General features: G+C 47.5%; 5 protein-coding genes, 1 long non-coding RNA gene and 2 pseudogenes across 11 annotated transcripts; 4 read left to right on the forward strand and 4 right to left on the reverse strand.

Annotated features, from left to right (window-relative positions):
- Positions 1-11,318: 11,318 nt before the first annotated feature.
- LOC307184944 (interferon-gamma-inducible GTPase 10-like) lies at positions 11,319-33,712 on the reverse strand (annotated as a pseudogene). The gene is made up of 4 exons: positions 33,705-33,712; positions 32,905-33,252; positions 28,655-28,715; positions 11,319-12,136 (listed from the first exon to the last, which is right to left on the reverse strand). The product of its transcript is annotated as an interferon-gamma-inducible GTPase 10-like (transcript).
- Positions 33,034-47,799, forward strand: LOC307184374 (H-2 class I histocompatibility antigen, Q10 alpha chain-like). The gene is made up of 8 exons (XM_079917865.1): positions 33,034-33,274; positions 37,044-37,151; positions 42,299-42,559; positions 43,995-44,270; positions 46,652-46,921; positions 47,040-47,135; positions 47,461-47,493; positions 47,672-47,799. Exons 2-8 carry the CDS (start codon positions 37,103-37,105, stop codon positions 47,734-47,736), a joined length of 1,050 nt encoding a protein of 349 aa, XP_079773991.1. The 5' UTR covers positions 33,034-33,274; positions 37,044-37,102; the 3' UTR covers positions 47,737-47,799.
- Positions 47,800-53,563: 5,764 nt separating this feature from the next.
- On the reverse strand, positions 53,564-70,049 carry LOC307183410. Its single transcript, XR_013827464.1, has 3 exons — positions 69,797-70,049; positions 56,478-56,630; positions 53,564-55,145 (listed from the first exon to the last, which is right to left on the reverse strand). It is a non-coding gene; the product is annotated as an uncharacterized lncRNA (long non-coding RNA).
- Positions 55,141-67,165, forward strand: TRIM52 (tripartite motif containing 52). Of its 2 annotated transcripts, none has more exons than XM_079915852.1 (2): positions 55,141-57,293; positions 64,647-67,165. In XM_079915852.1, the coding sequence occupies exons 1-2, from the start codon at positions 56,493-56,495 to the stop codon at positions 64,803-64,805; spliced, it is 960 nt and encodes a 319-aa protein (XP_079771978.1). In that variant the 5' UTR covers positions 55,141-56,492; the 3' UTR covers positions 64,806-67,165. The 2 variants fall into 2 exon arrangements, with proteins under 2 accessions (XP_079771978.1, XP_079771979.1); XM_079915853.1 differs by lacking the exon at positions 64,647-67,165 and adding an exon at positions 62,709-63,152.
- A 123-nt stretch (positions 70,050-70,172) lies between the features above and the next one.
- On the forward strand, positions 70,173-74,789 carry RACK1 (receptor for activated C kinase 1). The gene is made up of 8 exons (XM_079915859.1): positions 70,173-70,401; positions 71,409-71,580; positions 72,109-72,256; positions 72,503-72,598; positions 73,016-73,126; positions 73,563-73,703; positions 74,207-74,317; positions 74,681-74,789. Exons 1-8 carry the CDS (start codon positions 70,293-70,295, stop codon positions 74,744-74,746), a joined length of 954 nt encoding a protein of 317 aa, XP_079771985.1. The 5' UTR covers positions 70,173-70,292; the 3' UTR covers positions 74,747-74,789.
- On the reverse strand, positions 74,785-85,485 carry TRIM41 (tripartite motif containing 41). Of its 3 annotated transcripts, XM_079915851.1 has the most exons (7): positions 84,389-85,485; positions 80,536-80,631; positions 78,583-78,813; positions 78,005-78,027; positions 77,680-77,807; positions 77,074-77,249; positions 74,923-76,428 (listed from the first exon to the last, which is right to left on the reverse strand). In XM_079915851.1, the coding sequence occupies exons 1-7, from the start codon at positions 85,196-85,198 to the stop codon at positions 76,411-76,413; spliced, it is 1,482 nt and encodes a 493-aa protein (XP_079771977.1). In that variant the 5' UTR covers positions 85,199-85,485; the 3' UTR covers positions 74,923-76,410. The 3 variants fall into 3 exon arrangements, with proteins under 3 accessions (XP_079771975.1, XP_079771977.1, XP_079771976.1); XM_079915849.1 differs by having other exon boundaries at positions 74,785-77,249; XM_079915850.1 differs by lacking the exon at positions 78,583-78,813 and having other exon boundaries at positions 74,923-77,249.
- Positions 85,486-100,121: 14,636 nt separating this feature from the next.
- Positions 100,122-112,203, forward strand: TRIM7 (tripartite motif containing 7). The gene is made up of 7 exons (XM_079918623.1): positions 100,122-101,290; positions 102,179-102,274; positions 106,705-106,935; positions 107,748-107,770; positions 108,057-108,172; positions 108,688-108,723; positions 110,612-112,203. The coding sequence occupies exons 1-7, from the start codon at positions 100,784-100,786 to the stop codon at positions 111,121-111,123; spliced, it is 1,521 nt and encodes a 506-aa protein (XP_079774749.1). The 5' UTR covers positions 100,122-100,783; the 3' UTR covers positions 111,124-112,203.
- A 7,711-nt stretch (positions 112,204-119,914) lies between these two features.
- Positions 119,915-120,488, reverse strand: LOC307183604 (EP300-interacting inhibitor of differentiation 1-like; annotated as a pseudogene). The gene has a single exon. The product of its transcript is annotated as an EP300-interacting inhibitor of differentiation 1-like (transcript).
- Positions 120,489-141,185: the final 20,697 nt, after the last annotated feature.

A 141,185-nucleotide genomic window follows, 5' to 3' on the forward strand; every position in this document is an offset into this window, starting at 1 on the left:
AGGCAGGTAATGGGAATGGGGGCAGGTATCCAGCCATACAGGAAAGCACGGGGAAGCATGAACACCTCTTCCCCAATCCATCTTCAACTCTTCACTCCTTCTTTCATTTCTTCCTCCACCTACAGCTCTGATCACTTCTGGTTTGAGAAGGACAGCAGTGCATTGCCAGGAACAGCCTAGACAGAAGGGTGGGTGGCAGTTCTGGAGAGGGGAGGGACAGTGAGCCTGGTCTTCCCAGGTGCTTACCTGCCCTGTGCTGCAATCCCAGACACCTCTCTCTTCTCCTTTATTCTCTTGCCCTTCCTCTCACTCTCCACCTCAAGTTTCAGAGACGTTCCCACAGACCTGTTGTGTCACCATGCAGGTATATCTCTGCTCCTCCCCAGGGATGGCCTCCGCTGACGTTCACTTCTGTGAGTCTCATGTCTGGAAGTTCCTCCCAGGCCATGTCATCAGTGTGCTCTGTGTCTTAGGTCAGCTCTTCCCTGTCCAGTAGCCATCCAAGCATTGATTTCTTGAGGGAAATTTAGACAAAATGTCACCTGCCATTTCAGTAATCAGTGAATGTTGCAGCTACCAAGTCATCAGCCTCCACAGCCAATCTGGATGGTGCGACCTGAGAGGAACTAAGGATGGAGATAAGCAGGATACTGGCCCTAGATGGTTAAGGTGCATATCAAAGGATTAATTCAATAAGCCCAGATTCTTGCATCTTCCCATACAGAGAAAAGCACTAAGTTCATTAACTAGAGGTGTCAGATTGTCTTTAATTAACAGTAATCTTTCCATGTTCAGACTACCTGTTTGGGGTTTTTTGTTTTGTTTTGTTTCATTTTGTTTGCAAAACCTCTTATATATCCTGGTTCCTCCCTTACCTCTTCAGAACAGTCCCTCAGAGCTATCTGAGAGGCTGTATCCCAGGCTAAAATCCCCAGTAATGCCCAAAACAAAATATAATTCTCAGCCTTTACATTGTACATTCTTTTTTAGTTGACAGAAATAGCTAAGAGCTCAGCACTTGAAAATGGTTTCTTTTGCACCTTGGTGAGTGTGTGACTGTGTGTGTGTGTGTGTGTGTGTGTGTGTGTGCATGTGGTCACCTGTGCTGATGGGGAACTGGAACTGGGCCAGTGGAAATGGGGTTAGGGTGACACAGAGACTGAAGGTGCTATATCCTGGAGCCTTCTCCCCACTCCCATGAGCTGGAAAATGGGGGGCTTGTTTGGGAGAAAACTCTTCCAGAGACAGACTCTGTTTTGAGTTGCTAGGCTATATTAAGTTGGGACCATACACACCCGGTTAAAGGAAGAGTGGGGAGCCAGAGCTGGCTGCTCATATATACCCGTGAATTTGCAAAGTGGTATACATCCAACATCATTCATTACAGCTTCACCATAGATGGAAATATACCAGAAGTTCATCCATGGGGACTGTTAGTTATGTGATGATACAACCATATATGTAGACTATTATGCAGCATGAAAGAATGACAATGATCTCTATGTACTGACATGGAAAGATCTCTACAAAAGATTGTTTAGTGAAAATGGGTGTCTATTATGCTACTTTTCCAGAGAAGAATAAGAATCCATACTATTTCCTTGTATATGCATAAGGAAACTATAGAAAATATATCTACAAGAAATTCAGCTGTCCTATAAAGAAGACTTATGTAAAATATAAATAAAGAAATATAAAAATTTTTAAAAGAAAACATGTAAAAGACTTATGTAAAGAAGACGTATTCACAGGTCAGAACTTCACTATAGTAGTGGTCAGTTCCTCTCGATTATCCTATGGGTTCAGTTCAATCTCAGTCTAAACCCCAGAAGGATGGATGGAGAGATGGATGAATGGATGGATGGATGGATGGATTGATTGATTTATTATTTAAAATTTTAAAATAGAGGTAAATTCACATAGCGTAAAAGTCACCATTTTAAATGACCATCTTAGTGGCATCCAGTACATTCACAATGTTGTGCAATCTCTATGTATTTCCACATATTTTTATTGGCAATGAAAATTTGGAAAAATTTCCAAACATCTTCAGCACCCGAAAAGGAAACCCTGTACCCATCAACCAGTTGCTCCTAATATCCCCCTCCCCATAATGCTGGTAACCACCACTATTAGTTTCCTATGACTGCTATAACAGAGTACCACAACCTGGTCAGCGTATAAAAAAGAAGAGCAGAAATGGATCCTCTCATGGTCCTGAAAGCCAAGGGTCTGAATTCAGTGTGTTGGCAGGGCCACGATCCTTCCAAGGCTCTAGGGGAGACTTCTTTTGTTGACTGAAAAAAGATGCTCAACCTAAAAATTGACAGTTATGTTTTACTCAGCAGACAAAACTGAGGACTTAAGCCTGGGACGCAGACTGTCAAATATCTCTAAGGGAACTCCTCCGAAGACGTAAGGGAGGACACAGGATATATAGGAGTTTTTGCAACACAGAGCAGGTAGTCGGAACATCAAGAGATTACTGATAATTAAAGAAAACCATACATCTCAAGTTAATGAACTTAGCACATATCTATGTATGAGAAGATGCAAGAGTCTGCTCATTGAAATCATTCCTTTGCTATGCACCTCAGCTATCTGAGGCCAGTATCCTATGCTTTCTCATCCTGAGTCTCCTCAGGGAACATCACTGGGGGTGGCTGCAGTGTGACGGCTTGAGGGTTCAATATCCTTTGTTTATTGATATGGCAGGCAGTATTCTTTCATCGACATTTTTCCCGTTAGCCACATGCATTGCTTGATTTGTGACAGCCTCACTCCCATGTCTGCATACATCCTACCTCACATGGCTGCCTTCCCTTTGTGTCTCTTCTTTTCTTCTTAGGGACACATGGTTGGATTATAGCCTACCCAAATTCAGTGCATCTGCAAAGACCGTATCTCCAAATAAAGTCACATTCATGGCCACTGGAGGTTAGAACTTCAGCATATCTTTTGGGGGATGTAATTTAACCCATAATGCCACCAATCGGCATTCTGTCTCTATGGATTTACCTTTTCTGGATATGGGATCTGGATTTTTATTGTAGATTGTCATGCTGATTCTAAAATTCACACGGATGAGCAAGGGACCCAGAATAGATGGGACAATTCTTGGGTTCTCAAGCCTGGGTTCTCTGCCTTCCTCCTAGGAACCAAGAACCCACTCCCTTTTGCCAGCTCCATGTGGGTGAGGAAGGGGGCCTGGGAGAGGGGAAGTACAAGGAAGTCAGAGGCTGCGGAACCTCTCCGAGGACCAGGGAGGGTGACACTGCCTGCCTTCTTGTGTAGGTAGGCTGCAGACCTGGAAGACAGCGTGGGAACTGAGATTATGGGAAGAGCTGCAGAGGTGTGGCTGGAAGCAGATTCCAGGGCTATGGAATGGGGGGAGACACAGCCAGTTTTGTTGTCATTCACTGTGCTGTTTGTCATCCTGGGGTGCCTGTTTCCGGAGCTGGGAGGGATTACAGGGCATTGGAGGTCGGCGGGGGGAGGCCGGTACAGAGAGATTTGGAGCGATCACTTGTTGACTTCCTTACTGAACAAATTCACAGTCGGGGTACCAGCACCCCACTCTGGAGGAGCCCAACTCTTGCTCCTCATGATGCAGTTTTCGGCAGAGCTGAGAGACTGTCCAAAGTCCTGTGAATTGGCTACCTACATCACATCAGACCAAATCGTTGGGCAGGCCTGTAGTAACCATGCTTCCTTTTTATTTTTCACATACATCTAATCCATGTTATCTCATGTTTTGCCTTAAATAAGTTTTCAAACAAAGTAGAAGCGTAAATATATGATAAACACTAAGTGCTTTTAAAAAATTCAGCTATGTTTATGGAATTTCCCACCCTGAGGGTAGACATGGGCAAACGCCTATAATAGACAGTTCCTTCACTTTCGCCTGGCATCTGCACGTTGGAATTGTGTCTTAATCCAGTTTCCAAAGAAAACAGAGCCTGAGGCAAACATGTGCTGACACTTTAGCATATCCCTTCCCTGAGGGCTTCTACATTTTTGTCTTCTATCAACAGAGGATTAGAAACTCCCTTCAAGTGTACCACCACTACAAGGGTGGTCTCAAACTTGGGCTTATATGTGAATTCCACAGAGGATGAGAGCTCCTAAACACTGGTTGCTGGGCCCATCCCTGCATCTCTGATTCAGTGGGGCCTAGAATTTGCATTTCTAACACGTCCTCAGGGCATGCTGATACTGAAAGTATGGGACCATGCCCTGAGAACCACAAACCATCCTCCTGCCAATCCTAAATTCGACCTCAGCAAGTGTCACCTCCTCTGCAAAGTTTCTGGGCCCTTCAGCTTCAAGGCCCTAGCACCCTAAAAGAGCCTTATCTTTGGCTCCCTCCTTCCAGCATTGTTGATAAATGCAGTGTTTCCTTTCTGGTTTTGATAGTTTTACTTTTAAAAACTAAGGTGTGGAGAGTCGAAGTTGAACCATTGTTTACTAATTGGGCCTGTGGGCAGCTGGACAGAGCTGATTATGAGGAAGTTCAAAGGTTCCTTTTGTGTTTCTTTCAGAAGCCAGCGGAAAACTCGGTCTGAAATTTCCAGGGAGGGGGAGAGGGGATGGAGAGGTTGGTGGTGGGGCGGGAAATAATCCACACACCTCACAGCCCCTGTCTCCTCCTGTCCTGCTAACTCCCAGCACTCAGGGGACCCAGGTGAGTTGGTGATTATGGGGGAAAGAGAAGTGACCCTGCCCTAGGCCCTTTCTTCTGGGTCCTAGGTTGCAGGCGCCAAGGTAGCCATTGCTGGTCTCCTGTGTGATCCTCCTTCCCGTCCTCTTCCCCTTGGTCCCATGGACCCCATGCTCTCCACGTTCCCAACCTCCCAGGTAGTCAGATCACAGACTTTTGCAGGGGGTTCTCATTGCTCCACAAAGGACATTTATGCTCCAAGGCTGCAAAGGCCACAAGCATTGGTGCCTGGGTGGGGACCAGAACTGGAGTTCCTATCTCCTTGTCACATTCATGACCATTTGGTTCCCTCCACAGGGGCTCCTCCCTCAACACCCACTAACCCCACGTGGGTAGAACTAACATTTCAGAAGATCCCGTGTTAACCCTGGGGAAGTTCCAGGGGGGAAGCTGTGAGTAAGAGATGAAGGAGGAATCTGGGAGAGGAAGAGCTGAGGATATAGGAACCAGATGTGAGATCAGAAGAGCGTTTTATAGCCCAAACCCACCCCTGCCTTGGAAGGGGCCTGGGGTAACAGAGGGGTGGTCAGTGGGAATGTCCCCTCTGAGAATGCTGAAGGAAAGCCCAGGTGCCCAGGCTCTTGGTTTCATGTTCAGTTTCATGACAGTTGACAATCCCACTGGCCACTTCACAGAGAAATCCTCCCGGCTCATAGCAAAGGTTTGGATGCAGTCACCACTGGGCTTCACAGCCCCAGATAATCCTCTCCCTCCTTAACTTTTAAGCTTATTTTTTTTTTCTTTTAAAACTGTTACCAAATTTGGACATATGGACCCCCCACTCAGCCATAGACTGGCCAAGGCCCCCTGTCTCTCAGTGGAGAACGTACTTTTTCCATGTGAGTTTGCACAGCCAAAAACGAAGCCAAAGCTTAGATTGGAGTAGTGCAAGCTTTATTCAATGGCCAGAGAATGGAGAATTGGGAACATAGTTCACAAATCGACTTCTCACCTTAGTGGCAAAGGGGATTTGCTTTTAAGTGGTAAGAACAATGAGGGGTGAGACTAAAGATGGGAAGGCATAGGCATTAGTTTTCTGGGAAAGAGGCAGGACTTTCCTGGAGCTGGGATGCCACTCCTTTTCTGTCCTTTTTTGGCCTGTGACGTCATGGCCACCTGTAGGTGTGTCACTTAGCGGCTAATGCAGTAAAATCAGCGTATAATGAGACTCAGGGTCTGTTGAAGGTCAGATTTGGCCCCATCTTGGTTTCAGCTGGTTCTATCTGGTTTTTGTCTTTCTCTTGCTATGGCTTCCTTTCTCTGTGTTCTGACCTTATGACTTAAAGATATATATTAGTTCTTGTTCAACGGAGGTGTTGGGGGGTTTTTAGCAAGGGTCTGTGGCGACTGGTAACAAAATCAATCAACTTTTAGGGCCTGCTGTCCAGATTGAATTGGCCCTGTTGTCCAGATCATGGCAAAGCACTGTCTTTGTTTTTAATATTAGCTCATTAGTGAATCAGGTCCCATTCCCGTCCCATGCCCTCCTTCTGCTTCTCTCCCACACAATGGCAATCGCTTCCTTTGATAAAAATTGTTGAATTCAATTTCATCTTTAAAAATTCTGTGCTGTGTTTTTATTTTAAATGTACACAACTAGTGCTATCCTCTGGAACAGATTGTTTCTTACTTTTTCCTCACAGCATTGTGTCCACCTTGCCGTGTGGACAACTATAGGATAATCCGCAGCGGGTTCTTGCTGCATCCTACTCACATCCCATCCCTCTCCCGTCCCCCGGGCTGCCTCCCAATCTCTGCTACCAACTCTGCTGCGACGCACATTTGGGACATGTTCCCGCCTGTGCCTGTGTGAGAAATTCTGGCACTGATGACTTCGCCTGACTGCTCTCCAGAAAAACTGCGCTACCTGCCCTGGGGCCAGCAGAACCAAGATCTTGCTTCCCTATATCTCCCCCCACACGTGGCCCTCCTCCGATTTCTCATATTTGATAGGCAGGGAGAGGTGTCCCTCTTTTGTCTTCATTTCCATTTTTACTCATGACACTTGATTTTGAGCAACCTTTCCCCTATCTGTTGGCCGTTCATTTTTCAATTTCTATAAATTACCTCTTCACAATTTTATTTTTCCATAGTGATTCCTGTCCATTTCTTCTCAGGTTGTAGAAGTTGCTGGTATATTCTGGCCATTGACAGCTGTTGTAAATGTATTTTTTCATCGGTTCTCTTCTGTGGTGTATGTGGTGACAACCTTTGAAGAGGTATCTTCCTTTTCGCTGTCATCAAAGCTAACAATTTTCTTCCTAGGTTTCTGCTTTAGAGATTTTTAAAAAAATAACATCACCTATTCTTTTCATAAGACTTTTTTATTGGTAACATCTTACGGAAAAATGCGAATGAACTTTTTGGCCAGCCTAATATTTTGAGATAATTGTGTATTCACACACAGGGGTTTTTTTATTTGTCATTTTAAAAAATGTAGCAGTGTGTACATGTCAACCCCAAATCTATCCCAAATACCAGTCTATCCATTCCCCACACCCTTCCCCCCCGGTAAGTCCGATCTTTAAGTCTGTGAGTCTGTTTCTGTTTTCTAAATAAGTTCATTTGTACCATTTTTTTTAGATTCTACATATAAGCGATATCATATAATATTTGTCTGACTTACTTCACTTAGCATGATAATCTGCAGGTCCATCCATATTGCTGCAAATGGCATTATTTCATTCTTTTTTATAACTGAGTAAAATTCCATTGTATATATATGCCACATCTTCTTTATCCATTCCTCTGTCAATGGACGTTTAGATTGTTTCCATGTCTTGGCTATTGTAAACAGCAGTACAGTGAACATTGGGGTGCATGTATCTTTTCGAACCATGTTTTTCTCTGGATATATGCCCAGGAGTGGGGTTGCTGGATCATATGGTAGCTCTATTTTTCATTTTTTAAGGAACCTCCATACTGTTCTCTATAGTGACTGCACCAATTGACATTCCCATCAATAGTGTAGGAGGGTTTCCTTTTCTCCACACCCTCTCCAACATTTATTTATTTATTTATTTTTGGCTGTGTTGTGTCTTTGATGCTGCATGCGGGCTTTCTCTCTAGTTGCAGCAAGCGGGGGCTACTCTTTGTTGCGCTGCGCAGGCTTCTCATTGTGGTGGCTTCTCTTGTTGCAGAACATGGGCTCTAGGCATGCAGGTTTCTGTAGTTGTGGCACGTGGGCTCAGTAGTTGTGGCTTGCAGGCTCTAGAGCACAGGATCGGTAGTTGTGGCACATGGGCTTTGTTGCCCCATGGCGTATGGGATCTTCCCAGACCAGGGCTCGAACCCTTGTCCTCTGCATTGGCAGGTGGATTCTTAACCACTGCACCACCAGGGAAGCCCCCTCTGCCCATTTTTAATCGGATTGTTTGTTTTTTTGATGTTGATGTGTATATTTTGAATATTAAGCTTTTATCAGATATATGGTTTGCAAATATCTTCTCCCATTCAGTAGGTTGCCTTTTTGTTCTGTTGACAGTTTCCTTCACTGTGCAAAAGGTTTTTAGTTTGATGTAGTTCCATTTGGTTTTTTTTTCTTTTGTTTCCCTTGCATGAAAAGACATATTCCCCCCAAGTTGCTAAGATTGATGCCAAAGAGCTTATTGCCTATGTTTTCTTCTAGGTGTTTTATTGGTTCAGGTCTCCATTTAAGTCTTTAAATCTTTTTAAATATCTTTAATGCATGAAAAGACATATTCCCCCCAAATTGCTAAGATTGATGCCAAAGAGCTTATTGCCTATGTTTTCTTCTAGGTGTTTTATTGGTTCAGGTCTACATTTAAGTCTTTACGTCTTTTTAAATATATTTAAACTAAAAAATTAACTACTTTCTAGTTTATTTCTGTATATGATGTGAGAAAGTAGTCCAGTTTGATCGTTTTGCATATAGTTGTCCAAATTTGCAAACATCATCTATTGAAAAGTCTGTCTTTTCCCCACTGTATATTCTTGCCTCCTTTGTTGTGGATTGACAATAGAAGAAAGTGTTCATTTCTGGGCTTTCTATCTGTTCCATTGATCTATGTATCTATTGTACCAGTACAATACTGTTTTGATTACTGTAGCTTTATAGTATAGTTTGAAACCAAAGAATGTAATATCTCCAGGTTTGTTCTTCTTTTTCAAGGATGTTTTATTTTGGGTCTTTGTGTTTCCATATGCATTTAGAATTATTCTAATTCTGTGAAAAATGACATTGGTATTTTGATAGGGATTGTTTTGAATCTGCAGTTTGCCTTGAGGAGTATGGTTATGTTAACAACATTTATTCTGTCAATCCATATGTATAGTATATTTTTCCATTTGTTTGTGTCATCTTCAACTTCTTTCCTCAATATCTTAAAATTTTACAAGTCTCTTACCTCCTTGATTTTATGTATTCCTAGGTGTTTTATTCTTTTTGAAGCAATTTTAAAATGGGATTGTTTTCTTAATTTCTCCTTTGTATAGTTCCCTGTTAGGTATAGAACACAACAGATTCTGCATATTAATTTTGTATCCTGCAACTTTACTAAATTCATATATTAGTTCTAATAGATTTTTTGTGGTGTCTTTAGGATTTTCTATATAGAGTATCATGTCATCTGAAAAACTTCCAGTTTTACTTCTTTCTTTCCCGTTTGAATTCTTTTTTCTTTTCATTTTGTTTGATTGCTGTGGCTAAGACTTCCAATACTATGTTGAATAAAAGTGATGATTATGGGTGTCTTCATTTTGTTTCTGATCTTAGAGGAAATGCTTTCAGCTGTTCCCCACTGAGTATGATGTTGGCTGTATGTTCTTCATATGCAGGTTTTATTATGTTGAAGTATGTTCCCTCTATATCCTCTTTGTTGAGAATTTTTATCATGAATATATGTTAACTTTTGTCAAAAGCTTTTTCTGCATTTATTGAGATTATATGATGTTTACCCTTCAACTTGATAATCTGTGTTTCACTTGATTGATTTGCAGATATTGAACCATCCTTGCATTTCTGGGATAAATCCCAGTTGATGATCCTGTATGATTCTTTTAATAAAGCGGTCCCCAACCTTTTTGACACCAGGGACTGGTTTCATGGAAGACAATTTTTCCACGAACCAGGAGTGGGGGATTGTTCAGGTGGTAATGTAAGAGATGGGGAGCCATAGGGAGTGATAGATGAAGCTTCACTCATTCGCCCATCACTCACCTCCTACTGTAAGACCTGGTTCCTAACAGGCCGTGGACCGATACAGGTCCACAGCCTGGGGGTTGGGGACCCCTGTTTTAATGTATTGCTGAATTCAGTTTACTAATATTTTGTTGCAGATTTTTGCATCTATGTTCATCAGTTACATTGGCCTGTAATTTTACTTTTTGGGGTGTCTTTGTCTAATTTTGGTACCAGGGTAATGTTGCCTCATAGAATGAGTTCAGAAGCATTCCTCCCTGTTCAACTTTTTGTAATAGCTTGAGAAGAGTGGGTGTTAACTCTTCTTTAAATGTTTGGTAGAATTCAAGAGTGAAGCCTCCTGGTTCTGAAATTCTGTTTGTTTGGAGTTTTTTGATTACTGATTCAATTTCAATAGTAGTACTCAATCTGTTCATATTTTCTATTTCTTCCTGATACATTCTTGGGAGATTGTACATTTCTAGGAATTCATCCATTTCTTCTAGGTTGTTCACTTTCTTGGTGTATAACTGTTCATAGTAATCTATTATTCTTTGTATTTCTGTGATGTCCCTGTCTTATTGTGTGGGCCCATCCCTTTCCTGAAGTTGATTGATAATTTCCCCCTGTCATTTGCTGCCTGTTGCACATCTATCTGAATGGAGTGATTGAGAGGAGCCGTCCGCTGACCCCTGGTTCTTCCCACATTCTGTGATTACTGGTTTTCCACTGAGTGTGGAAAAATCCCAAATATAATACGGTTTGGAGAGCTCTCAGGTTGATGATCACATCCAAACTGGAGAGCTCCCATTAGTAATCTGCCAATCATCTTGACTCTCTCCAACACAGGCCTTCTTCCTGCCTCAGTCATCTGCAGACGTGGCGGTTGAATATCTTCCAGGGTTCTAATATGGAAGTTCCCCAGGCTACATTCCTGCCAAGGACACTCTCCTTTCTCACATTACCTTAGTTGCAGGCTTTCCCTTGGCTCTGTTTCCTCTTTCACTTTCTCTGACCTTACGTCCTGCTCATGTTTATGTTGTGGAGGCTTCTAGAATAACATGATAATTTTAGAAGGCGGCCAGAAGAAACATCAGATGGGCACATCATGAGGGACCACCAGGAATGGCCTCTATTGACTGTGGATATGTGCAGACATCAAACACTTACTGAGCACCTACTAGGTGCCAGACATTGAGCATAGCAATTTGCCAGTATGATAACTTCAGTGAGATCAGCCCTGGACACAGAACAGCTGTGTCACAGAGAGATGGTCTCTCTTCTCAGCATAGAATTCCTGATCCCCTTCCTTTTTTTTCCCCCTTAGGTAGATTTTAAGTGAGTCTTGAAGACTGATCCCATGTTTTATAAAATGCTAGTCACTGAGGTGGAGGTTGTCCGGGAGTGGGAACATGGAAATATCTGGGGTCCTTGCTTGGGGCAGTAGTTCAGGCCTGCTTAGAGCAACTCCACCATCAGGCCAGCCGCCAAGGCCATCTTTTCTGTGAAAAGCTTTTCTTTTTTAAGGAGAGCTTTAGCATCACTCACGATAATATCAAGGAAGTGATTTTGCAAATAGAAGGTCTTTCTAAATAAGGCTCCCCCAGTGACTGAGCAATGTTTCTCAATATACGTAGCAATTTTTCCCCTAAGGACTCATCACCCTTTTCAACAGATAACAGGGAGACATAAGTTTGCCTTGCATTTCTCTGCTGACACAAGCAAATCCTTGGCTATGATTTCCAGGGATTTGTCAACTAGCCCAAAGCAAACCTATAGAAGGTTAAAACCTCCTTCAGCTTCTCCACACTATTATCACTGGTCAAGATCACAAAAGGGACGGTGGCCAGTGCTTTCGCATTCAGAGCCTCCAGTCAGAACTTCTGCTTCAGAGAATCCCTCTTCCCATCAATGGCAGCTTCAGTAATACTGGGAAGGCATTGTATGAAGATGTGCTGCTTGTGGGTTGGGAGCTCTCATGGAAGAGTGATCTCCAGGTTTGGGAAATTCTAGTCAGACACATGTATGTTGACGACTATTAAGACCCAACGGTCCCTCACATTGGCCTCCAGTATTTTCTCCAGAGTGTTGTCTCAGGGCTCTTGTAGGATTCTCTCTTTATCCATGGTCTTAGTCTTATGCCTTTGTTCACTGTCTAAACCACTATCTACCTTGGTTCAAGCAAAACAGAAATTCTTCCTCATTTTTCCAATTACTCTGGCCAGTTGGGCATCATTTTCTTTGAAGTGTGTAGCAGAGATAATAATAAAGTCTCTCTCCTCTCAACCTTGCTGTGTGGCCCTGCATATTCTGTGTGTAATCCTCAAGGATCTGTGAATAATTAACCTTGTTTTTTCAAATTTCCCTGAGAGTTGTTACTGAAATGTGTCTTGTGATCGTAATAAGAACCCCCAAGGGCCAGTCCAGCCACAACATTAGCTCCAACTGGGGAAATACCCATAGCCTCAGCATATATCCTACTTTTTTTTAACATACTAAAATGCTTCCCTATCGTTCTTTACAATAATTACAATATATTAATATTGTAATTACAATAATAATTACATATATATTATCAATAATTACGTATATAGTGCCAATAATTACATATATAGTACACTTTTTAAGCTTAAAAACATTAATCTCTAGTGAAAACCAAGAAGCAAGTAATTGTGAACTATTTGTCAGAGCAGCATTTTCCGATTGGCAAACTTATGAACATACTTTGTAACCTCTGAAAACATACATTGTCTCATAGGGTAATTTCTTTCTTCAGTGTAGGACAAGACATGTGTCTAATAAACCCAAACATCTCTAGTTTTCCTCTCATAAGAGGACAAACATAGGTAAAATTAGACTTGTCTAGGAATCAATGTTTCCATATTTTATCTTATTTTAAAATGATCTAGACATTCCATGAATTCTCATTTAATTTAATTGAGAAAAACTCTAAAGTTTCAAGTAACTAAAAATTAATAGACTGTAACTGTGCAGGACCCTATGAAGCCTTCTGGGAACAGACCCTTCCCCCCACGTCCTCTACTTGCCTCTGGTCTGTAGAAAAACTTTCACCTCCTAGGCCTTCCCTGAGCTCCAAAGAATAAATTTAATCAGAAAAGTGAGAAAAGACTGAAAGAAAGGAAAAGAGTCAAGCAAGAAAAATAATAGTTTAGCCATTAAACAAAGTCAAGGACCCTGAGTTCCTCCTCAAGGGCTGTAGATAATATTCTGAGCCATCTCCTTTGAGCTGTTTTTCTGAGATTGAAACTCCCACCAGGTGGAAGAAGTTTTAACTGCATGATGCCCACAAGCATGTAGACCCAGAACGGTTGGAACCAGAAGGTTGACTCCTGATTACCTCACCACCGACCAATCAGTAGCATGTCCACAAGCTGATCATGTATGCCACAACACCCCTCCCACACCCTGGCTTTAAAAACCTTTCCCTGAAAACCGTCAGGGAATTCAGGCCTTTTGAGCACTAGCTACCTGGATTCTTTGCTCAGCGCACTGCAATAAATGCTGCACTTTCTTTTACCACAACCCTGTGTCAGTAGATTGGCTGTCCTGTACGCAGGTGAGCAGATCCAAGTGTGGTTTGGTAACAAGACTATTATTAAGTAGACTTTCCAAAAACATAATTATTCCCAAAGAGTTCACCCCAAAACTCTTCCCTCATTTAGATTTAATTTTTCATCATATCAAGTTATTTTTCTTGCTGATAAATTAGCAAAAAAAAAATATGAACTTGTTTGACTTTCAATAAACCTAGGTAAAATTAAAGTATTATACTTAACATTGTTGACCTTAAAAACATGTCCATATGAATTAAACCTACAATCTTTTTTTTTTTTTTTTTTCCGGTACGTGGGCCTCTCACTGTTGTGGCCTCTCCCGTTGCGGAGCACAGGCTCTGGACGCGCAGGCTCAGCGGCCATGGCTCACGGGCCTAGCCGCTGCGCGGCATGTGGGATCTTCCCTGGACCGGGGCACGAACCCATGTCCCCTGCATCGGCAGGCGGACTCTCAAACACTGCGCCACCAGGGAAGCCCGAGGCTTCCCCCTTCTCCTTTCTAACACCCTTGGGGAAATGGAAGTGAATATACAAGGAGAAACAATTAAAGCCCTAATAGATACAGGAACAATCTTTTCAATTTTAAATCCTATCAAAATCAAAGGCTCCCTCCCTCGGAGTAATACTTTAATACAAATGTCAGGGGTTTACAATGCGTCTACTAAGGCTTTTAAACCATTACTTTTAGAATTTTACTTAGGAGAACTTAAAGGAAGGCACTCCTTTTTCCTAGTAGAAAGTGCCCTTATTCACCTGTTTAGGTAGAGATTTGTTAAAAACTTATGAAGCCCAGATTTCTTTCACTCCTAAGGGAGAAAGGTTTTTAGACCTAAAAGATTTCTTTCATCATAAAATGTTTGCGGCCCATGGTAAAGGTGATGCAGAACAAGAAAAATTGCTAGGCTTAGTATTTAAAAACTTATGGGGACTTAATCCTACTGACATAGGGAGAAAACATTCTGCATCACCCATTAATTTACCATACACCCCAATAAACCCCGCCCAATATTAGTCAATATCCATTGAGGCAGGAAGGTATAGAGGGAATAAAACCCTTGCTATTGAGATAGGAGATAGATGGGCCCCTGGGCTGGACAGCCGGTGTTTGTCAAGTGGAGTAAAATTGAAGCTTTGTTCTCACCCAGACACTCCAAGGACAAAGCTGGTGGCAGAAGCTGAGCTCTGCTGAAGTAAAGACATAAGAGGCCCACTCCTGAGGTCAAGGAAAACTTCCCTGTCCGCACATGCTCAGGAAGGCTCCATTGGGGGTCAAAAAGGGAGGGGCCCCCACCCCATAATAAGTGTGGACATGCACCCACAGGCCTCTACAGTGGGATCCATCTTAGTAAAAAGTTACGCAGACATCTTGAGGAGGGTCCTGGGACCAGCCAGTTGTGAAAAAAGAAACACGATAATTGGCCAAAGGTAAACAAAGACCTGGAAGGACTGTCCTATATAAGTGATTTAAATCACCTCTTCACTGCGCTTCTCATTCAGGACGCCCGCACTCCTCTCGAGGTGTGTATTTCTGCCTCGCTTCTAACTTAAATAAACAAATTGCTTCTCTGTGTTCTCTCCCATACATTGTGCTGTGTCTCTAATAATAAACTTTGTTCCTGTTTTTACAGCTTTTGCCTCCTTAAAACACTCTTGCTTTCAAACAGGGGAAAGAGCTAGGGCCACTTTGCTTCTAGCCTCTGGCCCCTGGTGGTCTAGCAGCTAGGATTCCTGGTTTTCACCCAGGCTACCCAGGTCCAATTCCTGGGCAGGGAACTAAGATCTCTCTTCAGGACGGCTCACTGCTGTCTCTCCGAGATCACTATCAGCTTACATTAAGAAAGAGCTCATCATGCCTTGCACCAGACCTTGTAACACTCCCATTTTGCCAGTTAGAAAACCTAATGGCAAAGGTTGGAGATTCATACAAGATTTGAGATCTATCAACGCTATTATTATTCCTCATCATTCTGTGGTACCTATCCCCCAAACCTTACTGTTCCATATCCCTAAAAATAGTCACTTCTTTTCTGTGATAGATCTCTGCAGTGCATTCTTCAGTATCCCTGTACACCCTGATGATCAGTATCATTTTTTGTTTTTTGGGTTTTTTTTTGCGGTACGCGGGCCTCTCACTGCTGTGGCCTCTCCTGTTGCAGAGCACAGGCTCCGGACGCACAGGCTCAGCGGCCATAGGTTCACAGGCCCAGCCGCTCCGCGGCATGTGGGATCTTCCCGGACCGGGGCACGAACCCGCATCCCCTGCATCAGCAGGCGGACTCTCAACCACTGCGCCACCAGGGAAACCCGATGATCAGTATCTTTTTGCCTTCACTTGGAATGAACGGCAATATACATGGACTGTGATACCACAGGGCTACACTGAAAGCCCCACTTACTCTTCTCAAATATTAAAAGCAGATTTAGATGATCTAGTTTTTCCTCATAAATCGGTCTTGATACAATATGTAGATAACTTGCTATTGTGTTCAAATTCCTTAATGAATAAGCAGCAAGACACCCTGTACTTGCTTCAGAAGTTAACTTCAAAAGGACATACAGTGTCCAAAGAGAAAATACAATGTTGTAAAGCTAATGTAAAGTATTTAGGACATATGATATCCAAGGACAGGCTTTTAGTTGATCTAGACAGAGTAAAGGGCATTTTGGCCTTCCCTACCCAGAGAACAAAAAGACAACTGAGAGGATTTGTAGGTCTTGCAGGCTACTGCAGGAACTGGATTCTGAATTTTTCTTTAGTAGCTCAACCATTATACGATTTATTTAAACAAGACCAAACTCAACCTCTTTGCAGGGAAACAGAACATTCTAAAGCCATGGAGACCATAAAGGGCCTCCTGGCAAAGGCCCCAGACTTAGGGCATCCAAATTATCATTTACCCATTTTCCTATTTGTCCATGAAAACAAGGGTGCTGCACTAGGAGAATTAACCCAACAGCGTGGCGGCTACTACCGACCAACAGGATATTACAACCAGCAGCTAGATACAGTAGCCAGTATTCCTCCTTGTCGCTAAGGTGTCCCTACAACAGCTATGATATGTCAGACCACAGAGGAGCTAGTCATGAGTCACCCTCCGTCTTTGTTCCTCACTCTGTGGAAGCCTGACTAAACTCTCTTCACACACATTATTCTACGAGTCGATTAACTTCTTATGAGATTGTTTTGCTCTCACCAAACATAACTCTCCACAGGTGTAACAAACTTCATCCAGCCACCTTGCTCCCAGAAAAATCCGATAATGAAAAGCATGATTGTATTGGGTTCTTTTTGTTTGTTCACTTTTTGTTTTTTAATAAATTTATTTATTTATGGCTGCGTTGGGTCTTCATTGCTGCGCACGGGCTTTCTCTGGTTGCAGTGAGTGGGGGCTACTCTTTGTGCCAGTACGAGGGCTTCTCATTGCAGTCGCTTCTCAAGTTACGGAGCATGGGCTCTAGACACACAGGCTTCAGTAGTTGTGGCTCACGGGCTCAGTAGTTTTGGTGCACGGGCTTAGTTACTCCGTGGCATATGGGATCTTCCCGGGCCAGGGCTTGAACCTATGTCCCCTGCGTTGGTAGGTGGATTCTTAACCACTGTGCCACCAGGGAAGTCCCATGATTGTATTGTCTTAACTGACAATCTTTTATCTCCTAAGACTGGCCTTCAAGAAAGCCCAGTGGCTTTCTTTACTGATTTTATATTATTCACTGATGGTTCATATTTACAAGGACCTCATGGAAAGTACCAGGCTGGCTGTGCTATTGTTTCTCCAGGGTCTACCCTTGAAAATGGTCACTTGCCTAATGTCTCTTCCACCCAACAGGCTAAATTAATAGCACTCACAAGAGCCTGTCAGTTGGCAAAAGGAAAATCTACTAATATTTACACAGACAGCCACTAGGCTTTTGGAGTGGCACATGATTTTGGTATGCTTTGGAAACAAAAAGGATTTCTAACATCCTCCGGACAGGCTACCAAAAACAGGAAAAAAGTAGTAGAGTTATTAGATACAATTCTGCTACCAAGTGCAATTGCTATTATTAAGGTATCAGGTCGTTCAAAGGCTGACACTACAGAGACAAAAGAAAACTCTTTAGCTGATCACACCACCAAGGCAGCAGTCCCACAAATAATCAGTGACCAACTAAGTACTGCCTTTCCCTTTCAGCCTCCCAGTAACCTTAATTAACATGATGTTAAGGTTTTAGACAATAGCACCAGACAAAGAAAAAGACACCTGGATACAGAAGGGAGAAATATTCAACTCCAACCGAGAGCTGTGGATAGGCCCAAACGGGAAGCCTAGCCTTCTGTTTGGAGCTCAATATCCTGTTTTACAATATATTCATGACTTAACTCATTGGAACCCAGATAAGATGGTGTTGGGGGTAAACAATATTTTTGGAAACCTTCCTTTCCTATAGCTCAGAAGGTCTATTCAGGATGCAAAACGTGTCCAAAATACAACCAGGAAGGCCATTACATAGTTCTCAGGGAAGTTTTCCATTACCTGCAGGTCCTTTTAAGATACGGCAGATTGATTTTATACAGATGCCTCCCTTTCGAGGTTATCAATATGTTCTTGTTATGACTTGTATGTTTTCACACTGGGTTGAGGCATTGCCATGCAGAAGGGCCACGGCACAATCAGTAGGGAAGCTGCTTTTAGAAAGAGTGATTCCCATCAGGGGAATCCCCTCAGAACTACCTAGTGACAGAGGAATTCATTTCACTGGACAAGTTGTTAAGGAAACTTGTAAAATTTGGCCGATTATGCAACATTTCCACTGTGCCTATCGTCCCCAGTCTTCTGGGTTAGTGGAAAGGACAAATGGAACAATTAAAACTCAGTTGGCTAAAGTTATGGTTGCTTATTCCTCACCCTGGCCTAAGGCTCTCCCATTGGTTCTCCTCAACCTCAGATCCACTCCTTTTGGCAAACATCGTTTGTCTCCCTTCAGGATTATTACAGGGAGACCAATGAGATTGGATAAAGGATTATATCGACCTATATTACTAAAGGGAAATATATTACATTATTGGAAAGGTTTAATTAAATTGTTGGCAGGACATTCTAAGCTTGTTTCTGAAGCTCATCACAGTCATCTATCCTCAAATGAAGGTCAGATGCCCCATGACTTACAACCAGGAGATTATGTATACTGGATGAGCCATCATTTAAAAGACTCCCTCCAACCTAGATGGAAGGGCCCTTATCAGGTTTTTTTAACTAGCTCATGCCCAGCAAAACTGAAGGGAAGTGACTCTTGGGTTCATATTTCCCACCTAAAAAGGGCTCCTGCACCAGACTGGTCTATAGAGAGAACTGCTGACCTCAAACTCACCTTCCAGCAATGCTCTAATAAGAAAAAAACTCCAGCGCCAGGATGAGAAGAAAACAACATCAGAAGTAGATAGTGGGCTTCCCTGGTGGCGCAGTGGTTGAGAGTCCGCCTGCCGATGCAGGGTACACGGGTTCGAGCCCCGGTCCGGGAGGATCCCACATGCCGCGGAGCGGCTGGGCCCGTGAGCCATGGCCGCCGAGCCTGTGCGTCCGGAGCCTGTGCTCCGCAACGGGAGAGGCCACAACAGTGAGAGGCCCCCGTACCGCAAAAAAGGAAAAAAAAAGAAAAGAAAAAAGAAGTAGACAGCTATCCCAAGATGCTGAACCTGACCTGTATGATGATTCATAACGTTTTCTTCTTGGTTTCTTGGACTCTTGCACACGAATCAAATGTTTTTCTATCATGGGCACGACCCTATGCAAATTTTAGAAATCAATCCAATTGTTGGGCTTGCGGTCAATTACCTGCATCTAGTACTTCTGGTTTACCTTTTTGGGTTTCTCCCCTCCAAGGCTCTGATTGGATGGCCCTTAGAAAGTTTATTTTAGAAAAATGAAATTATAGTTCTCTCTGGGTCACTACTGATATTACTAGATGAGACCCCCTCACTTAGCCAATCAAGCATACTTATTCTGACCCTGGCCATAAATATGAATTTACCTTAAGGTTACTCAAGCTCAATCAGAACAAGCTAAATTTCAATCAAAAAATGTAAACTCTCGACTATTAGGAAGGACCCTTCCTCAGTTATGGGATGGATATATATGGCTAACATCAGGCTATGGTCGTCTAAGTTTAAAGGACCCCCTACGCTGGGAACAATTAAATCATACTAATCAGTCTAATAACACTAGAAAATTAGGCTGGGTACCTTATGAAAAATGCCAATATATCATTTCCCTTAAAGATAGTGATTGGTATGAAACAAATTGGGTCAAGTGACCAGAGGTATACTGGTGGCACCTAATGGGACTCAATGGCTTTGTGGGTCCAATCTATGGCCCTGGCTTCCGCCAGGATGGATAGGAAGGTGTACATTAGGATTCCCTTGGGCTCAAGACCACTTATGGACAAATCTAGATGCAACTCCAGCAAATTTACCAGCAATACGAGCCTGATGGACCAAGAGTGTATTTCACTGGTGTGATCACTTAGCAGCTATTTTTGTGTCTGCAGTAAGTCTGGAAGATGTAATATCCCACCTTGAAGCCTTAACAGAATTCACTCAAAAGGCCTTAAATGATAGTAACTGTAAGGCCAACTGGCCCGAGGCAGGGGAACACAATCAGATTCACAGGTTGCATCAGACCGAAATTCTCCGGACCACCCAGTTCCAGAAACTGCCCTGGAGACATTCCGGACCACCCAGTTCCAGGAACTGACCTGGGGACTTTGAACCCGGCCCAGCCTTCCCCCACCTTTCGAGGGGCGGGACTAACGGTCCCCCAGGATACCCAAAAAGACCACCAAATAAGGAATACGCTGCGCCCTCCCAGATTCACCACACCCCTTTCCCTTCTTCCCCTATAAAATCTTGCCCAACCCTCGCCCGGGGGCGACTTCTCTGGCCCCTTTCTCTCGGACCAGTGAACCTCGCCCCCCGGGAGCGCTCCCTGATAAAGCTCACTTGAAGCTTTCCTCTGTTTCGCGGTGCCGTTTGTTAAGATCCGACCTTACAGTAACCAGGCTATTAGCCTACTAAATTCTGAGGTCTCTATGATGAGGAAAGCTGTGTTACAAAATCACATGGCCCTTGATATCCTTACAGCATCTCAAGGAGGCACCTGTACTGTAATTCACACTAAACGTTGTGTTTACATACCAGATGAATCCTCCAGTGTAACACATTTAATGACACATGAAAAATAAGATTGCTGCCTTAGATGATCCACTTCCTAGCCTTGGTGATCTTTTGGGAAGATGGTTTGGTTCTGGAAGCTACGGCTTAAATCCCTACTTGTAACTTTATTAACGTTACTAGCTGTATCACTTGTGACTTCTCTATTTTATAGGATTGTTGTCTCTTACATTACCCAATGTGTAACCAGGCCCCTGGCCAAATTAATGATGGCTAAACATCTTGAAGAAATAGATCACATTTATAACATAGAAAAATTGTAATAGTGTGATTCTAGGTATGGGAAGAAACAACAAGGGAAATATCTCCTGGATCATAATAGGTTAATGAGACAGAGGATCCAGAAAATCTTTAATTATCAACAGGGTCAAATCCAAAACTTAGTACCTGGAGTGACATATCAACAGGAACTTTCACCTGATCTGGGATGAGCCTCCCAGCGCCATATGACAAAAATTGGTCACGAAATATCTCGCAAATATTGGTCGAATTCTGGACCAAGAGGAGGATCTGAGAAATAGAATATTTCCTGCCATATCAGTAAAAAAAAGGATGTCACATTCATCAGCAAATGCAGCCACTACAGATGGTGAGCTGGTGAGCCCTATGGGAACTCAGGAAGGGAAGAATACCTGCCATCTAGCAGCCGTCAGACTGCAGCCCCTCCCCACAGTGAGCCCTGAGGAAACTCAGCATGTGAAAACACAGGATACTGGCCCCAGATGGCTCAGGTGCATATCAAAGGAATGATTTCAGCGAGCCCAGACTCTTGCATCTTCCCATACATAGAAAAGCACTAAATTCCTTAACTTGGGATATCTGGTTTTCTTTAATTTACAGTAATCTTTTGATGTTCAGACTACCTCCTCAGAGCAGTCCTCTCAGGGTTATATGAGATGCTGCCTCATGGGCTTAAGTCCTAAAACTTTCCACCGAATAAAACATAACTCTCAACTTTTAGGTTGCACGTATTTTTTCAGTCTACACAGTCAACAAGGGAAACATCCCAAGTTCTATCCTCAGCATTTCCAGGGAAAAGAATGTTATAAACAACATCTGTTATAAACAACATCTGATAAATAGCGAGCAAATGCAGTCTCTTTCAATTACAATGATTATTAGGAAACAGAAAGCAAAAGTAGACTCTAGAGCTCACTTCCATGAGAAGAAAATACCATGAGAAGGAGTCCCTAGTATTGTTACTGAACACAAGTTCATGTTCCCAATGCACAGTGATGCTAAACAAACTGAAACATGGAGTTTGGAGCAGAGAAGGGTTTATTGCAGGACCATGCAAGGAGAATGGGTGGCTCATGCTCTAAAAAACCCTGAACTCCCTGATGGTTTGGGGGGAGAAGTTTTCATAGGTAAAATTCGGCATGAGGGTTGCAGGGTTGTTTCTTCTGATTAGTTGGTGGTGAGGTAACAGGGCGGTGCTCCAGGAATCTTGTGCTCAGCCTGAAGTTACCATCCTCCAACTGGGTGGGGGCCTTAGTTCCTGAAGAAGGACTCAAATATACTGTTATGTATATTCCTTTTTTTTTAAATTTATTTTTGGCTGCACTGGGTCTTCGTTGCTGCACATGGGCTTTCTCTAGTTGTGGCAAGCGGGGGTTACCCTTCGTTGCGGTGCGCGGACTTCTCATTGTGGTGGCTGCTCTTGTTGCGGAGCACGGGCCCTAGGCGTGCAGGCTTCAGTAGTTGTGGTGCATGGGCTCAGTAGTTGTGGCTTGCGGCCTCTAGAGCACAGGCTCAGTAGTTGTGGCGCACAGGCTTAGTTGCTCTGTGACATGTGGGATCTTCCCAGACCAGGGCTCAAAACCGTGTCCCCTGCATTGGCAGGCAGATTCTTAACCACTGCGCTGGCAGGGAAGCCCTGTTATGTATGTTCCGTGAGGAGGAACCAGGATCCTGCTTTAATCGCTACACTACAGTTTCTTGACTGTTGGGCAAATGCCTTTGTTTCAGCATTCCCTATTTCCCTGATTAGTAGCTGTTTGAATCTGCCCTTTGGAACTCAGGAAAGGTCTAGGATGCTTAAGTCCTTCCCCGAAAATAAGAAATGGGGGACCTGGAAAGGCTTTTGTGCCCAGGAGGGCCCCACAGGACTCTGCTCAGTTTCAGCATGGGGGTACATACAGAAGCGGTCTGAATGGGCCTTATTTACATCCTGATTCCAAAAACGTGCTCTAAAAGACATATTTATGGGAGATACAAAATACGCGGTGTAAGATGGGCTGCAAGGATGTATTGTACAACACGGAATATAGCCAGTATTTTGTAATAAGTGTAAATGGTGTGTGACCTTTAAAAATTGTATAAATAGGGCTTCCCTGGTGGCGCAGTGGTTGAGAGTCCGCCTGCCGATGCAGGGGACACGGGTTCGTGCCCCGGTCCGGGAAGATCCCACATACCGCGGAGCGGCTGGGCCCGTGATTCATGGCCGCTGAGCCTGCACGTCCAGAGCCTGTACTCCACAACGGGAGAGGCCACAACAATGAGAGGCCCGCGTACCGCAAAAAAAAAAAAAAAAAAAAAAATTGTATAAATAAATAAATGCTTTTATAAAAAAGACATATTTACATCCATTATGAAAATTAAATTATGCATCTGGCATTAAGCAATACGAAGGATAACTGTTAATTTTGTTTAATGCGACAAGGTCCTGTAACCAAGCAGGACTCTGAGGGGCTCCTGGGCATAAAAGCCATTCTGTGTTCCCCATTTCTTGTTTGTATGAAATAGGTTCCATTCAGCCTCCATGACCTTCCCTGAGTTTCAAAGGGCAGGATCAAACAGTTGTTAATCAGAGAACACCGGTTGGGGGGCGGGTGTTTGCTGAGACAAGGGAGGAGCAGTCCAGAAACAACAGTGCAGCCTTGGGGCAGGGTCCTCATTCCCCATCAAGGGCTATACATAACAATATCTTTCATCTGTTCTGCCAAACTAAAACCCCCACCAAGTGGAAGATGTTAACTACTTGATGAAGTATTCTTCACTCCAGAGAGAAGGTCACAGTTTGATAACCTCAAGAACCACAGAAGCTTGTCAAGAGATTACCTGAGATCAGATTAAAGGAGTACAGGTCCTGCATACACGTTAATCTTATCAGCAACCCCACCCTTGAACCATTGCTATGAAAACTCCTCACCAGATCCTCCCAGGTTGGGACACACAGTTTTGAGGGACATGAGCCTGCTGTGTCCCCCTTTGCCTGACAAAGCAATAAAGCTATTCTTTTCTACTTCACCCAAAACTCTGTCTCTGAGATTCGATTCAGCACTGGTGCACAGAGGCCAAGTTTTCGGCATCAGGGTGAAGTAAATGTGGTAGTTATGCAACCTGGGTGATGGGTGTAAGGAGAGGTCATTATATTCTTCTTTCTACTTTAATGTGTTCTTGAAATGTTTCTAAATACAAATGCTTTTGACAAGCAAATGTAGCTTTTAGGAAGGGAGGCCTAGGGCAACTACACAAGTGATTTCTATTTCAAGTTGTAATAAGTTGTTATTCTTCCGCCTCCAGTGCTTCCAGCTGCTCAAAGGATGCAGTTAACACTCTTAAGGAAGTATGATATGATCCCCTCCCCCGCTAGCCTTGTATTTGTCTCACAGCCCCCAGGGGTTCTGCACCCAGTAGGGCAGGCTCTGGGCCTGGCCTCAGCACAGGGTTGAGAAGTGAGGGTGGCCCAGTTTCCTCTAAGATCTTGTCCATTAATACTACAGTAGTACCTGTAGGTCAGTGATAGTCTGGTGTAGTGGGATCAGGTCTGCATGTGGTCTGCCCAGCTCTCTGGGAAGGATTTCAGTCTCAGTCTCTTTCCTCATTAGCTAAAGCAATTTCCATACACAGTGTATTAAAGTAGTAAAATAGTCCTTGCAGTCACAACTGTCATCTCAGGCAGTTGCTCTTACAGTTATTACTGCAGTCACCCACATTCCCCAGGATCCCCTCTACCAGTAGCAATAAAGCTGAACTAGAGGATGGTAAATCCGACCTTGTGTTTGTGTATGTAACATTGTGCCACTTGTATTAGCAGAGAGTAGGTTCTTGTCTCATCGCAGAAAGAATTCAGAGACAAAACATGGAGGCCAAGAAAGCAAAGTGAGGATTTATTAAGTGAAGGTGTAATAGAGCGCTGCAGTGCACAGCCATTGCTGCATGCTGTTACCCACCCCCCACTCCGTTACCAGGCAACGGTTATTGGGAGACCATTAATGGCCGATGGTTAGAGCTGAATTAGAGGTCCTGCTCAGCCATTGGTCAGCACCATTCAGCCATTGGTCAGCGCTGCAGTGGGCTCCGCCCCCAAGTGAGCAATTGTCAATGAGCGACTGTTAGAGGGGCATTGAACAAATGGTCTGGGGAGTGGTTGGTAGTCGGGTGGAGAGTGAGGTAAGAGGCAGATCCCAACCTTCTTCCCCAGGGCCCTCCAGCTCACCCAGCCTCCAGCCGGCCCAGTGAGCTGGAGGGCCCAGAGAACAGGCTGTGGGTGTGTCCTGCAGGCCTCCAGGGCCCCTGCCAAGACTGTCCACAGCCTGGGCCGAGGCCCTGAGGCGGCGGGGAACCTCTCCTCCATCCATGTCTCTGTGACCTAATGGCAGTGACAGTTTGCATGGGACACAGTCTGGGGGACCTGGCACTGTTTGGGTGGCCTGAGGAGCCTGAGGGGCAGTTGGGTCCTGGATACCTGGCTCGCTCAGTGATGACAGCCGGGCAGGGTCTGGGGACCTGGCCCTGAGGGAGCTTCCAACTGAGATCTGCCTCTCCAGCCAGGCCTGGGTGATGGTGGGAAGACCCAGACTGGGTGCTGGACAAATTCTCTGGGGCAGGGGAACCACTGCCCCTGCCCCCGCAGGGACCTCCTTCTCTTAGCCACGCCTGGATCTCGGAGGATGAGAGTTGTGCCTTGGGACCTTGCCCTTTCCTGTCAGAACAGAAAGCTACATTTGTTTGGTGGAGATTTACAGGAACATCCTTACCTGACCATGACCTGACCTTAAGAACAAAGGAGCTGGGCTTTCCTGGTGGTGCAGTGGTTGGGAGTCCGCCTGCCGATGCAGGGGACACGGCTTCGTGCCCCGGTCCGGGAAGATCCCACATGCCGCGGAGCAACTGGGCCCGTGAGCCATGGCCGCTGAGCCTGCGCGTCCGGAGCCTGTGCTCCACAGCGGGAGAGGCCACAACAGTGAGAGGCCCGCGTACCACAAAAAAAAAAAAAAAGAACAAAGGAGCCGACACCAAGAAGCTTGCAACAACTAACCACACCTCTCCCTCACCTTTCCTATAAGAGGGCTTTGCTGAAAGCTTTCGGGGAGTTTGGGGTTTTTCAGGCATGAGCCACCCATCTCCTTGCATGGCCCTGTAATAAACCTTTCTCTCTTCCAAACTCTGGTGTTTTGGGATTGTTTGGCCTCGCCGTGAGTCGGGCACACGGACTTGCGTCGGGCACACGGACTTGCGTTTCGGTAAGAATCCTACACTCTCAGAAGGGAGAGCAGGCAGGCTCATGTGAGTAGCTGCCCTGAATTCCTTCAGTAAACTGGTTCTATGATGTGTAAAAATGTTTGGGCAGAATATTCATTGAGGAGGGGAGGGGGTTTATTGTATTGATACTTCCTGATTTTCATCCCAGCTCCACCTTCCCAAGTGGAGGAGGGATTTTAGTTCTTATTTGGTCTTGATCAGAAGTGTCATGGTTTCAGTGCATGAAGGGAACTTCTTATCTGCAAGGCTAATTTTACTGTAATGAGGGCATAATGAGCAAAAGGTTACATTCTGACCCCCAGAGATTCCCGCCTTTTGCCACCTTTCTTTGTCTGCCTCTAGGACCCCTGTCACCACAAGACGTATGGTTTCCTGCCACCTGGCCCATGACCCCCCTTTTCTCTGCTCATATCTAGCAATCTGCCTGCTCTAACTCTTAGAAAACTCTTGCTTACACACTTGCTGCGTTCCCTACACCAGCTGCTACCCCTGTTGCATCTACAGCTCAAAGCAGAGACCAGCGAGAAGCAACCTCTTAACAACACAAGCAAGGAGGGTGATCCCGTTCCTGCTTTTGCCTCATTTACACCACCACCTGGAAGACATGACAGAGGATCCAGGAAGGCCCAGTGGAGAAAAGAGGTCTTTTGTAAACCAGAGTAGTGCCTCCCTTACTCCATGCTGGGCTCCAGCCTCCTCTGGCCAGTAACTAGTCTCCGGGGCTCTCTCCAAAATCCCACCACTCTGTCAACACCTGTTCCTAGGTCTCCAGGACACCCCCTGTGGGGAAAAGACTCTTTCCCAGTGTTGATGGATCTGTTACAGAACCGTTGACTGAAACCTCCCTCCTTGGCCAGGAACAGTGATAACCGCTTGCATGAGTTGTCTCGCAACAAGAGGTCCCGATAATGAATGCCGTGCTACCACTGAAAACTAACCGGAAGAATCTGGGAGCGGCCGAAAGGAGGGAGGAGACACCAGTCCCTGTGTCCTACCGACCTCCCAGAATCCTCCTCACTGGAATCCATCTTGACTGAGAGATGTGTGCCACCAGGAAGGACCCTGAGTCAAACCAAATATGGGCCAAGCAAGATGATTGTCCAGAGACAACCCAAAACCTAACCCCATTACCATACAACCCAAGACTGTAAGCCACGTGGCAGAGCAGCTCTCCTGGGTTCCCTTACCCTGCTGCTCACAACCCAGGTGCCACTTCCCAATAAAGTCTTTTGCTTTGTCAGTACGTGTGTCTCCTCAGGTAATTCATTTCCGAGTGTTAGACAAGAGCCCACTCTTGGGCCCTGGAAGGGGGTCCCCCTTCCCGCAACAGATCTGTCCCTAGAATGCATTTCTAAAGGAGCCTGGCTATTCCCTGACCCTGCTTCTCCTCCCAAGTATAACTCACCTCAGTTAGGTTTCCCGGGCTACCCCTATTTCGTCACCTCCTGAGGGTTGACAGCACTGCGCACACTGGGAGGTGGAGGATTGAGCAGCTGAAATCAGTTCAAGAGTAGATGGTGGCCTCCGAGAAGGGGCCATCTCTAGAGGAAGGAACCTGGATAGACCCCTGTCCTCTGCTTCCCCTTGTCCAAACCCTCCCAGTGTGACTTTTGTTCCCCTCCCTGTCTGCTTTCCTTCTTACCGGATTTTAGGTGCAGCAAGATGTAGAGAGATATGGAGTCCTGTGTGATTCCCCAGGACTCCTAGGTCCTGGGGAAGCCCCAGAGCCCAGCTCTGCTGCTGGTGACACATCTCCCATTGTGCAGCTCTGTGTATACCCACGTCTTCCGGTCCCCGGCCAGCCCTTCACCCAAGTCACTGCCCACCCACCTGCCTCAAAAAGAAAAGAGATTTAGTATTTCAGAGACTGGTGTCCAAGTTACACGGTTAGCAAGGACCGACCCGGGGCTGGACCCCAGGGCTTCTGAGTCCTTGAGGGGTGGGAGTGTGGTGGCAAAATCACTGCGGTTTCCCTCCAGGTTTGCAGGGATCCTCTGTGTGCTCTGAAACCTCATGGCCTGGCTTCTAACCCAGCACTACTGCTTCCCAGCTCTGTGATCATGAGCAGGGTCCTAACCTCTCTGTGCCTCTGTGTCCTCATCTCTAAAGTGGGGATCACGCAAAGGGCTTGAACCAGTGATGTCAGAACCACTCAGGTCACTTGTGACCTAGAGATGGGACCCTCTGCCCTTCCCAGTGTTCCACTCCCTGTTGTTCTTGCACGTGTGGCATCAGAGGCTCAGCCCAGCATACCTGGGTACATTGCCTTCATGTGCCTGGAGGACCGGATGGTCACCTAGTCTGACACTGAGCATCAGAACGTGGAGTCCTTGATGCCATGGTTCCGAGACAGGAGGGAGCCTCCTGGGAGTAGAACTGACCTGGGTGCTGGGCTGGCAGTGCTTGTTCCAGGACTACCTGCATGCCACGATGGGCTACCTCAGTGACAACCAAGGTGAGTGATTCAGGAGGTGGCACGGCGTCCCGCTGCAGAGACCCCAGGCCTGAGGTCCAGGGCCTCTCACCTCACCCAGCAGGTCAGGGGGCAGCAATGCGGCCCCTGCTTGGCTGGCCAGTGCCAGTACCCTGGGGAGGGATAGGCTGTCAAGGTTGGGGTGGGGGAAGCAGCCCTGAAAAATGGGCAATTCACCTAAAAGCACTGTGTAGAGGGGAGGATCATAAAACAGACTCAGAGGGCTTCCAGGGCTTCCAGTCATCCACATTCAATGTCCCCGAAAAGCACAAAGTGCACGTTTTGAAAAGTTCCTCAGGCATTTTTTTTTTACACTTTAACATTTATTTTGCATATGAAATATACATAAAACCTTTTCAAATAGTAAATATTCTCAATAATAAAATTTTAATAGTGACATTGTGTTTGAATATGCATCATTATTTTTGTTTTTTTAATATATATTGGAGGATAGTTGATTTACAATGTTGTGTTAGTTTCAAGCGTACAGCAAAGTGAATCAGTTATACATATACATATATCCACTCTTTTTTTTTTTTTCCAGATTCTTTTCCCATATAGGCCATTACAGAGTATTGAGTGGAATTCCCTGTGCTACACAGCAGGGTTTTATTAGTTATCTATTTTATATATAGTAGTGTATATATGTCAGTCCCAATCTCCCAATTTATCCCTCCCCCACCCCTTATCCCCTGGTAACCATAGGTTTGTTTTCTACATCACGCCTCTATTACTGAGTTGTAAATAAGTTTGTTGGTACCTGAAAGGGTCCTCAGGCTTTGAGCAGAAAACCAGTGTGTGAGGCAGCCTGCGTGACCCCTGGGTTCTCACCTGCCCCCCCACCTCCCACCCCAGAGCACCCTTGATGAGGCTGGGGCCTTCCAGGGTTCCCATTCTCCAGCTCATGGCCAGATTCGAGGTCCCGGCTGATGGCAGCGTCCAAGGGTTTTGTCCGTTTGCTCTGATGTGGAGGACTACATCACTTGGAGACTGATGGCTGCCATCATGTCACCCTCAACACCAAGTGCAACTGGGAGGCAGCGTGGCCATTGAAAAGCAAAGGAAGTCTGGTCTGGGGCATGAGTGTGTCTACCTCCTGAAGAGGTTCCCAAAGGACCAGAGCAAGCCCGTGGGTCAGACAGGTACCTGTCCCTCCAGCCTCTCGTCCCAGCAGCTCACCGTGTCCACGGTCCCACCAGGTATAACAGCAGGGTTTGGGACCATCAGTGTTTAAGCGGTGCCCAGTGGAGCTGATGGCCAAGCTGTGCTGCCTACTGCTTCTCCCGTGATTAGAGACTTTGCATCCACAGTATCAACACCTCATTCAGCAAAGGCGGAAGCACTACCCCGTGCCTGTCTTCTGGGGCTACTAGGCTAAGAACACCCCAGTGCCCACCCTGGGGCTTTACCATCTCCTGGACAGAGGCTGTCCTCCTACAGAGAGGGCTGAAAATTAATTAATTTTGAAATGAACGTTGAGCAAATGCACATGACACATGAGTCTTGATTCCACATCTAGCAGCACCTGTCTACATCTTTATCTCTTCACTTGGAAAACGGGGGTAAATTGCATGCACCTCCACACTGGTACAAGGACCACATGAAATTTCGAAAGTGTTCAGTAAGGTGCGAAACACCGTTCACAGGTAAAGTGACGTCATTATCGTCAATGGATGTAGCAGGACACAGGGGCTCTCTGGGGGCATCTTCCTCCCCCTCGAGTGTACAGGCACTCACCTGAGTTTACCTGAGTGCCAGTGTCAGTGTACAAGAGAGGCTGTGAGGAACTGTCTTTCTCTTGTGTCTCCTTTCAAAATGAGGCTGTGGCTCTGGGTGACCAGGACTCAAAGGATTGGAGAGCAAGCTGAGAGGTGCTGCCAGGACCTGCCCCGGAGGTGCAAACACACCCCCTTGTCTCACTTATGGACTAGATGTTTCTGTTTACAAAATGCCTCCTTGACTGGAAGAACAGAAACGTGGTGCATTTTGCTAACCCAGCTGGGCTCCATGCTGCCTCTCTCAACCTGCCTCCTCCGATGTGAGTCCCAGACCCTCCTCCATTTCCCATCCTGTTGCTGGAGGCAGGTGGCATAGAGCAGCCTTAACTCAGGTCTTGTCCTGGGACTTGTAAGGGGGGGTGGGAGGGAGGTCCAACAGGGAGGGGATATATGTATACATATAGCTGATTCACTTTGTTGTACAACAGAAGCTAACACAACATTGTAAAGCAACTATACCCCAATTAAAAATAAACAAACAAAACAAAACAAAAAACAGCTCCAAACATGATGGAACACCTGCTGTGCACCTGCACTCTCAAATGTGTGTCATCTCAGTTAATCAGCCTTCCTTCATTTCCTTGTCTTTTTTTAACATCTTCTAAGCAAAACTCTTTGCTAAACTCTCGGTAGATTACAGTTTACCTCTGTGGTTAGTGAATTTCCAGAACTTCAAAGATCAGATGTATAGAAGAGTCATTTTACCAGCAGTAGAGGCTACCCGGGTGAGGCATTTCAAGCAGGTGTAAAGGGGGTCCTCAACTCACAGAAATCTGGGGCTCTAAGGGGACGGTGCTGGTGAGTGTGAAAACCCAGGTGCTCTGGGTTCCCAGAGCAGAAGTCCTGGGGTGCAAGTATTCGCTGCTCGGGGTTTGCCCCCAGAAACCGGGGCGGGGACAGGGACAGGGAATGCACCCTCTCATCCTGGAAGGGATCAAAGGCTGGGTACCTTTGATCAAAGCTGGGTACCCCGTGTGGCTCCTCCTGGTCCAAGGTGTGGATGGAAAGACTCTCTGGCAGGAAGCTCCAGCACCCCGCACCCCCCCTGTAGCTCTCTCTTCCCCTCCATTAACACCCTCTTCATGGGTTTGCTGCCATAAGGCAGGATTCTCAGGATAAGGTTGCCAGGACCATGGTCACTTTAGCTTTACGTCCTCACTGGCCAGGAGCCCTCATCCACTTCAACTCCTCTCTCCTTCCACACCACACACGCCCCAGTGTCCCTCCTGACTGTGGACCTGGACAACTTTTAGTATTTCTTCTCTTGCCTTATCTTTCTCTGAAGGTGAGCTAAGCAGAACTTGGAAGGTGGGGGAAGTGTGAGAGAGGGCAAGGGCTCCAGCTCAGTGAACTTTGTGGTTCCTTCCTGCTCTCAGGTGATGGTAGCCAGCACTCCCCCACAGAAGGAGGCCTGTTTACCATCTTCCTTCCTCCCTCCTCCCCTCAAAGCTCTCAGGCCAGAGCAGTGAAGACCTTATTGGTAGATGAAACTTACCCAAAGGTTGTGAAGGGTGAGAATTTTTTCTCATAAATTTATTTATTTTTATTTATTTATTTTTGGCTGCATTGGGTCTTCGTTGCTGTGTGCGGGCTTTCTCTAGTTGTGGCAAGCCGGGGCTACTCTTCATTGCAGTGCGTGGGCTTATTGCGTTGTCTTGTTGCAGAGCACGGGCTCTAGGTGCCCGGGCTTCAGTAGTTGTGACACGTGGGCTCAGTAGTTGTGGCTCACAGGCTCAGTAGTTGTGGCGCACGGGCTTAGTTACTCCGCGGCATGTGGGATCTTCCTGGACCAGGGCTCGAACCCGTGTTCCCTGCATTGGCAGGCAAATTCTTCACCACTGTGCCACCAGCGACATCCCTCGATTAACTAGATTTTTCTGATGCCCAACTTCCTCTATTCTTTCCCCTCCTTGTGTTCTTTTGACAATATTAAAATGCAACAAACGTTGTGCTCTAGACTCAGATCGTTCCAATCCGGCTTCTCCTCTCCTGTTGGCTTGGCAGGACACCACGTGTGTGGTGGCCCCGAGACAGCGCAAAGCTGTACTTCTGGCCTTTCCCTCTGTTGTGTAAATTGCTCCCCTCACTCGCCCCAATCAGGATCACCAAAGCTCTTCCTATGAATTTTCAAATATCAGAAAAGGCCCAGCTGAAAACTATTATCCTGAACATGGGAATCCCTGGTCAGAATTCAGGGGGTCTGTGAACCCAGATGGGGAAAATAACCTTTATTTTCACTAACTTCTAGCTGAAATTTAGCCATTCATCCCCTGATGAGTAGAGGTAGCAAAGCTCAGTGGTGTTAGCAGGACCGTTGCCTCGGTCCCAACAGAAACCACAGGTGTTTTCGTATCACATGACAGTTGTCTCAGACACCGCCCGACTTTCCAAATGGCTGTAACTTGAGTTTCACTGCCTGGTCTCGTGGTCTCGTTTCGTGAGGCAGTGAAGAAGCATATGTGCTGTATTTCACAATTACCGCAAACAATTGGGGTTTTTTCATGTTTTCTTTTCCCGAGCCCACCAGAGGGCGCCATCAAGGACCTGAGGGGGGGCCCCAGGGTGCGTGCGGTGGAGCCGCAACCAGAGCCCGGCCGGAGCCTGAACCTGAGCCAGGGCGGGGTCGCAGCTGCCGCGGCCCTGGGGGCACTGAGCGCTCTCCCGCCCGGACCCCGGCGAGGGACGCGTCCTACTGTCGGCCGGCGGCCGGCGTTGGCACGAGGCCCCTGCCCCACAGCTGAAGACGGATTCCACCGGGACCGGCACCCTGGGGCAGCGCGAGAGGCTGCCGATCAGGCGGCCGCAGAGTCCCGGGAGTGCGCGGGACCGGCAGTCGCCGCTGCCACCACCGCTGCTGCTGCTGCTGTCGGGACTGGTGCGGGAGGGCGCAGCAGGTAACCGGGCGGAGAGGTGTGGGAGCCGGGGCGGACCCCCAATCGTCCCCCAGCCTCGCGCCTGTGGCGGTGCTAGGGAGAGATCCACCAAGAACGCGGAAGCTATTCTGGGTTTTGGGGAGGGGGCCGGATGGTGAATCGGAGAGCTGATCCAAGATCGCAGGGGTCGCTGAGCCCCGGGCTAGGCAGGGCCCCTGTTTTGCCGCCTCCCATTTCAGACCCCTGATCGGACTGAGCGGTCAGGAGGGTGGGGACCCCGGGGACCCAGCCGACGCCACAGCTTCCTGGGGGTCCCTTGGCCTCTCTGGAGGACGCCGCTCGCGCTCACTTCCCAGGGCTGGGTCCTCCAGGAAGGCCCTGGGGAAGCTCCGTGGAGGCAGGAACCTGAGCGTCGCCTGCACAGCCTCCGCCTGCTAGCTCGGCGAGGCACCTGCCCATCGCTATAGGTCTCCCTGGCTCCTTGGCGAGGTTCCCTCGGGTTGCCCGGGCAACCCCTTGTTGAGGTGGCGGGTGATGCGGAGCAACAAGGGTTTTTCTGACCTAGCGGGGAATTTCCATCCTTTAGCCATTTCCGTTCTGCGCGCAAAACTGCTGGGCCGGACCTCCCCCGGGATTCCCGACCGCTACCACCGAGCACCGCCCACCCTGACCGCACACATGCCCGAAAGTTTATTAGCACAGGCGGGAAGTGTCCACCATCATGGCAGTAATAATAGCTGATGTCCTTTATTCCAGGCTCTGTTCCAAGGGCTTCACGTCCAAGAAGCCATTTCGGCTCTTAGAACACACAAAATTTACAATTTACAGATTTAAAATAGGGCCCAGAGTGGGCGCTAGGTGGCAGCACTGGGATCCAGAGTCGGAGTTCTTAGATTTTTTGTGCTTGGACCCTGTCTCAGAATGTTTTTAACACAAAAAATGACATACATAGGATTCCAAAGGAACCCAGTTATGTTTTTATAAAGCTACTAAAAAATTTAAATAGAAATATAAGTTTGTGATATGTAATATATGTGCTTCTAAGTTAGTACATTAAAGAATGCATTAGATAGCAACAATTCCCAGAATTTGGAAGTAGTGAGGGTAAAGCATATTTCCAGGTGTCTGCAACAACGGTCACGTGATTCGAAAACATCTGTGGCTTCTATCAGAGACCAAAGCACAGGTTCTGCAAATCCTGCTGAGCTCTGTTACCTCCATTCAGCATGGGAGAAAGGCCAAACTTCAGCTAGAGGTTAGTGAAAATAAAGAGGTTATTTTTTCCCTCCAAGTTGAGGCTCCTGAACGCAATAGGATGCATCTCCAGGAGGATTCAGCCCTCAGCTCCCCATGGGAAACACTTGAAGGAGAATCACCCTGGATGTCTGGGCAGGAGATCAGGGGAGAGAATGGAGCCAGGGATGGGGACGAGTTTGGCCAGTGTCCCTGAAACAGGGACCCCAGGGGAGTGGGGCTGTGAACCTGAAAACCAGGACTGGTTACACTGTGTCTCTGGGCCAAGACTGTAACCAGCCCTGGTTCTCAGGTTCACACAGCCCCTGAGGATCCTTCTTACAGCTCCCCCCAGGGGTGATACAGGGGCGCATAGGCGATTCCAGTTCTGCGTGGCAGGGATGGTCATGGGTGTGTGTGCATAGACCCTGTAGCCTTGTGAGGGGAATGGTCAAGGCTGGCCCAGGGGGACAGGTCCCCAAGCCAAGGAGGAGGGAAGGAATGGAGGGTGACCCTGGTGCGTACCAAACTGTAGGAAAGAGATGGCACATGGCAGGGAGGTAGCTAGGCATCTCCAGCAAGGCCCCTCAAACACTCCTGGGTGCCAGGCTTTCCCTGCAGGAGGTGGGGAATGAAGAAGTGGATTTCAAGGGGCAGATGTCATGAGTCATGCAGCAGGGAGTTCTAAGCCTCATAGCAGCTTAGAATTGAATCCTATGACAAGGATTCAATTATTATCCCCATGGTAAAGATAGGGACCCTGAGGCTCAGAGAGGTTAACTGGCTACCCAGGGTCTCCCAGAGTCTCACGGCTCGTTAGAATTTGGGTTCCAGGCTGGCTCTGGAGCCCATGCTGCCTCAGGCAGAAGCTGAGGCAGGGAGTCCTGGCCCGGTGAGAGGAGATGGCAGAACTAATCTGTGGCCCTTGGGATCAAAGCTGTGAGAGACAGATTAAGTAGAGATAAATGATTACAAAGCTGGTTACTACAGCAAAGCTGGAATTAGGGCCTGGGGAGTGGGGGTGAGAGCAGGGTAAGGGCCGTACTCTTGGGTATCTGGCCTGGGCAACCAGGGGGCACCGAGACAGGAGCAGCATCAAGGGCAGGCTAGGGGAGGGACTGCAGAGGCCAGTCCTGTAGAACTTCAAGGGCCATGACCACTGAGACTGCTTCTGGTCTCCCTCTTCCCTTTTCCACCCTCCTCCTCATGTGACTCTGCATGCCCTTGTTACTCTGCCTCCCCCTTCCTGCACTCCATCTCAGGTTCATCCAAGCCAGGGATTCAGGGTCCCCTCCCTGCTGTCCACAGCCACACCCTTTCTGTGGCCCAGACCTTGCCCTTGAACTCCAGCCCATAGGACCTGACCCAATTTGGCCTCAAGGAGAAACTGAGGCACGAAGAGGCAATCTAGCCCTTTTTTTTCCTCCCCAGACTCATCTCTTGCATTTGTAGTCGTCCCTTGACCTTGGTTTTCCTGAACACACCACACTCTTTTTCATTCCAGGCATTCCCATGTGCTAGTGCTTTTGCCTAGAGCAGTTCTCAAACCTTAGAATCACCCAGAGGGCTTGCTGAACTACAGAAAGCTAGGACCCACCCCCAGAGCTTCTGACTCAGTAGGGCTGGGGCCCAAGAATTTGCATTTCCCCGGGCGAGGCTGATGCAGCAAGTTCTGAAACTACACTAGACTCACACGAGCCCAACATTTCCTTCCCTCCTCACGCACCCTACTGCCAGGTAACTCACACTGGTGAGGTCTCCTCCAGGTTTCAGCCTACAAGACCCCTGACCTCGGCACCCTCCTGCCCCAGGATGCCCCCGGCACCTGGTACTTCTGCTCCCCGACACTTGTCAGCCCCCACTGGCCTTAGTGGATCTGCTTGTGTAATTGCTCGATTGTCCCCTTCCCTGCCAGACCTGAGCTCCCTGGGGGCTATGTCTGTCTCTCTGTCCCCACACACACCCCCACCTGGCTCAGTGCCTGGCTTGTAGTAGGTGCTCAATAGATGTTTGTCAAATGAGTAATATTGCAAGCGGAGAGAGGTCAGGGCTGGCACAGCTGAGCAGGTGGGCAGGGCAGAGCCAGGAGGACCTGGGCAGCACATGAGAATCACCTGGGAGTTTTCAACGCCCGCCAGTGTGCAGCCCTCCCTTACCCCCAAATCTACTAAATCCATATCAATGGCAGGATAGTCAAAGCAGCGTTGGGCAGCCGGATGGAGAACCTCTAGCAAAGCCCAGTCCTGGTTTCCCTCCTCTCTAAGTGGGAACAATCAAGACCTGCCTCACAGGAATGCAGGGAAAACACCACGAATCAATACTTGTAGAGCTCAGGAACCACGCCTGGCACCGAGGCCCAGACCTCAGCCCTGCTGGCTTTGTGCCTGGGTGCTGGGGGGAGCTTCCAGCCACTCCTGTGGCAAAGGCCCCACATCCCTCTTCCCTTTCAACGTGCCTCTCATCGTCATTCCATACTATCTCTCCCAGCAGACACAAGGATGCGTAGGATGTTTATACCTTGAGATTCATACTTCCCTTTTCCGTTTCTCCCTTGCAGAGAGTCCCTGGGGGCTGCCCTTGGTGGCCAACAGCCCGGCGGCCAGGGCAGAGGTGGTGATGGCAGAACTGGCAAACCTGAAGTTGGAAAAGAAGCCATGGCCTACAGGTAAGATCGTGCCTATCTGCTGAACAAGGGGTAGGATGGTGGAGGCCAGGAGCCCCCAGTCTGCAGGAGGCCGTGTGCACAGTCTTGGAATCTGGTATACTGTCTTAGGGTGGGGGAACTCTGCCAGGGTAGAGGACACAGAGGCCAGAGCCTTTGGAGGGTGTCCCAGGGGATGAGACCTGACCTCCAGTGAGCTGGCCCCTCACTCAGTCATCTTTCCCCACCCCCGACTCCAGCTCTCTCCTTCCCACGGCCACCTCTCCCTTCGGAATAGGAAAGCTCTAAGACTAAGAAGATGAGGTCTCCATGCCTGTACTTCTTCCTTATTTTCATTATCTCACCGAATGCTCTAGCACTCTGGAGCAGGTCAGTTAATTGCACCCACTTACAGATGAGGACACCAAGGCTTGGAGCTGTGAAATAACTTCCTCAAGGCCACGCAGCTAGGAACTGGCAGTGCTACGTGGATTGTGGGGGAAGTGAGGCAGATGCACAAAAGTCTCCTGGGCAGAGTGGGAAAGGGGCTGGCCTCCTCCCTCCTCCACCACAGTCAGAGAAGGTAAAAGGCTGGGCCAAAGCGGGTGCAGGACTGCTCCTTGTTGGGGGCTGGCCACATGGCCCAGGGACCAGGAAGTGGCAGTGGAGGGGGTCGGGGGTGGGAAGCTGATGATACAAACAGGCCCTGAAGCAATGATGGGCATGTAGCCACTTCCTTAGGCCATGTCACAGCAGGAGCAGATCCCCCTGGACGCTTGCTGTGTGTCCCCCACTTCCTCCTGCCATGGTCCCACAGTGCGTGGCACTGACCCCCCAGCCTGGCAGGTGGTATCACCTCCAAAGCCAGGAGATGGCCTCCTTCGGCTTCTTTTGCCACACTCTGCAGCCCAAGGCATGATGATCCCTCCTGGGCCCAGTTAGCAAGTGGGAGTCTAGTCCCAGCTGAGACGGTCCTCCTGGGGAAAAGATGGGAATGGCAGGATGTGAGCCCCTGCAGAGAGCCGGCTGGGCTCTCAAGACCATCTGGCAGGCAGAGCAGAGAGCAGTGGGATTTTCAGAGAGGAAGGGATGGCAGGCGCCTCCCGGAGGCAGTACCTGGAAGTCAGCTGAGGGGGTCACAATCATGAACTTGCCCTAAAAGCAGGTCCTTGACTCTCAGGATGCGTACCAGATGCCAGGACGTAGGCCATGGTGAAGCAGTCCAGGGCAGAGCAGATGCCAGGAACCAGAGCCCTCGTGGCAGGGAGGGCTAGGCCAGAGGGCTATATCCAGGCCATTCCAGACACCATCTGGACAAGCCTGGGAAGGATTCAGAATTCAGCCCCTTCTTTCACCCCTACACCTACTACACTGAATCACACCATTTTATTTTTCCCCTGCATTCTTGCAGCAGCCTCAGAACACCCCAAGCATGCTCCTGCCTCAGGACCTTTGCACTGACATTCCCCTCTGCAGACCTGGAATTCTGTCTCCCAGATCTTTACATGCTGGTTCCTTGAGTTCTTTAATAGTTTCCTTTCTGGGAAGGGCTTCCCTGCCCATTCTATCTAAAATTTTCAACTCCTCCCCTGATATTTTGTATATCTCTGCTTTATTTTTTTCCCTCAGCACTTATCACTATCCAGCCTACTATACATTTTACTCCTTTATCTTGCTTATCCTACAGTCATGTAAGCTTGCTGACAGCCCGCACTTGGGGCTCTTTGGGTTACCCCAGCATCCCCAGGGCCTCGGAGATAGCCAAACTGTAGGTGCTCAGAAGGTACTTGCTGAGTGGGGCGGCAGGGTGGGCCCTGCTGGGCCATATGATCTAGGCTGCCAGGATGAGCAGAGCTGAGCCATCTTAAATTGCAGCCAGGATGGTGCCTTGGGAGGGCAGAGAGTGGAGAGATGCCATGGGGAGGGGCCTTCTCATGTGTCCCCAGCCACTCAGTGTCACCCAGAAGTGGGTTCACTAAAGGGTGGGTGCAAGCCAAGGATCACCTGGAGAATCTGGGTGCGCAGTCTGTTCCTGCCTTTCACTACTGGTGTGAGCTTTGCAGGTGGCTTTGCCTCCCTGTGGCTCAGTTTCCCCATTTGTCCTAGATAGGTACAATAGTACCCTCCTGATAAAGTTGTTATGAGGATGACCTGGCCAACATCTTATAAAGTGCTCAGGACAGGGCCAGCCCCTAAGTGCTTTAAAAGTGTTTCGTAAATTTTAAAATATATATATATATATATATATATATATATATATTGATCGACTTCCCTTCATTTTAACCAAAAATAACTGGCCACTAAAGCAGCTAACATTAATAAATAGTAACATTACATAGTAAGCAAGGTCGTGCACCTGCCCTAACAGAACGACCAGGTGTGTGTTGCTCCCTTTCCCACCAGGCCTGACCTCAGGATCGCTTGCTCTTTCCTGCATTTTCTGCACCTGGGGAAGAGCACATCCGTCCCTTCACGGCCTCTTTGCTTAGGTGATGGGAGCACCAGGGTTCCTGGGCCTCTACTTCTGTGTCCCTCAGTCTTTGGCACAGCTTTCAGAGGATGTCCTTGCTCCCAGATGGTGCATTCTCCTCCCTCTCTCTCTCCCTACCCCCTCCACTACCCTCCCCCGGCCCCGGGACTCACTGGCCACCAAACTCTCAGGACCTAATGGGCTTCAGTCGAATACTATCTGTTTCCTGTAGCTGCTGTAACAGATGACCACAGCTTGGGGGCTACAAGCTACACATTTCTTCTATTTCAGTTCTGGAGGTCAGAAGTCCAAAATGGGTTTCACTGGGCTGAAATCAAGGTGTTGGCAGGGCCGGCTCCCTAAAGAGGCTGTAACGGAGAATCTGTTTCCTTGCCTCTTCCAGCTTCTAGAGCTGCATTTCTTGGCACGTGGTGCCTTCCTGCATCTTTCTCTTCTCCATCTTCACATCACCTTCTCCTCTGACGTCATGGACTCTCCCTCCGCCTCCCTCTTCTAAGGACACATTAGGGCCCGCCTAGACAATCCAGGATAATCCCTCCATCTCAAGATCCTTAATTTCATCTGCAAAACTCCTGGTACCATATAAGGTAACATTCAAAGGTTCCAGGGATATCTTGGGGGGCCATTATTCAGCCTACCACACTATGCTTCCTGAGCTGTGGAGACAGAGGCAGGACAGGAAGCCCAGCTGGCATGGCTTCCTCACCACCCAGGAGGCCAGCAGCTACCCAAAGACACAGGATTTTTGCCCTCCCTCACTTCCAGGGCAGGTAGAGCTGCTGCAGATCAGAGCCAAGGAGTGGGTGGGTCACCTTGACACAGAGAAACCGTAGCCTCTGTTCTCCCCAACGCCTTTGTGCCTGTTCACAGCTGCCAGCACAGGAGCACACCACACTGATCTTAACTCAATGGTGTGCAAGCCAACAGCACCGTGAGAGAGACTCCAGGCATTTCCCAGGAGGCCCACACCAGCCCAGACCCGATGTTAACCCTTCACTCAAACACTCTTAACATGGACCCCTCTTGCCTCCCAGAAGGAGGTTTCTCCAGCCGTGAGAAGAGAACACCTCTTTCCTCAGCTTAGAAAAAGGCAGCGAACCCTGGGGAGAGAATCTGGGCTGCCCTCTTTCCAGTGCATGCCTTTGAGTGCTATACGTGGCCTCCCCTGGACCTCGGTTCCTTTATCTGTAAAATGGGGCCAACCACACTGACCTCTTAGGTTTATTGTAAAGATCAACTGAGGTAGTGAGTGAGGAGCCGTTAAACCAGTGCACACAGTGGTCATTCCCAAAATGGCAGCTGTGATTATTGTCACTGCGATTCATGTTCTTATTTTTTGTCCAGTTCAACAAAGGCCAGAAGTAAGTGCTCACTGTGTGCCAGCTGTGCTGCTAGGCCCTGGGGAAACAGCGATGACAGAGTCAGATGTATTGCCCACCCTCATGGAGTCCACAGTTTCACAGGGAGCACAGGACACTATTGAGACCCCTCTGAGGGACATCAGGCTGAAATCAGGAGGACTTCCTGGAGGAGGGGACACCTTACTGCAACCTGAGGAATGAGGAAACTGGCTGAGAGAAAACAGAGAGGGGAGTGCCCAGGGCAGAAGAAACAGCAGGTGCAGAGGGCCTGGGCGGAGTTCGGTGTGGCCTGAAATAGCAAGAAGGCAGTAAAAAAAAAAGAGCTGTGAGTGGGGAGATGTGTTTGACTTCTCCTTTCTCACTTGAATGTTCAACCATTGAGCACCTACTGTGTGCCAGAAGCTAATCTAGGTGCTGGGGAAACAGAACAATCCATACAGGAATCGCTGCCCTTAGGGAGCTGACGTGGCAGAGGAGAGACAGACCATTAACAAGACAAACAAAGTGCATATTCTCTAGGAAGTGTAGTGCTATGGAGAAAAATAACAGAGACAGGAGTGTTGAGGGATAAAAACTTCTGAGCAAGAAGTTTTTTAAAAATTAGGTAAGAGAGTAAGCCAGGGATATCTCTGAGAAATGTGGCCTGAGTTTCTTAAGATACAGCATTTGTTTTAATAGCTTGAGTCAGGACTGGCTGCTAAGTAGATTTCATCTCCAGCACCAAGTTTAATTGATGAGTTGGCGCTTTTGGAGACATAGTAGAGGGGCAGCATTTGGACTCAAAGAGAAAAGAGATTGACTAGTAACGTCTGCTGTGGGAGCAGGAGGGAGTGGGGAATGGAGTCAAGATGCCACCAGCTTGGCGGCAGTGATTCAAGGTAAGAATGATGGCCAACCTTTCCCAGGTATGTCTGGGCAATGAATAATTCCACATAAATTAAGCTTCCAAACAACCAACTCTTAAAAAGAAATCTTTTTAATTTGAAATGGGAAACCAGAAAATCATACTTATTAGAGATGAGTATAAAGTATGAGTAAGTAGGCCCTGAGTGAAGAGCTGAGAAACTTTCTGGGAAGGAAATCCATAAGCCTTAATGCATGAACTTTGTTCTCAGTGTTTGACTGATTCTGTCTATATTTAAACTCTTTGGATGCCCTTATTTTTTCCACTGAAATTCCCAGTTCTTGCTGATAACGAATTCTCTGGATACGTTTCCACTGCCAACCCTACCCAGCACACTGACCACCCTCCCCCGACCCCCACCCAGTGCAGACCCAGGCAGTCCATGTGAGCCTGAGACCAGCCTGTGTTTCCACAGGGACACACTCGCTCCACTACTACTACCTGACCCTATCAGAGCCAGGCCCAAGCCTCCCTAAGTTTCTGGCTGTAGGCTACGTGGACGACCAGCCCTTCATCCGGTTTGACAGTCGTGTGGGCAAGGCTGAGCCCCAGGCCCCGTGGATGACGCCGATGGATGCCCAGTACTGGGAGACGGAGACCAGGAAGCAGGAGAAATGGGCGGAGGTGCAGCAGGTGGAGATGTGGACGGTGATGGGCTACCACAACCACAGCAGCGGTGCGTTGGGCGGACTCCCCATGCTTCACGCTCTGCACACTGACCCTCGAGGCAGCCATGCCCGTCATAGGGTGTGGGACAAGCTTCTGATACTTGGCTCTTCTCAGTCTCCTTCCCCCACAGCCAAGCAGGGGCCTCAGGGCCTCAGAATCAGGGCTTCAGCAGCCAGCCCACAGGCCAGTGCAGCAGGCCTCCACAGGAGCAGAGGGCCCATGATAGCTCCCCCTCTCCCCTTGGCTACCCAGGGTTCTGGACCTCAGCAGACTGGGAGAGGCTTTTACCTGCCTCACGCACCACCCTCAAATCACGCCTTCCCACCCAGGTCCTCAAGATGCCATCTCAGCTTCCCCATCTCAGCAGCAGCGAGCTTACAGCTACCACCAAGGCTGCTGCTAATTCTCCATAAAGTGCTTATGGAGCACAGCTCGTTCACACAATACCCTCCTGCTCTGTGGCCAGACACACCCAAATGACCAAACTAAAAGCCTCGGGTCCCCAGAGGCCTCAGAAAGAGTAGATATAGGGCTCCCCTGGTGGCGCAGTGGTTGAGAGTCCGCCTGCCGATGCAGGGGACACGGGTTCGTGCCCCAGTCTGGGAAGATCCCACATGCCGCGGAGCGGCTGGGCCCGTGAGCCATGGCCACTGAGCCTGCGCGTCCGGAGCCTGTGCTCTGCAACGGAAGAGGCCATAGCAGTGAGAGGGCTGCGTATCGCAAAAAAAATAGAAAGAGTAGATATAAAGGACTGAGCCTGGGAAGGGCTGTGCACCAGCCCAGGGCCCCCGGGATAAGCATGGCATGACGTAGTCTTAGCACTGAGGACATTATACACCCATAAGTAGTGTGGGATATGAAATAAGGATGTGTCTAAATATGAACTTGAGTGTTCATCCCACATGAGAGGCCCAGCAGGTTTCTCAGCCCAGGCTGCTTATCAAAATTACTTGGGAGATTTTTTTTAATAAACTTATTTATTTTATTTATTTATTTTTGGCTGCATTGGGTCTTCGTTGCTGCACACGGGCTTTCTCTAGTTGTGGCGAGCGGGGGCTACTCTTCGCTGCAGTGCGCGGGCTTCTCACTGCGGTGGCTTCTCTTGTTGCAGAGCACGGGCTCTAGGCGCACAGGTTTCAGTAGTTGTGGCTCACGGGCTCTGGAGTGCAGGCTCAATAGTTGTGGTGCACGGGCTTAGTTGCTCCATGGCATGTGGGATCTTCCCAGACCAGGGCTAGAGCCCGTGTCCCCTGCATTGGCAGACGGATTTTTAACCACTGCGCCACAGGGAAGCCCCAGTTTTTGTTTTTGTTTTTTAAATGCTTGACACCCTGTCCCTCCACCCTTTGGAGTCCCCTCTGGGTGGTGGGCTTCTCCGTGCCTCTCAGGGACTTGACACCCCCGGCCACCACTAACCAAAGTCTTCTTACCTGCACACACAGGGATGCACAGCACTCAGCGCATGTTCGGCTGTGAGATCCAGGAAGACGGCCGCTACAGGGGCTTCTGGCAGTTTGGCTACGATGGGCAGGACCACCTGTCGCTGGACCTGGAAACCCTGAGCTGGGTGTCAGCTGAGCCCGTGGCCATGCGGACCAAGCACTGGTGGGAGACAGAGCGCTGCTACGCAGAGTACGACAAGGCCTACCTGGAAGGCCCCTGCCTTGCCTCTCTGCACAGATACCTGGAGCTGGGAGGCCAGAGATTCAGCCGGAGAGGTAAGGCCCACCCTGTGGCAATGCAGAATGGCCCCATGCTCCCATTGTCGAGAGCCATCCCATTTGACAGAGAAGCCTTTGCGGGGGGAGGGGGGTGAGGAAGCAGGCAGTGTCCCCCTGGCTCAGACAAGCCCACTAGGACCCAGAAAGATGGCCAGCTAGCCAACAGCTTTTTCCTGCAGAGGAGGAAGAAAGCCCAGACCACAGGCCTTCAAGTGAGGTGGAGTGGGGAGTTGTGGAGCCTCCCCTGTCCCAGTGTGGTCTTGGAGAATAAACCCCCTTTTTCTGGGCCTCATTTTGTTCATCTACAGAGCGAGTGGGTTAAACTAAGTGCTCATAAAATCCTTTTGGGGTTTAACATCCTTTGGCTCTGCTCCTTGGGAAACAGACCCCAGGCCCCAGGGTCTGCATCCCTCACCACTTCCTGGACCACTGGGGACTGCCAGGGAAACTGAAGCCCTCTGCCCCTCTCCTCCCTCATACCCCTCATGCTAAACATGCTCCCCGGACTCCAGGTGCATCGCAAACTTCTCCTGAACCCAGTCAGCAGGGCTGGAGACACAAGGGCTGGGATGGACACTAGGGAAGGTGGGTGCTTTGGGGTGCCGAGGGTGAAAGCCTCGCGGCTGTGGTGGTCAGGGAAGCTGCTGGGGGTGGGGCTGATCAGAGCACCCAGCACACCGTGATGTCTGGTGATTGAGCAGTGGGATGTGAATCAGTTGAGGTAATGGGGAGGATATTCCTCAAAGGGAGGCCAGGACAGGTAACATCAGGAGCAGAAGATGTGATTATGAGAGCAGAGCGTGGTGGTTCAGGGCTCAGGCACTGGAGCCTAGCCTCTAGATACACAGCTCAGCTCCAGGATTTGCTGGCTGTGTGACCTTGGGCAAGTTACTTGCCCTCTCTGTGCCTCAGTTTCCTCATCAGTATCATGAGGGTGGCAATAATACCTGCTGCCTCCCCAAAGCAAACATATTGGTGTGCGTTAAATAAGTAGTGTGGAACTCTCATTCAGCACCAGGTGTTGTCTTCTGTCCTTCACCTGGTAGATTAGTCAGGATTCTCCACAGAAACAGAACCCACAGGATGCATAGAGAGAGGAAAAAAGAGATGTGTTCTAAGGAGTTGGGTCACATGACTATGGAGGTAGAGAAGTTCCAAGATCTGCGGTCAGGAAGCTGGAGTCCCAGGAAGAGCTGATGTTGCAGTTCCAGTCTGAGACCAAAGGCCTGAGAACCGGGAGAACCAATGTGTAGTTCCAGTCCGAATGCTGGAAAGTTCGAGACCCAAGAAGAGTCAGTGTTTCTTTTTTTTTTTTTTTTTTTTTTTTTTTGCGGTACGCGGGCCTCTCACTGCTGTGACCTCTCCCGTTGCGGAGCTCAGGCTCCAGACGCGCAGGCTCAGCGGCCATGGCTCACGGGCCCAGCCGCTCTGCGGCATGTGGGATCTTCCCGGACCGGGGCACGAACCCACGTCCCCGGCATCGGCAGGCGGACTCTCAACCACTGCGCCACCAGGGAAGCCCAGTGTTTCATTTTTTGAGTCTCAAGGCAGGAGAGACCCGTGTTCCAGCTCAGTAGTAAGGCTAGAGGAGCTCCCTATTACTCAGCCTCCTTGTCCCGTTCAGATCTTCAGCTCAGTGAATGGGCTCACGCACACTGCAGAAGGCAATCTGCTTTACTGAGTCCACTGATTCAAATGTTAATACCACCCAGAAACACCATCACACACCCAGAAAGATGTTTGACCAAATGCTTGGGCATCCCGTGGACCAGGGAAGTGGATACAGAAAATGAACTATCACCCCTGAATTACGTCATTTGGAACTCGAACTCTGAGCGGAAGGAATGATGAAGGAAGGCCCTGAGCGCTGGCAGAGGGCTGTGGACCAAAGTCAGACTGGGCTTCATGGCCAGGATGTCCAGCTCCGGAGCCCACAGTCATAACCATTCTCATTATAGGGTCAGAGAAGTATCATCCTTCTTGCCCTCACTTAACAAAGTCTTATTAGGCACCTCCTGTATGCAGGAAGTCACAGGGGGAAGTATGTCAAGCCTCTGAGAAAACCCTAGAGTCTCTGTAGGGAGAAGGGGGAGGGTCAGTCTAGGGCCCAACAGCCCCACCCAGGACCCTCCTTGGAGGTTGGGGGCAGGAGGTCATATCCCCCTCATGGAAGTTCCCGGGACAGTGCCCTTCTGGAATGGTGGGCAGTGGGTTGTCCCTGCTTGCAGCAGTAATTGGGTGCCTTCCCCGGAGAGAGACCCTGTCCCTATTTCCTTGTCCTCCACCCTGGAGGATGCGGGAGGAGCCCGGGATTAAGCATGAGGGATGGGCAGAGCGCAGGCACTCAGCAGCCTTCCTCGCTCCCCCTCTCCCTGCAGAGCCACCCACAGTGCGGATAACAGAGCACTCGGCCAAGGATGGCGGCACCATCCTGAGGTGCTGGGCCCTGGGCTTCTATCCACACAACATCTTGCTGAGCTGGTGGCTGGCGGAGAAGGAACTGGACTCCGAGTGTGCGGAGACACGCCCCAGTGGGGACGGCACCTATCAGACGTGGGCGGCTGTGTGGGTGCCGGCGGGGAAGAAGGCCCAGTACACCTGCCGCGTGCAGCACTCCAGCCTGAACCACACGCTCACTGTGTCCTGGGGTGAGGAGCTGGGGCTTGGCCCGGAGCGGGTGAGGAGGGGCTGGGGAGGGCCCAGGGCACTTGGAGACAGTCCCATGGACTGGGGGTGGGGGGGCCCCTTTTCTCTGTCTTTTCTTAGAGTCCTCTCATCCTGGACTTACTGCTGTGGTTATCTCCCTCATCCTGGTCTTGCTGGTGGTTGTTGGTGGTGTGACCTTGACCAAGTGCATTCAAGGTAGGTGGGGAAGAAACAAAGGAGTGGGAGGCCCTCTGGCTGGTCCAGCCTTATGGGGAAGAATGCTGTGCTCCCATCCCTGCAGCTAGAACTGTTCCCTCCTGGGGAGCAGCAACTACTGCTGAGGTCCTGCCCCCTGTCCCCCACCTGTGGAAAAGCCCAAACGTCCCCACCCCACAGCTGCACACCACCCCGAGGACCCTGCAGATCCCACAGTCAGGGGACACCACTGGGCCTGACTTTGGGAAGGGCCCAGAGCGGGAGCGGGAGGGAGAAGGTGGGGACACACCACCCACCTCCTCTCTTGTGTTCTCTTTCCCCACAGCCAGACATAAGGAATCTTACGAGCAAGCCTCAGGTGACTGTGGGGTGGACCGGTTGGGGAGAGGAAGCCCCAGGTGTTCTCAAGCATGGCGGGGATGCCTTGGAACTCAGGATGGGGGCGGGGCATGGGGTGGGTGCTTTCCCTGGCCTCAGCCTCCTGCCCCATCCCACCATCCCGGAGCCGGGGTCACCTCCCTCCTTTCTCCCTGCAGGTGGAGAGGACCCCCATAATTCCCAAAGCCCAGCAAGAGCAGGGGCTACTCCACTCATCTGCTGACTGAAGGTCACCGTCACAGATCAAGGAGGTGTTTTGTGGGGTGTTTGGGGACCTGAAGGCCCCCGGCACTGGCTGGCTGGTATGAAATCTGACTGTGAAGGGCCCACCCCACCCCGAAACTGAGGCGTCCTCACCCCTAACAGTCTTGTTACAAGTGGTCTGTGCCACTAGGATGGCTTTGCCATCTTCCTGAAGTCCTTTTAAAAGTCTAATTATTTCCTGTTCCGGGGACGGGGAGAAGGGCAGTAGTAATTCCTCAGATTGTTTTACACGTGACAGTTTGCAGAATGGTTTCATGTTAAGTGTAAATCCCACTTGAGCTTCTCAGGCACCCTGTGAGAGTTTGGCTATGTTATTCTCATTCCCACTTCCCGAACGTGAAAACCAAGGGTCTGGGCAGTCAGGGAAGAACCAGAACAATAGTCAAAGAGTTACAGGGGCAGCATCCTTCATGCACCTGCTAGCGTCAGCAAGAAATGGCTGAATGCCTGCCTCATTTATAAGCGTGTTCTTTTATGTATGTCTGATCCGCTTTTGGGAAGATTCGAGTGTTGGGGCTGTGAGGGTGTAGGGGAGGCGGCAAGGGTGGGAACATGTGTATGTGAGGGTGTGTGGGTGTGTATGTGTGAGGGTGAGAGGATATAGGGTGTATGTGAGGGTGAGTGTGTATGTGGTGTGTGGGTGTCCTTGTGTATATGAGGAGAAGCTCAGAGAGACAGGTGCCTGGGGGCCTGTTCGTTGGTCCCAGGCGGCTGGAGGATGAGAAACAACACAGGCCATATTTTCCATTATTTCCTGTCCTTTTGAATGATTTGAATTTTTGCAATAAGCACGTGTTACTGTTACAATAAGGGAAAGACCCCTTTTCGCTGTGTCCTGTGGAAATGCTTGTGAAGGATATGTCTGGAGAAGGCCCAGCCTCACCTTTGCATCTTCAGTGGACCAGAAACCCCATGTCTCCTCTGTGAACAAGAATCCAGTCTCACGGCCATTTGATGTGCTAAGGGGCTGGGACTCCAGAGCCCTGGCAGAGAGAGGGAGTGCTCAGAAAGGACACAAGGCCAGACCCCTCCCAGGGCACCCTCTGCCTCCCCTTCAGCTGACCCCAAGGTGTGACAGAGCCTCCTGTGGGGACTTTTGAAACCTCCGTGTCTGCAGCCCTGGGAGGCTCCAAGCCTGAGGATGTGAACGACTGTAATACTAGAAAAAGATTCAGCCTGCCCTGGTGGCCTGCAGGACCTCAGCAGTGAGCTTTTAATTATCAGATTGTCCTGAAGATGTGTCTTAAATGTCTGTCTTTCTCAGTGATGTTGTCATGTTCCATATACGCTGAGCAAACCACATACTAAGCAGGGTTCTGAGCACTGTACTGTATACTAAGCTGTTTAATCCTCAAAGCACACCTGTGCGGGAGAATTAATACTCCTGTGCTGCAGGTGAGGAAACTGAGGCCCAGGGTCCCGCAGCTGGTTCATGCCAGAGCTGGGATGTGAGGCCAGGTAGTCTGGCCACTGCACCAAAAGTCTCAATGACAACTGTGCTGTTCTGTAAATAGGCAAGCAAGTATAGGTCTGCAATCCCTTATCTGCAATTCTGAAATCCAAAAAAAACACCAAAAGCCAGAAGTTTCTTCCTAACTTTGTCATCATAACTTGACCTGGGGGACTTTCCTGGTGGTCCAGTGGTTAAGGATCTGCCTTCCAATGCAGGGGACATAGGCTCAATTCCCGGTCGGGGAACGAAGATCCCACATGCCGCGGGGCAACTAAGGCCATGAGCCACAACTACTGAGACCGTGTGCCACAATTAGAGAGCCTGTGCACCACAACTACTGAGTCTGCTCGCTCTGGAACCTGCCCACCACAACTAGAGAGAAGCCTGTGTGCCACGAGGAAAGATCCCGTGTGCCGCAACTAAGACCCAACGCAACCAAAAATAAATAAATAAATATTAAACTAAAACTAAAAAAAAAAAAAAACTGACCTGGGAGAGAGGTGGGAGGAAAAACAAACAAAAAAAAAACCTTAAAGTGAAGTCAGGTTCTGTGCTTCCACTGCAGGGGGCGTGGGTTGGATCCCTGGTCGGGGAACTAAGATCCCATATGTCGTGCGGTGTGGCCCAAAAAAACAGTGTTATTCATGCTCATTTATTCTTCTAGTGCGCCTTTTCACAATTTTCCACAGAAATATTGATCTGGGGGATTATGGGGCGTCACCCCAGACCCCTCTGGTAGTATTATGTAATATTCAGCATCCATACCTGGGTAGCTTTCTAAAGCCCAAAGAATTCTAAATTCTGAAATACATCTGGCCCTAAGGGTTTCGGGTAAGAGATTATGGACCTGTATTAATAAGGTTTTGCAGCAATAAACATGTTTTATTTTTACAGTTGTCTGACTGGTGAGACAAGTTAGGAAACGGGGCAGGTCTGGCCCCTACAGATAGGAGGCACAAGTGCCCAGGTGGACCCTCAAGGTTCCCTCAGCCCTGGATGCACTTAGGTCCTCCTGAGCAGAAGTGAAACGTTCTTCCCTGGGGAAGGGGTAGAGGCAGAGTGTGTTTGGGGAGAAGCAGATTGGAGGAGGCTTCTGGCCAGTCATTCTCTCTTTGAATTGGTACAGCTGTGTCATCTTTCTGTACCCTACACATATCGCCAAGGCTTCACGCTCCTCTACACACCTCCCAGACCCACCTCCTCAGCTTTGGTCCTGCCCAGCCAAGTGTAGACCTTAGACTGGCAATTTGCATGGCTTCTTTGACGCAAGGGCATTGAATATTCAGGGAGCCTTAGATAGAGGGTCCGGCTTCTATAAGTGCAAGCCCTGGGCAGAATGGGCCGGAAGTTCCCATCCAGTTCTGTGCTTCTCTGTGTCTAGGACCCTGAATACCTCTGGGGCCGCGGGATTATAGGACCATCCCTCCAGATGAGGAAAAGGGGCAGAGAGGCCATGGACTGGAACAGTCCCACAACAGCCCCTACAGGACAGTAGCAGGGCCCCAGGCACCTGCCACCCAAAGGCTACAGTCATTTCGCTCTTCCATTAGCCTCACTGGCTACTTGGTTTAGAAACTACCAGAGGGCAAAGGCCGAGCAGTCAATATCTGTCCTGGATATCCATCAGCAAACCCTAGTTTTTGCGCCTCGCAGCCTTTTCCTGCTGGCTTTCCTCACCCTCTGTCCACTCGGCCTCCTGCCTTCTCACCAGAACACGACATCTGCAAGAAGACCTGGAGCTCCGGGACCAGGGGACTGGTAGACGGAAGTGCCTGAGGTGAAGGGACAGCCGCTACGCCTACCCTGGCCTGGGGGCCCTTCCTCCCCCTTCCTGAGTCCTACTAACCCTTCCCTGCTGAAGCAGCCCTCACCGCAACTTCGCACCCCAGGCAGAACCTACCAGCCTTTATGCTGCCAATGGCGCCACCGTCGTGACGTTCAGGAAGTGTCTGCTCCCTAACTGGGTTATGAGCTCCTCGGCAACTGAGCAACTTCAACTTTATTTTGTTTTAATCATATTTCCCTTAGAGGCTAGTTCACTGTTTTGCCCATGGAACCATAAAATACATTTTAGGGGAAAGAACCAAAAAGTATATAAAAATAAAAAATAAAATAAGAGATTTAAGACCTAAAGGGACGCTAAAGCATCTGTAGGAGCCCCTGATAATTTGACACTCTCACTACCCCACCCCGTCATGCGACTCCCCTCTGCTGAGGTCTTGAGGCCTCTCACATTACAGTCCTTCCTGTCCAGGCTGTGAGCTCTCTCAAGTGTGTCTCTCTCTTACCTCCCACCCCCTCCCCAACACAGATTGGTCTAAGTCTGGTGCACCTGCAAAAACGGAAGCAAAGGCAGATGCTTCAACTAGCACCCGCCAGCCAGGTAGGAGGTGAACCTAGGGGTCCTGAGTCTGATTCCACAGAGGAAGGAACAGGCCCAGAGAGCATGGCCGTTTCCCCTAACCCAGGCTTTACCCCACCCTCATTTTTGTTTCTCTGATTAGTAGCAGCTTGTCAGTGGTTTCAACCAAAGTCCGGGGCTATGGGCCCAACTGGACCAGCCCGGATGCCGGCCTCTCTCCTGGGTTCCTTCCGCAGCCACCCCTACCAGGTGAGAAACTTGTCAGCAGGGCACTGACTTTGCGTCCTGAGGGTACTGCCACAGACCTCTCCTGGGAACTGCTTCCCTCTGTCAGCCAGACCGGGCTGGCTGGGGCTCAGAATTGTGGGATCTCCACCCGAAGACCCACCCCTCGCTCACCCTGGGGGTAGAGTCCAGACTTCAAGGCCTCAGGCCACCCTGATATCCTCCGCACCCCCCTTGGCACAAATCTCACATGCTGACCACTCAACTGAGAAGTCCTGTCCCAAACCACAACTTTTCAGGGGCCACTATATTCAGAGCAGAATCTCTGGCTGCTCAGTGTGGCCTGGTGCTTTGTGATTATGTGTCAAATGAATGAAGGAATTCATGAATGAATAATAATGAATCATGGGTATTCAGTGAATGACATTAGAATCCAAACTCACCGAATGGCAAGCCTTTCTTACAAGCCATCTTCGATGCAGCCTCACTCCCCCAGTTACCCTCACTGTCCCAGCCATGCCTGCCCTCCCCCAAGGCCTTTCAGAACCCTGGAGACCTGGCCATCCCTGCCATGAGTACCATGATAAATAATGCAGGACGTATCCAGGGAGCCAGGGCCTGGCCAGATGGGAACATACGACAAAGGCCAACCGGAAGGCCCAGCCCTGGGCTGGTTGTTTTTTTCTCCTCTAATTTCCTAGCCCCTCCAGGCACCTTTGCTCCACAGTGACAGAGCCAGGACAGGGAAGAGACCCAGGAAGCCAGAGCTATCTGCACTGCAGCAGGGGCAGAGGAGAAGCTGGGCCTGAGTTTAAGGAAAAGCAAGGCTGACCCACTGGTCATACTCACTCTGTCCAGCCAGGACCTCTGGAATCTGACTGGGAGGAGAGAGTGCTAGGATGCTGGGGACGAGCCCGCGTCTTGAACCCAGAGGGGAGAAACAAGCCAGAATTGTAACATCAGAAGGCATTCTGGAGGTCCTCCATTCCAGCCTCCTAGCACAGGGGTCAGTAAACTTTTCCTGTAAAGTGTCAGATAGTAGATATTTTGGATTTTTGTGGCCACATACAGTCTCTGTCCTAATATTCACCTTTGTTTTCTATTTTTACAACCCCTTTAAAATTTAAAAATTGTTCCTTGCTCTTGGGCCTCACAAAAAGAAACTGAGGGCCAGATTTGCCAACCCCTGTGTGACCAAGCCCGTGCTAGACTGCCTCTCTGATACCTCTGATAAGTGGTCCCCAGTGTCTGTGTGACAAGTACCTGCCTCCTCCCCATAAACTGGAATTTAATCATCTGCAGTTGTGTGGGGTTCTTCAGCCTGAAAAGGCTGATGTAAGTTTCCACGGATACATTTTCTGAAATCAGAGTCCTGAGAAAAACGCACTGGCAGCCACCACCATTGCTGAGCCCTCGTTCCTGAGTGCCCTCCGCTGCAGCTGTTTTCCCAGTGCCCCTGGGACAATGGCACCTGAGGCCCTGTGTGTGCCAAATGGTCTACTCCAACAGCCCACAGCTCCCAACTGAGTTCAGGAGAAGGCTAGCAGTCTTCCTATGAATAGAAGAGTGTGCCTCGTTGCCGAGGATGCGGAATTTGCAAGAGGGCTTAAAACCAAGCCTCCCGTATACCCTGATAAATAACAGCTAAGCCTCACAGCCGGAGGGAATCTAAACAAAGCCCCTCTCCCAGCTGTCACTCGGATTTGAGGAGACGTAATTCAGAGGAAAAAGAAGATAAAATAGGTATTGAACTTTACAGGTCTTTATTCACCTACGTATTCTTGATAATGGGTGTCCACTCTATGTTCCTTTTAAGTCTCGACAGTTCCTTCAGGATGATCCCACAAGCCTTCTCTCACCATCTTCTTCCACCCATTCCCCCTTGCTCTTTCTCCAGCTCTCCTTCCCACCGGGGCTCTGCTCCCTGGGGCAAGCAGAAACTTTTATAAGCAGCCCCCTCTTCCCTTGGTCTGCTCCCCAGCTCTTTGCCCATCCGCTTCCATGTGCAGGGGAGAACCTGCATTCAGAGATGGGGAAGTATTCCAGCCTTGAAACTCAGTTCCAGTTCTCATGGCTCACATTTTCCCCGTGGCTTCTCAGGGTCAGTCATGACCTCCAGAATGGTTCCCAGATTGTATATGGGAGTTTACTTGCTAGTTTTCTAACAAACACCACCAATAGGTGTCCCACCTTAGGCAGGTCAGACCTGGGTTTCAACTCCCTCCCTCTCCAGACAAAAGGCTCTCAGAACCACTAGCATGACAGGGAATTCCCTGGCGGTCCAGTGGTTAGGACTCCGAGCTTCTACTACAGGGGGCACGGGTTCGATCCCTGGCCAGGGAACTAAGATCCCGAGCACTGTGGCCAGGAAGAAAAAAAAAAACCTAGGATGACAGATGGCGTATTATTTTTCCCCTCAGCGTTCAAATCACTTGACCCTACTCAAAGTGGGAGAGAATAGGAGATAAGGGAGAGTTTCTTCTAAGGTTTATCTACTACAGGAAAGGAATATAGTGGCAGGTGATGAGGATAAAAAGATAACTGCAGTGGGCACTGTTCAAACCATTTTACAATTAATCCAACTTCACAACAACCCATGACGTGTGTGCTACTATCATCTTTATGTTGCAGATAGGGAAACTGAAGCACAGGGATGTTAAGAAACTAATCCAAGGTCATACAGAGAGTGACAGAGTTGGGATGTGAACACAGCCTGGTGCCAGCCTCAGGGAAGTCTCCTTCAGGAGATTATGCCTGGGCAGAGACTTGAAGGTTAATTAGGGATTATATCCAAGTGAAGCAGTGAGGTGAGAGCCTTCTAGGTGAGTGAACAACATGCCCAAAGACATAGAGGCAACAACTTGGCTTGAGTGTCAGACTTTCATCTCAGGTGAATGGTACTGGTGGCTGAAAGATGGACTTAAAATGAGGCCAAGTGACCCTTCAGGAAACTTCTTGTCCATTTGGAAGCTATGGGGTCAGATGTAGGCTGGAAGGAACAGAGATAGAGAAGACCTAGATCTGAGGAGATAAAAACCAGCAGGACTTGATGGTAGCAATTTGTTGGGTTCCATTTATTTACTCAGCAGATATGTAGGGAGTGCCTGCTATATGTTCAGCACTATGACAGAGGAGCTATGTGTATAATGTTGAATAGCACATTTACCATTCTTGCTCTGTGGGACTTAAGAGTCCAAGCTTGGGCCCAGAGAGGGAAAGGAAGGGATCCAGGGCTCGTTGAAGTTTCCATTAGGGCAGGTGGAGTTCCTCAAACCAAAGTGACCAATTATTGAGGGGTGCAATCACTCCAACGGGTGTTGAACAGCATCTTAATGAAGTAAAACAGAACATATCAGAGGGACTTGAACGCCCTAAGGAAAAGAACAATTTCCCCCAATTTTGTTTCTGTCATATATGTGCAAGTCTGTATTGGATCAGTACTTGCAATGTAATTCTTACTGAGGGTCAAGTTAAAAAAAGAACAAAATAAGCCTTGTGAACGTTGGGTGAAGGATGACCGCTCGCGTATAACTCTATACTCCTTGAAGGAACAATCATGCCTTACTCATTTTTTTGTTCCTATAACGTGGATAGATGAAAATGGATGGATAAATGGATGGATGGGTTATGCATGCCTATGATGGATGGATGGAGAGATAGAGGGATGGATGAAAAATGAATGGTTATTTGGGTGGGTGGATGCATGCATGCATGGTGAGTGGATGGTGAATGGAAGGATTATAAATGGAGGTAAAAAGATCCACAGGCGAAGCTGGTGCCTGCTGAGGGCAGGCAGCAAGAAAGGGGTGAATTGGTCTGAGGAAAGTTGGAAGCACCCAAGTCTTCACGCGAGATTCTTTGATCTCACCGCCACCCAACTGCGCAGTGAGCTCGATCCCGCCAGGTTGCTACAGACCACGCCCTCGAGCGCTGCAGCAGTGCAGACAGAATCCTCCCTACCACAAAGGCCTCTGGGTAGAGGGGCCGGAAGTGCACGAGAATACCAGAGGTCAGCCACCGCAATCCCGACCCTTTTGGGTCCATCTGGGGACGGGCTTTCCTGAGCGGCTGTTGGACCCTCTGCGTCTGGCTGATTAGAGCGCTCAGTGGCTTAAACTGATTTTCTCGCCGCCTCCACCCATTCTGACCAGGCCCTCTTTCCTGTCTGGGGCGGCTGGATGGGCTGCAGGGGTTTCCGGGGGTCGCGTCTCCAGTTTCCGGGGGAAACCATAGAGAGGTGGCCCTCCGTCCGCCCAGTCCGCCCCCTCCCGAGTGTGGGTTAACGCGCCTACGTCATTTTCGGTCACCTCTGGCGGGGTGAGGAGCGCCGGCTTCTGAGGCGGAAGCCGCCAGGTCAGGCAAACCGGAAGGGAGGCGAGAAACGTGAAGGGATCGGAGTTTGCACGCTGAGTCTCAAAGGGAGGTGGGGGCCGCAGCCTGGTTCCGCCCCCACTGCCTTCCGAGGGCAGCTGTGAGTTCGGGCCTGGGGCTTTCGCGCTTAAAGCTGGGGAGAGTCTGAGAGAGGGGCGCAAGGCTTCTCTGAGGGCCCGAGCAGGCAGAGCAGGGTTGGGGACAGCTTTGGATCACCAGCGTCGCTTGGAGGCAGGCCTGCAGGTGTGTCCCCCGCTTCTCAGCTGTGAGCAGACGCATCCATACGAACCGGCAGCGCGTTAAGATGGCTGGCTATGCCGCTGCTCCCAACGCCTCGCAGACCCTTCAGGAGGAAGCGGTGTGTGCCGTCTGCCTGGATTACTTCAAGGATCCCGTATCCATCGGCTGCGGGCATAACTTCTGCCGAGGGAGTGTGACGCAGCTGTGGGGCAAGGAAGATGATAAGGAAGTCAGGGACGAAGAGGAAGGTGAATGGGAGGAGGACGGCGAGGCGGTGGGGGCCATCGGTGGATGTGGCAACTCCATTCGAGAGGTTTTATACCAGGGGAATGCTGACGAGGAGTTGTGCCAGGACCAAGAGGGTGATGAACTCTGGGACGGTGACGGTGGCGTAAGGGATTGGGACAACGTGGATTATGTGTGGGACCAGGAGGAAGAAGAGGAGGATACGGACCATTACCTAGGAGGCGTGAGACATGACCTGAGAACTGACGTCTATCCAGAAGAGGAGATATTGGAAGAACACGATGAGGACGACCAAGAGCTGTATCCTGACACTCACCTGCCTCCTCCCCCGGCCCCTCCACGGCAGTTCATCTGCCCCCAATGCCAAAAGAGCTTTACGCGTCGCAGCTTTCGTCTCAACTTGCAGCTGGCCAACACGGTCCAGATAATTCGCCAGATGTGCCCCACTCCTAATCGAGGGAGCCAGGGGAATGATCAGGGCATCTGCTCCAAACACCAAGAAGCTCTGAAACTATTCTGTGAGGTGGACAAAGAGGCCGTCTGTGTGGTGTGTCGAGAATCCAGGAGCCAAAAACAGCACAGCGTGGTGCCGACGGAGGAAGTGGTTCATGAGTACCAGGTGAGCGGCATGAGGGAATGTGGGGATTTGAAGGGAGTGGAGGAGAAACCAGGGGAGCTGGGGACTTGGCAGTTGAGCCTCTTCTTCTGTGACAGATGGGGCACAGGGTGGAGACAGATGGGTATATGTGGACGAAGGAGACATTGGCTGCGGCTGACTGGCTTCTCCAGAGGAAACTGACAAAAGACAGTAACTGGGAGCTGACCACTGTTGTTACTCCCTTTCAATCTACCGAAGTATAAGGGGGTATAAGTGACAGACCCCCCCACCCCACCCCCAGTACTTAATTTCCCTCTGATGTGAGTCCTGAGTCTACACCTGACCAAGACTCGGGGACCTTAATACATAGGAATGGAAAGCCACAGTACTTGTAGATAACAGACATTCAGGACGTCAGCACAAGCAGTATCAAAACAGAGGACTAATACTGGTTAGACCAAAAATCCAGGTGTGATTCCTGGACTAATAGAGCAACTGGACACACCCACCCTCCCAAAGTCTGGGGTCACTTTCCCACCTTCAGTAGAGCCCATTTTCCCTGTAGAGAAAGGCAGAGGGCATAAACATCTTTGATGGTTCAGAATAAACCTCTTGGCCTGATCACTTTCCTTACCTGGTATTTTATCAGAGTGGAAGAAGTTAAGGATTTAGGATCAGATGACCTAGCTCTGCAATTTACTGTCTAATCTTGGGCAAGTCTCAACCTCTTAGCTTTACTTTTCCCTTAGGCTTGTTAAGATTAAAAGAGATCATATATGTGAAAGTATTTTATAAACCATAAAGCGCTGAACAAATGTTTCTTTAGTTTGACTTTCCTCTAGTTTCCTTTCATTTCTTTGGGTTCTGATTTGGTTAATACCTTGCTTTCTAGGCCTGATCTGAGTATTAGAAAATTGTCTCAATGACAGCATGAATACTGTCAAGAAGCCTAGATGGATGTGACTCCTAGCAGTACCCAAGGAGGGAGAGGTTGCCTTCAAGTCCATAAAAGTCTTATAATCAATAGCAACTGCTCACGTCTTAGTAGTGCTTTACAGTTTATAAAATGTATTTCCTCATGTTCTTCTACAGCAGTGACTTTCAAACCATAGATTTTGACCAATTAGTGGGTCTTAAAATAAATGGATTATGCCCAGCATTATTTTTAAATGAAACAGAAGAGAAAATATCAGAGTGCATGGGAGCACAGTAAGTATTGTTTAATGAAACTTTTAAATTATATGTACACAGGTGTATACTTGGTTTCAAAACACAAAACAGAACACTGCCCTACAGGCATTACATATTAGATAATATCATCACCCCCCATTTCACAGTAACTATTGGCAAGTGCACAGTTAAGACTCAAACCTTCACTACAAACCACTGCTAGTTCCATCATATTAATATGATTTAAGAATAAACCCTACTACCATGCTTTCCCCCCAGGGTAATAATCAAGTTTGCTTATAGAAGAAGCTATGTCCTATATTTCTGGGTTTTGGTACATTGAAGCTGAGGAGAGGAGGTAACCTTTCATTCCTCTGCTAGGATTCTCTAGAAAGGATTTTGAAACCAAAATTTTAATTGAAAGCCAATTTAGACAAGAGAAAAGAGGTGGTCTTTTCATCTGGGGAGACCAGCTAACACTCATTTGAAACCTCAGAAGTTATTTATAAAGCACCTTAGTAAGTATAAACAGCAAAACCAAGTTAAACAAATAGGAGATAATCCCTTTCAAAATATGTAATATTTTTTTAAAAAATAAAACTTACTTTCAAACATATACCAGAACTTAGGTTGATGGTGTTACCAAACATAGGAGTTACACTGAAGACGTAAAAATTATGTAGGCTATGTGTAAACTGATATTAACTGACATAGTCCTTCATTCTTTATACAGTTTATAGTTTTGCCACTTCCTTTCATTGGTAAACATGCACCTTACAGTAGCATGATTTAGAATCATAGTATACAAAACTCTCACAATAGTTAGCATTATATGGAACTTTTTTTTTTTTTTGCGGTACGCGGGCCTCTTACTGTTGTGGCCTCTCCCGTTGCGGAGCACAGGCTCTAGACGTGCAGGCTCAGCGTCCATGGCTCATGGGCCCAGCCGCTCTGCGGCATGTGGGATCTTCCAGGACCAGGGCACGAACACGCATCCCCTGCATCGGCAGGCGGACTCTCAACCACTGCGCCACCAGGGAAGCCCAGAACTATTTTTATATAATGGTTTATTTAATATGCTATACATTAGCCACCACATAGTTCTGGTTACGTTAAATTCTCTCTTGTCGGCTACTAATTCAACAAGATTTTAATCTTACTTTGGAGGTGATCAAGCTTTTTTAGCTTTAGGGGCTATGAGTCGGGAGTTGTTACTCACAGACTCAAGGAATAGGTCAGTGATTTTCAGGAAAGAAAAGAAAGGCATTCTCTCCCCCTCCCTTCACACATTATATCAGCATTGCAGGGTATGGGGAGAGTTATCATTTATAAAATCATATTTAGTATTATAATGTTAAAAAGAAAAAAAGATTTAATTTTTCATAATATAAGAAATAAATTGGAAAGAACTCCTTGGCTGGTGGGAATACAAAGATGGAGCAAGAATCATTCAGCGTAAGGCCTATTGTCAGTGGGGTGTATAACTAGTTGGATACCCAGAGATGTTTGTTGTGGATATGGTGCCATTTATACTGCTATTCCTTAAAGTTTAATTTTGTATAAGAAGAGGCTTTTTAGCTCTGAAAAGTTTACTTATTTACATCTTCCATTTTGTCCATCCCATGAGTTAGAGTTCGTCTTAACTCTTCAAGCTAGAATCAGAGGACTATGAAAATGAGATCATTTAGATTGACCAAGGGCACCATTAAATGGTGTCAGGTTTTAGGCGGCAGACGGGTGTATAAAAAGAAAATGAACAAAGATTTCACTTGTTGAGGCTCAGGCATAACTGGATGCCTGTAATTGCCCTGCCACCCAGCTGCCGCTGATAAAGTCATTCATCGCTTTGCAAGAGGGACCAGATGCTTCCATCATCAGTACTCCTTGTTTTTCTGTTTTCTCCTTTGAAGTAGCTAAAGATGGCAGCCAAAAGTTTTTTGAGGCTTTTATCAAGTATGGATTCATGTATTATGCAGAAGATAGGGTCAACTTCTTCAGCTGAGTTATCTGAAAGTGTTGGGCAGTGACACATGCCAAACACTGTTAAAGTTATGCCACTAAAACCAGTATTCTGCAGAGCACAATTCTCTGCAGTTTTAAGACTGGACAGTATTGGAATATTAACAGGAATCTTCAAAGGCAATGAAAGCTTACTATTAAATAGCCCTTTTAATTGCAAAGGAGAAAAAAATGGAGAAACTTGTGAAACCTTGCATTCCGAATGCTGCCACAACTTTGAGAGGAAATTGAGGAATTCCAGAATTTCTTCATCGATTTCTGCGTCTGAACTCTGAATTCATTGACTGAGCATATCAAACGTCAGGTTTTAAAAAAAACAGCTCATCCTTCTTTGCTATTAGTTGAGATTAATCTACTGATGAAGAAAATTGTGCTTTGTTTATGTTCAGAATAAGGCTTTAAAAACTGTGGATGTGCTATTTTCACTAAGCGAGCACTAAAGACAATATTTTTGAAGTTGTATGAAATGAACTTGGAAGAAAAAAATTATAGGAGTATATGTTGGTAGTGCTACAGCAATGACATGTTTTAGATATGGGTCTTTGTCAAAAATTCAAGAAAACTGGCATTCAAGATGTACTGCAGGGCTTCCCTGGTGGCGCAGTGGCTAAGAAGCCGCCTGCCAATGCAGGGAACACGGGTTCGAGCCCTGGTCCAGGGAGATCCCACATGCTGCAGAGCAACTAAGCCCGTGCGCCACAACTACTGAGCCTGCGCTCTAGAGCCCATGAACCACAACTACTGAGCCCGCATGCCACAACTACTGAAGCCCGTGTGCCTAGAGCCTGTGCTCTGCAACAAGAGAAGCCACCGCAGTGAGAAACCTGCACACCACAATGAAGAAGAGTAGCCCCCGCTCACCGCAACTAGAGAAGGCCCTGCACAGCAACAAAGACCCAACACAGCCATAAATAAATAAATTTATTTTGAAAGAAAGATGTACTGCAGCAGTCACCATCAAGCATCGACTTCCATCAGTCTGCCCATAATCTACTGGAAATCTTAAGCCTTGCTGTCAGCATAACTGTTGTGAAAAATAGTACATTTGATCCCAGTTTGCCTTGGTTTTCGAAGATCTGAATGCTGTTGAGAGTGTTTTCTGTCATATACTGAGGTTCCTTGGTTGTCAAAGAACTTCGTTCAGCTGAATTTATGGACAGAACTGATTTTGGGACACCTGTGATAAAGAATCTGTACTTTAAAACTTCAAAAATCGGGCTTCCCTGGTGGCGCAGTGGTTGGGAGTCCGCCTGCCGATGCAGGGGACACGGGCTCGTGCCCTGGTCCGGGAAGATCCCACATGCCGCGGAGTGGCTGGGCTTGTGCGCCATGGACGCTGAGCCTGCGCGTCCGGAGCCTGTGCTCCGCAACGGGAGAGGCCACAACAGTGAGAGGCCCGCGTACCGCAAAAAAAAAAAAAAACTTCAAAAATTAAAACTTCAAGCATAATTTAACACGTTGAGGCTTAAAATACATTGACCCTGAAATGTCAGGGGGCAAACACCAACATCACTGCTCATTACGAAATACTTTAAGTACTTGCCAAAAATCTAGCTACAGATAGCAAACTCATGCTTAAAATGTCTTAATTTTCTTGGCCAATCTTTAGAGAATGGGATACATGAATGTTATTTCCAGGAAAGGAAGAAAGAGAGAAGGAAGGAAGGAGAAGGAAGGAAGGGAATCTAAAACTATTTTGGGTGATGTGTTCTTGACCTTGTTCTTGAAACCTACCTGCGGTAGCTTTTGGGAAGAATGTTTCACACTGATGTTCAATCCTCACTGGAAAAACTTCAGGAGGAGTTTGTGGAACTCAAAGTCTGATTGTTTTGACTAGAAACTTTCAGACTTTAATCCATTCGTTATTCCATTTTCTCCTTATATCTTAAAAGCTTTTTTTTTTTTGGTATAACTAACTGTGGGAGAAAACACTGCAAGAGTGTTGTCAAAGCAGCTTGTGTTTTGTTGCATCTTCTACACCATCCAGGAAAGAAAAGTTAAGGCTTAATAGTGACATGGTTATTACATCATCTGAATAAATTTTTGCCTTCCAAAATTACCATTGCTTTGATTAATTTTAATCATGAAACTTAATTTTGAAATTTTAAATAACACTGAGGGAGAGAGAATGTGAGATGTTAAGGTATATGGAAAGTAAAGGTGTGGGTTACAAAAACATTGAGAAAAACTGATATATATCTACATGCACCAGACGCTCATCTGCTTATTGAATGTCTTCCCTACTAGGTTCAGCTGTTGACTGCTGTATCACAAGACAGACTGTTTAAACTTGCTCCTCTCTACTCCTGTGGCTGTACCCTGCACCTCATCTTCACACAGACTTGCTACACATCTGAAATCCTGAACTCCAATTGCACCATGACCTTAGCTCTTAGCATTCTAGTGCAGTTAAACACACTCCAGTTATACCTGCCCTTCATCTTTATGGAGGTCACTGTTGCACTGACTCCTAATTTTTTTCTTTCCCAATTTATCAGACACTTGTTAGCCTCACTTACTATCCTTCTGACCCTGGACCGCATGATTAGTCTTGGCACGAAGAACTGATCCATGTTGTGGTCTAGACCAGGGTTTCTCAACCTCAGCACTCTTGACATTTTTGAGTGAGATAGTTCTTTGCTTTGGGGCGTGGGGGATGTCCTGTGCATTCAAGGATGCTTAGTAGCATCCGTGGACTCTACCCACTAGATGTATGGAGCACTCCTCCACCATTGTGACAACCACAAATGTCTCCAGACCTTGCCAAATGTCTTGGGGAGGGGTGGTGCGAAAGCATCCCTGGTTGAGAACCACTTGTCTAGTCTCAGGGAAAAGCGGTCAGATCTACGGACGTGCCATGACTAGCCTCACTTAGGCCCTATAGCCAGTGCCTAGCACAGGTGTTCAAAAGTGTTCAGTGGAAGAACAGCCTCACCTATCTGGAATTTTATTAAATGTAGCCTTAGCATCAGTGGATTAATTGATATGACCCCCACTTCTCCCAGCTCTTGGCATACAGGTGGCAGGGTCAACAGGCCTTTTGTAAACATTAGAGCTGTCTATATCACTGCCATCAAGGGCTAAAACAGATAAAGCAGTATATGAAATTGAGATCTAGAAACAATTAGCAAGAAAAGGCAATCACTTCAGCTATTCCTTAGTTTCAGCAGGGCCATAGGGCAATTGTTTATTTTGTTTTTTTAAGTATTATACAGAACTTATAGATAAGACCAGAGCCTCTCTGTTCCTGTCAGAGTGGGAGAAGCCCTGGGCTGATACATATTATATAACATCAGCCCTTAAAGCACTTCCTTAAAATCTGAGGCTCCTCCTCAGATTGGCCATCAAACTCTGGTCCCTATGCCATCCCTTCTGAAACCTTTATAGGACCAAGAGATTCTATGCTGTTTGCCACCCCTAATCCCTGACCACCTTTGAAAGCTATCCTGTAACAGTGAAGTTAGCACAAGTATTTATTGACTGATAAAACAGGATTACAAAAAGGGGGAGACAGGGACACTAGCCCTCTATACCAGCTCTAAAAGGACTTTCTGCAATGATGGAAGTGTTCTAAATCTGTGCTATGCAATATAGTAGAGGTACCACTGGCTGCATATGACTTGAGCTCTTGAAACGTGGCAAGTGCAACTCAGGAACCGAATTTTTCATTGTTTTTAATTTAAATAGTCATATATGGCTAGTGGCTGTCAAATCATGTTGAACTGTACAGTTCTATACAAAAAAGGCAGGTTGAATTCTGGTCCTTCCTAGGACCTTCAGGAGTACTAAAGTCCAAAGGGAAGAAGAAAAAGGCGAAGTAAGACAACTTTCTTTTCTCAGTCAGGAGAGAGATGGCTGTAAGGTGATATTTTTAGGTATAAAAGGAGAAAAGGCAGCGCTCTTTTTTTTTTTAAATCTGACCAAAATGGCCTTGAGCCGGTTACAATTGTGATCCATGTGGATCACATGTAAGAGATGTGACAGGGGAGAACTCTAGTGAAAAGCAGCTAAAAAAACCCCCATTACCCTCTTCCCAAAAAGAGCTGGGGCTAGAACCTCAAAACAGGAGGAGTGTAAGTATAAATAAGGTTTTATTTCATGCCTGACTTTTTGAAAATGGGATGAGGGGCAGAACCTAGTGTTTAAGCAGGTAAGTAGGTTCTTCCCTTTCTCCTTTCACACTAGATCCTGACAGAAGGTGGTGAGGAGGTCTTGGAGTCCTGGAAGGGAAAGCAGTTTCCGGTGGCAGTGTTAATGAGAGAAGATGAAGTGAGAGGTTCTAAGAATAACAGGGCTGAAGAGGAGACTGTGAGAGCTAAAGGTAATGATAAATTTAACTTTTAATGATAGTGTTTGCCCACAAACCAGAGTCCTCAGAGGTACAGTATGAGAATCTGGGGCTTGGGGAAACAGCTCATCTGTGCATGTGGGAAGTATAGGAGGAGATGCCACAAGGCTCCTGTTACTAGGAGACCTGCTACTCTTCTCCCCAACTATCCACCTTCCAAAAAGGGGGGAAATGGATACCTCAGGGATTTGAATTAGATATAGCCTTAAAGACCAGGGAGGTTCATTCCTCCATATCTATCTCACTAACTGAGGTTCATGCTTAGGCCTTCCTTGCCTTTTCTCCCATCCTAAAGGATTCAGATCCAGAGTTGGTCAGAGCCTTCTGGTTGAAAATTCCACTTGGCATCTAGCAGGGCCCCTGCAAAGATAAATGGGGATCCAGGTGGCCTGCAAGAGGATCCCTGGCGGTCACACCCCCTTTTTTGTCTACCATTTCCTAGGCACATAAAATCCCTTCTCTCCCTCTGTAGCAAAGGATGGAATTTCTCAGCAGGCGCTGGCTGTTTAACCCAGGTGTGAGCAGGGAAGGGTTATGAGAGCTGAGGCCTGTCTCCTCAGCTGTCATATCTTGTAGTGAGCTAGCTAGCCTCAACGTTCCATTTCAACATAATCTCCTGACCCTGGTTCATATGAAATCCTCTTCCTGGTAAAAAGCCGAGAACAGGCACCTTGGGTCACCTTTTGTCTCTCCCTACCACCTAATGCTGCTTTAAATCCTTTAACAAGGCAAGAAGCTTGCCTTCTGCTGGCATTTCTTATAGTCCTGCCTGGAATACACCTGACCAGATCATGCCCACTTTCATAGCCTCTGATTCTGCGCATCTGCTAAAGCACCCAGGCCCTGGGGAATCCCACAGTCCCTCTCGCAGGGAAGACCCAATAGAATGCCTTAGCAGCTTTCTAGGCGACTGTTAGACCTCAGATTACTGGCTAAGATGGACAAGGAATCTTTTTCAAGAGACATTAAAAAATGGCATGTGATTTCTTTGTAAGATCTGTTCCCAGCATTGATTTAATGCCACATCCCCACCTCTCACTAGGAAGAATGGAACAGAACCTATAATGACAGTCTCACATTTCCTTGTCTCCAGCCTTTCTGAACTTAATTCTTTAGGCCTCAATCATTAAATAGCTTCTGTATTCAGAACCCGAGTCTAGACCCTGGAGTAAAGGAAGCAGGGTAGAGATGGATTGGAAGAGATGGTCAACCCCTCACTCATAAGGCCTTTGGTTAAGTCCTCTGTCCTTTCCTTTGTAAGACTCTCATGATCCTCTAGGAGACCCTCCTCTCCAGCTTCTGAACTCTACTTGTTTCTAGTCTTACTCCTCCGACCTAGCCTTCACTCTGACTACAGATGCCTTTCAGTAAAATCAAGGCTAGGCAGGAGAGGGATGAGATAATCCTAAAGAGACTGTCCTGGGCTTCAGGACAAAAGCACTAGGGTTCCCTGCCCACCTTGGATTTCACTCTACTTTCCTTCTTGAAACCATCACTCCCAAACCTGTGCATGCAAACCACTTGCACACCTTGTCCCCCAAGCTGATCCCTCTGCCTGGAGCGCCCCTCCCTTTAACTACTTGCCCCTAACTACTCAGCCTGTGGGGCTGGCCACCATGATTAGAATCTTCCTCATACCAAAGCCTCTACCAGCTGCTGGGAATGCAACATGTGAGCAGAAACAGCCTAGTCCCTGTCCTTAGGGCACTCAGAGGAGACGGTGGCAGAACTTAAATGAGACCCAACAAACACTGCACCACCACTATGACAGCATGAAATAAAGGAGCCTCACCTACATCTGAGGGTCACAGAGCGCTTCCCAGATGTGGCAACCGGAGCTGAGACCTGAAAGAAGCTTAGATTTAACTAAGAAAAGGGGGGTTAGACACGGTGGGCCTTCCAGGCAGAAGAACAGTGTGTGTTCTGTGTGGGAGAGAACGGATGAATTGGAGGAGCAAGGGAGGGCCAATGTAGTCACAGCAACAGAGCATGGGGCATGCCAGAGCCAACCACACTGAATCCGCAGAAGGACAGTAAAATGATGAAGGGAAACCGCCTGCCCAGGGCTGGCAGTCAGCAGGCCCTCTGGTCCTGGCCACACACCTTTCCCTCCTTCCCTTACCCAGCACCTACAGAAGCCCTCACCTCAGCATTCAAGGGAAGACCTCTCTCACCTCTTGAATGCTGGCAGGAGGGGATGGAGGCCTCTGCTCCCGGAGATCACGGGCCTCTGGCAAGAAGCCTAAGGGGCTCTTTCCAGCTGTGTGGGTCCTGGGGGCTCCCTTCAGAAAAGGAATAGTGAGACAGACTTCCTTAGAAGAGCCTCTCCAGTTTCTTCCGTGGGATTCGTACCTTGTGTGGAATGGAGGTGGTGCCCGTCGGGACGGGAAAGATGGGGCAGCCCAGGGGCTCAGATGATAAGTGGGTGAGACAACACTGAACTCGGGGCCAGGACCAGTTTTGCCTATAGGGCGTGGGCAGCCTGGAGAAGTGAGAAGATGGCTTGGAGGAGAGCTGAATTTTCCCCAAAGGGCAGGTGAGAGCAGGCTTCCACCTCCCTGAGGTTGGAGAAAAGATGCCCTGGGTGAGAAGGAAGAGGGCTGGAGGCCCGGCCCAACCTGGCTAGAGTAGTTAGTATACTTCGTTGTGAAAGGCACAGCTGATTCTCAAACTATCCAGCAGCGGAGGGACATCACTCTATGTCCCTTTTTCCCAAAGGCCAGGCTCCCTTTGCTAACTGAGAGTGAACCTACAGATTCCTACTTGAGAGGAGTGAGGAGACCAGGTGGACCCTAACCGGGCCAGGCGAGGACCTGGATGCCCAGCAGGAAGCCACGGACGCCCTTGAGGGAAGTGGGCGTGGATGGGACTCAACTGCAGCTGGGGCTGGGCAGGAAAGGCTGCTCCACCACCACCACCCCCGCCCCTGCCGGAGCTACTGCCAGAGGTCCCCAGCGTCCCCAGGGTTGGGGCAAGGCCTCCTTCGGCTAAAGATTGTCTTTCAGTGGCATTATGGCCTGCTGGCCTACCCTCCAAGAAGGGGTAGGCCAGGTGGTGGTTGGAGGAAAACTCTGAAGTGGAAAGCCTGAATCCTGCAGGGTCTCTGGTCAACAGGAAATTCCACTACATCCCATTTCTCTCTCTCCTCCACTGGCATCACTGGCTTAGTCCTGGTGGGCTCCAGGGCAAAACCTGAATTCCCTCCTTGGCCCCATAGGAGGTGGCGCTGCGAGAACGTCTCAAGAGTAGAGACAAGTGTGGGGAGGAAAGGCACCTTCAAGGGTCTCGGCCCAGAGGCAGGGCAAAGAGGACTTGGGAGGGGCTGGGCAGAGGTGGGCTGGGGAACCCGGGAGGGCAGGGCTTATCTGGGAGGCTTCTGGAAAAGAGCCTATGTTACAGAAAGGTCCCATCTTTGAGCCGGTGTGAAGGACCTGGCTGGCTCCTTTTGAACCTAGTCTCCTGGTGGCCTACCTCAAGGACGCGGATTCCACAGGGGCACCCCGGGCAAAGTTCAAGAAACAGAGAGCCGAATGAGGTTTCTCGAGGGGAAAAAATGTAATAATGTGATTGAGTGATGATGTCTTTGGAGAGTGGAGGTAGGAGGTGGAGGAGCCAGTGTTTTCGAGGGCAGAGAGGAGATGCTGTGCAACACATCCCACATTCCACACTGAGATGACAAAGAATCGCTAACCTCTCCACTGTGCTGAGCGCCCGGTAGGGCGCAGGCACGGCGGGAGTCATGGGCAGCGAGCTGGATACTGGGGTGAGTAAACGCAAGGGTCTACCACGACCACAGGAGAAACAAAACACGTGGGTGGGGGTAGAGTTGTGTTGGAAAAGCGACAGGATAGCCAGGTGGGGGCGCCATGGAGGCAGGTGATGTACAAGCCTGGAAGCCTTAAAGGACAGTCGTTAGGCTATGGAGGAGCCCAGCGTGGCTGCGGAGGAAGGCAGGGGTCTGCAAGGGACCAGGAGAGTAGCTGCTCTCAAGGGATGGATTCTGGCCTTCTTCGCACACTTGAGTGGCCATAACCCACAGCAGCTTTGCCATTGCCCCTTGCCTTTTTTCCCCAAAGGCACGCGTTCTAGCACGGCTTTCCAAGGTCCTTCCCCCAGACTGCGAGGCCCTCAGTCAACTGCCCCCCACCTCCCTCTCATTGTTTTGGTCCCCACGGCCTCCAACGCTCCAGCTCTGTACTTTTGCACTGACTCTTCCCTCCGATTGGAACATTATCCCCCCATAAATTCTCAGGGCTTTCTCCCACATCTTCCTGTCTTTGTTAAAATCTCCCCCTCGAGCTCTCTCCTCTCCATCCCATCGTATGTAAACTCAAAAAGCAACAAAGAAACAGGTACGTTTTATCTTGTTCACTGCTGTATTCCCAAGACCTAAAATAGGGTCTGGTACCCAAGAGGTGCTCACTAAGTTGCGTGCATTTACTCTGCCAGGCATTTTTCTGGGCGTTTTACCTATCTTAACCCATTTACTCTCCACACCATGTGAGGTAGGTACTATTATTCCCACTCTCATTTCACAGATGAGAAAATAATACATGTTACAAACAGGAATGAAATACTTGGGCACGCCTGGACCCGCAAACCCCTCACCTTTCTGTGAGTGGTTTGGCCCGAGTACGGAGAAGTCAGAACCCGGAGGTCCTTCCTCTTGGGGCCTTTCAGTTTCTGCGAGAGCTCTCCGCGCTCTTGCCTAGGCGGGAGCGGGCTACTGTCCAGCAGCCCACAGACTGATTTTTCCTCCATCCCCGGTTTTCCGCTCCGTAACCCATTCCTGCCTTAGTCCTGGGTGGACTAAGTCTTTCCGGGCATGGAGTTCCTCAACCAAAATCATCAGAGCATCAATCTCTTGAGGGAAGAGTTGCCCCCGCCCCCTGCGCGCAAGGAAATGTTAGGGTTAAATAGTTTACCTGAGCACAGTTTATTTTTACAATTTAATATCGTATTTTTCACATTGCCCACCGTTACTCACAGTTGCGCCCACGAAATTACGCTCCCTCTCCGCTGCCCTCCAAGCCACCAAGCGGAAAGGGCCGGGTTCGCGCTGAGCCACGTAGGGCTAGTGAAGACGCTAGGCGATCCTTACGGGAATGGGGCGTGCACTTTCTCTCTTCCGCTTCTTAGACCTCATGCCCCAACCGTGAGGAGCCTTTTTTAAATATTCGGGCGTGTTGGTTTCGGAATGTATTTGTAAGGTGTTGCCGAATTATGTTGCGCGGCGGAGGAGACCATGAGGTGGTCTTATTTTACATCCCACCGTGCACTACACGGCGCCACCATCTTGAGCAGAAGTGAATTATAGGAGGGCGCCATTTTGCTCGGGAGGGCGGATATTTCCGGTTCCGGCGCGGAGCTGCTCCTTCTTTTTCTCCGCAGGGCCGCGGCAGGAACGTGTGTGTGTGGGTCGCCTCTCTGAGCTATCCAGTTCCATCCTTGTCGCTGCGGCGACACCCGCATCCGCCGCCGTCATGACTGAACAGATGACCCTTCGTGGCACCCTCAAGGGCCACAACGGCTGGGTGACCCAGATCGCTACCACTCCCCAGTTCCCGGACATGATACTGTCCGCCTCTCGAGGTACGGCTGAGGTGTCAGGTAGAGGACTGAGGGGTAGGGGGCGTTGCGCGCGTCGCATGACTGGGCCTGTGGGCCGCGAGGTGGGGTGTGAGTTGACCCCTGCCTAGTTGTCCTCACGGCTAAACCCATGAGGCGTCCCCACTTGGCCGACTCCGAAACACGGATGGCTGCCGGGAAGGTTGCACGGTTGGGGGCTTTTTTAAAGTCTCTGGTCCCCTAACCCGCGTGTGTGGCTGTGTGCCTAGGAGCCTACGCGTCGGGCGGCGCGGTGATGAACCCAACATGCCATCTGAGTGCCCATGCTGAAACCCAGAGGCTGTTTCTGAGCTGCCGCCCCGCCGTCTACTCGGTGGGAAGTGGGGGGACTCCACGGAGAACCTCGTGACACCAGTCTCACGGCTAACCCGCGTCTGCCCATTCTGCTCTGGGTTTTTCTTATTCACTGTGTACCTGGTTGCCTTTGGAGACTTCTTGTGCCTTGTGTTTGCGCCCACGCTATTTAAAAATGGATCATCTAAGGCTAGGATCGTGTCTGGCACTTAATAGGAAAGCTTGTTGAGTGGAACACGTTGCAGGGAAAGCATGCAGTCCTGTAGCGCCTAAAGTGACTTCTAATTCCAGCACTTCTTGCAGCCCTCAGTAGTCTCTGGAGGCCCACAGCTAGTCTTCCCACACCCAGGCTGCTGTGTTAATGCATTAGATCTCAGAAAATACTTAAAATAGACGTTGACTTGGTCTGAATCTCCAAAAGGGGCATCCATAACCTGGTAAAGTTCCACACACCTGAGTTAAATTCTCAGGGTACCACTTAGCTCTACTTGACTCTTGAATAGAGAGTCACTTGGATTTGGCTAGTAACTGCAGTCATAGCCTGTAGTTCCCCTACGCCCTAAACGCCCTTAATTAATCTTGTGAGCCCACCAGTCACCTTGAGGCATTATCCAGTAGGTCAGAGGGTGGGCTGTGGGGTTTCTCACTGGGTTTTCTTTTGTTTTACCTGCCCTTAGACAAGACCATCATCATGTGGAAGCTGACCAGAGATGAGACCAACTACGGAATCCCACAGCGTGCTCTTCGGGGTCACTCCCACTTTGTTAGTGACGTGGTCATCTCCTCAGATGGCCAGTTTGCCCTCTCAGGCTCCTGGGATGGAACCCTTCGCCTCTGGGATCTCACAACGCAAGTAGCTGCTCTGGGGCACTGGGGGAAAGCTGGGTAGAAATGAGGTAGATAATATCTGGAAGTGGTTTCCCAGGGGTGATGGGTTCGTTGTGGGAACTATAAGGCAGAGAATACCTGGAGAAGATAGTTGCGTGGCCACCCTCCTTGTTTTTAATGTTATACAGAATTGCTGAGGAGTGGTCTGGCCGAGCAGTTTTATCAGATATTGCACTTGGGAGTAGGCACAGTTTGACTGTGTTGTGTGCTGGTAGCTCAGTCTTTGGATGGTCAGGCATAACGGAGGATCTTGGTGATGAGAGGTGACATTGTCAGCCAATCCCCACATGGGAGTGAGGACATGTCCTGCAATTCTGAAGGGATTCTCCGGCATATTCTCGGCCAAGGGCCTGCTGTTATCAGAGCCATGTCCAGGGTTGTGTGAGTGATGCCGCTCCACTGGGAGAGGAACCAGGTCAGGGAAACAGTCTGACTGTGTAAGAATGTTTGCAAAGTCGGTCTAGAGAGTAACCACGTCCTTCCTTTCAGGGGCACCACCACGCGCCGATTTGTAGGCCATACCAAGGATGTGCTGAGTGTGGCCTTCTCTTCTGACAACCGGCAAATTGTCTCTGGCTCCCGAGATAAAACCATCAAGCTATGGAATACTCTGGGTGTATGCAAATATACTGTCCAGGTAAAGTGAAGGCATGTGTAGGGAGCACATGTTGAACACTTTCTCCCACCCTTCTTAATGGTGCCTTTATGTGGTGATTTCAAGCCTCATCTGGAACCTAAAGGGGTTCTGTCAATCTTAAAGGTTTGGATTCTGAAGGTATGAATACAAGACTGTCAACATCCCACGTAACTGAGGGGATGGGTGCGGTTCTACAGTTTCATGGGACAAGACAGTTTCTCCTTATTTCCTTTCCATCCTTTGCAGGATGAGAGCCACTCAGAGTGGGTGTCTTGCGTCCGCTTCTCGCCCAACAGCAGCAATCCCATTATTGTCTCCTGTGGCTGGGACAAGTTGGTCAAGGTGAGCTTGGACCCAGGGTGTAAGGCCTTTGCCAACCAGAATGTGTTCTCACTGCCTCCCAGTTGGTCACTCTGAAAGCTTTGTTCCTCAAGTGACCATTTTCTTCTTGATATTTGCTCATTACAGGCCATTAAATTTTGATATTTGGTCTGAAGTAGCTAATTGGGAACCCAGAGTCCCTTGTAAGATGGCAACACAGAAAGCTTTTTTTTTTCCCCCCTCCCTTGTTTTAATCCTCATTGTCCTTACGTTGCCAAGACAGATTCTTTGACCTTCTTTGTTACTGATAGAATGGAAATTGGCTATCCTATCCAGGAATACTTTTAAGCACGGTGCCGTGCCTTTTATTTGAGCTGAGCCCTCTTGACCCTGATGGATCCCCAGGCCAGGTTCTTCACCTATGACCCACAATTCTAGGTATGGAACTTGGCAAACTGTAAGCTGAAGACCAATCACATTGGCCACACAGGCTACCTGAACACTGTGACCGTCTCTCCAGATGGATCCCTCTGTGCTTCTGGAGGCAAGGTATTCAGAGGCCAGGAGTCTCCTATTCATTGGGGGACAGTGTCTTAGAATACCTAAGATAATGAGATAGCAATTTAAGAGTAAATGTTTCTGAAGAATATTCTGAAAATAACATAGATATGGTATGCTCTTTAAAAGAGATCCTTTTCTGTGAAGCTGGTTTCCTAAAGCTGCTGATGAGATTAGGATCCTGTGTTTTTGGAGCTTATAGTGATGCATTTTGAAGTTGTCAGAGACTCTTGATAGGGTTAGTGAGGTGTCATGTATTAAAGGAAAAGCACACAGAGATAAATGTTGATACTTGAGAAATTGGCTTTGGGGAGGTCAGGGTACTGTGATAAGCAGTTAAGAGTTAAGGCAGAATCTTGAGACAAGGTGGGTGGGATTAACATCCGGAAGAAGTCACATTGCCCTCACTTGTGCCTTGTCCACCCAGGATGGCCAGGCCATGTTGTGGGACCTCAATGAAGGCAAGCACCTTTACACGCTAGATGGTGGGGACATCATCAATGCCCTGTGCTTCAGTCCCAACCGCTACTGGCTCTGTGCTGCTACGGGCCCTAGCATCAAGATCTGGGTGAGTGTGGGCTGCAGTTGAGGCCAGATACCTGGCTCTGCAAGCCCCGGCAATGTTATTTCCCAATGTGTCATCTGGCTCACTGGTGGGATTTGAACTTCCTGAACAACTGAACCATCACACTGCCAGTGGATACCTGAGAAGAATGAGTAAAACTTCTTGGGATTGGGATTTGCAGTGGTGGTAGATCTTTGCCTACTGAAAAAGAAGGATGACCAAGCGTAGCAATTTACTCAACCTCAGCACAATTGACACTTCGGGTAATCCATTGTTGGAAGAGGCAGTCTTGTGCACTTTAGGATGTGTAACAGCCTCCCAGGCCTCTACTTCCCACAAGATGCCTGTAGCAAACTAGTGGCAAACAAAAATGCCTCTCGGCATTGCCAACTGTCCCCAAGGGGGCAAAAAAATCATTCTCTTTTGAGAATTACTGAATTACAGATCAGAGAGGCTTTTGAGAGTGGCATTGAAGTGCTGAGTGTCCGGTTTTACCCCTTCCCCAGGACTTGGAGGGCAAAATCATTGTAGATGAACTGAAGCAAGAAGTTATCAGTACCAGCAGCAAGGCAGAGCCGCCTCAGTGTACCTCTCTGGCCTGGTCTGCTGATGGCCAGGTAAGTGGGTCTGTCCTCAGGTGATTCAGCTTGTAACCTTTCTCACTTTCTGCTCGTCAGCCATTTATAAAACCAGTGTCTTTGACATAAGTAAAATGATGGCTTACTGTCATTTTACTGACACAGCATCAGTAGGAAGATTGTGGTCCATGGGGCAGTGGTTACCTGTCTTCAGTTAAGACCTTGATTAACTTCACCAGTTTACAAACCTGTGCGTGCTTACTGCCAGCTGTTGCTTCCTCTAGGAATACATAATCACCCGTGAATAGTAGTGGCTGATTAAAAAGAAGGGCCATCTTTGTGGCAGTAGCAGGACTGTAGAACTCCATGGCTCTGATTTAACCTGTCATTTCTCCCTTGCAGACTCTGTTTGCTGGCTACACAGACAACCTGGTGCGAGTGTGGCAGGTGACCATTGGCACCCGCTGAAAACATGGGAGAGCTTTAAAAATTAAACTGGTTTTCTTTTATAGTGAGTGTCTTCTCTGAAAACTTCCTGAAACTCATCAGGTTTGTGCCGTCTGCATCAGATTGGGGCTCTGGTTAAAAAGGTTTTGCTTTTCTTGTTTTAATCCTTTAAGGCAGTGCTCCCCGACCTTTTTGACAGCAGGGACTTGTTTCATGGAAGGCACTTCTTCCACGGACCAGGGTTTGGGGAGAGGTTGGTGGTTTGGGCAGTAATGTGAGCAATGGGGAGCAGCAGACCAAAGCTTCCTTGCTCGCCCGCCACTCACCAGAGGTTGGGGACCCCTGCTTTAAGGCAAGGCAACTCACCAGAAGAGCTGCTGCGTAGTGACTCCTTTGCACTCCTTCCATAATTGAAGATTCAAAATAGTGTGGGATGGTCTGGTGGTGTTAATAAATATAATCACAGAGATGGCTTTTCCTCAAGTGGCAGCTAAATGACAGATGTGCGGCATATTGAGGTCTCTTACATATACCCTCCAACTCATAATGGCAATGAGTCTTTTCTTTGACTTCAATTTAGTGGAATTTCAACTAGATATAATGACATATAAAAAGACTTTGGAGATGTAGTGTGCCTCAGTCTTGGGCTTGAGGGCCATGGTATGGTATAAAGTCTCATAGCAGTGGTAGAAAAGAAGTGGCAAATGTTCTTCAAGTAGGTATTCTGAGGGGCCTGCCAGTAACAGGCTAGGCAGGGTATTCAAATGGAGGGGGGTAAGATTTATACCTCAGTCTGTTGAAACAGAATCACACCTGATAGGGAAGGTACAATTAATCTGTCCTCCATTTGGTGGCATCTCCTTACTTTATACTTTTCTAAAGGAGTGGACTCCACAAAAGCAGCAAATAAACTTTTTATTTCCGCAACACAACCCATCTTCCCTTTCCCCCAGGAGCATAAATTGACCCCAGCCATCAAAGCAGAGGACAAAAGCTAATAAGTGACAGAAGGCAAAGGGTTACTAGAAAAATAGATTCTGCCCAAGGCTCTCCTCCCAGGGATTCAAATCCCTGTCCCCAGGCTCCCCTCCAGGGCTCACCAAATGGAGGGAACTAAGCAAAGAAGAGAGGCTGGAACCCTGACAAAAGGAACTCCACTGAACAAAAGGGAAAGGAGCCTGGCAGTGAAAAGACCTGAGGGTTTGGGGAGGGGAGGAGCTTTGCTCCTAGATTAAGTGCTGAAAAAAAGGAAGGGGGCGAGGAATAATTTATTGGGTGACGTGATGTACGGAGTTTTGATCATGTCGACCATTCCAGATCTCTCACTGAAGCTAAATTCTGGCCAGTCTATGGAGGTAGAAATTGGGGATGGAAGAAAAATTAGAATCCTTCGTACTTCCCCCAGAGAGTAGACTGTTTATTAGCCAGGTCTACCCTTTTCCCAGCCTGCTTCCCCCAAAAAAGCTTCCAAGTCCCTTAGCTAAAATTTGCATCAGAAAATGGAATTGGAAATGAGGGCTGTCATGAGTCTTGCCCAAATCCTCCAGTCTCAGAACTGACATGAAAGTTGAACGGGGATGGGGAAAGGGAAGTTTATAATGAGATTACAATCTCCCCTCATCCCCTACTCAAAAACTCAGATCCCTGGGCGGAGGGAGGGAGAGAAGACCAGGCAACTGTTCTCATCAGGGACCCATGCAGACCTGTTGGACAAACATAGTAGGTGAGAAGACTGAGCTGGAGGCTAGGGGAGTTCATTAGGCTCCTAAGGGAGAAGCAGGGGCCTGGGGTCAAGGAGGAGCCGGAAGCAACGCAGTAACCAATAGAGGAGCCTTTGAGCTCCCAAATTTATGGGCTACTTTCCACCACCACCCGCCCCCCAGTGCTAACCAGAGGGGCCCCTGCGGGTGGCAGGTTGATCAAGGGCAGAGCTTGATACGGGTACCCTTGGAGAGCACCCGGAAGAAAGGGAAGACACGCTCGCCCAGGAAGGCAGCCGAAAAGGTGTGCACATGAGCCAGAGTCTCTGCATTGTAGAAGCCCAGGCGCCCGGCCTCATAGTCCAGGTACACACCAAAGCGCCTTGGTTTCTCACTTGGGCTCAGCAGTGTCTGCTCCGTTGAGCTCTGTGCCTGGTAGCGTTTGCCATTGGTGCCCACACACCACACTTCCCGCTGGAGCAGGGGCTGCTGGGGCAGGTGGAGGCGGCGGCGGCGGTGGTGATGGCGAGAGGAGGAGCTGGCATCACCGCTGCCCACAGAGGACCCCCCAGAGCCCACCTTCTCCTTATGATGGGTTGATTCACGGGCAGCACCCACTGCCCAGCCCCGCCGCCCGCCCACCTCTACCTCCCAGTAGTGCCGGCCAGAGCGGAAGCCCTGGGCCCCCAGCACGCAGCAGTCTGCAGAGAAGCGCTTGGAATGGTCAGCAACCTCCTGCCGCCGCTCTGCCAGGCGGACCCCCCGGCGGTCAGGGGACAGCATCAGGGCCGGGTGAGCCGTGTCAGGGTCCAGCGTCAGGTCCACTTGGGAGGAGGGAGGACAAATATGCCAAGGCTGGAACGACTGTTCCCTGTTAGCAGCTAACTCCAAGGTTTGGCCTTTCCTGCTGCCCTGCCGTTCACCTCTCTCCCTCCCCACCATCCAGCTGTCCTCAGCTCCCCACCCCAACCTAGAGTCCAGGCTCAAGTTCCTAGGGGCTCTCCTCCTTTCCCCACTCTGTTTTCAGGACACCAAAACACCATCTGTTTCCCTCTGGCCCCAGCTCTTATTCCCCAACACCTACCTGGGCTAGGACAAAAGCTACTCTTGGCTTGAAGCCCCCCCCCCAGTTGGCCTCCCTGTATCCTGCTCCATCTCAGTACCCATTATTCCCCCAGGGCCCAACTTCCCTCAGAACCCAATCTCAGGTATGTGAAGAAAAAGGCAAAGGAAGGTCAAACATGACCTCCCTACCTCGGGCAGCCTGACAGAACATCCGGCTCATTTTCCTCACGATGGCGTCTGTCAGGAAGTCATGGCTATGGGGTTGACACGGGTCAGGGGACCAGACCTCTGGGGGCTGCAGCTGTACCTCTTCACACCTGGAGGAAGGGGACCGGGCAGGGGGTGGGACCATGATATTCCCAGAGGGAAGAGCAGAAGCTGAGGGGAAGGAGAGGGTCCAGGAGGCAGAAACTCGGGTCCTGGGGAAGGAAGGAGAGGAGCAGGATATCCAAGAGAGGCAGGGATGGGGAACCAGATGCCACTGGGTCACAAAGGATAAAGGGTGGGAACACACCTATTGAAAGTCTCCTTGATGTCCTGGGAATAACAGAAACAAAAAGAGGGAGAGGGAGAAAGAGACAAAGAGAGAGTCAGCTGCACAGGGATGGCTCCCTTCTCCCCATCTGATTCCAGCCAGAGAAAGAACTGAACTTGAACAAGGGAGTAAGAAAAAGGACACAAGGCCCTCAGTGAACATGCATCCATCTCGACCACCCCTATGCCTCAGTATGCCTAATTTAACTCATCCTACTGTGGGCCCAACAGAATTTTCAACCCCAGTAAAAGGATTTTCACAATACGACTTGGTTATATTTTTCAGGATGTCACTGTCAAAAATTCTTTCCTCAACTCTTAAAACCCTCCTCCTACGAACAGAATCTTCGTTCTTTTCATTGCGTATAATCAACACACAAACCACATTTGGCATCAACTACTCTGCAGCCTCAAAAACCTTTTTGGTCTTCAGGTTAACTCACTGTGGGTTCCTCCCAGTGAGAAGAGAGGCAGCTCTGGACAGGTGTTTGGTAAGCACCGCCTGACAGAGCAGACACAGGGTTCTGGAGGGTGGACAGGGAAGGGGCCATTGCTCACCTGGAGCAGCCGCAGGCCCCCCTGCTGGCTCCGCTCCTGGGCCTCAGCCAGCAGGCGGCTCAGCTGGGCAGCCTGCTCCGAGAGGCGGCTGGCCGCTGCTCCCGCGCGCCCCAGCTGAGCTTCGTGCATCTCTCGGAGGCGCCGCTCTAGCCCTGCCTGCTCTTCGGCCAGAAACCGTGTCAGCCGCCCAAATTCTGAGGCCACAGCTGCCAGCTCTGACTTCATCTGGCTCTGGGATGATGCAAAGGGGATGGTGGATACCACCTCAACACACAGAAACATAAACCTCCAATTTTGCAACTGCTGCCCCTCAATCCAAGGCAAAGGAGCCCTACATTCTGAATGGAAAAAGGGCCCTGTCCCCTTCCCCATCTCCTGGCTTTAGCAGGCACCACTTCCATGCTCCTGGCACACTGGTCCCAAACTCACCAACCAATGCCTGCAACACTTATCTCCACCCTGGCTACCTAACTTGACTCGTTCTTCAGGTCTAAGCTTAAACATTCCTAAGAGAAGTATCTCTCTTCCAGATCTAAATCAGGACCACCCTCATAAATATCATTGTATCTCCTCATGGCATATATCTCAATTTGAAATGTATTTACAGTGGAGTATCTTTTAACATTGTCTTCACCCACTTCTCTGTAAGCGCTGTTGCCACAGGGTCCTCGGACCCTGGCACAGTGCCGACCACAGAGTAGGTGCTGGTAAGAAGTTTTTGAAATGAATAAAAGATTCAGGAATCAAGATATGAAATTAGGGTCCTGGCTATACCACTAAGGACCTTGGGAAAGTCACCCAATCCTTCTAGATCAGGAGTCAGCAAACTTCTTCTGTAAAGGGTCAGATAATATTTTACACTTTATGGGCCAAGAGACAAAATCATGGATATTATTATGTAGGTAACTTCTATATATAATGAGAGAAAACCTCTGCCCATTCCCACCCTGTCTGCCTGGGCTGGACAATCCCAGATGATGGGCACACTTTTTGCCCAGATATAAGATGGAGACATTCTTAGGAAAAAGAGTAACAGGCCAGAGTGGGGAGGAAAGTCCTGGCTGGCCAAGTGGGTGAAGGAAATAGTCAGTTTCACTCTCTGTTCCAGTGAAACTCAGATCCTGACACCTCTGCACTCCAGGAGCCCAAAAGTCTCAACCTGGGCAGCTGGCTAGAAGCAAGATAACTCCCCAACTCCCAGACTCAGATTTCACCACTCAGTGCCTAGCAACTGCCAGCAACAGAGTCCCTATGTGTATGTGGCAATGAATGAGCACGGGCCCCGGGAAGCGGCAAGGCTCAGCCACCCTCTCAGGGTGGCAGGCATTGGAGGGATGGGGGAAGAGGACAGACAGGAAGGATGCCCTGGCTTGGTCTCCAAAGCTCAGTGCCAGGCTATTCCAGTGCCTCCCGGCCTTACAAAAAGAGGCAGAGGTAAGGGGTGGGAATTTGGGGGAAAATATCTAAAAATACTCCTTATATCAGAAACACTGGACTAGAAGATATTAGGTCTCTGCAGTGCTAACATTCCTCCCCTCATGCTCACTGCTGCTTTGCCCACCATTTGCCATCTATCCTGGAACCTGGAGCTTCTCTGATAGCTGATATCTGAATTTTGCCTTGCCCTCTTCTGCCCTCTGTGTTATCTGGTGTGGCGGGCACAGCAGTATGGGGCAGCAGCTCTTGGGTTAGGTGTCTGGGGTGGTAAACCTGCTCTGCAGCCTTGGGCCAGGCACCAACCCTCTCCAAGCTAAACCTGTTTCACTCCATTTTGGAACCTAGGAACAAACATGCCTCTTGATCCACTAAGGCCCCTCTCTCCTCACAACCCTGGGAAGGTGTCTGCCTCTCTCCCAGGCCTCGGCTGCCCCTCTCCAGCGGATCTAGTCACCCCTTGTGAGAGCCCATCTTCCCTGCTCTGACCACAGAGCCCTGTCAAGGACATTCACTCACCTTCAACTCTGTCACCCGCCTCTCCTCCTTGGCTTTCATCTTCTGCACAGCCTCCAAGTGCTTCCTCAGTGGTTCCACATGCCCCTGCAGTTTGGCCTAAGGAAACGGGGAAAGGAAGATTAGAGGCCTGGGATGCGAGAGGCACCTGTTCTCTGAGCCCACATACCCCATTCTCCCATTTGGGGTTGGGGCTCAAAGCCTGATCACCATCACAGGTATCAAAGGAGCATCACACTCCCTTCCTCCCCTTTCTTCTCTTCAGATGATGATAAAGGCCTCCAACCCTCCACCTGCTCTCATGTACAAAGCCCTGGGTGTGCTCTTAAGGTAGGATCCTGGGACTTCCCAGGCAGTCCAGCAGTTAAGATTCCACGCTTCCACTGCAGGGAGCGAGGGTTCGATCCCTGGTCAGGGAACTAAGATCCCGCATACCATGCAGCACAGCCAAAAAGTAAAAAAAAAAAAAAATTAAAATTAAAAATAAAGGTAGGATCCTGATGACTACATAGCCCCGCACTCAGAGTTGGAGTAAACCTGGCTTGAGCCCCTCACCACACAAAGTCCTTCCATATGAATGTTCCTACCTATAGTCCCTTCCCCCTCATAAGCAATCTTCCTCATAATTTTCATCTCTAAATACTCTTCTGATGATTTTATGCCTGTGCTAAAAATCTTTCAACAGTTCTCCATGACTTGCAAAATATGAGGCTCTCATTGCTCCTTCATTTCTAGCCTCCCCTCCTACACCTCCCCTCCTACACCCCCTCAACATAGACTCTTAGTTTTAGTCACATAAAACTTGTCTTTTCCTGAGCATAATTCCATACCTTTATCCATGCTGTTCCCTCTGCCTGGGGCTGCCCTTCTACACTTAGCCCAAGGCATTCTTCCTTTAAAACCCAGCTACCTGACCATGTCCCTGATGGTCCCCAACTTCCTCTGTGATCCCAAGGAACGTGAATATGCCTTTACAATACTCCCCTGCACTGCAATCATTTACAAGTGTGCTGCCCCCAGGACACACAGACTCATGGCAGCAGGAACCCCGCTTTACTTATTGTAATTTCTATGCTTCTCTCTGTCCACTGGCTTTCTCTCCTACTCAGTTACTTGCTAAATGGAAAACAAATACCCTCTCCTCCTAAAGTTTTAACTCTCTCAGCAAATATGCTCTTGAGCTCTGTGTTCTAATCATCTGTAGCAAAATCTTTTGCTTTAAAGGGCTGTTAGACTAGAATGGATGAGATAAGCCCAACTTTTGTGCTCTTTCCTTTTTTATGCCATCTACTCCTTCTGCCTTCTATGCCTTCGCCTTTTCCTTGAGGGGTAATACAGCATAGAAGAGCTCAAGCCTAGACTCTGATCTGAACCTGAATGCAGCCCGAGGCAAGCCATGCTTCCAGTTTCCTCATCTCAAAAGAGGAACTGGGAATAACAGAATCTGCCTCACAGACACTATGCTTAGCACAGTGTCTGGCATGGAGCAAAAGATCAGTACTAAATGTTATCTAAAATTCCCTACCCAAGCCTCAGCTGCCAATGACAGCCTGACAATGACCCTTGATCCAGAGGTGAGTGTCCCAGAGCACAAAAGGTAGTTGTTGCACAGGTTAACTGGTCGAAGAAAAAAATCATAATAAAATTACAATCAATCCGTAACATAAAAAGAACATAAACTACACAAAATTTTGCCTTTTGCTATTACTATCTACTTTTCTCCACAATAATTTCAACTCTATTAAGTCAGAATTCATGAGGCATAAGTTTCTCATTTAATATTTTTCCTAAATTGTTGACAAAAAATTCATACACACAAATCCAAATAGAGTACCATTTAAGAGAAAGTTTCAAGAACGTTTAACTTTTTTGAAGCTTTATTTATATATCATTTGTGCATTATTACCTATTCAATAAGGAAATATCTCTACAAAACAACAGTGTGCCAAGCTAATGCTAGTTAGTGTACATACCTGAAAAGAAACCACCTGCCTGTAAAATACCCTGTAAGTTAGAAAGGGAGTCACTCAAATTATCGTTTGACATAATGAAACTTATGTATTTGCATTTGCTGATCAGATTATTTGTGTCTGTGTGGCCTCTCCAAATTGCACAGCTCTACTGGCCTGGCATTCAACAGCTATGGCTAACACAAATTAAAATCCAGTTTCAGAAGCTCTTCAGAAGAGTTCTGCAAGGGAAGGGTGGAGAAGGGGTGGAATGCCCATGGATATTCCGCCCTGGGATCCAGTTAACAAAGTGACTGCACATTGTGTGATGAGTACAATTAACTAGAAACTGAGGGGATACAAAATGGAAGGACAAAAGGAGCTCACAATCTCCCCTAATAATGTAGGGCCTAAAAGGCAGGCGGTATTACCAGTTCAGTGATTCCCATACTAGCTTGGGCTTTCTAAAGATATTCTCCCTGTCACTGATTCAGAATCTCTAACGGTATGGCGCACTGTACTTCTGAAAACCTCCACTAATAATTGGGACAGTCAGCCACGTTTGACAATCACTGTGTGCAAGGAATAGTTACTTGTCATGAGGGGTATAGGTTTGTATTAGCTGTATGTATCACTCACAGCTGAGAAGCTCTAGACATCTCACTCTAAAACTGGGGTAATGATAATAATACCTAAATAACGTTACTGTAGGAATCAGGAAAAGGTATGAAAACGCAAGTCATAAAACAAAAAAGCTCTGTGCAGACTACATAGAAGAAGCTACCCTCTCCTCCTGGTTCCACTGCTACAAACCCATCTGGGCCTTTGCTAAATAATGTTATTTCTACTGGCTGTCTCAAACACAAATCTCCTTTATCTGTGTCCAAAGAATCAGGATCAGAAGTAGGAGGCAAGATATTAACTAAACTAGAATCAGACTCCAAGAAAAGTCACATGTCAGAAAAGTCAAACAAACAACAGACATCCAAACGGTGGTGACGCTGTTAACAGTATAGGCCAGGGCGGGGGGTGGTCAAACCAAGTCCACCAGTTACTAGTAGCTGTGTGGCCCTGCGTATATTACTTAAATCTCTCTGTTTCCCAATCTGTAAAACAGGAATACAAACCATATCAAACTCACAGGATTGTTCTCAGTTTTAAATGAAACAGTCCATGAAAAGTGCTTAGTACAGTGCTGGGGTACATACCAAGAAATTAAAGTTCAAAGACATTCAGAGACTAAAAGCCAGGTCTTCTGACTTAAAAACCTCTCTCTTTTTTCTGAATTCCCAGGAAAGGTAAGAAGCCCTGGCCACGACACCAGAATGATGCAGATCCACAAAGAGAACCAAGCCGTATCTTGGAGTGGGTGGGGAACGCCTTAGAAAGCAAGTGAGGAGCGTATGGGTCTGATACGAGTAGTCAATACTACATTCCTACCCCTCAGAGCCCCTTCTTATTTGAGCCCCAAGTTCTTTCCATTGCTAGGGGTTTTAGTCAAGGACACATTTAAGAGTCACCCAGAGTTAAATGAGACTGGTAGTAAAGCCCTAGGGGCTTGTCACTTGCATTCCTATTACTTAGGGACAGTGGAAGTGTAGAAGAGCAGTGGCTTTTCCCCAGAAGACAAAGCCCAGAGATATGGCATCATCAATTTTGCCAGATCTCCTCTGAGGAAGCCAGTCTTCCCTGGTCTTCTTCACTGTGTCTACTTTGCCTGTGTCCAGGATCCTTCTCACTCTAACCCATCCTGGTGCCAGTAAGTGCTTAGGTAAGGAGAATCAGCTCAACAGTACATGAGGTTCTTCGAGGGGGAGCGGGGGGCGGGGGGAAGACAGGTTTCCTTTTCCCAGCTCCTCTTACTTCCTCTCCACCCCCACTAAACTCCCATCTTCTACTTCTCTCACCTTGTACTCCTGCACCACCTCCTCCAGTGGCACCACGCTGTGCTGTTTGTGGCTCCTGGATTCTCGGCACACCACACAGATGGCTTCTTCATCCACCTCGCAAAAGAGCTTCAGGGCTTCTTGGTGTTTGGGACAAATGCCCTGCTCGTTCCCACGGCTCCCTCGACCAGGGGTTGGGTGCATCTGCCGAATCACCTGGACCATGTTAGCCAGCTGCAGGTTGGGGCGGAAGCTCCGCCTGGGAAAGCTCTTGCGGCACTGCGGGCAGGTGAAGCACCTCCGAGGGGCTGGAGGCGGGGGCAGTGGGGTGACGGGATCTAGTTCCTCTTCCTCGTCCTCCTCCAGCACTTCCTCCTCATCCTCCTCATCCTCCCCCCTCAGGTCCCCCTCCACGTTCCCCAAGTAGTAGTCCAGGTCTTCCTCCTCGTCCTCCTCCTCCCACACGTAGTCCATGTTTTCCCAGTTGGACCCGCCCATGCCACTGGTCCAGAACACACCCTCCTCTTCCTCCTCGACTTCCTCCTCCATGTCGCCCTCATAGTCTTCATCCCGCATGGGGGTGTCCCACCCCCCACCGGCCCCCACAGCCTCCACTTCCTCCTCCTCTCCGTCCTCCTCCTCTTCCTCCCGGTCTAACTCGTCCCTGTCCTCTTCATCCTCCCCTCCCCACAGCTGGGTTACACACACTCGGCAGAAGTTGTGCCCGCAGCCGATGGACACAGGGTCCGTGAAGTAATCGAGGCAGATGGCGCACACCGCCTCCTCCTGAAGGGTCTGCACAGGGTTGGGTGCCATGGCAACGGCAGCCATCTTAGTGTCCAGTCAGCCAGTGTAGACGGGCGGTGGGGAGCTGGGGGGCGGGGGGGGGTCTTCCCTCTCAGACGCCCTGACGACCCAGCCCCACCCCCAGCCCTGCCTCTATACACCTTGCCTCAAGCGCAGCCAGAGAAATGTCCTCCCGACAACCCACCCCTCCGCACAGAGTTCCCTACTCCCAGACAACAACCGTGTCCCTGAGAGGGGAGGGGATACAGCTGAGCGCTACCCCCAAGTCCCTCAGGTGGCCCTGAGTGCAAATCTACCCCAAAGCTCCCTTGGCCTCCTCATAAACCCCCGCCCCTCCTCACTTCCTGGCTCCGCCCCCTCATTTCCGTCCCCCCAACACTTCCGGTGCTGCGAGCCACCCAAGCTCGCGAGTTCCATACGCGGTCACGGTACATCCCTTTCTATCCCTCTCCCCGCCCTTACCCGCCCCGGGCCCCTGGGTGACAGAAAACGGTGAGAAGACGCTCTAGCAGGCACTCGGGAACAGGGCGGGAGACCTAGAAAGACAGAGGCGCACGCCTCTGTGATGCGAAGGAGCAGGGAACGCAGACGAAACAGAAAGCTCGGCCTCCCCCATCGCCCGCCACTGGGGATAAACTTCGGGGGACGGTGGAAGGGCCTGGCGCCCGTCTGCTCTCAGTGCTATGACCGCATCGGCCCGGCGCCATCCTACCGACCGGACACAGAGAACTGCAGCAGGGACTCCGCACCGCCGATGCCGGAAGCGGAGGGGCGGCGGTCGGTGAGCGCCCTGAAGTACTTCCGGCCCTTCTAGGCGAAGGACTTTGTTGTTTGAGGGCTCTGAGCGTCCCTCCGAGACTAGGGGGCGGGGCCTGTAGAAGTGCGGTGGAGGTGGGACCGGAGACCGTCCCCCTCCTCCTCCCCTCTGTAGTTGGCATTTCCACACCCATTTTAGAAACTGCGGTCGGTCACTATCGCATCGTTTAGATGAACTTTCCTAATTGCCATCAGTAAAGGAACGGTTGCAAATCATGACATGCACATTCACACATTGGAACACTTTAGATATAAAAAGGGAATCCTCTTCAAAATGTACAGTATTCTGAAGTGAAAAAAGCAAGGTGCTGAATACTGTGTAGAGTATATCTGTAAAAAGTGGGGGGGGGAATAGGATGTTAAATGTATGTAATAGCTTTATAGTCTTGTGTTTACTCATAAAGTAAGGGCAGTTGTTCCTATCTCAGAGGGCTTAGTGAAATTAATGTAATGCAAAGCTATTAGAATGTTGCTTAGCACATGGTAAGTGAGATACAAGTTTTAGCTACCCATTATTATCATCGTCGTCGTCTATCTCTGGAAGAATACTAGTTTCTCCGGGAAGTCTGAGGATCCAGGATAGGAAGGACACTTTTCCGTAAATGTCGTTGTGTGTGTTTTGAATTTTTAACCATGTCAATGTATTGCCTTAAAGAAAAAAAAAAGTTTATTTCCCCAAGTGCTGTCGATTCATTTAACACTTTCTGAGCTGTGCCCCACGCGTGCTCCACGCCCAGAAAACCTCGAGGTCTGTCTTCGTGGAGTCGCAGTCTAAGAGCAGGGACTCAGAATGGGTTTGCGGAATTGATTTTACTTGAGAGAATCCTAGGGGGCATGTAGAACGGCATCAGTAAAGATACTGCTGTGGTACTCAGAGCAACTCTGCCAAATAGATTATTTGTGCAATAGAAATAATACTTGATGCTTTAAAAAATATATATATATCAATTAATTAAAAATTTAAAAAAAACTGCGGGGAAAGTTACAGGACCTGTGTCCATGTACAGAATCCCCAGCGAGTGTCGGACGCTGCGCGATGCCAGGGCTGGGCATGCAGAATTGACCCTGATCTCGAGGCCCTTCCCACCTCTTGGGGACGCTCCAAATGGACGTGCTTTCTAAAGTGGTGGTCCGAACGCGCCAAAACCACGAATCCTCGTGCGTGAACTGTACTAGGCCGTGCCGGGAGCTGCGAGCGCTACTGTGGCAGAAAAATGGGGCCACAAGACCTGAACACGGTTCAGCCGGCCCCTGATGGGAGCCCCTTGTTCCTCTGGATTTGTGGTGTTTCTCAACCCTGCCAGTTCCGGCTACGTGTAGATTTCAGGGTATTATCAGGAATGCTGTCCCTATGGGTGTTTCCGTAGTGTAGTGGTTATCACGTTCGCCTCACACGCGAAAGGTCCCCGGTTCGAAACCGGGCGGAAACAACTTTTGGTCCTAGTCACCGTCTCTCCGGCATCCCGGAGAGTGAAGGCTGTCACATGAAGGACAAGTGTGTGTTCATCTCTATTTCTGTTTCTCGGAGACTGGCCGTGAGGCGGTACCGTAGCAGTCTATATTCTGCATAAGTGCTCCAACGTAAATTCAGGTCTCGTTACCTCAGCTAATCTCTTTACTCTTCCCCCCGGACGCCTGCACGGCCACCTCTTCCGTGTCGAGGGGGCGTAGACTTCGGACCCCTAGGCCCTAGTCATTAGGGCAGAGCCAGGCGCACAGTTGGCGCTCTATAATACTTCTGCGGTTGCGTAGCAGTGTGCCTGCATCCTTGCTTGTGGATCTTGGTCCCTTGGGACAGAAAAGGGCCCTTCAGTAGCCGCCCGGCTAGCTCAGTCGGTAGAGCATGAGACTCTTAATCTCAGGGTCGTGGGTTCGAGCCCCACGTTGGGCGCTGGTTCATTTTGGAAATGAGGATAATAAAAGCTTTTGATGTAAGGGCAGCAAGGTATTCTCCAGACCGAGATCCGCACTCGAGATCGAGTGCACCCAGCTCTAAGGCCTATCGCTTCCCGAAAGGGAGAGTGAAGGGTGACTGCCGGCGAACAAATTCCTAGGGGCCTGTTCCTCAGACCACATTCCGCTTACTGAAATCCTCCTATCAGCGCTCAACATGTATTAGGCGCCCTCTCTTTAAGAGACGACCTGCCCGCGTGTCCCGGGCAAGCTGCCCTGGGAGGGAGGGCACTGAGTGACCCCCGGAAGCTGCGGTAGGACCCCAGGGGCCCCTGATTAGCGACCACCTTACCAGGTGATTTAGAGGTTAGTATTCCGCGCTCTCTGCCGCCGCCCTGTTTCGATGTCCGAGACCCTCATGTCCAGTATACTCTCTTTATGGCCGGTATCGAGTCGATCTTTTGTGAAATGTTGCCCCACACATGCCAGCCTCCACATTCCCCCTACACGTAAAGGAACGTTAAAATGTCCTTTCTTGGAACACCCTAACATGAACATCTTCAGTTTACCGGTCGTGTCACGAAATTCTTCCTTAACTTCACTTGAATTCATCCTTTTCCATTTATTGTTCCTTAGTCCTGTAAATTCAGCCCATTTTCTATTTTCCGTCTGTAGAAGTCTCCCCACATACACACCAGACCACGAGAGAAGTCTGTTAATTATATAAAGCTGGTTTATTAAACTTGCTAAGCGAAGGATAGTACCACCTTCGGTCTCAGAAGTGTATCAAAAGGGAGCGTTAGGGAGGATTTAGCATGACACCCTCTGAGAGCAGTGTGGACAGGAAATGGGCAGAGTTGCTAGTACAGGCCTACCTCACGCGTCCCTGGGGAGTTAGTGTTATTATGGTCTTTTCTTGGAACGTTTGGGTCTAAACAAGACGGTGTTAGAAGAGTTTGAACTTTGGCATTTCGTCTTGTACAAATGCTTGTGGATTCGTTTGCAAAGTGGTTTCAGGGTTATTTTTTACCACCTTTAGTGGGACTGGAAAACATTCCTGAAAGATTCTGGCTTTTTCATTAAGAGAAAGCCGAAGTGCACGACAGGAATAAAGATGCAGACGTAGAGAATGGACATGAGGACACGGGAAGAGGGAAGGGTAAGCTGGAACAAAGTGAGAGAGTGGCATGGACATATATACACTACCAAATGTAAAATAGATAGCTAGTGGGAAGCAGCCGCATAGCACAGGGAGATCAGCTCGGGGCTTTGTGACCACCTAGAGGGGTGGGATAGGGAGGGTGGGAGGGAGGAAGACGCAAGAGGGAAGAGATATGGGAACATATGTATATGTATAACTGATTCACTTTGTTATAAAGCAGAAACTAACACACCACTGTAAAGCAATTATACTCCCATAAAGATGTTAAAAAAAAAAAAGAGAGAATCCTAAGTGGACAAGCTTCTCTTCCCTGTCTCCCAACAAGCCCAGGGCACGCCCGCCCGAGCTTTTTGCTACAATTCCTGCTTTTCTTTCCTCTCCGCCCCTTCCACCGCTGCCCCTCGGGTCGGGTCTGGTTTAGAATCCCTGTGCTAGTAAGTGACCACGTTGCTCTTGGCGTTCATAGGTTCAGACGTTAGGCAAATGCATGGTAGGATCTTTGGTCTTTTCCTCGAGCTGTAGTAAAAGCTGCAGAGGCAGAAAGACTCGCACTGATTTACGTCTTGGATTCTTTCAGGAATGATGAGCAGGAGGTGTGAGGGGACTGAGACCGCGTCAGGGAGAGGGGCCGGAAGGAAACAGTCACGGTCCAGACAGGAGGCGGCTGGCGCCAGGGGCAAGGCAGCAGCCGACCGGAGAAGCGGTGAAGGAGCTGGATGTATGGTTTGTACTCAGGGCAGGAGAGGGGTCTCCTGGATTTCTGCTTTCGATGGTTTAACAACCGAGATCGGATACTGAAGATTGGAAGTGGCCGGGGAGAGAGGAGAGAGGAGTAATGAGTTCAGTCTTGAACAAGTTGGGAGACGTCTAAAGGGACATGTGCAAGACAGGGGAGAGCAGTCTTAGCTGGAGTCTCAGTTGCAGGGATAGAGTGTGGGTCAAGCTGTGAGCTGGGATCTGACCCTCAGGGAGATGGCCTCAGGTACAAGAAGGAGGAGTCGGAATAGGAGGAAAGCCAGCAGCGAAGCTTCCATTGAAGCCAAGGGAGTCGAGATGTGCAAAAAGGGACGACAAGTGGGTAGAGTCAAATTATAGTCTAGGAAGGGAAAATGGTAAAGCGTCCATGGGCCACTTGCAGGCCCCTTGGTAACCTTGAACTAGACTTGGACAAGAGGGCCTCCTGCCCCGTGCTCTGGGGGAGAGGGCCTTCCGTGTCACAGACACTTTAAGGATCCCTACTCAGTAGGACTCAGCCTCTGTTCCAATTCCTGGTTACCTAGGTCTTTGGGAACAAGCATCGGCAACAGAAAAACATTTTGCAATATTATACCATCGATACTAATCTTAAATTTGCATACATGTAGCTCTACATATAGCATATGTTAAACCTCATCCCAATTCTGGAAACTGAATGAGTTTTATTTTTATAAAATACTTAAAAGATTTCACTACGTTTTCAAAATTTAATAAATTTTTTTCAGCTTTATTTAAATAACATCGACTTAAAATTTGGTATTCACTAATTTCAATCTCCCCTTTATTCTTAATAATTTTGTATAATTTCTAAGAAATATATAATTATATTGAAAGCATATGTAAAATTAATTTCATTGTTGCTTGTTCGTATCTAATTTACATTTTGACGAAAATATATTCAAATCTCATATACTTTGAATGTATTTGAACCCTTTAGATCTGTCAATAGAGCACAAATTATCTGAAAATTTAAACCTAGCAGCTATCTCCCTAGAAGACAGAGATAATGGAGAGGGTTATCCAGCCTCAAGCCACATTTTACCTTCCCTCCCACGAGGCCCGCTGCTTTCATTCGCACTTTTTTTTTTTTTTAATTGCTACACTTGATTGATTTCACTACCCACTAACGGATCGCGCTCCACAGTTTGACAAACACTGTTACCCAAGGCCACCAAGGGACCGGTATTCCAGGGAAGAATGGTTCCAGGGGCTCTGAGCCAGCGGATGGGTAGAGGGTCCTGGACATTGACCATGATCATAAGTCCTATAAAAGATATGGGAAGCTGAACAGTCATGTGTTTCCGTAGTGTAGTGGTTATCACGTTCGCCTAACACGCGAAAGGTCCCCGGTTCGAAACCGGGCGGAAACAACAACGTTATATTTCTTTTTTTTTTCCCCTGCTAAAACAGTTTCTTCCAGTTAACTTGCCTACTTCTGTCATTTGTTGCCGGAATGTATGTGTATAAAAGTACGCATAACTTTTACAGTTTTATCCATACTCCTGTCTTTTCCAATCTATTACCAGTTCCCTTCAAGCTAATATGTTCCACATCTCTAGGTCTGTAGTGCAAAAGCAGGTGGTCTACGTCATTAGAGCCAGACTTCACAGAACTTAAAATCCTAGAAGATTTAGAGGCAGCAAAAGGCGGGAATGCCACTCAACGACAAATGAAATATTTTAAAAATATTTTTAAAATATTTTAAAAATATATAACCACACCATCTATCACATCATGTTGACTGTGTCTGGTCCTGTTGCAGGTGTCTCCCTCTACTGTAGGTGAGGCCACTGAGGCGCAGACACATCACATAAGGTGAGCAAATGTGGGGTAGAGGAAATAGTAGACGGTGCTAAAGAACGGAGAATGGGGGAAGAAACAGGGCACCGAGAGAAATTCAAGTTAGCACAGACGGAAAAGCACCTGGTTCTGCCAGTGATCTGCTGGTGACTGGCTCCTGCTCGGCGCTGCTGGCTATCGCGACAACCTCCACCTTACGGACAACACCGTGAGCGAGTCTGAGTTTTTCTACCCTGACTGGTTTCACTCCCATCCTGCGCCTCCTCATCAACCTGTCCTCAGCGGCAGTGCAGAACAGTAAAAAGAACCATCAGTCTCTCCAGAGGTGTCTCGGTCAGCCGCCTTCTTCACCGATCCTCACTTGCTGCGCATCTGTTTCAGGCCTGTGAGAAGTGACAGGTGTGTTGAGAAACGGGCTCCAGAGATCAAGGGGAAAAGGCAGCGAAGGCTTCACAGAAGCAGACCAGCGGTGCTTGGAGTCCCCAAAACAGAGTTCCCGGCCGGAGAGCTGTCAGTAGAGAAACACAAGATGTGGACTTTTGCAGTGCAGCCTAGAAAATGGGGTTCACACTCTCATACACCTGACGGTACACAAACTTACACGTGAGAGAAGCAACTTCTTTCCCAGGACTTCTGTCAAACTTGAAAGTCGAGTAGAGATAACATCAAAGTGGTAAATCAAATTCTCTTTCAAGTTTCACGCATTTTTTTTTTCTTTTCTTTTTTGGCTTCCCTTCGCAGCTGGCGGGATCTCATTTCCCAGACTAGGGATCAAATCCTGGCCCTGGCAGTGAAAGTGCCGAGTCCTAACCATTGGGCCTCCAGGGAATTCCCTAAAATTTCACACATCTTAAATGCAGACAAAACGTAACCAAAAATAGCCCAGTGATGGCAAAACTTGTTAGGCCACCTGCATTCACATAACTTACACACACACAGAATCAATATCGGGCGCATCTCTTTATCATTGCTCTTTTATACTTATTTGTATGCCTTACCTGGGTTTACAGATGTAAACCCAACCAAGAATGACAGGGCCTTGTCATGCAGCTTAGAGCTCTACAAGAGTGAAGAATTTTGGACCCCACTTGGAAGAATTCTCCCAGACTTTCCCCTGCTGACCCAATTTCTTTTTTTTTCCTCGTGTTTTTCATAGTAATTTGAGATGAGTCAGTACAGTCCCTGCATCCGAGGCTCCGGACTGCCAGAGGTTCTCTTGCAACCCCTCCAAGCCGACCCAGGACTCTGGGAGGCCAGGACCATCACTCAGTCCTGTCACTCTTCTCCAGGTGGATTTTGGTCTGTGCCTCAGCTAACATAAGAGTTGTCATCTGACTTCCTTGGGGAGACAGTAAACAAATTCAGTGCAACACAATTAACACCAAAGAACCAGCTGGACTGAGCAATAAGCTCGACAGAAAGCTGTCTCACGTGAGTCATATTTCTTTTGGGCTACCTTTCATGCTAAATCGTCAATAGGACTTGACAGCTTTCCTAGATTCATCTTGTTTCAATTAATGCTAAAATTATGCTCTTTTAGATCCTTAAATTGTAGCTGCTTGTCAGTGGAAGCCCCTTTAAATTGGTCCCTTGGTCCTTTCAGCATTGCCCTGGCAATTTGAGAGCATCCTTGTTCCCTGGTAGAAGTGCACACTTCGGGCCTATCTATAATTTTTCCTGGATGCAGGAGAATGTTCAGGGAGCTTGATTGATGGATTGATTTTTAGTGAAGAGTAAAAGAAAAGAGCCAAATCTGGGTGTCAGGACAGTGCATGGGGCCAAAAGTCCCTGGCTCCCCCACTTCTGACGTACCCTAGGGAAATCCTTAAAAGGATGTAAGCTTACACTGACAGCTCTATTTAATTGTAGCTTTGCTAGATCTTTACTTTTTTTTTTTCAAATAGACCTCAACATCATTACTCTACAAAATTATTTACCTAAATCTCTCACTCAAAAGTAATTGTATTCCTTTTTGCTTTCATGTTTTAAACTTTTATTAGAAAATTTAAAGTAGACAGAATGGTATTAGGAAACCCCAAGTACTCATCACTCAGCTTCAACACTTTTCTCTCTTCCACCATTTCTGTTTTATCTCTACATCTACCACTTCCCATCCCACTGCCTCTTTTCTTCATAATCCTCATAGATTTCATGGAATAGCCTTCTATCGTCACTCTATTGATCACCTCCCTTTCCCTCTGGTTCTTTTATGTGTAAAACTTCAAGGTTAGGAAATAATATTAATAGCTACAAATCTCATGAATTGGGTCCTTACCGTGGACTAGAAACTGTTCTAGATGCTGGGCATCATTGACTCCTTTGCACCCTTGCAACAAACCTATGGTGTGCCACTATTAAAAGGAAACTTCATTCACTCGTTCATTTACATTGCAGTGAAAAAGACAGACCAGGTCCCTGCCCTCCTGGTGTTTACCTTCTGATGGGCAATTAAAATAACAGACAAATAAACAGGTAGAAAAATAATCTCAGAGAGCGATAAGGACTGTGAGAAAATTAATGAGGGTGATCTGATAGAGTGTCAGGCAGAGCACAGTATTAGAGAGATAGGCCAGAAAAGATGTATCAGAAGAGGTGACAATGAGCTGAGTCAGGAAGATAAGAAAGAGCTAGCCTTCCAAATATCTTGGGGAAGAGGCCTTTGGGAGAGGGAGCAGAGAGTTCAAAGGCCCTGAAGTAGGAGTAAACTTGGTGGGTTCAAGGACGGAAGACCAGGGGCTTGGAGGCTAAGGAGCCACACCTATACCTCCTTGGCTCTGCATTCAGATGACTGCCTCCACACCATTTGCTGGTTTTGTTTGCAGGTGGGTAGAAAAATGAGTGGAGGACACGGGATCTTATGTCTTTGAGGACTCCCAGGCAAATGAAGAACAGAGTAGAGTTTTTAACACCATGTGGAGTTTTTAAGGACAAATGAATTAACACATAGGTTCATTCAGAAAATTTCAAATAAACAAAAACACCAGCTCTAGATTCCAGCTGTGACCTAATCACTGCCTCCCCAGTGCCTCCCTCACCTCACCATGAATTGAAGGTTCAGATAAATTCTGTAATTGTCATTTAAAATGTCTAAGAGAATATCACCAGTGGCTTAGGTGTTCAGGAAGATGCCTTTTGGTAACCTTAATTCATGAAAGAACCAGTGAAAGGGATTGTTCCATTTGTTTCAGAAATGTCTAGCTCTATAAGAAGAACAACAATATTTGTAAATTAAATTTAAAGCCTTGAGGAAAACTAGACTTTAACATTTACAACTGTAATACATTGAATATTAATCACAAAAGAAGTATGTATTGAAAAGAATACATACTTTTCCCTATTCAAAAGACTCCCCCTTGCCCTTAGGCACTAAACATCTCAAATGATAACAGAGAGGGTTTCCCAAAATAGCCAGTGATTTTAGTTCAGTTGGTCCTGACACAGAATAGAGGAGCAGGTCATTCTGGGTCGTCTTTTTTGGCCACTCTTCCTTTTGCAGGCAGTCCTCCAGAATTAGCTTGTTCTGGTTGACATTTTGTCTTCCTCCTTACCCACAATTCACATTCCCCATGACACCAGCATGTGACTGAGACCTGCCGTTTTCTTGGGGGGCTTGCACCCTTAAACCAATGTGATATGACATAAACAGCAATGAAATAATGGGTGAGCGTTTGATAGTGATTGAACCTTCTCTCCTGATGCTACGCAGACCATAGAAGAATGATTTTCTCAAGTCTAGTAAAGGGAAACCAGTGGCTGTTAAAGAAAAAGATGATACTGGAGTATTTTTAGACTAGTTAGAATATAGCCATGAATATATTAAACCTGGAAATAATCTTCTGTTTCAAATGAGGTTTTTAAATAAGAATATTCGTGTGGATGGTTGATTAATAATTTACATATAAATTATATATAATCATTGTTTTAGACCACTTCATAAACTACATGCATGATCTAATAATTTATATATCCCCCATATGACACCAAGACCTTGTATAACATCACATACAAATTTAATGTCTTATATCTTGTTGGAGTCTCCTTGTCCAAGGAGAAAATTTGCCGAGTAAAAAATAACTGAGCAGGCCTTTCCAATGATGTCATGGCTTTGCAAGTGAAGAAAACATGATGGCCTCCCACAGAAACAGGACTGAAAAGAGAAAAAAATAACGTTGTCCTATAGAATTGGATTAGAAACCGTAAATTAGAGTGACAATGTGATCTTCAAAATCTTTTGTCCAAGTATGTGCCTGTGAGAGGCAAAAGGAAGGTCCCTCTCCCTGTTGGCCCTGCAATGGTTATTATCCTATAGGACAGACAGTGAGGGGCCCTGTTAATTTTAAGGGGGTAGGGACAGTCACATGTTAGGTTTGTTGTTAAAGCAGCCCGATGCCACCAAGGCAGTGAAGAAACAGTCAATCTTATTCATGACTGGTGGGAGGTAAGATCACCCTGTAGGACCCATAGCCTGGTGATTTGTCTATTTTACATTACAACTTCATATATACCTTGACCCAGGAATCTTACTTCTTGGGAATTTGCCTTACAGATATAAGTTCAAAAGTGCAAAATGACAACACTACATGCTTATTAACTGCAGCATTGATTGTAATAGCAAGAGATTGGAAACTATGAATATCCATCAGTAGGTGATCTGTTAAACTAGGGTTCATCTACAGTGGAATATTATGCAGCTGCAAAAAAAGACTGAGGAAAATTTCTATGTCTTGAGATGGAAAGATCATCAAAATATAACAGAGCTGTAATTATATTTTTGTGTAAAATAGGGGAAAACAAAAATATATTTTCATTAAAAAACTCTGGAAGAATATGTACATAGATACAAAACTTGTTACCTAGGAAGGGAGGATGGAAGTTAGATTCTTTTCACTGAATATTTTTATAGATGGTTCAATTTTTGAACAGTACAGTTTATTACCTACTCAAAAGATGTTTTAAAAACTCATTTTGTGGTGCAGCCTCTGTGGAAAATGGTATAGCAATTCCACAAAAAATTAAACAGGGAAATACCATATATCAGCAAATCCACTTCTAGATATATACCCAAAAGAGGTGAAAGCAGGAACTTGAACATGTGTACTAGTAGGACACCCATGTTCATAGCAGCATTATCCACAATCGCCGAAAGGTGGAAGGGACCCAAGTGTCTATCGAGAGATAAATGGATAAACAAAATGTGGTATATACATACAATCGAATATTATGTAGCCTTAAAAGGAAGGAATTCGGACACATGCTACAACGTGGAAGAACCTTGAAGACATTATGCTGAGTGAAATAAGCCAGTCACAAAAGGACAAATATTGTATGGTTCATCTTATATGAGGTCCCTAGAGTAGTCAAATTCATAGAGACAGAGAGTAGAATGGTGGTTGCCAGGGGCTGGGAGAAAGATAGTTAGGGAGTTAATGTTCACCGGGTACAGAGTTGCAGCTGGGGAATATGAAAAAGTTCTGGAGATGGATGGTGGTGATGGTTGCCCAACAATGTGAATGTGTTTAAAGCCACAGAGCTGTGAACTTTAAAATGGTGAAAATGAACAAGGTCCTACTGTATAGCACAGGGAACTATATTCAATATCTTGTAATAAACCATAATGGAAAAGAATCTGAAAAACAGTCTATATATATTATCTTTGCTGTACACCAGAAGCTAACACAACATTGTATATCAACTATACTTCAATTTTTTTAAATGATGAAAGTGGTACATTTTATTATGTCTGTCTTAAAAAAAATTTTTAAAAAAATTTTTTTAACCCAAAAAAATATTTAAAAACCCACTTTGTTAGTAGGTAAAGGATAGATTAATCAGTGAACCGGAGAGTGACAACAAAACGGCCTAGTGAATATCACACACAGGGAATTTCCCGTACAGGATTTCTTTATTTCTTCCGAAAGCGGGTCAGGCAAGGAAGTGCTTCGTGTGACCAAAACACACACTTCGCCCAACGTGGGGCTCGAACCCACGACCCTGAGATTAAGAGTCTCATGCTCTACCGACTGAGCTAGTCGGGCGTGCGTGTCACTTTCTTCAGTAATTCTTACTTCAAGGTAGGATTCGGGCTGTATCTAGCTCCAGGTTTGAAGTTAGTTGGGACAAGATCTGGCCACTAAAGACAAGATTCTTAGCAGCCCAGGAAACTCAAACTCTACCGATCGTGCTTGACTGACCGTCCCTCCCACTTCCGTCCGTATTCTTCTTGCCCTTTTCCGCCAGGGACCTTGCCCTTTTCCGCCAGGGACCTTGCCCTTTTCCATCCCTGGAAAACGTACGGCTCAGCGCAGGGAAAAACTGCTCACGCTGACGCCATCGATGAGCTCACCCTGTGATTTTTCAGTCCGAAGTTTAAAGGTAGAGCCGCGGGGTTGGGCTTGTAGTGGGTGAGGGCCGCCGGCTCCTCCAACCTGCGCAAACTCCACTCTTTAGGAATTTTCCTAGTGTTCTGCGTTTCGAAACTTGGAAGGAGAGGAAGCAAAACGGTCACGCATACCTGCGCTGGAGATGCCGGGGATCGAACCCGGGGCCTCATACATGCAAAGCATGCGCTCTACCACTGAGCTACATCCCCACTCTCAGAGCGCACATTTTCCATGTTCCCTTAGTCCTTTATTGGCGAAAGGCAAGGGTGAATGAATAGCATCGCCAGTCGCGACAACCCAAACGCAGCAAAGCTCGGCGGCCAGCGCCGGGAGCTGTTCCAGGGTCCTCTACTGATTCTAGGCGAGCGGACCACTACCGAGGGTCGCCCGGGGGGAGCACAGGACCGGGATAAACCCTTGGAGGCAGCGGGGAAAAAGAAGGGAAAGTCATCCGGCACGATACCCAAAATGAACTGTGAGCCGAAAAAAGGAAAGTTCAGACTGGGTGCAGGATGTTACTTTTGTTAAACAAAAAGAGGGGGGAGTGTAGCAAAATATGTAATATTTGTATAAAGTAATTCAGAATTGCAAAGTTGATTGCTTGGGATTGTAAGGGAACTGGGACGTAGGTGATAGGCAGATTTTTCACTGTTAACCGCTCTGTATATCTGAATTTTGAGCCACATTTAAATCAATTCAATCCAAGAAAAGTTTACCGAGCTCTACTGTGTACCAAGAACTGCTCTAGAAAACTGGAGGTTCAACTGTGAACAAAACTGACATAGTCCATTACATCTATCAGCTCCTATTCCAGAGGAGGTAGAGTGCTAGAGAGAAAACAGAGCCGGCGTTGAGGGAGAGAATATAGTAATGTGTGATTTTGAGAAGGTGACTTTTGAAAAAAGGCTTGAAGGAGATGGGACCTGAGCCATGCAGGTATCTGAGGAAAGAGAGGTCCAAGTAAAGGTTAACAGCCAGTTTAAAGGCCCTGAAGTAGGATCTTTCTGACTTGTTATTGCAGGAATAATAAGGAAGTCCACGTGGCAGGGGAGAGTGAGAGGAGATGAGGGTGGAGAGGTTGTGTGCAGAGGATGGAGAGGAAGAATGGGTAGGGCCTTTAGACGATTGTGAAGACTTTGACTTTTACTCTGAGAGAGATGGGAGCCACAGGAGGATTTCAGCAAAGGAGAGCCCCTATCTGATTTAACATTTTAACAGGATTGTTCTCACAGCTGGATGGAGAAGACAGGGCAGGAGTGGGGCAGAAGGGGAGAAAACTGTTGTGATCATCAAATTATAGGAGATGATGCGGTGGAGGGGGTGAGAGAGTGAGGAGATGCTGAGGACTGTGAGTGGGGCCTTCTCATTTCCCTTGTCTGTCAGAGGACTCACCCCTTTGGGCCTGAGCACCTGGAGGGGTAGAGTTGTTAACTGGGATGGGGTGGGGAAGGCTGTGGGCGGAGCAGGTGGAGGGGCAGAGCAGAAGTGCATTGTGGAAACCGTGAGTGTGTGCCTCCCCCTTAGAATTCTGCATGTGGAGATGCTGCCCAGTGAGTTGGATGTGGGAGCCAGGAGCCAGACATCCTAGGAAGAGCTGGGCTGGGGCTTTGTACTTTGGAGCAGGGAGAAGGTCTTTTAAGCAAGAAAGTGGAAGAGATCACAAGGAAGTGAGTATAGACAGAAGTCCAAGGGTTGAGCAAGGGAAAGTCCAAAGGTTGAGGAGGAAACCACCACGGTGGCCAAGAAGTGGGTAGGAGGCCATGGAGGTGGGAGGAGAGTCAGGGAGTACAGCATCCCAGAAGGCGCTGAGAAAGGGTGTCCGGAAGGGGGAAGCATCAGAGGAGAGGGGAGGTAAGGCCTGAGAAGGGGCCTGCTTTCACCTTTGGGTTAGGATCGCTGTGGTCACTGGTGACCTTGACAAGAGCAGTTTCTGAGGAGGTTGGGGAAGAAAATCTGCCCCAAGTGCCCTCCAGAGGGAGTGAGGTGAGAGAGGGTGTGAGCAAATACAATGGCAGTTCTGGGCGGTGGGTAGGGGGACTGTAGAAACGAGCTAGAGAAACAAAGGATTGGGTTTTGGAGGGGTATAACACCGAATAAAGTGGGGGAATTGACTGTAACTGTATTACTTGCTTAAAAAAACAAAACAAAAATAAAGAATAAAAGGGGAGGCGGGGGGACACAATCGCGGGAGAGGTAGCTACAAAAGTGGATACAAGGCCACGCTTGGGGGTCGGGGACAAGAGTCAGGTTCCAGACTCTAAATTTAGCTCAGCACAGGGCCGGACAAACCTGAGCTCCGGGAACCTGACACTGGTCCGGCGTCAGGCCCTCGGGCTGTGCTGGCTGGGCCTCGGGCGGCAACTGGGAGTGGCGCCCAGATGGGCGTGTGCTTCCACCTGTCCCGGCCCGTTTCCCAAGGCTGACTGGGTCAGGCTGGGGCGGCCTAGACAGGCTCGCGTTAGGGCTGAGAGAAGGGAGAGACGGAGAGAGGGCGACTCGGGACCCAGGAGGCCGCGGGCCAAGGCGGGATATTGAGCGGCCCAGAACTGGAGCGCAGAGCACTGGCCTGCGCTGAGATCCCCTCGCCCTGTGCTGCCCGGTCAGCTATCAAAGCGCACCCTCCCCTCACGTTTCCCATCCTGGCGCACCCTCAGCTCCAGTCTCTGCCAGCAGGGGTCAGCCCCGCCCTTCTTCTTCCCGTGGGCGCTCGGAGGCCCGCCCCGGCCGCTACGCTGGGAGTGGCGTACCGTAGGGTAGGTATCCTCTCCCGCGCCGCCCGACTTGGGTGAGCTGAGGGTGCGCATGGCGGCGGTGGGGCCGCGGACTGGCCCGGGCGCTGGGGCCGAAGCACTGGCGCTGGCGGTAGAGCTGCAGGGCGAGGTGACCTGCTCCATCTGCCTGGAGCTCTTCCGGGAGCCGGTGTCCGTCGAGTGCGGCCACAGCTTCTGCCGCGCCTGTATCGCGCGCTGCTGGGAGCGCTCGGGCGCCGGGGCCACCGCTGCGTCCCACAAGTTGTCCTGCTCGCTGCCCTGCCCGCAGTGTCGCGAGCCCGCGCGCCCGGGCCAGCTGCGGCCCAACCGGCAGCTGGCCGCGGTGGCCACGCTGCTGCGGCGCTTCAGCCTAACAGCCGGCGCGCAGGGGGAACGCGGGCCTCCGGAAGCGGGGGCGGCCGGGTGCGCGCAGCACCGCGAACCGCTCAAGCTCTACTGTCAGGACGATGGACGTGCCATTTGCGTGGTGTGCGACCGCGCCCGCGAGCACCGCGCTCACGCCGTGTTACCCCTGGACGAGGCGGTGCAGGAGGCCAAGGTGAGCGCCGTCCCCACCCCTACGCGTCCCCGGGACCCCCAGTCCCCGTTCTGCGTTCCCGCGCAGGCAGGAAGGCCCAGGTGAGCCCCTGCTTCTTTTCCCTTATCCCATGCTGCGCAGCATTGGCTTCGGGACTGAGTGCGGCTCTCCCTCTGTCACCCCCGACACCACCAATACCACCTTCCCAAACCCCTCGCGTTTCCCTTTGGGCCCCTACTGGGCCGCCTGCGTGATGCCCCACAGATTTGGAGATTTTCTTTCTGTCAGTACCTGGCTTTGAGCGGTTTCTCCGTCACACCCACACATTCGCTACCCCCACTCTCAGCCCTTTCCCTGGACATAGCTCTGTTCGGTGTTCTCACCTTCTGTGGCCGAGTGGGACGACCTTCCCAGGAGGTCGGGGTAAGGGGGTGGGTGGCTCCAGGGCTGAGTAGAGAGCCAAGAGCCATCTGGGATTCTGGCACCTCCCATTCCTGCCAACTTGCTAGGGTGTGCGCGGACGCCTCTGGCACAGTCCCCGGTCTTTCTTTGCTCTTACCCTGCTCCAGCTCTCCCACCCAGAGGGCTTTCCGATGGTGGTGAGGAAAGCAGAAGAGAGGACTAGGCAGGTTGGGCTGCTGGCGGGCTTGATGTCAGCCTGGATGGTGCACAGATGGTCTTGAGGACGGGAGACCCTGAGGCCTTTGGAGTCACCCAGCAGCTGTCCTGTACCCTTACGTGCAGCCTGTGCAGGCTGTAGCCATCCCGACGTCCAGAGGTGGCTTCAACCCTGCCGCCTCTTCCTCAATGAACAGGGCCTTCCCTTTCTCCTGGGTGGCTTCAGGAAGGCACAAGTGGGAGTTGCCAGAATCCTCTCCCCACAGTGTCCTCCTTCTCACTCTTCCGCAGGAGCTCCTGGAGTCCAGGCTGCAGGTCTTGAAGAAGGATCTGGAGGACTATGAGGCATTTCGTTCCACTGAAGGGAAGGAGAGCAAGGAGCTCCTGGTGAGCATGGCAACCCCCAGGGTGGCTCCCCTGGGTGACAGCAGAGGGCCACCCACCACTCTGGCTAGGTGTGTGTGGCTTTGGAGTGTGTGCCTGGGGAAGAGCCGAGGTGGAGTTTAGAAATATAATGAGGTGCCTATTATATAGGGTGACCGTGTAATTTATTATATAACCAGAGCTTTTGAGAGTGAAAGTGAGGGCTAAAATAATTATTTTAGAACAGCTGGCTTGAAGTGGAACTGTCCAGGTGAATCAGGATGTATAGTCCCCCTAATATTACATAACACCCCAGTTAGGGTCTGTGGAGCATCTTGTAATGGAACACATTAATATTTCTATAGAGAAACATATGAATATTCATACTAAGTGGGAGGCTTCTGTCAGTCTATGGCGTATTTGACCACCAAAGGAGTTATCTTTCAGTTTTAGAGTTTTTTCGATTTTGAAATCGAGGCTAGGGGAGCGGGGTTGGGGGGATGGGGGAGGAGATGGCCGAGCTGCTCCCCACCCAGCAGAGGGCAGGAGGGTCCAGGACTTGGGTTTGCAGCAGCCGATTGTGCTATAGCACCCTCACTGCCCAGCGCTTAGGGTGGTATTTTGTCTTCCTTGAAGTGGAACAGGAAAGTGAAATGGGGTTCATTTTGGTTAAGGTGGGCAAATGTGGGTCACTGTCATTTTCCATCTCGAAAATTCAGTTCCTAGCTCAAAAACTAGGGGTTAAGAGAATGAAAGGATCCACTAAGGCCTGTTAGGGCAGGGCTCTTAAGTCCTAGAGTTGGAAAATGGAGGGAGAGCAACCTGAGGGTCGCCCCCCCCCCTTAAGGGAAGGAGGTGTGGGGTGAAGGGGAGGACCCTGTGTACAGGTGCCCCAGGGTCCTTTCCTGACCCTGAACTGCACCTGGTACACCTGCATCCCATGCACATCTCAGACATTCTCTTCTGAACATTCACTTCCCTCCACAAGGAAGGGCTCACCCCTCACCCCTCCAGATCTCCGCCCTGCTCTGCTGGAAAAAAAGAGTAAGCATGTGGGGCTTCCTTGGTGGCGCAGTGGTTGAGAGTCCGCCTGCTGATGCAGGGGACACGGGTTCGTGCCCCGGTCCGGGAGGATCCCACATGCCACAGAGCGGCTGGGCCCGTGAGCCATGGCCGCTGAGCCTGCGCGTCCGGAGCCTGTGCTCCGCAACGGGAGAGGCCACAACAGTGAGAGGCCCGCGTACCGATAAAAAAAAAAGAGTAAGCACGTGGCTCTTAGGCCATTGCTGTACATCCGTGATCCAGAGGGCCTTCTCCAGCTTGGGCAGCTTCATGGTCTCTAACCCCACACCCCATGACATTGCTTAGCACTTTCTACTCTGTCCTGCCCCCACCCAGCCAACCCCCCTGTGGCCCACACATCCTTTATGATTACAAAATACCTGCTTAATGAGACAACCATTGCTGCTATGAGAACAAGGAGAAGGAATATTTTTATTTGAAAATGCTCTTACCATTTAGAGGAGTAGTTCTCAACTGGTGGCAATTTTGGGCCCCAGGGGACATTTGGCAATGTCTGGAGATATTTTTGGTTGTCAGCACTGGGGCAGGGGTGCTACTGGTGTTTACCGGTAGAGGCCAGGGTACTGCTTAAACATCCTGCGATGCATAGGACAGCCCTCCACCACAAATAATTATCTTGCCCCAAATGTCAATAGCGCCGAGGTTGGAAACCCCGATTTAGAGTGTTTTGGTAAATATTGTCCCACTTGTGTTACTTCCTTGGGAGACCGTATGCTATAATTGCAAGAAGCTTGGACTCTGGGGTCAGAGTCCCTGGATTAGAATCCTGACTTCCCACTTCCTGGTAATGCACCTCTCTGTCTTGGTCTTCTCATTTGTAAATCAGGATGAGAGTGTACCCAGGTCACTGGGTGGTTGTCAGCATTGAGGGAGTTAACGCCTGTAAAGTTTCCTGGGCTGTTGCTGCCTGCTTGCCCAAATCCTGAAGACTGGGGAGCAGCGAACTGAACCCAGGTCTCCTAACTTCAGAACCCACTTATAGTCTCCTCTTCCAGCCACCCCCTCCCCCCCTAGAGTTTTCAGGGAAGAGGAACTTTGACATTTGCGCTTGTCCTGGAGGGATGGAATCCTTCTCACTGGCCACGAGAGGCCTCACTTGTTATATCATGCAGAGTCCCTCCCAGGTGTTCATGTAAAGACTCAAGAGGGTCAGGAGCGAGAGTCTGTGTCTGAAATCACAGGGGTGAAAATCCTGTGGATAGTGGTCATGGAAAGAATAGGATAGAAAGCTTGCACACAGCAGACTCTTACTTAGGTCGTTGTGGGTGTGCTGTTACCTCTGATCACTGGCATTGATTTTCCTTCTTTCTTTCTACTTTCCTGCATTTCCAGGTTTTATATTATGAACTTGTGTTGCTTTTACGATTGCTAAACAGAAAAGGTGCCCTTTAAAATGAGGTAAAGTGAAGCGTGAAAGTTGGAGGGGTGACAAATGTTAAAGTACAAAATTCAAATGAGTAAAACTTAAAGATCTTATTGGCTTTATTCAGTGGTTCATAAATCAGCCAACATCCCATCTTGCAGAAAGAAAGAAGTTCTGAAGAGCTATACAAGGCAAGAGACTTTACAGGCAGAGGAAGCAGGAAGAAGGAAGTTGTACTAGGCAAAAAAGTGGGTTGGCCACAGAGGCTCATGAGTAGAAGAGTTGTTTTGACGGTTAAGAAGGCTTTTCATTGGCCCAACAGCACGGGCTCCCACTCACCAAGAATGATCTAGCAGCTGCTGCTGCTGCCCAATGTTCAGCCTGGCAGCAGCAGAACCACTGCAGAGGCCTGATATAACATCACCCTTGAAGGAAACCAGTTACCTGGTAGCAGATGGATTGCACTGGACCTCTTCCACCCTGGAAGGGACAGCATTTTATCTTGGCTGGAACTGACACATTTCTGAGTAAGAGTTGTCTTTTCTGCCTGCAGAGCCCAAGCCAGCACTACCAAGGACTTATAGACTGTTTGATTCATCAACATGACTTATGATCCCAGAGTAGTTTGGGTGTCTGATTAGAGAGGGAATTTAAACATAAGAAGTGCTGTGAAGGTAGAAGTATTTTAAATTTATTTCCAGTCTTGCAGTTTTGATATCCTGTTAGTACATGTTTTGTTTGTTTGTTTGTTTGTTTTTTGCGGTACGCGGGCCTCTCACTGTTGCGGCTTCTCCCGTTGCGGAGCACAGGCTCCGGACGCGCAGGCTTAGCGGCCATGGCTCACGGGCCCAGCCGCTCCACGGCATGTGGGATCTTCCTGAACCGGGGCACGAACCCGTGTCCCCTGCATCGGCAGGCGGACTCTCAACCACTGCACCACCAGGGAAGCCCAGTACATGTTGTTAATGCTGTGAATGTGCTTCTTTAAATGTGAGACCTGCCATCATCTCTCCATTAGATACTTGCGTCACCCTTGCAGCCTAACAACGAATTAGGGTACTTTGTTGGCCTGCTTGTCTGACAGCCAGTGACATCAATGATTTACTTTAAGTTTCTGTGTCTTAAAATGAGTTTTCATCAGCAGCCCCCACTCCACCCCCCTACTTCCACAAAGCCACACCTTAAAGTTGCCTTATAAATCATATATTAAATCATCGCTGAAAATGTCGAACTAAACCGAAGTGAGAAGAGTTATACGGCATTATGTTTGAGATCTCAGTGTGTGCTATCAAAGATGTTTTCCAACTCTACAATAACTTGAAACCATCACGTGTTTGGATGCTCTAATTTCAGCAGAATAAAGATCATAAATTTGGTCACACACACACAAAAGTGGGTTGGCTATCGCAAAGTTGCTTTCCCTGTAGGGGATGGCAGGGGTTTATCAGGCAGATTACTGAACAAATACTGATCAGGCCGTTCCTTATAGGCTGGTTTAAGATAACATTTGTGGGAGAGCTGAAGCTGTCATTAGGTCTCGGTTTGGTGATGTGGGGCTTAACATAAGCGACTCCATTTGGGGCCTGTTGTCTTGCTTTGAACACAAAACAAATGTGTTTGGGGACCTCAGTTTAATCCTTACAGTGACTGCAGGAGGCACTATTTTATCCCTCCCACTTTTCAAATAAGGAGACTGCAGCCCTGGGGGATTCTGGGGTGAGTTTGAAGTTTCCCTAGGTTGGTGGGAGAACCCAGGTCTAAAGAGACACATGGGCGCAACTGTGACAGGGAAAGGGAAGGCACGTGTTGAGGCTGCTGCGTGCTCGGAATTGGGACATTTCAACTAAAGCGTGTGCACGGTGGGCCTGCACGCGTGAGTCTCTGACCCCTGAGCAGTGAGGGGGATGCACCCCTGCCCTGTGGGATGGCTCAGAGGCTTCTATCCAAATGCTGTGTCTCAGATGCCCACACCCCTTTGCCCTCTTCAACTTCACCTCTCCTGGGACAGAAGCAGATGGCAGCCGAGCGAGAGAAGGTTGGGGCGGAGTTCCAGGCTCTGCGGGCCTTCCTGGTGGAACAGGAGGGTCGGCTCCTGGGCCGCCTGGAGGAGCTGTCCCGGGAGGTGACACAGAAGCAGAATGAGAACCTGGCCCGGCTTGGGGGTGAGATTGCCCAGCTCTCCAAGCTCAGCAGCGAGATCCAGGAGACAACTGGCAAGCCTGATCTTGACGTTCTCCAGGTGAGCCTGGCTTGGCCAGGGTACGAGTCCTTTATCCTAAGGCAGGAGGCATGAATTTATCCCTCCCACTTTTCAAATGAGGAAACAAGAACGGCGGCGAGAACAGAATCAGATCCTATGAGTTTAGTAGAATCACACATCTGGAGCCAAAGTGGACTAGAGAGAGGAGCGCTGATTTTCCTGGGGTTAGAGGTCTAAAGGGATGTGATAAAAACTTTCTTGACCATGATCCACAATAACATCTCTTACAATGTATTCTATCATATACGTTGTGACAAAAGTCTCGGAAAATGACACTTACCCGTACTACATGTGATGCACTTTGATGTTTTTTATTCTGTCTTATTTCCTTCTAAAATAAAGAGTCACAATCCACGAAATAAACTTCACAAGTCACAAATGGATCAAGAATGGTCATTTAAGTGAATTCCCTGGACTCTGTACTTCCACTGCCGGGGGCCTGGGTTCAATCCATGGTCAGGTAACTAAGATACCAGAAAGCCATGAGGCCCAAACAAAACAAAACAAAACAGGTCATTTAAAAGGCACTAATCTGAGTGACGTCCAGGTGTTGCATAAGAGCTGTCACTTGTCTTGGGCGATGTTGAAAGCAGAGGCAGCACTGGGTCCCAGCCCTTGGCTCCATGATGATTCTGTAATAAATGGGAGCGTCGGGAAGCTCTTGCCACCTGGGGCCCATGCAGGAGGCAGGGGGTGATACACCTGCTTATTCCCCTGGAAGGAGGGAAGGGGCCAGTTTTATTTTCTCAAAGGTGAATGCTGATTTGGTTTTCTCTCATTGTTCTTTCCAGGAATTCAAAAACACACTAAGCAGGTGAGTGGACCTAACAATACCTTGGGCCTCTCTAAGCTGGCACTTCTTTTCCACTTAGCTTCCTGTCTTCATTCCCCACCCCTGACCTCTCACCTCCCGATGCCCCCAGTGCCTTACCTGGGTACCTTCTGAGGCAAACATCTGCTGCCTGGCCATGGGTATTCGGCACGGGCTCAGGCTCTCCTTTTCACCTCTCCCCACCCAGAGGACCTCACCGTCCTAACTGTCAAGCCCAGTGGGAGTGGGACAGTGCTAGTGGGCCTTCCTCAGGGTCCTTGTCCTGCAGGTGCAGCAATGTGCCCGCCCCCAAGCCAACCACAGTCTCTTCTGAGATGAAGAATAAAGTCTGGAATGTTTCTCTCAAGACCTTTGTCTTAAAGGGGCTGCTCAAGAAGTTCAGAGGTAGGGACTTGTGTGTGGGGCTGGGCCCTGCAGTCCTGGTGGTGATGGCGTGTTTCTGGTGGTTTGGGGTCCTGAAGATGTGCCTTTCCAAAAGCTGTATGATAAAACAGGAACTAGGGTGTGTCAAGGCCAGACTGGTGCGGGGAGGCGGTGGTGGCTAATTTATTTAGAACCCCCGCCCCTACCCCAGGGCATGAAGCTTCCCCTGGGGACAGATGGAGTAGAGGGGCACTGGGGGCAGAAAGAAGGATGAAGAGGGAGAGCTCAGCTCAGAATGGCTCCAGACAAAAGAGGGGGAAGTGGGAGAGGTAGAGCTAGAATACAGCCCCCTGCCCACCCCCATGATCGGCCCAGCACTTGCCCATCAACTCTAGGGTATCTGGGGAGTGAGTGAACCCCCAGATATTGAACATTTACAGTGGGGCTGTCAGTGTCAAGAGGTGGTGTCACCGTTGTTGCCAAATAGAAATTTCCCATGTCATTCACACACAACCTGCTTTGTTTCTCCCCTTCAGAGGATCTTCGGGGAGAACTGGAGAAAGAGGAGAAAGGTATGATGGCTGTTTTAACAGTGAGTGCCCGTCATTTGGCCATGCAGAGATCCAGTGACTGTCTCTCGGGGCTCTGTGCATGGTTGGTTCCTTCTGCCTGTCCACCTCAGCAACTTTGCCATCAACTGCCCTTTCTTCCTCATCCTCACAAGTCTGATTCCTTCAGGCCACCGTGGGGCCCATAGGCCTATAAGTTGTTCCAGAGCAGGAGTGCCCTGCACCTTGAGATACTCAGATCGGGGAGTGCTTGTCGGTCACCTGGACAAGCGTCTCTTCCCTGTTCCCACTCCCAGAGAGACGGAGGCCTCTCCTGGGGACAGGGATTGTGTGCAGGGGTCGGGGGAAGCAGGGGGAGACTGGAAGGGAGGTGGTGATCACTCCTGCAGGGCTCTGGGGTGAGTGGGATCTAACCCCAAGGGGAAGGGAAGTGGGGAGGGGAGGACACATATTCCTGATGCTGATGTGACTGAGCTAAATCAGATCTTACTCGGGAAGAATCTAAACCAGCCGAGTCAGACTATGTCCTCCTCTGCTCAGAACCCTGCCTCTCTCACTCAGTAAGGGCTGGAGTTCCTGCAGTGCTCTTGAAGGCCCTACGGGGTCTGGAGTCTCACTGCACACTCTTCCCCTGGTTCACTCCGTGCAGCCACACACACTCCTTGCTGCTCCTGGAAGGCACCAAGCACACAGCTGCTTAAGGGCCTTTGCACTGCACCGGCTGTGCCAGGGCCTGGAACACCCTTCCCCCACACAGCTGCATATCTGACTTCCTATCTCCTTGATGTCTGTGCTCAAATGCACTTTTTCAGTAAGGCCTTCCCTGGCCCCTCTAGTTGAAATTACAGCCTGCTCTCCTGATCCCTCTATCGTGTATTGTCTCTCCTTCTCCCCACAGAAAGGAAGCTTCAGGAGGGCAGGGATACTCCACTGTGGGATTCTCAGGGCCTAGAACAGACCTGGAACATAGTAGCACTTGCAGCAAGTGTGCATATTTTAACTTTTTATTATGGAAAATTTCAAACATACACAAGTAGAGAGAAGAGCATGACGAGTATTATGTACTCATCATACACCTTCATCAATTATTGACTCGTGGCTAGTATTTTTCATAAACACCCCTACCCACTTCTTCCCACTGCATTATTTCGCAGCAAACCACAGATAGCTCTCATTTCTGTAAATATCTCAGTATGTTGTCTCTAAAGAGATAGACTTTAAAAAAAACATAAACACAAAACCATTAAGAAAGCAAACACAAAACCAACGTCATAACTAAAAAATTAATGCTTCTTTCCAGTATCTAGTGTCCGAAATCCCCCACTTGTCTTTTTTCTTAATTTTATTTTTTCAATTGAAGTATAATTCATTTACAATGTTTTGCCAATCTCTGCTGTACAGCCCCAATTTTCTTTTTTTTTCTCTTTTGCGCTGCCTTGGGTCTTCATTGCTGCATGCGGGCTTTTCTCTAGTTGTGTGCGCGGGGTCTACCCGATGCGGTGCACGGGCTTCTCATTGTGGTGGCTTCGCGGGCTTCAGAAGTTGTGGCTTGCGGGCTCTAGAGCGCAGGCTCAGTCGTTGTGGCGCAGGGGTTTACTTGCTCCACCTGTGGGATCTTCCGGACCCAGGGCTCGAACCTGTGTAGCCTGCAGTGGCAGGCAGAGTCTTAACCACTGCGCCAGTAGGGAAGGCCACCCCCCCCCCCCCACGGTCTTTTAAATTGGATTTGTCAATCTGTTTGAATTGAGATCCAAATCAGGTCCATAAATTGCCTTTCTGTGATTTCAACACCTACTTAATGAGGGGGCGGTGGGAGTGGGGCGATGGGAGCCGTGCAAGGACACTGCATGGGACGTCTCTCCCTGTCTTCCCCCCTCCCCATACCCCGCAGTGGAGCTGACCTTGGACCCCGACACGGCCAACCCCCGCCTCATCCTCTCTCTGGATCTTAAGAGCGTGCGCCTTGGACAGCGGGCCCAGGACCTGCCCAGCCACCCGCGCCGCTTCGACACCAACATGCGAGTTCTGGCATCCTCCGGTTTCTCCTCCGGGAGGCACCACTGGGAGGTGGAAGTGGGCTCCAAGGACGGCTGGGCCTTTGGCGTGGCACGTGAGAGCGTGCGCCGCAAGGGCCTCACGCCCTTCACCCCCGAAGAGGGCGTCTGGGCGCTGCAGCTCAACAGCGGGCAGTACTGGGCGGTGACCAGCCCTGAAAGGACGCCCCTCAGCTGTGGGCACCTGTCCCGCGTGCGGGTCGCCCTGGACCTGGAGGTGGGGGCCGTGTCCTTCTATGCTGCGGAGGACATGCACCACATCTACACCTTCCGTGTCAACTTCCAAGAGCGCGTGTTCCCCCTTTTCTCTGTCTGCTCCACTGGTACCTACTTGCGAATCTGGCCTTGAGGGGCATTGCCCGGCCTCCCTGAGGGGGTCAGTGCGTCATGGGAAGGCATGTTGCCCTCGGATGGGGCCTCCTGGTCACTCTGGGTATGCCCTCCAGACTCTTGTCCCAGGCTGCCTTAGAGGGGCTTCTGCAGACTACAGCATCAAAGACATGAGAATGGGCTGTTGGGGAAAAGGGCTCTGAGGTCAGTTGAGCAGGGGAAGAGATGCTTTGGACCCTCCTGGCATGTCTCCTGCCTGTTGTCCACGTGTGGATTTGGCCTGAGCTGTGAGGAGGTGGAGGTGGATGAGGACAGGAGCCCAGCTCCACCAGAGGTGCTTCCTATCACTGCCCCAACTCAGCAGGGCTTCTGGTTCCGTGGAACAAAACCAAGCTCTGGTCCTTTGCCATCCTCAGTTGCAAGGGGGGCAGGTTCCTGCCAGGCCAATCAGGTTCATGATCCCTTCTGCTCTGCCTTCCTGTCAGCTGCCAGCTCTGCCTTCAGAGACCTGAATCTAGCTGGCCTGACGAAGTTGTCTACTCAGGGAGGATCACTGTACTTCCAGCTCAGTGGAGAGTTTGGGCCGGAACTGGTAGGAGACCCTTGATCTGTACATGAGGGCAAAGCCCAGGGTAACAGTATATAGGCATAGCTGCCGTCCAATGTGGCTTAGCCTGATGATAGAGTGTATGTACAACACATCCTTGGCCACAGTGACTGCTCCGTGTACGCAAGTTTGCCTAAACCCTTTTCAAGTGCCAAAGTACAGTCTCCCTTGGGTAAGGAGACCAAAGATTCTGGAATTTTGAACCTCAAGGCGGCACGTATAATTTTACAGAAGCAACTAACACCAGCATGGAAATGCACAGAGCACAGGCATGCCCCTGACAGACACTTCCTGGAGCTTCCCAAATGTATGCCAGCAGCAGAAGACCCTGGTGCCACGGCCTGCTCAGCGCGTACCCTGGAGGGTGTTATTCCCTTGGCTAATGGTTCCCCAGCTTCTGCATGGCTGGGCTTCTGGGAGAGTGGAGGTAGGCTGTTCCCTGCTTAGTGTGCTCCAGGAAAGGGGCATGGGGAGATGGAAATACAGACTGTGAGCTCATTTCTAGGGTGTCTTGGCTCATTCTTAACTCCCCCAGTCTGAATGCAAGAGCACAGTTACGAGCAAAGGTTTCTGCCAGACCAGGTGAGCGTGTGTGTTTATCTGTGTGAGGAACGTTTGCATGTGTGTTTAGATCTCAGATCTCAGGAGCGGGGGGCGGGGCCATGTGGATTTTGGAGAGGGCGTTTATGAGCATGCGTATAAGGTTTAGGTGCGAACAGACATAGGTCAGTATGGTCACACCCTATTTTTGATTTGTAGTTGTAAAATATTAGCCACCCCATATTTAGGTGAAAGCCAAAGGTTTCCTTCCCCCACTACCTAGCTGCCCAGCTAGATGAAATCCAGTCTCAGACCTAATTCTGTCCTGCACACATTGTTTATAGATAGACGTGTTGGCATGCAGGGGCAGTGACCATCAAACAGTCTGATCTGCAAGCATCTTGGAGTTTCCATGCTCTCTGTCCCTGAGATACTTCAAGCACACTTTGCATACAAGGGACGGTAAGAGAGATGTTCTTGTCGGGGCAGGCATGACACTTTTCTAGAGGCAATCTAGAGATATAGCACTAGGCAGTCAGAATCCAGTGTCCTGTGGGCTGGGGACAGGACCATTGAAGAGTCCAGCCTATAGCAGCATCCCAGAGGGTGAACCCTGTGTGGTGTTCATACATGGAGAGTAGCTCTAGAACACTGTAGCTAATCAGTGTATTTGAATACCACTGATTTCCACAAGGAAAATCCATTTCTAACATTCACTTATTAATTAAATTGCCTAATGCTATCATCAAGCCTTAATGTTATCCAGGCTTGTATGGCTTTTGGATTGAGTAGCACAATTACCCTTTATATCGTCTAACAACTGTGCTGAAGTATTGCAACACATTACAGGTCACGGAAGGTAGGGTGACTAGGTTCAGGTCTGGGCACTGCAGGGGTGGCTGTGTTTATATTTTCAGCTTTTGTGTTTGTGAATGTGATTGTGTGTCTATCAGAGTTTGCAGACTAACAATGTAGATATATACATATTCGAAGAGATGTAACAACAGTTACATAACAATTACACGTGGACAGTATGACAGATGTTCTCTCTTGGTCACTAGGGTGGTGCAGTGACTTAGGATGTCACAAGGCTGGTGTGAGAGTATGCCTGTGTGTGTGCATTTTCCTCTCCCATCCTTTGACCATCATAAGATCTCTGAGATGTCTGGGCCTCTGAGAGCAATGACTGGCCTAAGCTGGGTTCCTTCTGACTCCATCCATTCATTGGTCCTAGATCCTTGTGAGCTGCTGAGACATGAAAACCCACATCCTTGAAACCAGACCCTCACACCACTCCTCAGCATCCAGACAAGAGGGCACCTAGGGACCTTCCTCTGGCCTGGCCACCCAGTGACCTAAGTCATCTGGCCTTGCAGGGACCAAAGGGTGGGTTGGGCCATCAGACCAAGTTCCACCAACTACAGCCACAGTTTCTGACCATTTCTGGGCTAGGGCTCCTGTCCCTCACCTGGGCTCTCAATCTCTTCCCTTTGTCCCGTGGGCGCTTTGGGGGGCCCCGATGGAACCAGCTCCCCCAAAATTCAAGACGGGCCCCTAAGGATTTCCTTTTCCTAATTTGCCTTAAGTTGCGGTAGGGGCTAGGGACCTCCTGTCCCGTTCCAGTCCTTCACACATCGACCTTTTGATTTTCCCACCTTTCTCTACCAATCTTTCCCTCCTGATCACCCACCCAGACCAGACCTGGATTCCTCTCAGGACAGGCACACTGACACCCTTTCTCTAGCCCTCCTCTCAGAGCCCCAACCTCGGACCCCTACTGTCATAGGACTCTATCCTCAACAAGTTTTCGCCCCAGACCCCAAAGCCGGGCGGCAGACCCCAGGCCCTCCTCGTATTCAGCCCATTGGTGGCCCCGCCCCCTCCCGCAGCGCGCCCCGCCCTCACCAGATCTCTCACAGCTTCCGCTCCCCAGCGGGCGCAACTCTCCTCCTCTGTCCTCTGGGCTCTCTCCCAGGATTTGCAGCTCGACCCGCGACACTGACACTGACGCCGCAGCTGAGGGGGCGGCAGTCGGACGGGGCGCTCACTGGCCGAGGGACGTGGGCCCCGCCTGCATGTTGGTGTCTGCGGCTGCGCGGTGACCAGTGTCTGCGGCTGCGCGGTGACCAAAGTGGTGTCAAGTACTCGTGCGCAGAAAGGCGACTCGCAGTTGGCTCCATAGCTCAGGGGTTAGAGCACTGGTCTTGTAAACCAGGGGTCGCGAGTTCAAATCTCGCTGGGGCCTACTTTGACATTTTTCCATTCCTCTCTTCTGAAGAGCTGAAAATGCACACCCCAACACGAATTTCCGCCATTATGTGTTTTTGCCTCTCAAGTGCCCCTTAAATGCTTGCCACCCTTCGGTCCCTCCCTCCCGTCGACTCTCGCGAAGATCCAGACCCACTGCGTCCCTGGCTTTGAGATCACAGGTTCTGCTGGCCCCGCGCGCCTTCTCCCCCGCGACCCCTCTCTCGCTTCCTTATGCGCGCCCTCTCCGCGAGTTCACGGCGGGTCTTTCCGTTCCCCTCCTGTCGCTCCACTCGGCCAGCGGCTTGCCCTGGTCTCTAATTCTTTCTGCGTTGCTTGGGGGATCACCTGTGAAAGCCCTCCCGCCCCCGCCCCCTGGGAATCTACTATTTTAGTCGAGAGTGGAGCGATGTTTAAGACCCCGCGTAGCTTGCCATTGGTCCCCGCAGGGGCTTCTTTAATGAGGTGGCCTTCCGGTAGGGCAGTCACATAGGGGTCGAAGAATCCCGGGAGTCCGGGACGCGCAAGTGCCTCAGCGTGCCCGTGTGGGGCGAGTCCCTTTGGGTCTTGATGGAAAGCCTGCCTCGTTGGATGGGAGCTGGTTTGTGTGAGGGAGGGAAGTGTGTGCCTCCTCTGCCACCCCCCCGACCCACCTCATTCACCCCTCCTGGGCGTCTACCCAGGTTCCTGCGAGCGGTTTTCTCTCTTCTGGTGAGAAGGAGACCCGAGTTCTGTTATCGAACGCTGATCCAAGCTAAACCTCACGTGGGATGGCGACTCGCTCAGGGCTTTTCTGAGGGTCCTCATCCGCTGGAGAGAGGGCTCCAGCGGTCTCGGATGATGCGGCGGGGCCTAGTCAGGGCTCTGCTTCTGCCAAGGCCCCCCGGATGGGTCATGCCCGCGAAGGCCACGGCGGGCGGGCGGGCGCCCGAGACCTCCAGCGGGCCTGGTTCTGCCCATTGGGCAGGGGCCCCATGTTCACTGAGGATTTAGGGTCATTTTGTACACTTGACTTCCGTTAACAGAATAAATAAGTCAGAAGGTCAGCATGTATTACTGTTTTTTGTTTGTTAAAAGGAAAACTAAATAGTTGTTTTAAAAAAAGACGGGAAGCGAATGTGACAAAGTTACACTTTTTAGGTCCAGGTGTCACGAGTGTGGACATTTGTTTGCACTTCTCTTTATATAATTCCACAGAGAAGAGAAGCGAATACTTGCAACACGGAGGCGGTAGTGACTGGGAGGCCAAGGACGCACAGCCGCCGGAAGCAGAGGAGAGCCCACCTAACGCTGAGTGCGCACGGGAGGAGGGGAAGACCACAGCAGGTGGGGATGGAGTGCGTTAGCCTCGTGGTCTCCAAGGAAGAGGCCGAGAGGAGGAGCGGCAGCGAGTAGAGAGGTCAGGTCAGAGGGCTGAGCAAGATCTCGGAGAGTGGCAATGGAAAAATAGCACTTTTTTCCCCTCGGAGTAGTTTAACCACCATTCGTCTCTCTCTTTTGTAACAGCCATCCGTGTAGGGAATTTCTCTGCTGGTGGCACAAAAATAAACTTTTGGGTCCACTCTGAGTGGATTTTCGTGAACTTTGAAAGCAGGGATCCCGAATCACTGCTTTGTACTACTAAATAACCCAGTGGAACTGGAGGAGGAAAGCGCCCGCACAGCCCGGGCCTCCGGTTCACTGGGCGCGCGACTGTTCTGGGGCGATCCCGGGAGAACGCAGCTAGGGCGGGTAGCCAAGACACGCGGCCTGGGCGCCGCGTGTGTGTGTGTGCGCGCGCGCACCGATCCTAGCCTCGGGGGGGCTGCGCACCAACTACCTTGGTCGGTCACCTTTTGAGGGAGCGGGGTTCCTGGCCATCTCATTTATGCTGCTCATTTCTCACTTCCCTACACTTTCTGAATATTTTGCAAATAAGTAGATGTTGTTTTTAACATTTTCATAAAACGATAAAGAAAAGGCCCCCTCCCGCCCCCCCTCCCGCCCTTACCAGGCGCTTCATAGGAAGGAACTACCCAGGTTTCATTTCGTCTGTCGCGGCTCGGGACCTAGTCCATCCCGCCTCCCCTACAAGCCCGGCTCCCGGTTCTCTCCAGGAGCCCCCCGGCTCTCCCGGCTTCTGTACCCTGCCCTTGGGCCTCCAGACTTGCGCCTTATTTGGGATCCCCTGGGAGAGGAGGAGTCCCCAAAGTGGAAGGATGCCCCTGCCTGCTGCCCGAGTAGCCTTAGCAATGAGGCGCTCATTTGGATTCCAGGAGATCTCAGAGGGGCCAAGGGATACCGAGCTTTTATGCTGGGCGAACTATCTACTGCTGAGAGTTAACAGTTGACGCGAAGACGGTCGAACAGGGATAGGTTGGGCGTGAGAGACTCGGAGATCCAGAGAACGCTTTCATTATACCAGAAAAAAATGTTTACTTTCTCAGCGATTAAACGACTCCACCTAGAAGCATATCAAGGATTGAATCAGAAACTTCCTCACCGGGTGGCTCGTTGGTCTAGGGGTATGATTCTCGCTTTGGGTGCGAGAGGTCCCGGGTTCAAATCCCGGACGAGCCCCATTTTTTTCTTTTTTCATTTACCTTCTGATAATTTCTTGTTATGTGGACAGGTTTCGTCCTGGACGGGCAGTGGGCATCACCAAGAGTTCCGGGATGGGAAAGAAGTGCAGGTAGAAGAGTGGGTGAGCAGCTTGCCGGTGAAAGATTGGGTGCAGAGCCTTCTGTGGGCGTTTCCAACGATCTGGATCGTGGGACCATTGTTTCACCACCATAGAGCTGTGATATGCATCGTACTCACAAGAAGTTTTCCTAACTAGAGATTTTTCAGTAGTATTACGAAGAGAGCCCGACGGGCCTGTTTCCGTAGTGTAGTGGTTATCACGTTCGCCTAACACGCGAAAGGTCCCCGGTTCGAAGCCGGGCGGAAACAGCGTTAGGTCGTGGTTGGCTTTCCCTTTTTGCTTCTTGAAATTTATTACTTTGGAGTAAATTTGGTCCCAGTTCAGGACATCCCATCATCACCTCTTCCGGTTTTCCAGGGAGGGGAGAACCAGCATCTACAGCGCTGGGTTCCCCGACTCATCCTCGGGCCCACCCAATTTGCGGTCTGGGACTTCGGCGCGCGCTGGGCTGAGCTATATCTCAGCAGGCTGGTGAACGCAATCCCATGCTCCGAGTGAAGGCGGGGCCCGCGGTTGAGCGTCCAATTTGCATAATCCTTTTTGTGATGAATGGGGTGGGGGAGAAAAAGGGATAAACAAGCTGGCAGCGGTGGGATTCGAACCCACGCCCCCGAAGAGACTGGAGCCTTAATCCAGCGCCTTAGACCGCTCGGCCACGCTACCCTGCCTTTGGTCATGGCTTGGGTGTTATTTTTCAATTTAGATAACACCCGCAGGGTCCTGTGGGAAATCAATTGTTGGGGTGGGTCTACAGGTCAGCAGAACCACACTCCAACTAGCAGAATTAGATTGCCCAGAGCCACCGGCGTGGAATCTGCGCTCTGCGAGCTCTCTGACAAAGGAGAATTCGCGAAGCACAGACGCACACAATGTTTTTGGGAAGGAAACTCAAGAAGTCACTCCTGCAGTTCACTTTGGGGGAGTGGGCGTGGACGCAGGGGAAGCCTTCTACACTATCACTTGTTTTGTTTTGTTTTGTTTTACCCGTGAGCTTGTGTTGCTTTTATGAATTAAAAAAAGGAAGGGGAAACACTGCACTACTTCCTCCCAATTCTTTTTTGTTTAACCCATAACATTTTTTGGCAAATAACACCGACGCATTCAGAAGTGGTTCAGTGGTTAGTGACCGCCTTGGCGGTCTCAGAAGCCTCCATCCATGCAGTTCTGTTGCCTGATGCTTCCACCCTTGAAACAAATGTTCCAGCTGGAGGTATGGAGGTATGGGGTCTTGACAAAACACGCTTGACTGCACACTGTACGGAGACACCCCCCCCCCGCCCCTCATTATAAAAACCCACTTCTTAAAAAATAGCAAATCCAAGAAAAAAAGTATATAGAAAAAAATTAATCTACAAGCCCCAAACTCAGAGACAACCATCACTATTTGGTGAACTAATCTCCAGTTTGGTTTTCTGTTGATTTTTACCTGCATCAGTGTGTGATTTTGCTTCAGATACACACTTGAATTGTGCTTTAAAAAGAAAAAAATTACCTCGAATGCCAGTGCCTAACCAATAACAAGCTTAACTAGAGAAGGAAACTTCAGATACTGAGGGGGATTTCTGGGCAGGTTTAAAACCTTTAAGCGTTGACGGACATGAGTGTTCATAAAGTCTCTTTTAGATGTTAGGGCTTTCTTTTTACTTGACAATTTTCACTTAACAGTTCTTACATTATGACGTTGAAACAGTCTTTTATCTGTAAAGTTAAATGAAAAACAGAGAGCAAGTAAAACAGACACTTTCTCTAGAGTATAAGGATGTTAGAAATAGTTTGTTTTCTTGTACTTTCACATACATTTTAATGTCTCAAATTTGAAACTTTATTAAGGACGTCTTAAATTTTACTTTTAAAAATAGTCAAGGCAAGGTATTTTCTTGAATTCTAGATCACAGTAGCTATCTAAATGATTAAGATACAGTAGTGCAAGCAAAATTTCAGATGATCTTGGAAACACATTTTAAGACATAGCACACACAATACATATTTCTTTGGGGGCTTCATTATCCTTTAGGGATACTGAAGAATACTCAATTTATCTTACACTAAAAATTCAGCCTTTGATAGCCACAGCTTGGATAGATCACAAAGTGGAATCTTCAAAGTTTTCTCCATATACTTTCAGATAAGGGAATTCCCTGGCAGTCCAGGGATTAGGACTCGGTGATATTACTGCTGAGGGTGTGGGTTCAATCCCTGGTCAGAGAACTAAGATCCTGCAAGCCTTGCGGTGTGGCAAATAAATAAATAATTAAAATGCTTTCAGTCCAAATAACTCAAAGAGATCGTGTCTTTAATTGGACAAATTAGCTACTCTTTGTCATGCAACTAATACAGTGGGCTCTTGTGCTGGTAGTTTGTCTTGGTCATGACTTATTCTTGCAAAACCATCCCTTACATATGAAAGATATTTTCCCCAATGCAAGGAAAATAATCTGGATCAATAACAAAGTCAAAGCCATAGGTGTTTCAGGACATTCTTGAAAACAGGATTCAACAGTACTAACAGCCTTTTTCTTTACCAATTATCTTCCTTTTTCATAACTGTGCTGTCCCTGCCCTATTCTACTCTGCAAAAATTAATTAATTAATTAATTAATTTAATTAAATAAGAAAAAAATTTTTTAAGATCAAGTTTTCCATTGGCACAGACCTATTTGGAAAGAACCCGAGAGACAGTGGAACGCTGGGTCTCTCCCAAATCACTTAACTACTCTGTATCATATCAATGATCTAATCACAGCCGAGTTCTTCAGTCAAACGATTGCCAACCATAAGTGAAAAAAGCTTTTCCATAAAAGCCAACTGATCAAAAGAGGTGTTTTCATAACGCATTTAAAACCCGCCATCCAGAGCTGCTTCTCTTACTCTGGAGGTTCTCAGAAGCACGTTGTCTCCTCCAAGGGCTGCTGAAAGTGCAGCCTGCGCCACTCAGCGGCTCCTCTGCCAGATAGTCGCAGTCGTCCTCCCAGTCATCAAATTCCTAGTCTTTCTCGTCGTACCCCCTCCCCCCTCCCCCACCTTCTCCAAGCCATGGCTGGCGATCTGGCCTGGCTACTCCCCAGAGCTGGGCCGGGTAGCAAGGCCTCTGTCCCCCTGGGGCTCCGCCGTTGGCTGGGCCGCCTCTTCCTCCATTGGGCCGTCCTGGTCGAGCTGTGGCAGGGCTCCGGTGCGGGGGGTTCGGGGATGGCTCCCGGCTCCCGTTGCCTACCTGCATCTGTAGAAGGTCACTCTTGCCAGGCATCAGGTCCATCTGCACGTCATTGCTCTCTTCATAGAGCTGGGATGGCTCATTCATTCCCAACATTGTGCAAGCGGCTCAACCTCCCAAAAGGCGTTTTTAGCAAGATCGGAGCCACGCCTTGAATCACATTTTTTAAACTTAGATTTTTATGTTATTAAATTTTCCAAAACCTCATTTGAATGGTTGGCTCAAATTCTAGAAGACAAAAGTATCCTGATTTCTGTCCCGAGGGCTCTGAGTTTGGATGGGAGATTCGAAGAGAAGAGGGTAACCAATACTCTGGGATTACTGCTGCATTCGGTGGCTTTATTCCTGGTGCTTATGTTAAATCTTAATGTAAAGATTGTGGTGTGATTTTTATAAATTTGTATAGCTGTCTGCTTTTCAACCAATGTGTGTGTCTTTCAGGCCTCATGGGCCTGAAGAGATTGGCCTTAGCTGAGTATTTCGTGTTTTAATAATAATAACGCGACCTTCCACTCAGTCATTTTATTAACAGGCCCTTCCACTGCTTCACAGTGAGGTCCTCAGTGTGGATTAGAAAATGTGTCTGTAAAACCACATGGAATCATGAACTGACCACAGCCCCTGACATTAGCAGGGCTCTTACTATCTACACATTAGAGCATTAACTTCTTAGAATGTTAATTTGGAACCTGGGCTCAAAGAAAGAGAGAAAGAAAGGAAGGAAGGAAGAAAATATTTTGAAATAATTATAGATTCACATAAAGTTGCAAAGAAATGTACAGGGAGGTCTCATGTACCTTTCACCTGCTCTCTCCAATGATGCCATCTTGTATAAGTATAGTGCAGTAACAAAACTGGAAATTGATATTGGTACAACCCATAGAGTTTTCAGATTTCTCCATATCTCTATATAGCAATTTTTTCCCCCAGCACATTCATTTTCTCATTCTTTATTTACACTGGAATCTACTCACTATTTAAACTTATATAATTTGCATTACTTTAAAATGTACATCATTTTTTGTCAATAACAGAAGTAAAACTGTAATTCACTAATTTGTGGAAACTAAACAATACAATCTTAAACAACCAGTGGATCGATGAAGAAATCACAAGGGAAACTGCAGAACACTTAGAGACAAATAAAAATGAAAACACAGCACAACAAAACTGCATGTTTTTTCAATGTCATGATTGAACATTGTCTATTAGGCTACCCAAGATTTAAATTTACCTAGTTCTCAAGGGGCATGATTCTTTGTTTGACTCACTACTTCTTATTTTTTAATATTTTTTTAAGGGGACAGTGAAGGATCTAAGAGATAGCACCGGGCCACAGTCGACCCCCAGTGACAGATAACAGCTGCACTGCTGCCCCTTCCTGCACCAGGACCTGATATATAGCAATTTTATCACATGTGTAGCTTCAGGTAAGTGTCACAATCAAGACACAGAACTGTTCCATCACCACAAGACTCCCTTGGGCTACTTTTTTATAGCCACATACAACCCCTCTAATTTCTCCTGTCTCCCATCCCTAACCCCTGGCAACCACTAATCTATTCTCTGTCTCTAATTCTGTCGCTTCAAGAATGCTATATAAATGGAGTAAGACAATATGTAGCCTCTAGAGATTGGCTTTTTTACTCTGCATAATTGCCTTGGGATCCATTCCAGTTATATCAATAGTATTTCTTTCTTTTTTAATTGCTGAGTAATATTCCATGGTATAAATGTACCACAGATTGTTTAACCATTCACCTGTTTACTTTTACACCCAGTCTGTTGAATGTTTTTATCATAAAAGTGTACTAAATTTTGTCAAATACTGTTTCTGCAGCAATTGAGATGATCATGTGATTTTCCCTCCCTTAATTCTGTTCATGTGGACAACTTTTTAAAATATTAAGTTTTGATGAGTTCTTTATTTAGTCCAGCTACAAGTCCTTTGTCAAATATGTGGTTTGCAAATATTTTCTCCCCAACTAATCTTTTTGTCATTGTTGTTGCTATCCTTTTTGCTGCTTGCCTTTTTTTTTTTTTTGAGGTAACATTGGTTTATGGCATTATATGTTTCATGTGCAACATTGTATTTCTACTTCTGTATACACTACATTGACAAAGGGGCAAAAACAATTCAATTTCTCAGAGAAGGGACAACCTTTTCAACAGATGTTGCTGGAGCATCCGTAGGCAAAAGGATATATGTTCTGCTCTCCCTGGAATTTCCTTCACTCAAGTCTCACTGGCCTCCCTTCCGTTCCTCCAACAGAGCAGGCGGATGCAAGGCTTGCTCTTACCTCCTCATATAATACTCTCGCCAGGTATATTCCACCTCGTTCCCTTACCTGCTCCTCACCTTCTTAGCCAGGCCTTCCTCCACATCTATTTCGAGTTGAAATCCTTTTTTCCTTCTCATTCCTAACCTGCCTTATGTTTTTCATTGCACTAAACACCATTGGGCATGCTACATTTAATTCACATGAATTTTGTTATACTCCTGATTTCTCGACTAAAACCTGTATTCACTGATGCCACTTTTGCACACGGTGGGATCTCAGGCTCTTAGGACAGTGCCTGGCATATATTTTGTTCCCAGCACATATCTGTTGAATGAGTAATTGTATTATGCAAAGCAATTCAAGAAATTATTCTGGCATCTCACACGTGCTCATTTCTTGCACGGTAACTATGGGTGTTTAGTTAGCGAGTTCATTTTTCTTCCTAGAAATGACACCATAAAACAAGTCACCTTTTGGGGAAAAAACGACTCAACATCCCCTCTCCTCCCTGCCTCTTTACCTGCATCTCTCTCCACTCATCCTCTGTCTTCCTGCTTTAGAAAACTCTTCAACCCATCACTGTGGCCCCCCAATCCAGACAGAGGGAAAGAGAAAAGAAAAAGGTCAATGAGACACTAAGTTAAGAAAAAGGGAGAAGTAGATCAAAGGAAGAGGACTGGAAGAAAGAGTGAGAAGAGGCATAACACTAGAAGATATATGCCCACCCCCTCATCCCCCCAAAAGAAAATAAAAACTAACAGAGGCAGAAAATAACAGGAAGAGAAAATGCTGATCGATAGAAATGCGAAATGGCCAGCGATCAGTAATAGGAACTGCAAAAAGGAGAGAGGAGGGTAACAGGTAAAGACCCTCACCTAAAGGTGGGTTCCCTGGAAGAAAACAAACTCAGCAAATACCCTGTGAAGGAGATTTCAGCCTCAAAATCATTTCATCCTCCTTTCTTTGTTTGCACTTACTGGGTCAGAGGGGTCAGAGAGGAGCCCCCCAGCTCTGACCTTCCTCAGCTCCCACCAACCTCTCAGCCCAGCTGTGGGTGTCCACGTCACCCTCAGCCTCCCTGTGACTCTCTAGCTCAGACAGTGGGCCTCAGACAGGCAACAGCCTCCTCTCAGCAAAAGGGGTGTGGAGAAAGTGAACTTAGTCAAGGAGACGGTGGTGGGCAGATGGGGACAGAGCCAGGATCCGTGTATCTGAGCCCACTCCCTGATTCCCGTCCACCTTCCACGGGCTGCCTCCCAGCCTGGGCTGCAGAACTGTCTCCCGCTGCCCATGCAGGTGCTTAACACTGAAGCTGAGTGAGGAAGGTAAAGCTGTGAAGTCCCAGGGCAGCCCACAAACTCCAGCCCTGGAGCAGAAGCTCCCAAGTTTATAATTAAAGAAAACCAAACAGGGAGCTTGGGGACAGGACCAGAAGAAGGGCCAGTGGGACAGTGTGGGGAAATCTGGTCATGGGAGGGGCACAGGGCACAGAAATGGGGTGCAGGTTTCTTGGTGCTCTACCCCCCACCACAGACACATTTCAATGGTTCCCCAGTGACCTCCCAGGCCCACATGGGGTCTTTACCTGTGACTGCCCCAATTGGCTCTCCCTGCACTGCGCCATCCACACCTGTCCTTTTCCTGACCTGTGAAGTCAGCCTGCGTCTACTGGAGGCCTATGGTAGGCAGAGCACTGGGTGAGATGTTGCACTTGAATCAAAAGTGGGAACTGAACACAATTCTGTCCCTCCTAGTGGGAGGGAAAGAAAAGCACCCACCTTTGAGAGAGTCAGATGGTGGCATGGGAGCTGGGTGTCATCCCAAACCCTGTTAGATGTTTATTTAAGCTCAGTGCCCTTCATGTTTTTCTGTGGACAATCCTGTGGTCTAGTTATTATGCCTGTTGTCCCAGCGTAATCATGGATAGCACTCCCTTTCACTCTCAAGAGTGTCTCATGTTGAATGATAAATTTTATGGTTTCTCTATTTTGGGCTTTATGTCCTATAGAATTAATTAATTTTCTCACTGACCAATATGGTGGCATTTTACCTGCCAAATGGCTAAGTCACCAAACTTGTTTCTTCTTAATCCTTATATTTTCAGGTGTCTGTAGTATAAGCTCAGACAGTGGCTTGTTTGTTTGTGTTTTTTTATAATGCAAGTACCTGACTTAAGTTTTGATTGCCACTTCTTTGAAGGCATCCACTTCAGAGAAGACTGTGTGGAATGAACACATTGCCAGCCATGTTGCCAGACAAAGAACCAGAGCCTGGCTGCCTCTCCCCACTGAGGCTCCTTTGTTTTAGACATCCTGGTTGATTTCAATAATTGGCCATTTGGGCTGCTTGTTTTTTTTTCTCTTCCTGTGATTTAAATTCATGGTCTTATGTTTAAATTAACTAATAAAGAGTGATCCCCTAAAGTCCTAGCCCCCCATCCTTGACCCCTGTAAAAGCAGGACCCCAGGCCCACTCTCTTTCTTTCTCTTTCTCTACTTGCTGCCTCACTGTGTGGTCCCAGGTGTGTTGTGTATGTAATAAACCTCTATTTTTTCAAAGTTTCCTGATGGCTACTGCTGAAGGGTATGTTGCAGTCATAATAGGAACCACAAGGGCTGGTCCAGCCACAGCATTGGTTATTGATAAGATGAGACCATCATAAAACAGTGTCTTTTTTACAGGTTTTTTTTATGTGCCCCTTTGTGTGCTCTTGCTTCCAGCTCCTTCAGCTGGAGGCAAGGAACACATTGAGGGGAATGCTTAGAGGGAGAGGCAGGAAGACCAGAGAACAGAGAATGGAATTGGGTTCTAGCAAATTGGTTTTCAGCACATTGGCTGCTGAGGACATGACTTAGAGCATTTACCACTCTTCTCCCTTTTCAGCCTATTCCTCTTATCCTCTTTATACATCTGATGGTTTTCAATGTCCACACTTTTGCTCAAACCATATTTCCCCATTGGAGATTACAGTCAGCCCTCTGTATCTCTGGGTTCTGGATCTGCAGTGTCAACCAACCATAGATTGAAAGTATTCAGGAAAAAAAAAAAAAAACCCCAGAAAGTTCCAACAAGCAAAACTTGAATTTGCCATGCACTGGCAACTATTCACATACCATCTACATTGTATTAGGTTAAATAATATTATGATGATGATTTACAGTATATGGGAGGATGAGCACAGGTTATATGCAATTTAACCATTTATAAAAACGACTTGAGCCTGCAGAGGTTTTGGTATCCACTGGGGAGAGGGGATCCTGGAGTAAATCCCCCATGTATACCTGGGGACGACTGTACTATGTCTGTTTCCTCTAGTCTTCCTCGGTCATTACTAATTCTCCAAAATCGAGCTTGAGCACATCTTCTTCCAAACTACCCCAAAACTCAATCCACCATGATTTCAGCCTCCCACGAATCACTGCAAGCCTACTGTCTACATCCTGGGAAACATATACTGTATTGCCATGTGACATCTCCTATATTACCATTCATTATACTGAACAGGCTCCAGTTATCTTGTACAAACAAGGAAACGCCTTTATTTTTGTACAACCACTGCTTTTAAATAGGACATCTCAATTCTTTCATCCCCATTTTTTCATGATATCTCATGCATATTCAAGAGTTGGGTGGTTAGACTAAAGCTCATTTAAGTATTCTAAATCCAGTCCATTAAAAATCAGACTTGAATCTCATATTCAAATTCAGTGTTTTTCTCCTTGATCCATCCTAAATCAAGATAGCTTGAGGCTTGAAGACCCACAGTAGGGAAGCGAGAAAAGTCTATTAATAACAATTATTCCTTATCTTTAAAGATTCTAAAGGCTATAGACGTAGTCTTTTCTCAAATAATTTTTTTTCTCAAATAAACTACAAGGAAGTCTGAACTGATACCTTCTTTTTTATTTTGAAAACTACCTCGAATAAATAGAAGTATTCTGTTTTACTTTAACGTGTAAGTGTAATTTTCTAAAATAATTTTTCAAGTGTCTGAGGGTATTCAAATTACTCCCCCAAACTTTAAACACTATAAAGACAGCAGTAACTGTGACATGAATGTCCATGAGATGTCAATATCAATATTTCTCTGTTAGAAATTCTTTTAAAATGTTCATTCTATTATTTTTTTAATTTCCTTATCTTTTAGAGAAACACACTAATGTATTTACATGTTATGAAGTTATATGATTCCTGAATTTTTGTTTCCGAATAATCCACAGATGAGGGAGGCAGGGAGAGGTGGGTGGGAGAGCAGATGAAACAATATTGGCCATTAGTTGATAATTGTCAAAGCTAGGTGATAGGTACATGGACATTTATTAAACCATTCTCTCTAACTTCATACATGTCCAAATTTTTTTCATAATAACAAAAATTGAAAGCTCACTAAAGGTGGTCTGATCAAGTTATAATATAGCCACACGATGGAGTACTACACAACTGTAAAAAAACAACCAAAGTATTTCTATCTGCTATGCTGAAGTGATCTTCAAGATATAATGTTGAGTGCAAAACAGTGTACATAGCATGCTATCTCTTGTGTAAGAAAGGAGGATAATTATATATATGTATATATATATACATTTGTTTATATTTTCAAAATTGAAAAATGAATGGATAACAAAAAACTAATAAAAATGTGTTTCATATAGGAAGAAGGAAGAAATTTTGGAGAAGACAGAGATAGAAACTAGGCATCTTTGAATGTACTTTTGTTTATAGTTTGGGTTTTGGCAAAAGTTTCACACAATTAAAAATAAAATAAATAAGAAAAAATTTCTAGCTATAGTGGAGTAATTTGTATTAGAGCAACTTTCACAATGAGAACAATTATAGAAGTTGGATAAAATACAAGAAAGCAAAATTTTTTTAAGGCATCATAACAATAGCAAAGCAACCATGACTTGAGAGGCTGAGGTCCCAGATAGAAGGGAAGTATTTTGAGATGAGTTGGATGTTCTGTGGTGCTTTTTCTTTCAAGGAATTTGTTGATTTAAGCAGCAAAGGGTCTAATGGCTGGAAAGCTGAGCAGAGCTTTCAGTAATCTCAAAGATCTGGGAGACAAAAATTGGAGTTCAAAGCCCTCAAAAACATCCCAGGTTTCCAGCTAAGACCACAGAAGGACTATACCCTAGGAATAATAATTAATCAGAAATAGACAAATTCTCATAAATACTGACCCAGCTTCCTTCAGGTCAGTCATAGGCTAGATTAAAATCTGCTGACAATTTAGCTGCATGACAGAGGAAAAGATTATCATCCAGAGCTTCAGACTATCTCTTAATATGTAATTCACAATGTTTTCCATTCAAGAAAAATGCAAGGTATTCCAGGGCAAGGATAAAATGACCAAAAATCAAGAGAGAAGAAAAAGAAACAAACTCAAAGGAGATCCATATATTGACATTACCTTTTAGAGACTTTAAAATAACTATTATTATTATATTCAAGAGAAAAGAAAAGAAGATGGATAATTTCACCAGACAGGTGTAATCTATGAAAACATTCAAATAAAACTCTAGAATGAAAAAAAATCAAAAACTAAACTAAGAACTTAATAAATGGATTTAGGAGCAGTTTAGACACAAGTGAGGAGAGCAGTAGGTCAATAGAAAAATCAAGACTGAAACACAGAAAAAGAACATAAAATATGGGAAAGAGCATGAGAAACATATGGACTCAGTGAGGTCTAACTTAAATGTAACTGGAGTCTCAAAAGCAGAGGGGAAAAAGAGAATAGGGCAGAAACAATATTTGAAAAAAATAGTGGTAAAGATATTTCCAAAAGTGATGGAAAACCTCAAGTCATAGAAGCTCTATTAGTCAAAAGCAAGGTGGATAAAAAGAAATACATAGTGTAAACTGTGGATAATCAAAACAAAAAGAAAAAATTTAACAGCATCCATTAAAAAAGACAGATTACATTAAGAAGTGCAGTAAGAAGACTAAGAGTTGCCTTTTACAAAAAATAATGGGTAAAGTGTTCTGAGGTCCTCATGTTAAGCAGGAAGTAGCAAAAATATTTATTTGGATTAGACACTAGTAATCAAGTATGCCAGAAGTTATTAGATAAAAAGAAAAGAATGAAAAATATTACCTAATTAATAATAACAATAATAATAAGGCAGGGAGAAATTAGTACAAGTGGAACAAGTGAAAAACCAAATAGTAAGATTATGAGTTTAAACTGAAATATATCAGATATTGTTAGGGGCTGAATTGTATCCCCCCTATATTCATACACTGAAGCTCTAACCCCCAAGTACCTCAGAATGTGACTATATTTGGAGATAGAGCCTAATAAATGTGATTAAGTTAAAATGATGCTATTAGGGCAAGTCCTAATCCAATCTGAGTGGTGTCCTTATTAAAAAGAGGAAATTTAGACACACAAAAGAGACATGAGGGGCAAAAACACACAGAGGAAAAAACGTAGTGAGAAGGCAGCCATCTGCAAGCCAAGGAGAGAGGCCTCAAAAGAAACCAAACCTGCTGACATTTTGATCTTGGACTTCTAGTCTTCAGAACTGTGAGAAAATAAATTTCTGTTGTTTAAGCCACCCACTCTGTGGTACTCTGTTATGGCAGCCTTAGAAAACTATCACAGACATCATACTAAATGTAAGTGGACTAAATATGTCAAAAAATGATGAAAATTGTCAGGCTCAATTTTTTAAAAAGCATAAACTGTACACAAAATATTCTCTTAAAATTAAGGGTATTAACAGTATAAAGCAAAAGAATGGACAAATACATGCTATGCCAACAATGTAAAAAATGTTGATGAAACTATGTTAATATCAGGCAAAACAGACATTAAAGTAAAAAGCAAAACTAGAGATATAGTGGGATATTCCATAAAAGGGTCATTCAACCAGGAAGGTAAAATAATTTAAAATTTATATGTACCTCAAGCAACTATATGCCAATAAAATGGCCAAACTGGTAGAAATGGACACATTCTTAGAAAGGTACAATCTCCCAAGTCGGAACCAGGAAGAAATAGAAAATATGAATAGACCAATCATAAGTACTGAAATTGAAACTGTGATATAAAATCTCCCAAAAAACAAAAGTCCAGGATCAGATGGCTTCACAGGCAAAGTCTATCAAACATTTAGAGAAGAGTTAATACCTACACTTCTGAAACTATTCCAAAAAATTGCAGAGGAGGGAACACTCCCAAACTCATTTTATGAGGACACCATCACCCTGATATCAAAACCAGACAAAGATACCACAAAAAAAGAAAATTATAGGCCAATGTCACTGGTTAACATAGTTGCAGAAAGCCTCAACAAAATACTAGCAATCTGAATCCAATAATACATTAAAAGGATCACACACCATGATCAAGTGGGATTTATCCCTGGGATGCAAGGATTCTTCAATATCTGCAAATCAGTCAGTGTGATACACCACATCAACAAATTGAAGAATAAAAACCATATGATCATCTCAATAGTTGCAGAAAAATCTTTTGACAAAATTCAACACCTGTTTATGATAAAACTCTCCAGAAAGTGGGCATAGAGGGAACCTACCTCAATATAATAAAGCCATATATGACAAACCTACATCTAACCTCATACTCAATGGTAAAAAGCTGAAAGCATTCCTTCTAAGATCAGGAATAAGACAAGAATGTCCACTCTCACCACTTATACTCAACATAGTTTTGGAAGTCCTAGCCCAGCCAATTAGAGAAAAAAAAGAAATAAAAGGAATCCAAATTGAAAAAGAAGAAGTAAAACTGTCACTGTTTGCAGATGACATGATACTATACATAGAAAATCCTAAAGATGCTACCAGAAAACAGCTAGAGCTCATCAATAAATTTGGTAAAGTTGAAGGAAACAAAATTAATACACAGAAATCTGTTGCACTTCCATACACTAACAATAAAAGATCAGAAAGAGAAATGAAAGAAACAATCCCTTTTACCATTGCATCAAAGAATAAAATACCTAGGGATAAACTATAAGATGCTGATGAAAGAAATCAAATACGAAACAAACAGATGGAAAGATATACCATGTTCTTGGATCGGAAGAATCAATATTGTTAAAATGACTATACTATCCAAGGCAATCTACAGATTCAATGCAATCCTTATGAAGTTACCAATGGCATTTTTCACAGATCAAAAAAATCTTAAAATTTGTATGGAGACACAAAAGACACTGTATAGCTAAAACAATCTTAAGAAAGAAAAACGAAGCTGGAAGAATCAGACTCCCTGACTTCAGACTACACTACAAAGCTATAGTCATCAAAAAAGTATGGTACTGGCAGAAAAACAGAAATATAGATCAATGGAACAGGATAGAAAGTCCAAAAATAAACCCACACACCTATGGTCAATTAATCTATGACAAGAGAGGCAAGACTACACAATGGAGAAAAGACAGTCTCTTCAATAAATGGTGAGGGGAAAACTGGACAGGTACATGTAAGAAAATGAAACGACCATTCTTTAACACCATACATAAAAATAAACTCAAAATGGATTAAAGACCTAAATGTAAGACTGGATACTATAAAACTCAGAAGAAAACATAGGCAAAACACTCTTTGATATAAATCACAGCAACATCTTTTTCAATCTGTCTCCCAGAGTAATGGAAATAAAAGCAAAAATAAACAAATGGGACAGAATTTAATTCAAAAGCTTTTGCAAGCAAAGGAAGCCACAACAAAATGAGAAGACAGCCCACAGGATGGGAGAAAATATTGACAAATGATACTATGGACAAGAGATTAGTCTCCAAAATTTACAAACCGCTCATGCAGCTCAATATCCAAAAAACAAACAACCCAATCAAAAAATGGGCAGAAAACCTAAATCAACATTTCTCCAAAGAAGACATGCAGATGGCCAAGAGGCACAAGAAAAGATACTCAACATTGCTAATTATTAGAGAAATGCAAATCAAAACTACAATGAGGTATCACTTCACAACAGTCAGAATGGCCATGATCAGAAAATCTACAAACGATAAATGCTGGAGAGGGTGTAGAGAAAAGGGAACCCTCCTTCACTGTTGGTGGGAATGTAAATTGGTACAGTCACTATGGAGAACAGGATGGAGGTTCCTTAAAAATCTAAAAATAGAGCTACAGTATGAGCTACAATCCCACTCCAGGACATATATCTGGAAAAAAGCATGGTTCGAAATGATACATGCACCCTAATGTTTATTGCAGCTCTGTTTACAATAACCAAGACATGGAAGCAACCAAAATGTCCATCAGCAGATGAGTATATAAAGAAGATGTGGTACCTATATACAATGGAATATTGCTCAGCCGAAAAAAGAACGAAATACTGCCATTTGCAGCAACATGGATGGACCTGGGGATTATCATATCAAGTGAAGTAAGTCAGACAGAGAAAAATAAATATCATATGATATGGCTTGTATGTGGAATCTAAAAAAAATGATACAAATGAACTTATTTACAAAACAGAAACAGACTCACAGACTTAGAAAATGAACTTACGGTTATGGGGGGAAGGGTGGAGGGGTGGGATAGATTGGGAGTTTGTGATTGACATGTACACACAGCTATATTTAAAATAGATAAACAATAAGGACTACTGTAAAAAAATTTAAAAATAAAAAAATTTTAAAAATTAAACGTATGTAACAATGTGGCCTTATATAAAGGGAAACTTGAAAGAACTAAACGTGGAAATAGACAAATTCACAGCATAATGTGAGATTTTTGCACACATGTCTTAGTAACTTTAGAATACAGTAACAAAAATACCAGTAAGGATATGGAAGATTTGAACAACTAGAGTAGCAACTTGACCTAGTGGACATAACTAGAAAATCGTACCCAACTACCACAAAATACACATTCTCTTCAACTGCACACCCAACAGTTGCCAAAATTGATCACATGCTGTCCCATAAAGCAAGTCTTGACATATTTCAGAGCCTTGAAATCAGACAGATTTCAATATTCTTCTAGTATTACACTAGAAATTAATTGACAATAGACAAAACTAGAAAATCCATTCATATGTATTATGAAAAATTAGTAAACAGAAAACTCAATAAAATAGAGCTGTGAGACAAGAAGGGGGAGCTCTCATGCCCTTCCATGAGAGCAGAGCCCAACAGGAAGAAGAAAAACTTCTTTACGGACAAGGACTCAGCAGATGAAAAGCTGTGGATTCTGTTTGCTCTACCCCTCCCAATTTGTGACCACCTGGAGAGGTGGGATAGGGAGGGTGGGAGGGAGACCCAAGAGGGAGGGGATATGGGGATATATGTATACGTATAGCTGATTCACTTTGTTATACAGCAGAAACTAACACAACATTGTAAAGCAATTATACTCCAATAAAGGTGTTGAAACAAAAAAAGGTTCTCCTTCCCTTGTTGTTAGGGCACTTGCGTATGGCTCCCCATGGTAGCAGACCTTGAATTGCAATTTTCTGCTGATCCTGAATAAATCCATCTTTGCTGGAGAAACATCTGGAGTCTATTTGTTTCAGGTCAACAGTATATTCGTATATATGGAAATTAAGGGATAAGCTTCTAAGTAACCCACGAGTTAAATAAGAAATTACAATGGAAATTTTAAAATATTTTGAAAAGAGAGATAACAAAGATATGACATGTCCAAACTTGTGGAATATAGGTAAAGCCATGCTTAGTGGGAAATTCATAGCTTTAAATGGATATATTTAAAAATGAAAAAGGCAGAAAATCAACTGTCTAATTTCCATCTCAGGAAGTTACCAAAGAAACACTACATATATAAAAATCTCTGGAATACATTATATATATTTTAAAATAAAAAACTAAAAATTAGAAAATCAAGGTGTAGAACAGTGTTTATAGTGTTCTAACTTTTGTGTAAACATGGGGAACAAATTCATGTATGTACTGGTTTTTAAATGCACAAAATATCCCCAGAAAGATACATTCGATACTTGGGAGAGAATTTCACTCTACACCACCCCACTTTGTTTTTATTGGGGTATAGTTGTTTTACAATGTTGTATTAGTTTCTACTGTACAGCAAAGTGGAGTTCCCTGTGCTATACAGCAGGTTCTCATTAGTTATCTATTTTATACATATTAGTTAGTGTATATATGTCAATCCCAATCTCCCAGTTCATCCTACCCCCCCATCCCCCTTTCCCCCTTGCTGTCCATATGTTGTTCTCTATGTCTGTGTCTCTATTTCTGCCTTGCAAACTGGTTCACTTGTACCATTTTTCTAGATTCCGCATATATGCATTAATATACGATATTCATTTTTCTCTTTCTGATTTACTTCATTCTGTATGACAGTCTCTAGGTCCATCCACGTCCCTACAAATGACCCAATTTTGTTCCTTCTTATGGCTGAGTAATATTCCATTGTATATATGTACCACAACTTCTTTATCCATTTGTCTGTCGACAGGCATTTAGGTTGTTTCCATGAGCTGGCTAATGTAAATAGTGCTGCAATGAACGTTGGGGTGCATGTGTCTTTTTTTTTTTTTTTTTTTTTTGCGGTACGCGGGCCTCTCACTGCTGTGGCCTCTCCCGTTGTGGAGCACAGGCTCCGGACGCGCAGGCTCAGTGACCATGGCTCACGGGCCCAGCCGCTCTGCGGCATGTGGGATCTTCCCGGACCGGGGCACGAACCCGTGTCCCCTGCATCGGCAGGCGGACTCTCAACCACTGCGCCACCAGGGAAGCCCTGCATGTGTCTTTTTGAGTTATGGTTTTCTCTGGGTATATGCCCCATAGTGGGATTGCTGGGTCATATGGTAGTTCTATTTTCACTTTTTTAAGGGACTTCCATACTGTTCTCCATGGTGGCTGTATCAATTTACATTCCCACCAACAGTGCAAGAGGGTTCCCTTTCTTCACACCTTCTCCAGCATTTATTGTTTGTAGATTTTTTTTAACATCTTTATTGGGGTATAATTTCTTTACAGTGGTGTGTTAGTTTCTGCTGCACAGCAAAGTGAATCAGCTATACATATATATACATCCCCATATCTCCTCTGTCTTGCATCTCCCTCCCACCCTCCCTATCCCACCCCTCTACATGGTCACAAAGCACCGAGTTGATCTCCCTGTGCTATGCAGCTGCTTCCCAGTAGCTATCTATTTTACATTTGGTAGTGTAAATATGTTCATGCCACTCTCTAACTGCGTCCCAGCTTACCCTTCCCCCTCCTCGTGTCCTCAAGTCCATTCTCTACATCTGTATCTTTTTTTTTTTTTTTTTTGCGGTACGCAGGCCTCTCACTGTTGTGGCCTCTCCCGTTGCGGAGCACAGGCTCTGGACGCGCAGGGTCAGCGGCCATGGTTCACGGGCACAGCCGCTCCACAGCATGTGGGATCTTCCCGGACTGGGGCACGAACCCGTGTCCCCTGCATCGGCAGGCGGACTCTCAACCACTGCGCCACCAGGGAAGCCCTGTCGACTTTTTGATGATGGCCATTTTGACTGATGTGAGGTGATACCTCATTGTAGTTTTGATTTGCATTTCTCTAATAATTAGCAATGTTGAGTGTCTTTTCATGTGCCTATTGGCCATCTGTATGTCTTCTTTGTATAAATGTCTATTTAGATCTTCTGCCCATTTTTTGGTTGGGTTGTTTGTCTGTTTGTTTGTTTTGATATTGAGCTCTATGAGCTGTTTGTATATTTTGGAAATTAATCCCTTGTTCGTCATATCATTTACAAATATTTTCTCCCAGTCTGTAGGTTGTCTTTTTGTGTGTTTGTTTATGGTTTCCTTTGCTGTGCAAAAACTTTTAATTTTAATTATGTCCCATTTGATTATTTTTGCTTTTATTTACATTACTCTAGGAGACAGATGCAAAAAAATATTTCTGCGATTTATGTCGAAGAGTATTCTGCCTATATTTTCTTCTAGGAGTTTTATGGTCTCTGGTCTTACATTTAGGTCTTTAATCCATTTTGAATTTATTTTTGTATATGATCTTAGAGAATGTTCTAATTTTATTCTTTTACATGTAGTTATCCAGCTTTCCCTGCACCACTTATTGAAGAGAGTGTCTGAATGAGAACCTTGCTGAGTAGTATATTCTTGGTTGTAGGTTCTTCCCTTTCATCACTTTAAATATGCCAAGCCACTCCCTTCTGGCCTGCAGAGTTTCTGCTGAAAAGTCAGTTGAAAGCCTTGTGGGAGTTCCCTTGTATATAACTTCTTGCTTTTCCCTTGCTGCTTCTAATCTCTCTTTATCTTAATTTTTGCCATTTTAATTACATCGTGTCCTGGTTTGTTCCTCTTTGGGTTAATATTGTGTGGGTCTCTCTGTGCTTCCTGGACTTGGACGTCTGTTTCCATTCCTAGGTTAAGGAAGTTTTCATCTATTATGCCTTCAAATATGTTCTCAGCCCCTATTTTCTCTCTGTCTTCTCCTTCTGGGACCCCTATAATGGGACTATTAGTGCACTTGATGTTGTCCTAGAGGTCTCTTAAAATGTCCTCATTCTTTTCTTCTTTTTTTTGGTTCAGTTCCAGTGATTTCCACTACTCTGTCTTCTAGCTCACTGATCCGTTCCTCTGTATCATTTAGTCTACTGTTGATTCCTTCTAGTGTAATTTTCGTTTCATTTATTGTGTTCTTCATCTTTGGTTGTTCTTCATATTTTCTAACTCTTAAAAACCTCTAACTTCTCACTCTGTGCTTCCATTCTTCTCTTGAATTCTTTCATCATCTTTATGGTCATCACTCTGAACTTTTTCTTGTGTAAATTTCCTATCTCCACTCAATTTGTTTTTCCTCACAAGAGTTTTATCCCGTTCCTTCATTTGGAACATGTTCCAGTCTCATTTTGCCAAAATTGCTATTTTCTATGTATCTCCTAAGTTAGTTATGTTTTTTGACTTTGGATAAGTGGACTTTTGTAGGAGATGTCCTATGCATCTCAGCAGTGCACTCCTGTCTTGTCATCAGAGCTGTATCTCTAGGGGTCCCCCTGTGTGAGCTGTGTGGGTTTTTCTGTACTGATGAACTGACTACTGGGTCTGGTAGTCTTGGTTCACTCCTGGCCCGGTTGGTTGCCAGACCCTGCTTTGTGCAGATGTTGCATGCTGCTGGTTGGCAGGGCCCGGTCATGAGGTGGCTGGTGCATAACCTCAATGGACCCCAGGGCTATTTCTGGTTAACTGGTGGGCTGAGTCAGTGTCCAGGAGATCCCAGGGCTGGTGTCTGTTCACTGGTGGATGAAGCCAGGCCCTGGGGCTAGTGCTGGCCCACTGGCAGGCAGAGCTGTGTCCTGGGGTCTTGCTGCAAGGTCCAGGGGTCCCAGGGCTGGTGCCAGACAGCTGGTCATTGGGGCTGGCTCCTGACACAGCTACCTGTAAGGTCTGGGGTGTCCCAAAGCTTGTGTTGGCTTGCTGATAAGTGGAGCCAGAGCCCAGCTAGTCCCTGAGCAGGATCTGGCCTGCTGATGGGTGGGCTGTGTCCACAGGCTGCAGGACTGCGATTGTCCTGTTGATGTTGTTCCCTTGCTCTTGGGTGAGACTTGTCCTGAGGCTAGAGCAGGCTTGCTGTATTAAGTATCCTTTTCATATTTATGCTTCAGTCTGAATATTTTCTACTGGTGCTAATCCTGTATTCAGCTGTGTCTATTCTGGAGGTAAATTCATATGTTGGGTTTGTGATTTTATTTAATGTATTTTTCAGTTCTCAAATTTCCATTTGATTTTTTTTTATTGATTACAAGTATCTAGTAAAATTCTCCACGGTGTGATTTTCCCCCTTGAATATATAAATAGCAGCTATTTCGAAGTCCATTTCTTATAACTCCTAAGCCTGAATCTCCTTTATGTCTGCTTCTATTACTTATTTTGTTTGTTTGTTTGTTCATTTGGTCTTATCTTCTGAGATGCCTGGTAATTTTATAAACCATAGAAATAATTTGAAGGTTGTTACTTCCTAAAGAGAGGGTTTGCTTTTGATTTTGCTTTTGGATTTTGCTTTAAGGTGGACATTCACCCTAATATAATCTATGATTGAACCGATTTAAAGCTGTATTATGGTCTTTGTGAGAGCTCATCTCTTTCCAGCTCACCATTGCTTCTAGGGTGTGTTCTTTTCAACATTCCACCTGAAAAGTCTCTTTTCTTTTTAAAAAAAATTTTAGAGGAGAATAACTTCCTATTGCTAAGCCTTAACACCTATTTTTGGATCTCCAGCACATCAGACTACCAAAAGGTCTACTCGACTCCTAACCTTTCAGTCTCTGTTTTATGCTCAGTTTCTCACTCTCTGAGCCTTATGCTACTTGTTAATCAGCAGACACCTCAAGGGGAAAAGGTCAGATAAAACTGAGTTCACCTTAGCATGCTTCCTTTTTCTCTGTGATTCTGGCCTCTAAGTCTTGGCTGTCATTTCTTTCTGATGCTTTCAAATTTCTCTTTTATCTTATCTAGGTCTTCCCATTTTTTTTGACAAACAGAAAGCTTCAACATGGAAACATTTTTTAATTTAATTTTACTTAATTCTGTTAAACATTTATTTGATACCAAAGTTAAAAGTATCATTGGTGCCTGTAATTAAATGAATGTTTGTCTCCCGAAAATTTTTGAGTTATGCCATAATACCCAGTGTGACTGTATTTGGGGTAAGGAAGTAATTAAGGTTAATGGAGTTTATAAGGATGGGGTCCTTATCTGATAGGATTAGTGTTCTTATAAGAAGAGACACCAGAGAGCTCACTCTTTCCATGCACATGCTCAGAGGAAAGAACACATGAGGACAAAGTCACTGTCTACAAGCCAGGAAGAGAGCCCACACCTGAAACTGAATCCTGCCAGAAACTTGATCTTGTACTTTCCAGCCTCCAGAACCGTGAGTTAATTAGTTTTTGTTGTTTAAGCCACACAGTCTTTGGTGGTTTGTCATGGTAGCCTGAGCAGATGAATACAATGTGCATCACTCAGAGACCATCAGGAACACATCAGTTGCCAGAGTTGGAGTTTGCATCTTTGATCAAGGACTGATGTGTTTGTAAGGATTTCGTGTGCCTCAAGTTAACAGAAAACCATTCAACATCAAAATAGAAGTCACCTTATGTGACAAGTTTCATAACAATCTTATAACAAGCTCCTCTTACACCCTCCCACTAAACATCCCTTTGTTCTCCACGCTGCATCAAACATTAACTAGTCTAACTCAGTTTGACTATAGTGACATTTTACTTCTCTGCTCCCTGATTGAGAAGGGATTCAAAAGTTCCCCTCCTTACACCCCTAGAAAGGGGACTGGCCCCTCAACTTCTGGATGGAGGCTCACTAACTACAGACACTCATGGGCCTGATTGCATAGAGTTGACCAGATGAGGGATCTCCAAGGAGAAACTGGCATGTGTTTCCAAGGAGACTGTATAGGTAGGTGAATGTAGAACTTGTGCTTGGACAATTCTGAAGTTGTGAGACAAGACAGAGCAGTTCATGCTGGCAAGAAAAGAGCAAAGTGCAGCAACAGTCCAGGGTCAAGATGACTAGATTGTTTATTTGTCAAGTAGATGTTTTGTGAGGCTACCATCTCAAGCCTTCTTGGAAAGCCCTCTCTTGAGAGTGGTCTGTGTAAGGGGCTGAAAGCAAAATGCTAGGGTCAGGAAATGAGGGGCTCACAAGAGGTCAACTGGAGAGAGCCTGCCCTTGTCAGGGAACTGTCACTGCAGAGTTCTCAGAGGGTGGGGAGGGCATTCAACATCTATCAACATGCAGGGATGATTAGATAGACAGATAGATAGATAGATAGATCACACAATGGAATTTGGATATCTCACTGCAGATGACACTGATATATACTACTCAACAGGGTGCCCCATTGCCCCCCACATCCATAATCCTTCCTTAAATCCTAGAAAACCAAAGAAGGAAGAGAGATCTCGAAGTATCAGAATGAAGGGAGCAGGAGAAAGAGTGAAAAGACAGAATCTTTCACCCTTCCCTGTGGTTGGTCCCCAGACTCCCAAACATCTGAACTAGACAGAGGCCACAGGGGAGATTTTGAATTTGGTGAGAGATTTAAGTCACGACTTGTATCAGGCTGGATCTTATCCTACCTGAAAGTTGGTCTTGATTAGCTCAGTGGGAATAGACTTACACCTGAAGCAGACCAGACAGCTCTGAGATCAGCCTGATCTCCATCAAAGGTGGTGAGGGATTTTCCAGGAGTGAAAGTGGTCCTAGCTAAACATAAAGCTCTTTCTTGGTTGTATGCAATCAAGTTTCACCCAATCACTATGTAGGTTAAATAAATAGTAATGTAACAGATTTCACAGAGCAGAACAGGATAAATTGTCATTGTACAGACAGTAGACTGTAGGAACTCACAGAGGCTGAAGGGATGTGGATTGAATCTTTGGAAGGTGAGAGTGGTAATGATGGGCTTTAGATGGGTCTTTATAGAATAAACTGAGTTTCAGTAGGAAAAGACAAAGTAGGCAATGCAAGTTCTAGGGGAAGGTTAACTTGAGAAAAATGCGGAGGTGGAAAAATGCGGAAGTGGAAAAACTTCAAGTACCTATAGGGAAGCAAAGTAGGTCAGCGGGATGCGGGGAATGACAGAGAAGGAGGCAGGAGCAGAAGAGTGTGAGGTGGCTGTAAGGAGTTTCTTCAAAAACCGGTTTGGTGTGCCTGGAACTAATTTGACAGAGGCCTCTATTTTCTAGGTCCCTCTGTCTCCACCTCCTTGTGTTTTCCCGCCTCTCCTTTCAAGTCCCCTTCTCTCAGCCCTCTGGTCTAATCTGTCCTCTCTGAGCATCAGCCTCCAACTAAAGGCCCCAAGAGATTTGTATGGCAGGAAAACACGTTTTATTGCTGCTGCGAAAATAAAATAAAAACCAGTCATACATCAAAGAGTTAAAAGAACAACATAAATTGATGATCTGGACATTTGGTTTCCAATGAATTGGCCATTTTGAAAATTGACCTCCTTCCATGGGACATAAAGTCAAAATTAAAGTGACTATTAAATTATCATCAAACCTAGGATGGGACTTCCCTGGTGGTCCAGTGGTTAAGACTCTGCGCTCCCAATGCAGGGAGCCCGGGTTTGATCCCTGGTCAGGAAACTAGATCCCACACGAGAGATCCTATGTGCCACAACTAAGACCCGGTGCAGACAAACAAACAAATAAATAAATATTTTTTTAAAATCCTGGGACATCCTTGAGAGTGAAAGGGAGTGCTATCCATGATTACACTGGGATGAGGGGCATAACTGAAGACCACAGGACTGTCCATAGCAAACTGTGAAAGGCTCTGAGCTTACAGGTATGACTGACCGGGTTTGGGATGACAGCCAGTCCCATGCCACCCTGTGAGTCTCATGAATGTGGGTGCTCTTCTTCCCCTCCCATCAGGTTATAAACTTCTCAGGGCCAGGATTGTGTTCAGTCTCCACCTTTGATTCAAGCATAACAGCTCACCCAGTGCTCTATATATCATGGGTTCTCAATAAATGTATGTTGACTTCATGGGGCTGGCAAAAAACATGT

The sequence above is a fragment of the Stenella coeruleoalba genome (genome assembly GCF_951394435.1).
Source record: "Stenella coeruleoalba genome assembly, chromosome: 3".
NCBI lineage: Eukaryota > Metazoa > Chordata > Mammalia > Artiodactyla > Delphinidae > Stenella > Stenella coeruleoalba.

Coding starts and splice junctions, on each gene's coding strand:
- LOC307184374 (XM_079917865.1), top strand. CDS start 37,103: ATGGCAGAACTGGCAAACCTGAAGTTGGAAAAGAAGCCATGGCCTACA. Junction 44,271..46,651: donor CCAGAGATTCAGCCGGAGAG/GTAAGGCCCACC, acceptor CTCTCCCTGCAG/AGCCACCCACAGTGCGGATA. Junction 46,922..47,039: donor CACGCTCACTGTGTCCTGGG/GTGAGGAGCTGG, acceptor GTCTTTTCTTAG/AGTCCTCTCATCCTGGACTT.
- TRIM52 (XM_079915853.1), top strand. CDS start 56,493: ATGGCTGGCTATGCCGCTGCTCCCAACGCCTCGCAGACCCTTCAGGAG. Junction 57,294..62,708: donor AAGTGGTTCATGAGTACCAG/GTGAGCGGCATG, acceptor CTTCCCTACTAG/GTTCAGCTGTTGACTGCTGT.
- RACK1 (XM_079915859.1), top strand. CDS start 70,293: ATGACTGAACAGATGACCCTTCGTGGCACCCTCAAGGGCCACAACGGC. Junction 73,704..74,206: donor GCCCTAGCATCAAGATCTGG/GTGAGTGTGGGC, acceptor CCCCTTCCCCAG/GACTTGGAGGGCAAAATCAT. Junction 74,318..74,680: donor CCTGGTCTGCTGATGGCCAG/GTAAGTGGGTCT, acceptor TCTCCCTTGCAG/ACTCTGTTTGCTGGCTACAC.
- TRIM41 (XM_079915849.1), bottom strand. CDS start 85,198: ATGGCTGCCGTTGCCATGGCACCCAACCCTGTGCAGACCCTTCAGGAG. Junction 80,632..84,388: donor AGGTGGTGCAGGAGTACAAG/GTGAGAGAAGTA, acceptor CCGTTTCCTTAG/GCCAAACTGCAGGGGCATGT. Junction 78,028..78,582: donor GGGGCCTGCGGCTGCTCCAG/GTGAGCAATGGC, acceptor TGTTATTCCCAG/GACATCAAGGAGACTTTCAA.
- TRIM7 (XM_079918623.1), top strand. CDS start 100,784: ATGGCGGCGGTGGGGCCGCGGACTGGCCCGGGCGCTGGGGCCGAAGCA. Junction 106,936..107,747: donor CTGATCTTGACGTTCTCCAG/GTGAGCCTGGCT, acceptor TGTTCTTTCCAG/GAATTCAAAAACACACTAAG. Junction 108,173..108,687: donor GCTGCTCAAGAAGTTCAGAG/GTAGGGACTTGT, acceptor TCTCCCCTTCAG/AGGATCTTCGGGGAGAACTG.